The sequence below is a fragment of the Melitaea cinxia genome, chromosome 2, assembly GCF_905220565.1.
Source record: "Melitaea cinxia chromosome 2, ilMelCinx1.1, whole genome shotgun sequence".
NCBI lineage: Eukaryota > Metazoa > Arthropoda > Insecta > Lepidoptera > Nymphalidae > Melitaea > Melitaea cinxia.
The window spans coordinates 12,844,062-12,968,768 of NC_059395.1; the positions used below are offsets into that span (position 1 = coordinate 12,844,062).

Here is a 124,707-nt window from a genome sequence, read left to right on the forward strand (position 1 = left end):
TTTCATAGAATTCATTTACCTATCTTTTTATTTGTTATCTATGAATCGTATCGATAGGAATTATTTAATAATGTAAATATTTAACAAGGCTTATAAGTATATAATAATATTACCACTTTTTATTAACGCAAATATTTACTCTAGATGTATGTTTACAGTATGTATGCGATCTTAAACTATTGTTTATTATAAACACCAGATAATGTATTGTTTCTACTAGTAAATAGGAAAATTATTTTGGTCTTTACGGTTATTGGCTAGCTATCAGAAATTTCGAATGTCAGGTGGTAGTCACTCATAAACAGACAAGAATAAAGAAAAAAGCGAGAAAAATCTGCTAGTAATAGTGTATATCTTCTAGGAGGAGAGAAAAAGAGAAGATGGATTAATTATTTAAAAATTTCTCACTTTTCATAAATTACTAGTACCCGAAAGTAAGTATGAGATAGAATTATACAACATCGTTACCAATCGTATAAATGAAAAATCGGAACGCGAACATTGTTAAAACTCTCTGATTAGGCCAACGACATTTTAAATGATTCGAACCCCTTTACGATCGTTTCAGCATGGCAGACACTTATAACTGTGAAATATTAAAATTACTCCAGTAAATATAGGACATGATTTGTACCATAACTATCTGAAAATATTTAGTTCTTTAGTACCGCTGCCGTAGCAGGAAATAGTGAGTCTGCTGGGAACTGATGCCCGAAATTTTTGACACAAACTAATGGTTTTTTGCCCAGAGTCACCACGCTGGGCAGGCGGGTTGGTGACCGTAGGGCTAGCTTTGTCGCAACGAAGATGCTGCTTCCCGTCTTCGGCCTTTCTATTTCGAAGACAGCAGTTAGGATGGTTATCTCGCCATCGGTTAGTGGAAATGTGCTATCCCTTTATAGTCACCTCTTACGACAACTACGGTAAGAGAGGGGGTGGCTATATTCTTTACTGCCGTAACCGCACAGCAAACGGTAAACCTAAACTAATAATATTACTACTTTTACCAAATGCTTATGCCAAAGTGTTAAGCTTAAGCCTAACAATAGCGGCTTACAATTAACCCCTTTTTACGAAAATTGCGCGGACGGAACGGAGAAAGAGTGCGGAATGGTAATATTTTTTTTAATTATGAATAAAAAATACATTAAATCAATAAAGAAAACGTTACACACACCGTGTATTTGACACACACAAGCATTATACTCTTTTGTAGATTATCAAACTCTTTAATCAAATTAAAAAATTTAAGAAAAGGTTCTTTAATTTCATTATATTTCGGCAGCTTTAATTTAAAATTTTAATTATAGAACGAGAGCCCAGGAGGTCCCATACTTTCGTCATTTTATAAAAGCTGAAAATTTCTCAGTGCATGCTCCCAACACCGATAAAAATGATGGCCAAATATGAAGTTTAACTCGTGGTTACTTTGGCAGATACCAGTAGTAGTGGTCAGTATCTGCCAAAGTAACCATGAGTTAAACTTCTTTGGCCATTGCTTCAACCTGTATTGGGAGCATGCGCTGGGAAACTTTCAGCTTTTATAAAATGACGAAGGTCTGGTCCTCACGGGCTCTTGGATTATTATGGTCGAATTTCGACCACTGAGCGACTACTTATTAAAATAATTATATTTAATATAATGTAACTAAGATATTTGTCCAAAAACCTTTTTTACATTTTTTTTGCCACTTCTCAAGCTTAAGCCGATTTACAGAAATTTATTTTTAATCGAGTCAAGTGCGAGTTGGACTTGCGCACGAAGGGTTCTGAACCATTATCAATAAAAGTGGTAAAATATTATGTCTGTTGTATGGGAGCCCCCCTTAAATATTTGTTTTATTTTAATTTAATTATTTATTTTTAAAGTGAGTATATAACTAAATATTCTGTGAATATTTCAAGCGTCTACCTGTTGCCGTTATCAACATCGAACAAAAACGAGCAAAAAAATCACGTTTGTTATATGGAAGCCCTCTTAAATATTTATTTTATTCCCTTTTTCAGTTTTTTTTCTTTGTTATGGCGACAACCAAAATACATCTGTTAAAAATTCAACTGTCATGGTTCATGTGATATAGCCAGGTGACATACAGACGGACGGGCGGATAGCGGAGTCTTATTAACGGGGTCCCGTTTTCCCCTTTGGATACGGAACCCTAAAAAAGATTGAATTTAGTGACTCAAGTTTTAAATATTGTACGCTTTGCTTACTGAACTGAGGTAGGTCACGGCAGGAAATATCCTGATCAAAATCTGGACCAGCCCGACTGAGAAAGTACCTCGACCTTAGAAAATATTACAGCAAGATTTTGCTGCTTTCAAAGAGTGTTGTGTTCCTTTGGTGATTAAGGTGACCAGAGCTCCGGGGGGGGTTGGGGGTAGGGTCGGCAATGCGCTTGCGACACTTCTGCATGTCTGCTTGTTTCTGATGTTGCAGGCGTCTATAAGCTATTACAGCTTACCATAAGGTCAGCTGTATGCTTTTTGCCGACCTAGTCTTATAAAAAAATGCTATTAGAACAAATGTAAATAAATCATATTATTTAAATCATCGACTTTTATTCGACATTTGTACCTACTGGCCATGCGGATGTTTGCCGTGATCTGAACGTTTGCGATTGTGTATTATTTGTGTTTCCAGACCCCGATACAGGAGTAATTCTACTGGGTTCATTGAGTGTGGAGCGTTTATAATTTTTTAATATTATTTAATTTTGTATATTCCTCTTGTAACTTTTATTTTAACAGAAAAATACACTTTGTGTAAGCTAATTATCTTCAGATAAGAATAGTATGATGTAAAGCTGTAACAATAGCAGTATTATACAAGGAGAGTAAATTTATTTAATTATAATATATAAAACATTTATATTGATCACTTATAAGTAGTACAAAAAATATATTTTATACAATATCTAACCTTTACGTCACTAGGATAATTTATTACTAGGATATTTTATTTACCCCTGTCGTCACGGAGTCACGGAGGAGCGTCCGTTACGCTATTCCGTGGCATATATTTACGTAGAACCACATTAAAAACTAAATTGCATGCAGTATATTTTAAACATATTTACACTACAATACCATATTATTACTACATTATTTCATACAACAATTCTGATGAATTCAACGAACCATTTTGTTCGAGGTCGAACCATTTGAGTCGCGGGCAACAGTTAGTGTATTATAAAACAAATTCCCCAAAAATGTATGTGATCGATTCCCTCAAAATCTACTGAACAGATTTTCGTGCGGTTTCACCAATAGAGAGAGGGTTTCAAGAGGAAGGTTTGCGAAACGGTTAAACCGGTTTTAATGAGAGTTTCACTGGAAGTTTGCTGGGAAACTTTGTGATACACCGATTTCAACGCGGACGTAGCCGCGGGCACAGCTAGTATATATACCTATATATATCGAAAGGTCGATAGGTCGAAATGAGAAACCTTTATATAAATATAAAGGTTTAGGAAAGCTCTTCCTTGTTTGAAGTCGGTAGGGTAGTGTAAAATTTCAGAAACTATAACGATAATTTCAACTGCACGTGTTTGACAACTCGCAAGACGGTAGGCAACGTCTGTCGTATAGTATATAATACAGCGCGCGTGCAAAACCGGGATAATTCACCAGTAGGTATTGTGCAATCGTGACTCAGATTATAGAGTTTGTTACTATTGTAGTTTCCTACCGCTTCAATATCAATCAAATAGAACAAACGAATTACTTTATTGTTTTATTAAACGACTTCCAAAATATAATAATATATATGTATGTTACTTCAGAACTTTTGACTGGGTGGAGCGATCTCGACAAATTTTGTTTTAATCGAAAGGTGGTGTGTGTCATTTGGTTCCATTTAAATTTATTTGAGATCTAACAACTACTTTTCGAGTTATATCTAATAATTCGTTTTTACTTGACGCCTTTTTTCGTCGAACTACATTGTATTATACCGCATAACTTTCTACTGGATGTACCGATTTTGATAATTCTTTTTTTGTCGGAAAGGGGATATCTCTAGTTTAGAACCGTGATAAGGAAACCAGGATCTGGTGATGGGATCCTAGAGAAATCGAGGGAAACTCTCAAATCCGCAATAACTTTTTACTGGGTGAACCGATTTCGATAATTTTTAATTTAATCGAAAGCTGATGTTTATCATGTGGCCACAAATAAATTTTATCGAGATCTGATAACTACTTTTTGAGTAATCTTTGATAACGCGTAGTTACTTGACTATTTGTTCGATGATTTACGTATTATGATAAATATAATCCGATCGTAATTAGATAACGGCTTTCAATTTAATTTTAAAAAATTACTTCACGAATCTTTATCTAAATAAAAGGCAATTCAAATCCATATTTAATACTTTTAAGGTTAAATTTTAAATTCAAAGAAATGTCTATATAAATATTAATCACTTGATTGATATTTAGTATTAACTGGGAATTAAATTGATTACCATAAAAGATAAGTAAATCTATACAAATAAATAAAATTGGAGTGTCTGTTTGTAATATTAAAATAACCGCTTTTTATAGAAAATAATAATAATGTATACGGATGTATACACGATACATATACCAAAATAACATTTTTAAAATTTTTGTCTGTCTGTCTGTTTGTTCCGGCTAATCTCTAAAACGGCTGGACCGAATTTGACGGGACTTTCACTGGCAGATATCTGATATAGTAAAGAGTAACTTAGGCTACTTTTATTTTAGAAATGTATTTATTTTATAACTCTGCGAAATGAACAATATTTTTTTTTGTTAAATTCCAAGCGGACGAAGTCGCGGGCACAGCTAGTTTTTTTAATAAAACGTTTGTTGTATTAAAATAGAGCGTATATTACTTAGTTTATGTTTTCTAAGGAATTCAGGGTATATTATCACTGTAGAAAAATTCGTTACGTTGTGGACTGCCAGTATACTGTCGCAGTACGTCATAAATCGCCGCCATATTCTACTGTGAGCACTGGCATTTTTGAGGTAAGGTACTCGTAGTACTTTGATCACGTGATGAGTCAAAACCACTCGAGTGCAAGCTGCCAAACGTCTTTTAAACAATACCTCTAGTTTAATGACAAAATTCTAAAGTTCTGTAATTAGTTTAGATTGGTAAATAAAACAATGGAAGAATTGCACAAAATTAACCGTATTAGACTGTGTTAAAAAAGTTCAATACGAGCTAAAAGTTACGCAGGAAACTTTTGATGTTGCAAAGACAGGTAAATTTGCCATTTTTATATTAATTATATTAATTTAAAAAAAAAAAACTCCCTAAATTTTACCCTACATAACCTCTGTACATTAACTTATACACTAAGTTAATATAAGTTGAGTAATGAAAAATTACTTATTTTTATTATATTGTAAATTCAATTTAAAATTAATATTAGTTAAAATATTTTTAATTTGATAGTACCCCAAAAACAGTTTTTTTAGTGAACTAGAAAACTGTTTAATACACTCATTTGAAATTTGAATGCTGCGTCAAAAAATGCGGCTGACAGTATACGGGATTGCGTTCCGTTTTAAATAGTAACCAGACACCAGTATAACTGGCTATAAAGGAACAGCTTCACAGTATACTAAATTGACGTCACACTGTACAGTGGTCGCAGTGCATATCGGAACATACCCTCAGTGTCTTGTTGAAACTTATGACGAAATATATACCTACCAATACTAATATTATAAAGCCGATGAGTTTGATTGTTTGTTGAAATGCGCTAATTTCAGGAACTACAGGTTCGAATTGAAAAATTTGTTCTTTTTGTATTGAATAGTCCATTTCCTGAGGCTATATAATAACGCTGCTAAAACCGCGGGACACAGCTAGTCTAAAGATAATATGAATCGTTTAGTTAAAAAGTAAAATTAAATAAAGATATCTTTCATTAATTTATTTATTTCAATCAATGTAAGTTCGATACACAAGACATGTCGTTAAATTAATGTCATTGATAACAAGACCGCATCATTTGAGCGAAACCTTTGTTTGATTTGCTCCTGTCCTAATTACATGCGACACGCAATAAGGCTATGACCTAAACGTGTCCTCTGGGGTTTCATCAGTTTTCCGTATCAGTAGTTGATACTTCTCCTTGATTGTGTATTGGAATATAATAAACGAAAGACTCTATAGAATTCAAAAAATCATAAGACTGTCTTTGTATAAAAATAATGACGAACGATTGAAGTGTATGTTCATAAATCGCTCTACATTCCTTTTTTTAACCGACTTCAAAAAAGGAGGAGGTTACCGTATATCTTATACTATTAAACGAGCAATTCTTGTATATATATATTTTTTCAATTTATTGGCCAATACATAACAAATACATTATAATTTGCAATTTAAGTACCACGAAACCCTCGCGGGTTTATCTGGGTACAGAGAGTCACTCAGTTAATTCCGTTTGTTTTTGTAAAAAAATATTTTTATATATATATAGAATCTGAATTTCGGAAACGGCTCCAACGATTTTCATGAAATTTAGTATGCAAGGAATTTCGAGGAAGATAATAAATCTAGCTAAGATTCATTTTCAGAAAATGTCGTTTTATCCCAGCTTTTAGACAATGAAAAAATATCGTTAGAATACGAAGGTAAATTTCGCAAGTGTCACTAAAGTTCTAATAGCTTAGTTACGGCCGAACCCAATATTCAATCTAAAGATAGAGATAGGTAGTTATCATCGACTGCTAATAACTAACTATCTATCCTTTGTAGTTGTCCCAATAATTCGCATAGGGGACTACTATCTCCAGTTAGCTGTAGATAGACCGGCTACCTGAGCTCTTCCTTACATTCCAGTATACGCAGCGTCACAGACGGCCTCAGTTATGTTACACAGATGTTTTGTAGTATTTAAATTTGTCATACAAATTTTATTCATATTAAAGTAATCTTGATTTATAAAAATATGGACAAATTAATTTTTACACAGACTTTTTAATTTATAATAAATGATATTATTTTAATATGGAATCTATGGTAAATCTAGTAACGGAACGTTTTAACGGCCGAACCCAATATTCAATCTAAAGATAGAGATAGGTAGTTATCATCGACTGCTAATAACTAGCTATCTATCCTTTGTAGTTGTCCCAATAATTCGCATAGGGGACTACTATCTCCAGTTAGCTGTAGATAGACCGGCTACCTGAGCTCTTCCTTACATTCCAGTATACGCAGCGTCACAGACGGCCTCAGTTATGTTACACAGATGTTTTGTAGTATTTAAATTTGTCACACAAATTTTATTCATATTAAAGTAATCTTGTTTTATAAAAATATGGACAAATTAATTTTTAAACAGACTTTTTAATTTATAATAAATGATATTATTTTAATATGGAATCCATGGTAAATCTAGTAACGGAACGCTTTAACATGACACGAAAAGACGCTACGACGCCATTACGCTTTATTGAATCGTCGTTTCGTTTGTATTTTTTTTTTTACAAATCAAAATTCAAATTATACAAATCATTGCAAATTATACAATCATTCACCAAATTTTTTGTTTTATTCACAAGATGAGTAAAGTAAGTATTATTTCACAAGAAACTTATTATTTTTATTCAATTAATTGTTGCAAAAGAGCAATATCACTTGAACTGCTACTTGAACTTGAGTCTGCCATTATTTTTCACTCGAAATTAATTTTATTTTAAACAAAGAAAATACTTTTTCAATTAATAAATCTTAGTTATCCCCCGAAAACTATAGATCGGATATTGTTGTTACTAAAGATAACCAACGCTACTGACAGATAAAACTCTATTATTATTGGGACGCTTACACTGTCATTTTCATACGAACTGTTATCTCTGATAAGCTATCCTCCCTCTCGTCGATAGACAGCTTTGAAGGATAGGATTGCCTATCGTTGACAAGTTTATTGGGTCAGTAAAATGAATGATAGATAGATATTTCTGTCTCTAGTAGGACATAACCAGAGATAGATTGAATATTGGGTTCGGCCGTAACACGACACGAAAAGACGCTACGACGCCATTACGCTTTATTGAATCGTTGTTTCGTTTGAATTTGTATAATTTTTTTACAAATCAAAATTCAAATTATACAAATCATTGCAAATTATAGGTACAATCATTCACCAAATTGTTTGTTTTATTCACAAGATGAGTAAAGTAAGTATTATTTCACAAGAAACATATTATTTTTATTCAATTAATTGTTGCAAAAGAGCAATATCACTTGAACTGCTACTTGAACTTGAGTCTGCCATTATTTTTCACTCGAAATTAATTATATTTTAAACAAAGAAAATACTTTTTCAATTAATAAATCTTAGTTATCCCCCGAAAACTATAGATCGGATATTGTTGTTACTAAAGATAAGCAACGTTACTGACAGATAGAACTATTATTATTGGGACGCTTACACTGTCATTGTCATACGAACTGTTATCTCTAGTAAGCTATCCTCCATCTCGTCGATAGACAGCTTTGAAGGATAATATTGCCTATCGTCGACAAGTTTATTGGGTCAGTAAAATGAATGATAGATAGATATTTCTGTCTCTAGTAGGACATAACCAGAGATAGATTGAATATTGGGTTCGGCCGTTAGGAAATCGGTCGGTCGCGATCGACCAAATTGACCATGGTTCAAATCTGCGATCGATTATTATTTTTTCTTTTTTTATTTTTTTTTATTTTTTATATTTATTTATATTTTTTTATCATTGTCGGTAATTTATTTTTTATGTATGTTCGGGGATAACTTCGTCGTTTATGAACCGATTTTGATAATTCTTTTTTTTGTTGGAAAGAAGATATCCCTGGTTTAGTACAGTGATAAGGAAACCAGGACCTGATGATGGGATCCCAGAGAAATCGAAGGAAACTCTCGAAAATCCGCATAACTTTTCACTAGGTGTACCGATTTTGATAATTTTTATATTAATCGAAAGCCGATGTTTATCTTGTGGTCGTACGCTTGTTTGCCGACCTAATTGAACATTTAATTGTATTTGCTCGCAAACGAAAATAACCGACTTCAATTACATCGACAAGTAATACAACGTAAGTAGACGAAATAATATATATATATATGTATATATTATGTACGGTCGAATTGAGTAACCTCCTCCTTTTTTGAAGTCGGTTAAAAAAGGAACTATTAGCTAACTAAACTTTACATTGAACTATTTAACTACTTGTAAAAAAATACATCCATCTAATTCATTTTTGTAAAACAAATCATCCATATTTTTGAACATAAATAATATAGTAATAAATAATGTTATTTTTCATCGTAATTAATGTACCTGTATTGTAAATGGTTAATTATTTGAATTCGTCTTATTTGAATTAGTCCTATTATAAGTATTCTTACATAAGATTAATTCAAATAATTAATTATATATCTAATTTTAATTATTCGATTGAAGTATGTACATGTAGATATCTCTGACTATCAATAGTGGGCAATAAAGGTTTTACTGTTAGCCATCGAAGTAAGTCTTCGTCAATAGCAAATCGTCAAGCATGTAGCGCAAGGTCAACGAGGACATGAAAATTGTGAGGATCTACATCAAAATTATTCAGAATACTTATAAAAATTATTGATGTAAAATAGTAGTAATAAATTAGCAAACAACGTAATATGCGAAAGCTTTGAAACATTTTACATTTTTGTTGCGTTATTATTAAATCGGCTAGTAAAAACAGATTTTTAAACATAAATATTATTTTCTTTACTTCAAGTTAAATTATATTACATTTATAGATAAATATTACAATTCTAATGTAAATTCGAAAATATAGTAATATTTAAGATAAAAATTAAAAAGCCTTAACACTAATTAATATCTATAATACCTAATGGTTTAAATGACACTAATAAAATTTTTTACATAAAATATTACTTATAAACGATTATATTGGTTCGGTTGAAATACGATTTTTTTATTAAAAAAAAAAAACATTTTAACTATAAAGAAATAAAATTAAAAATATATATATTAACACACTAATCATTTGGGATGATATTATAATAATAAGAAAATAAATATATCACTTACCATTACATGCAATCCCAGGCGGCTGTTCATGGTGATGCATTTCTCGGAGCACCGTGATGCTTGTGAGGAAGTGTCGCGCCCTTTCATGTCACAAGCGAGACTGAACAACCGACTGGCCGGCTGAAATGCTGGAGCTTCGTCCCCTCCCCGCTACGCATGCGCAAGCTGAAGCGAAAAACGTAAGCCTCCGTACCCCGACAATTCACGTACTTCTCTACGTGTACCTTATAATAATGAATGATGAATGGTTATTTTGCTATGATGATACATGTATTTAAAAATTTACCAATTGGTATCGCTGTAGATCATTTTCACTCAGAATACATACTTAAATTAATATATCTGTTTATCTTTATTTGAATTTATAGGGTTTGTAACTAAAGTTTCACTAAGTTTGAGATCGATTGTTTTAAATTAGACCTGTACCTTAAATAATCTTTTTATAAGATTTATCGAAAATTAAAAAAAAAGATAACTACTATGTAGTATAAAAACAAACCACATAAGTATTCGGTACAATGTTATGTCCCCATCAACAAAACTGATTCTTACAAGCAACCAAAATCTCCGAATGAAATTTAAACAAGAACATAAAAAGTTAAAGATGATTAAGAACATGGTTTAGTTTTATTAGATTTACGACTTGATAAATTAATTATTTCTGTGCCTCCTGTGACAAGTGATACAGGTCAAAAATATTCATTTTACAGACGACCAAAAACTTTTTTTTTTCAAAAAAAATCACGGCGAGACGATTCGTAAGAACCTTCGAAAAAAAAAAAAACTATGAAACATTGATGAAAAACTCTATCTAAAGTCTTCACGCGAGTTATTTATTTTTCTTTACCTATAATTCATGTATACTTAAATGTTTGTTGTCAATGTTGTGTATATGGTTATTTCCTTCTCGTACATGGAGAAAGATGCTATGCTCACCAGTGGGATGTTACAGGCTGAATGTGAATGCGTATTTGGTTATAAGATTGTTTAGATATACTTACGTATTTTTAATTAAAAAATAATTGTTACCAATACCAAGATGTCGTTGATCTTTTCAAGGACTTGGCAGAATCAATGTAGATATGTTATAATATATTATAATAAAACTCAAATAGATTTTTATTACTTTTTAGCGATTTTTTTTTTAATTTTATAAACAGATTTTTTATTAATTTTTTAGAACAATCAGTTTAAAAAAAGGGTTTTTTTTCCTAAATGGGTATCTAGGATCTCTTTTATCGCGGTCTTTAAATCTAAATAGAAAGATTTAGTCACAGTCGTTTCTAGTGAAGAAATAAAAATGCACATTACATACACTAATCATCATCAAATCTTTTTAACCGACTTCAAAAAAGGTGGAGGTTATTCAATTCGACCGTATATTTTATATTTTTTTATGTGTGTTGGGGGATAACTTCGTTGTTTATGAACCGATTTTGATAATTCTTTTGTTGTTGGAAAGGAAATATCCTAAGTGTGGTACCATGATAAGAAACCAGGATCTGATGGTGGGATCCCAGAGAAATCGAGGGAATCCTTCAAAAATCCGCATAACTTTTTACTGGGTGTACCGATTTTGATAATTTTTAATTTAATCGAAAGCCGATGTTTATCTTGTGGTCACATTTAAATTTCGTCGAGATCTGATTACATCTTTTGGAGTACACTGCCTACATTGTATTACTTGTCGATGTAATTGAAGTTCGTTTTTTTTTCGTTTGCCAGCAAACAATATTTTTCTAAATATTCACATTCTAATATTTAAAATTCTCGTGTCGCGGTGATTGTTGCGAAACTCCTCCGAAACCGCTGGACCGATTTTTATGAAATTACAAGTTACAGGAAGTTATTAATAGGTATATATGGAAAAACAACGTTTGCTAATTTGTAGTTGTATATAAATATATATCTCTATAAAGTGTACAATTTAATATTTATAAGTTTAAAAATAAATGTATTACAGAAACAAATAATACAATTGCTTTCTTAGTCCAGTAGCGCCTGCCATAGTTTGAGCAACTTCAGTATCAATCTATGCTATCAAAAGTACAGCAAGTATATCTATGTACATAATGTAAATTAGTAGATATGTCATTGGTAGAAAAATTATGTGGTGTCATGGGACACCAGGTAGAAACGAAGTTCCAAGGAATAGTATAGAAGCAACACAATTTGAAAAAAAAAAGTTGAATTTTATATATATTTTCTAGTTCTTTCTTTTTTTAATTTTGTTGATTAGTTTTTAATTAAGTACATAAAAGTATTTTGGAAATTTAGTATTTTAAGAAATAACAAACACCGTAAAATAAAATAAGTCAAACAAAATAATAATAATAAGAATTCAAACTACTAAGTGAAAAATAGAAAAACATGTGTCTTTATTTATTTTTGTCGACAGTATAAAATTACATAAATAATTTTAAAAAAAAGTTTACTAGTAATATTTTAGTTTTACAAACGTCATATTATACAGTCGTGTGACTGATATTACGTCACTTCCGTTATATATTTTTCTTAGGGATTTAGTATCACATTTTTTTCAGTTCGGTCGCCCAACCAAATGTCAAGCCTACCGTAAGGAACTTCGTTCCAAAAATTGCATACTTTTATGAATTGAATTGAAGTATCATAACTGAATTATTTCGAACTGCTAGTTCTGACGTCACGCGAGATGAGAGATAAATGTGTCACGAGCCAACGCTTCTCTATCGCTTGTTCTGCGCTCTCGCTTGCACGCTCAGGCTCAGGCGGAACGTTTTGCGTGCAGCCGGTGTTCATCGATCTATAAGACGTCAAAATATACACGTCCAAATATAGATAAAGTAAGTAAGGATTAAACACCAACATTAACAAACATTGAACATTAATAGGACAGGGAATATCACAAGGAAGGTTGTCATATATAGGACGGAGGAATTTGAGATAGGAAAAGGGGATGTGGGAAACCGTGCCATCGTCAAGGCCACATTCACACAATGAGTGGTCACGAACTCTGATTTTAGCCCGCTGGGACTTCTCATAAAAAAATCGCGACAAATAGTTTTGACAGTCTTCTATTGATGTTAACGTTACACTAACTAAAGAATTCTAAGGAGACCGAAACAGACAGAAATCTGAGGGTGCAAGATCGGGGCTATAGGGATGCATTAAGACTTCCAAGTCAAATTCTCTCAATTTCTGTTGAGTTGCTAGAGACGTTTGTGGTCGGGCGTTGTCCATTTCTGACCGCTTATTCTCAATTTCTAGCTCAAGTCTCATCAACTGTTGACAGGAGAAATCCGTATCGATGTTTTTGCCCGTCGGTAAAACCTCATAATGAATGATGCTCTCCTAATCCACTCATACACTCAACATCACCTTATTGCGTGTCAACCCAGGTTTCGCAATTATATGTACAGTTTGACCGACCTTTGGCCACGATCTCTTTCGTACATTCTTATTGTAAGTGACACACAAAAGAGAAGCGCAAATGAGTCTATTAATTATCTTTCAGTGACTTCCTTTGGCACCCAAATATTGAGCTTTTTTGTATAGCCAGCCGTTTTCAAATGGGTTAAAACTGTTTTATGGTCATTTTTTTTATCTTCAGTAATATTTTAACTATTCAAATGTCGATCTAGCACTTCAGCCTATCCCAATCTACTGGCAGACATAGGCCTCCCCAAGTTCGCGACAGGCCCATAGTGCCCACGCTGGGGTTGGTAACCGCTTGCTTTGTCGCACTTGCTGCTGCTTGACGTTGCTGCCCGTCTTCGGCCTGTGTATTTGAAATCCAACAGTTGGATGGTTATCCCGCCATCGGTCGGCTTTTTAAGTTCCAAGGTGGTATTGGAACTGTGTTATCCCTTAGTCACTTCTTACGACCCCCAGGGGAAGAGGTTATATTCTTTATTGCCGTAACCACACAGCAAGACGATCTAGCTCCACTGGGCGACCAGAGCGAAATGCATCTTTGACATCAAAATTACCCGACTGAAAACGCTAGTAAACCAATTTTATCCCCCACTAACTTCACAATTTTTTTTCGCGGCTTGAGTCACGTTTTTCACATTTTTAAAGTATAATAGTAAGAATTTCTTCGTTGGATTCGCCCATTTTTGCAGACAGAAAACAAATGAAAAGTGGCGGTAAACTATTTTTTACTTTTTAGGTTCATTTTTAAAATGTATATGATATCAAAACCAGCCAGTTACAAAACCCTTCCTCAGTTAATTAATGCATTTCGTATTTATGTACCTATATCATATTAACCTACATAGGGTCTCAATATGTACTATTATTAAATTTTGCTATTAATCCAGGTAAACCACAATCGTGCAGGTCCAAGTATTTCGATATTTCGAAAAAAATATAATGAAACAAAAATGGATGTGGATTTTTCTTTATTAATATAAAATTAGAAGCAACCAATTACAGCGTATATCGTATTTCTGTACCTTTAAATTATACCTTACAATTTAAGTTATTGTTTGAAAATTGAATAAGATCCCTCAAAAATCAAGTAAGTATCAAGTAATAATACAAATATTCGTAATCCAATGGCAAGGTCTTATCAGACATCCCAATTTCTCAAAACAATCTTTAATTTCAATGATAGGCCATTATTGCAACCTTTTATGACAGATCTAAAACATTCGTAATTAATGCACAGCTGCTTATTAGTTACTTGTGAGCATTAAGATATATTTTGATATAACTACCTTAAGGTAAGAAACAAACTGAGCTCTCCATGCAAACGTGAGCTCGTTGAAACTATTGCAATAACTCGAAATATCAAGATGAATGATATATTAGCAACACATGTTATCTTAAGACTAAATGATTTAGTTTTGCATGGACGATTGGTGCCACATCATATATATTATGTCCTTACCATAATTTTATGATAAAGATAACCATACCAGTAACAATATTTACTACAATATATAGCTTTTTTTTTAAAAGAATGAGTGTATTATAAAATGCAAAGTAACTTTATATGTACGTGTAAATCTGTTATTATTTACTATTAACTACTTATGACTATTAATATAAAATTCAAATATATACAGAAATATTAAATATATGAATAATAAAGAAACAACTGTTTAATTTGTTCACTTGTTTAAAGCAATACAGAATTAGATTTATTGCCAAAACTTGAATTACAAAACTTTATAAAATAAATAATACAATTTATCAACACAAAAAATGTCTTTTAAAGATTTATTTTAAATTCTATAACTTTGTTTTGTTGTTTGGGTTATTCTGTAATAATTATCTTTAGAAATAGAAAGACACAAAACAATACTTTTGGTTATGAAACCAAAACATCTTTTGAACTATAAAACAAAATAAAATATGAACTACAACAATACTTAAATAATCATCACTTTTATACCTTTATGAATGAAATTTCACAAAAGGTAAGTTTTTGTATTTTTAAAATGATCAACCAATATTACTGCATTTTCATTGGCTACTACACAAAGACTGCTACATTTTACTAAAAAGTTATATAATATTTTTGAAAATATTTTATTTCTGGAGTATTTGACTTGACAGTTACTTTTTAATTTACTAATTAATACATAAAACAATTTATAAGTTCAAATTAAATAAAAACCCAGCATGTTTTTTTTTCTCTGTTACAACATGAGTAAAATAGTATCACAATAAACTTTGCCTTTATTACCTATTATCTTTGGAAATAAAATTGATTATAAACTGTGTCCAATAATTGATTCCATTTTTTTTTAACAAATCCAGTTGTACTTTACTAAAATAATAAAAACTATCATGCTTATGAGAATGTGATAAAAGCATATTTTTCAATTCATAAATGTTGAAGTATATAACTGCAGCTGTAGGCTGTATAAAACTCCAAAATGAAAGACCTATCACATCTATACATTTTTTACATATTAGTAAAATATCAAAGTAACTATAACTTATAAATTAAAATTATTATATACTCTATTGTATTACATTATATAAAATAAGGAGACACTAATATATTACCAATGATGGAAATAGTATGGAACCTAGCAAGCACAGTTATCTCCATCCCTATTGCGACCATTGTCGTTGGCGTTCAGCTTGATCTGATCAGGGAACTCATTGTACAATTCAGCCTCTGTTTCTTGCGCCAAAGCATTACGCGCTATAGTCTGAAACGCGAGTTCGACATTTACAGCTTCTTTGGCACTTGTTTCAAAATAAGGAATATCATTCTTACTTTGACACCATTGCTGGGCTCGTTTGGCAGAAACGGCACGATTATCCAAATCGACTTTATTACCTAGAATAACAAATGGAAAGTTTTCTGGGTCGCGTGGTGAAGCTTGTATCAAAAATTCGTCTCTCCAACTCTCCAAGGACTTAAACGTGTTGGGGGCAGTTACGTCAAAGACTAAGACGCAACAGTCGGCCCCACGATAAAACGCCACCCCCAATGACTGGAATCGCTCTTGCCCGGCTGTGTCCCAAATCTGCATCGTGACGATTCGGTCGTCGACAATTACTTCTTTCGTGAGAAAATCAGCGCCTATTGTCGCCTTGTACTGATTGGAAAATTTTTTGTTGACAAACTGATTCATCAGCGAAGTTTTACCAACGCCACTGTCGCCAAGGATGATAACTTTTAAAAGAACCTTTTTTCTTGAAGACATTTTGCACGAAAATTTACACAATTAGTATGAAAACTAAAAATAATAGTCACTCTTTGTCTGTAGGTACTTTTTGACATAAAACGAAATTGATAAATGCGTCACCTGTTTGCAATGTTACCATTGGTAAAATAAGTTAATCCTGTTAACGAAGCTCCAATAAGGTTCTGTTCTTCTAGATTCAAGCAAAACTGAAACAAATCGATGCCATAATTATGCATATAAGATATTTTTAGATTTTCAACTGACTAGATTTTGACAATCATAAATATTTCAGTTTGACATATTCATTCATAAATTTCTCGGAATAAAAACAAACAATATATACTTATAATACATTACTAACAACTTAACTAGGAACATTTAGTAATTACTTTATTCCACCCATGGTTTAAAATAGTCACAGATTGGTATCCTAGAGATGGCAAAAGAAGTAGAGGACGCCAACAGACAAGATGGGAAGACGACTTAAAACTCACGGTAGGACATCACTGGAGAAGTTAGCACGAATATATACATATCAGTGGAAAGTATTAGAGGAGGCCTATGCCAAGAGGCAAGCTGAAGTTCGGGACATTTTATAAAAAACAAGAAAACATATAATTATGATATGCATTGAAGTTCAGATTGAAAGGCCTTATTATTATTATTATTATTCTACCCAATCCACCACATTTTTTCTATTCTGATACATACGCTTGTATTCTATCATTAATCACTTGTTTACCGCGGGGTTGAATTCAATTCCAGATTATTTTTCTACGCATAATATGTGACGATCTCAAAAGTTCTTGCAATTCCTGTTCTCAAAATTTGCAATATTTTTGAATTTATACTTCTTTTGGCGCGCGCACAAAAAACCTCACCTTGAAGTTAGCTAGTCAATGAAGAAGAAGTTAGCAACGTTTAATTAGCTAGCCAATGAAGTATAACTTCTTACGTGCGTAACTGCGTACATAAGTATGTACACAGTTACACTATTACACACACACCCACACACACACACACACACACACACACACACACACACACACACACACACACACACACACTTTTTTACCTGCTTTATAACTAAGAATGTATTTGAAAAAATAAATATTATTATACTCAAATAATGCAACAAACATTTTAATTTTTATTACTATTTTGAGTGGTTATTAATTATTTAAATGAAAAAAAAAATCTCGGTCACAAAATTTATTTATAATCTTTAGTTATTTTTAATCTGTAACCTGCGCTGATTTCCGCAATTTCCGTGTTTCATGAATTGTTCGTGAAGTACAGAATCGCTTCAATTTAATGTATTTAGTATATAAAAATTGTTTATACTCTTTAAACATAATAAAATGAGACACGATTAAGTTATGATTTCCATAACATAAAAACATAAATAATTATCGATGAAAAGGACACCTAACGAACGAAGGTGAGTTTGTCTGAATCATGTTAACACTTTCCGTTATCAAAATTATAACTTTTTCTAACTTTTTTAAGTTAACAGGATGGAGAACAATTTAAGTCGTAGTGGGAGCCATTCAAGCTCCGTTTGCGAATTAGAAAAAGACTTAAGTGATATGGATATTATGAAATCTAGGACGAATCGACGCAACGTAATGGTTCGATCACAACCAGCACGAAAAGCAAAACGAATCAGGTTTTTTCGAAATGGTGATAAATTTTATTCAGGAGTCATAATTCCAGTCTTGCCAGAACGATACAGGTAGGGATAAAATATTAAATAGGATTTTACAGTCTTATTTGGATTTACTTTCACTTTCCTATTAGAACACATTTAATTATTTTTGTGTTGCATATTTCATTTTCAAGGAAATTGAAGCGAAACATTTCATCACATAGTAGTGTTCTATTTTAATATTTCAGTATATATTTAAAATAAAAAAAAATATGTATATATATTATATTCATAAAAAATTAACTCCATATCTAAAATCAACAGTAATTATCTTAAATTAAAATCAATCTTGAAATTTATTATGTACCCTTCAATCTTGATGGACTTTCCAATTAAAGAGCCAATACTTGACATCTAAGAATGAGTCATTCATACATCTATGTTATAGAAATGATTAATGAATACTTTGGCTTCTTACATAGTTCCGTCAATGAAATAATATCCAATATATTGTATAATAGAAATATTTGTTTTCAGATCATTTGACAGTTTAACTGCAGACTTAACAAGGGTTTTAGTTGATAATGTTACATTGCCTAGCGGTGTTAGAACAATATATTCTTTAGAAGGTAGAAAAGTAAGTATCACATTTATTTTATATGTACAGTATATGTGTGTTTGAATTATAAACCTATAAAATATCATTGTAAAATACTAAATAATTTATAGATTATAAGAATAATAATTAGCTAAGAAAAAAGCAATATTTTTTATTATATATGTAATATTTCTCAATTACTGCATGCTTTCAATATTTGTTGTAAGAGCTTGTCTGTAAATACTTATCTTTTTTATTAAATAATGAGTTGTCTAAATCTATAGGTTAAAAAAATATTAATAAATTATTATAATGAAAATAATATTTAAAAAAATAAAACTACCCTTTGTTAGGTAGGAAAACTGGATGACTTAGAAGACGGTCAGTCATATGTTTGCAGTGGGTTTGGGGAACCGTTTAAGAGATTAGATTACGAAGCCAGTGCTGTAACACCTCAGTCATTTAGACTGAGTGGGCCGGAGTCTCTCAGTGACAGTGCAAGCCCTTCACCAGCTAGAGCTAATAACCGACTGTCCCGATACTTGCAGGTAACTTGATTATTAAATTTAATGATAATGGTTTTTTTTTTACGCTAAATGACATTAATAATGTTAATTATCATAATGGATTTGTCATAAATAATATTTTCTTAAAGCAAACTTAAAAAAATTGTTTTATTTTGAATAATAAAATATGTATACTCAATTTCAAAGAAATTAAATCTGTATGGATATACATATCATAATTATATTAAATTTAGCAACTTAAAAGCCTTGTACATATTTAGTGGTTTAGAAAGTTTTGACACAAAATATATTTAATATGTTCAATATAGTCAGGTTTTGCTGATTGCTTCTTTCACAACACATTGCTGACTCTGAGCTTATCCATTCCTATTAAGAAAATTAAACATATTTGTAAATCTGTAATAATTTCACTTCAATGAGAATTAAATATGTTTGTTCCTATTGTTAATATTTATATAAACAAGCACAAGGACTGGAAATATTTATACTATCATTTCCTAACACTTTAAAGATAATAAATTATTTACACATACATTGTAAAATTCAAGGTGCTAATGAAAATTATTTTAGTAACTTAATAATATTTTAGTAATAATAGATTTTCAACTGGGTATAAAGTAAATAATTTGGTTTACCTAACTTTGTAATTACTTCTTATTTATTACTTACTTTTATAAAATTAAAATAAAAAAATCTTTCAGACAAATGGTAGTAATTCTACCGGCAATGGGACACCAAGAGTTAGCCCCGCTGGTGACAATGTAATCCGGCCCCGTATAGTTACTATTATTAGAAATGGAGTGAAACCCCGCAAGGTAAATAAGTTTTTATATTTGTAAATAGATTTAAGTTGTAATTTATTTTTAACTAGCTTATACTAATAGAAATTCAAACTTTATTATTTAATTCACATTATACAACACATTTGAATGTAAACAAAGACATTTGAAAAATGCAGTAACAATATTTTTTTAAGGTACGGTGAGTTTTTTAGCTAGTGTTATTTATTTATCTTAATTTAAATAACTTGTATCAGGTGTGCAGATTGCTATTGAATAAGCGCAATAGCCCAACTCTTGAACATGCCTTGGCAGCAATCACCGATTGTATTAAACTAGACACGGGTTGTGTTCGCAAAGTATTTACACAAACTGGCACACCTGTTACCGCTCTACACCAGTTTTTCGAAGAGGAAGATGTATTTTTTGCATATGGAAGCGAAAGGTATGATATAATATAATAATTAATAATAATTTGCAGCGTACAATTTTCATTAAAAAGTTATTAGATTTGTTTATTTCATTACAGAGTCAATCAAGAGGATTTTGAACTGGAATTTGAAGAAAGTAAGGCAGTTTTACAATGTAGAAAAAGTAAATGCAATGCAATTTCTAGAAATATAAGGTAATTATTTTTTATACATAAAAAAATACCTAAAAATAAAATAGTAAGTTATTATTATTTTTATTTCATTCTATTTCATTATTTTTTTTAATGTAATTTTTTAAAAACTTGTTTTTAATTTATTTGTTCCATAATGCTCGTATTGATTTTTGAATTTCTTTATTAATTACTTTTTTTTTCTCTCAATGGCTGTTAATCAATTTATAGTAATGTTTTTAGTATTATTATTAGGTTTTTGATATGGAATTATTAATGTGAAGCATTTCTTATGAACTTTGTTATATATTCTTTCTTATTATCGGAAACTATTTTTGGTTAAGTGATACTATTGTGTTTTGTATTTCTATATATTGATGTAATACTGTTTGTTTCCAAAATAAAATGAAAATGAAAATGTAGGCCTATTCTTCATACAACTACATACAAATTGTTGCAAATAAAAAATAAAAAAAATAACAGAAACAAGTTTACAAAATTGGAAACAAATCAATCAATCAATTAAATAGTAATAATAAATATTTTAAAATCCAATCCTAAATTAAATTTAAATACTTACAAAACAGTGTGTTTTCACACATGAGAGTAGAAAAGTAGCCTATGAGAGATTTTTTTTTTCACAGTGAATATAAAATACTGTGTAATGTGTCATTATCATTATTGCCGTTATCATATTGTGTTTCTTTCTTTATCATGACGCATTTTCGTTTAATCGAGTTTCAAAATAACGACGACAGACAACGATTCTAAAGCAGTTTTACTTCATTAATAACGTTTAATGACAATTACAATAAACATACATAAAAACAGTAATACCTCCATCAGGTCGGGCCCAAAGCCTCGCATGCCGGTGCGGCCGGGCGGGGCGGGCGCGGCCGCGGCCGCGGCCGAGGGCGCGGGGGCGGCGGGCGACGGCGACGCGCCGCTAGCTGGCCTATTGCCCCAGCCGCTGCGCCTCAAGTACAGCGTCGGCAAGATCATAGGTACGTCCGCTCTTCTGTTCCCTACCCTAAATAAAGCTGCTATGAAATCTGTTATTGAGGTAGGGCACAGCACGATATATCCTGCTCAAAATTTTGAAACAAGACACCTAAGGGTTTTGCAACCTTACAGAAGATCAGATCTAAATAATGCTGCTCTCACATCTAAATAATAGTGACTATACTTTCCAGTAACCACTTACCATTAGGTGTAGTACGGACCATTTGTTTGTTTGTCACACTTGTAGTATAAAAAAAAAGTGTTGACACTTGGCTCATTCACATTTCTTTGCCGCTTGCCTGGTGTTAAAGCTTTGCGTTTGCATTGTTTTCGCCCCATAAACCATTATGATTATATAATACGTTATTACTATATTACTTAATGTAATTTTCGCTAGTGACTATTAACATCGTCGGAACTGCAAAATCGCATTTTTTGTTTATTTCATAAAACGTTCCCAAATAACCAAGTCTATTAGAGCTGAAGAAATTTTTTTATTTTATGCATATATTATTTAGTTGTGGTACTTCTTACAAATCAGTACCTATTAGTCTTAACCTGTTAAAAATGTAACAAGTGACTTATCTCATATTTACACATTAAATACCGGCTAGTAATAATATTAAACATAAATAGCCTGTACAGCATTACTTTGAAATTTCATGATCCTGCTTAAAATAAGTAAAAAGATACACACCATTTACACTTTGAATCGCTCTCCTGTAAAATTGCTGTTTTTCGCATCCGACGTTTTTAATAGTCACGGGTGTTTTGTTCGTTATTATATGTTATTTTATATACGTACTATGACAAGAAACTAGATGCGTGCCTTGATAACACAAGATCATCAAAAAGTAGTTTACGATCATCAATGCTCACTAAACGCTACCAAACCAAGCTAGTAAAAACAGTCCACTTCATACATGTTTTAATTAATATTAATAATACTATACATAATTATTGCTAAGAACCAATTTTTAAATAATAAAAATGTCTGTAAAAGCATATCAGTTACAAGGCTGAATACTTTGATGGATAGAATTATAATAAAATGTCGACCTGAAATTTCTAACATATTAAATTGCACCAAGGCATGCTGCCAACCTGCAATTGTTTTCACTTTCCTATTTGGTACACTTTATATATTGTATTGTCAAAGGTGATTGAACTATGTCCATATGTTCTGAATGCTTTCTGTGAATTATATAGGCATTAGATTTTATGTGAAAATAAATATTACACAAATCCAAATAATAGAGTACATATAAATTTTGATGATTGTCTGTTGCAACAACATAATATTGTACTTTAAAAAAAAAAACAAAAAAAAATACTTTTATACACTTTACACAACTTCTCTTTCATGGTCACTTCATTTTCACATGTATTAAAAACAATTGTTTATTTATAGTTAATGAGTTTTGAAGTCCGTCTATAATTAATAACAGATTTGATCTAAACATTATACCTATCATTGTATAGGGAAAAAATTTACGTAATTAATAAAATTAAAATTACTGAATTAAGTCACTAATATCAATATTTTTGAACTCACTGCTAAATTCTACAGAAATTAAGGCTATTTGTTTTTGCATCTAAAGCATGAAAAAAAATTAACCCTGTGCAGGTGATGGCAACTTTGCAGTTGTAAGAATATGTAAGGACAAAACGAATGGAAAGGAGTATGCTCTCAAAGTTATTGACAAAGCAAAGTGCAAAGGCAAAGAACATTATGTTGAAGCAGAGGTAAGCTGTTTTTGAGCTTATAACACTGTTGAGTAAATGTATATCTGAAAAATTTCTTACAAAAGAACAAAGATAAATTTGATTTTCTAGTTTTGTTAAAAAATGGACAAGAAAACAATTAACTTTTCATGTCTTACAGGTGCGTGTAATGAGAAAGCTTTGCCACCCTCGCATAGTTTCACTTATTGAAGATCAAGACAGTCCCGAATGGCTGTTCCTCGTCATGGAACTAGTTAGCGGTAATTATAAAGACTACTCAACCAATATCAATTCATTAATTCCTCTTAACTTTCACATTTGTCATACTGCGATACGCAAGGCCAATGTTTAAAACCTAAATTAGTTATAATTTGTAGATACAATATTCGCACTAGTAACAAATAGTATCAACGTAGCAAATTGTAATAATAATATTTTTTTTTTTTTTATAAATTTATATAGATAGAAAAACTGCAAAACAAAACTATCATACTTTAAATAATTTATAAGAAATAAAGGACATTGCCAAAGATTTTTATATTTTCTAGGTGGAGACTTATTCGATAGTATCGCAGCTGCTTCTAAATTTTCCGAGCCTCAAGCGCGTTTGCTAATAGGTCACCTAACATCAGCTATTGCATACCTACACTCGCTTTCTATCGTGCATCGAGACATCAAACCCGAAAACCTTTTGGTAAGACTTCATTTAACTGTCATTCAATGTAACACTCACAACATTAGCTGCAATATAAAACATAATAAGTTTAATATCCTCTTTTAGAATCCAAATGCACTACCTTAATTATTCATTGATGTAGAAGTCATCATACAAGTAAATATGAATATGATGATACTGATATGCTGACTAATCTTCACAGAAAAACTAAACAACTATCAAAGTATGTTTGCTAAATAACAAAGTAGTAAAAACTCAGGGGTATACAATTAGATGCCTGCAAATATGAATGTTAAAGTTATTTTGTACATGTGTGACCACACAATCTAGATATAAGAAAAGCAAGGAAACAATATTATTGACATACTCTTCATGTCACAATTTCCCTATTGTGTTCCAACATTAAATTTTATAATGCATTTCAAAATAATAAACCGTTTCTGAAATAAAATTGTGTGATTATGTTGTAGGTTGAAGTAGGTCCTGACGGTAGTATACGTGGACTGAAGCTAGCTGACTTTGGACTAGCGGTGGAAGTGTGGAGGCCGCTGCACGCCGTCTGCGGGACGCCGACGTACGTGGCGCCAGAGATCCTGCTCGAGACTGGATACGGGCTCAAGGTATTATTTTATATACTATACAGAATGTTCGACTCCTAACTACGTTCCTTCAAATGGTCGGTTCTGCAGGTGTAAAAGGAATTTGTTTTTTACGCGGAACATGATCTATAACGCCCACAAAACCCCATCTGAAGTAATGTAATTAGGAGTCGAATACCCTATATATAATTATATGTAATATGTATACATACAATATTACAAAGAAAAAAAGAGTACAGTTTTTTAATCTTCTATAAATAGAATTGTGTCTACACTCAATGTCTAGCACTAAATGTGAGAACAAATAGATCGATTCGAATAATTTGACAAAAAGAAGGTACTTACAGAATGAAAATATATTATACAACTAGGTTGGTAAACAAGCGTAGGTATGGCACATGTGATGGTAAGCAAATACTGTAGGCTATAAATGCCACAAATACCAGAAGCATCGGAAGCGCGTAGCCGACCCTACCCCCAATCATCCCCAAGAGCTCTGGTCACCTTACCACAGGAACAGAACACTGCTTGAAAGCAGTATTTTTTAACTGTGATCTTCTGTAAGGTCGAGGTACTTTCCCAGTCAAGCTACTCCAGATTTTTAGCATGATATTTCCTGGTATCCTCCCCACGTTACTGAGTTAATAAAAGAAAATTGTAAGATTTAACATAACGACAATTCCAACTTCACACATGTTACATTTCAAAAGAAAGGACAGCGTTTGTTGGATCAGCTAGCATATAATATTAATTAAAACATTAAAATATATTATTCGTTTTCAAGATCGACGTGTGGGCGGCGGGCGTGATCCTCTACATCCTGCTGTGCGGGTTCCCGCCGTTCTCGTCGGCGGACGGCGACCAGGAGAAGCTGTTCGACGCGATCCTGTCGGCGCGGCTGGAGTTCCCCGCGCCGCACTGGGAGCGCGTGTCGGCCGGGGCCATCGACCTCGTCGCCAACATGCTGCGCCCGCAGCCCGAGCTGCGGTTCGCGGCCGAGGATGTGCTTGACCACGACTGGATGTCGGTCAGTAGACGGTACACACGCTTCAAGAAGTGGGAGCGAACCATGTTCTGTACCTATATTGAATAATTCATAATCTTCAAATAGATTTTTTTAAAACAATTATAAAGGATTACGCTTAGAACCTTACCGCAGTTAAATAAAACAAAAAATGAAATCATTTAAACGTATCAATTACTTATTCTAAATTGTTATGTTATTGACTAAAATACAAAGAAAAATCTTAAATATTGAATACCAAATTTAATTAGCTAATATATAGTTATTTCAATGTATTATTATAATCAGTCGATTTCAGATTCCAAAACAACATGTGTGTGATAAAAGTTGATATAGGTACAAATAATTGAATAATTTTAAAAGTTTATTAAAAAACCAAATCATTTAATTTCATTTTACTAAAAACAGACGTTTTTGTTGACTAATAATTAAGCCTATCCAAAGTTAAAGAGCAATTGGGAACCCATTTATAACATACAGCAATTTTTAATAAGACTGACATTTAGTAAAGTTGAGACCACCATACGAAACTACGTCCTTGTAAATGAAAGGGTTAAATATAAATATTAAATATTGTTGTGTCAAACAAATCATACCACGCGCACGCTTGCTAGCGCCCACTACAGGTGGTTCAATGACCTCTGTGAAATCGATCTAATAGTGGTTGGCAAATAAAAATTCCATAAATAGCTCAGGTTCAGCTTTTGTACGTCATGCTTACGTAAGTAGTATTAACGAGCAAATGTTACGTCGTAAATTGTATACGACAGTTTGTAGACAAACTTACAAAATACTTGAGGTTGAAAATAAAAACCATTTTGAATATGTATTTTTGACAAAGCTCTACATTCGTATTATGTGAAAATCTCCTTTTCTTTTTTAACTTCTTTTTTCTTCGCTGTACCAGAAGCGCGTATGTTTGCATAACATGAGGTAAATCGCCTGTCTTTTGCTGGTTATTTTTATTAAAAAAAAATATATATACATATATATATATATATATTTATTTTCCAGGATGACTACGATGAGATGTGCGACTTTCGTACTTGGTACGACGAAGATTCCTCATAGCCGCGCGACGCTGGCCGCCCGTCCGACACGTCCGACGGCTGATCGTCGCCGTCCGCTTGCTGTTTGCGTTGTGCTGCTCACAGGCATGCCTTCATATTAACACCAATACCAAAGTTATTCCATAATATATGTAATATAAAAATTATCGAAATAACTGCACGTGTGTTCAATTTAAAAAAAAATATTCGATCAAATTATTGTGGTGCAGTATCATTGTTGATGTTCTGGTTTTTATACTGATATCCTCACTGATTGACATGTTAATAATTAATCATCAAATGAATTCTCTATTTATTTTCTATATGCATTTTATGTATATTTTTTAAGAGATGTAGCATTAATTATTAGTATTTATGTGGCTGTAAAACCAGTTTTTATTTAGTATTATGTAGTTTTCTTTTTCTTTAATATGATCGGCCGATAAATTTAAATGCATTTAATTCTTTGGCTATCAACAATCAATAAAAAAACGATCTCCATTATTGCATTACTAGGCTACTTATTTATATATTTTTTACAGATTAATCATATCTTCAAATTAGATTTATAGCTCTAAGTAGCATATCATGCTCTTTCTCAGAGGCCTATTGTAATTGCATTAGGAGAGATATGTTGAAATAACAGAAACGGCTGTCAAAAATTATACAATACAAACTATTTGTGTATGAAAACAAAAATACCAGTTTATCGATAGGGTTATCTTTTGGACTAGCTTTGGGCTCATAAAAATGGTGCATATCTTCTACTCTTTAGTTAACTAGTTTTTTTTTAAACAATAAAACATTTTTTGTTAGATATCATAGTTGGTTAATTTTATTTATTTTAATATAAACAATAAAAGAATTTACACCTATAATTTTAGTAAAAGTTTTTGTAACACCACGGCACAATAACTGATTTCTGCAAAATTTACTTAATTAAAATTGTGTGTAGTTTGGACTCCATGTAGCTAATATTTAATAAAAAATAATGAGAAGAACAGTTATAGACATTAACCTATATAATTTTTATTTCATAATCAGTGTGCAGTTCTAATGTTACTAGCTTAATGTTTGTATGTAATGTGATATTTCTTCACCGAAGTAATATTTAATAATCAATCACGTTTCAAATGAGTTGCTTTATTTGAAAATATCAATTTAATTTTTATTTTGCATAAATCAATTAAATCATTAAAAATGCAGTGGGAGTATTTCTTGTGCCAAATTATAAATGATTTTATCAAGTTTGATAATGATTTAAATGTATTCACTATTCATCTCGAATATTATATAGAAAAAAATCTATGTTAACAGTTTGAATTAATTTTTATTTATATTAATTTTATGAAAAAATCCTAATGCATTAGACTATTAAAAAATCAGACTGATACACATTCCTTAACTTTTTTGCTATTTAAATGAATAATGAATGGTTTCTTTTGTGTTATATTAACTTGTGAAATAACTTTCATCCTCCATAAATGTATGCCCAAATGCTTCTCATATGATTTGAATTGTAAAAACATTGCCTTATTTTATCCTGTATAAAAAGCAATTGAAAAATTTATTTGCTTATAAAATAAATTATTTATTAAAAAAGTGTTTTTTTTTCTTTTCATATCCACGAGCCATTTTCTTTATTACCTTATTTATATTGAAAGTGTGATGCTATCAATGAAAAAATGATATTGTTCTAATAAAGAACATTTAATTCTGCTGGTGTGAATATTTTAAATTTGTAACCAATTTTTTAGTCTAAATCATATCTTGATTTATCGTAATAATATTTATTGTTGCGAAAATAACATTTTCTTCTCGTAGTTGCATTAAAAGAAAAAAATAAACAATTTTTCTCAAATATTTTACATATTAGATAAAATTGTTATTTAGCTTAGCTATAAACTTTTTTAGTAATAGAAAACTCGCAAGAGATCTTATAAATAGGCATTTTGATATAATTTATCATTTTTATTACATTTAAAAATAAAAAACAGCTTGTTACATTGTTTAACATTTAATTTTTATGATCAACTAAATCTTAATTTTGATTGATTCAGCCCGTAACATTCCTCTGCGGGCATAGGCCTGTTTCACCATGTAGGAGAATAGTAGGAGCCTAATCCACCACGTTCCTCTACTGCTGCGGGTTGGCAGGTGAAATAGTGGAAAAATCTAACTTTACTATTTAAGTATATATCCAGTTAAAAGAAACCCACTTGACCCATTCATCATAACTTCTGGATGTGTTCTCTCAGGTAAAATCTGCAACAAATATTAAGTGTAAAAAACAGTTTTATAATACACTTTTTGTATGTACAACATTACATACTACACTACAACACTATATCATAAAGAAAATTGTATGCATTACATATCAAAATTTTATATTACCATCTTACCAAAAACAATTTTTTTTTATACTAAACGTTTTTTAGATTTAGTAGAGATTGTTCTTTATTTATCAATAGCCAAGTATTTAATAACCATCCATACAAATAAACATCAATCTCTATTTTCCTTGGTACCAAACAACCACTGAACTAAACTGAACCAACAACTGAACTGATTTCGCTAATTCTTTTTTTGTTGTATTTGTTATTGTCAGGAGAAAGTTTTTATGAAAGAAAAAATTAAGAAAATTGTGCGAAAAATTAGAAAATTTTAAAATACTTAACCACCATATAAAATTATTTCTAATCTAACCTTAGCGCTTTGGACAATATTTTATAAACTTTTTTAATGTAACCTTATGACGTTTGACATAGAATTGACAGAAGGTTGGTTAAAACACTGTTTTTTAATATTTCTTTTTATTAATTCATCACTTCAGCCTATCGCAGTCCATTGCTGGACATAGGCCTGCACAAGTTCGCACCAAAAATGGCGTGTGTATTGCCCATAGTCACCACGCTGGGCAGGTGAGTTGAAGGCCTGTGTATTTCAAAGCCAGTAGGTGGATGGTTATCCCGCCCGGTTGGATTTTTGAGTTCCAAAGTGGTAGTGGAACTGTGTTATCCCTGAGTCGCCTTTTACGACACCCACGGGAAGACAGGGGTTGTTTTTTTAGTTATACCAATTCAATTATTGAATTGAATATTGATTCATAGTTAGACATGATGGGACAACGCCTGTCCGGTCAGCTAGTATTTTATAATACTCAAATACATGAAAATAGATACCTGATAATTTCTCATCCAGTTATTTGTTAATTTTAAAGCAGCAACATTGCTTAAAGATTTGAGTGTCATATATAAGTTTTGCAGTGGTTCAGCTACACTATAATAAATAACAAATGGTCTGCCAGGTTTTACAAATGTCATAAGTTCCAAAAATATATTTTGGGGATCTTCTTTACATGTTACTACTAACGAGTCAACTTTTTTGGATAACACCTCTGATGCGGCTATATTATCAAAATGCCATTTTGGTTTTTTCGGAGCAATTTCTGAAGCTTCATTGGTTTCATTTGATTCGGTGACCAACGTTGAGTCCTCAAGCTTAGGTTTTTTAATCTCATGTTCAATATTTTCTTCTCGTTTTCTTTTCAAGTTAGTTATACCTCCTACTGTTTCTGATGTATTAGTATCGCAACCTTGATGAACTTGTCGCAAGGCTGAGTATACATTGACTGATATACATTTATTATATTGATCTGGACTAAAATTCATAGCTAGCAATGCCTGTTTCTGAGACATATTTCCAGGATGCATATGAACTAATTTTCCATTGCATTGTGGTCCCATTGCGCTTAATAAAGCAGCAGCTATGAGACCATTAGAACCTGAATCATAAAGCAAATGATTACCTTCACTACTAATGTTAGAAAATGCTATAATTTGGGACAAAGTATCTATTCGAACACCTTGTACCTTGCTTGGGTCCAGTTTGTACAATATTTCTGTGATATTACGAAGATTCGGTTTTAAGATTTGAATATATTCAAAATATTTTTTTTCTTTCTTTTTTAAATATTTTGCTTGTGAGAATTCGGTTTTATTATGAAATGTATTTGAATTTGTTATTAAAGTTTCCACAATTTCAGAGGCGCTGGTAGAATCACTTTTAAGTTCACTAATTTCATTTGCAGATAGTTTTTGAGATCTTCCATCGTCGTAAATATTTCTGTTGTCGGTACCAGAGGTTTTTAAACCAATTTCTTCGATGAGGTTAGCAGTTTCTTTTGATAGCTCTAAATGATATTCTTTATTTCTTTTTGTACCGGTTGCTATCATTTTAAAAATAGAAAAATATTGCGACCCTTCTATTCCACTCAAATTTATCGTGTCTTTTCCTATATTTACAGTTGAATTTGGTTTATTAAATTTATGTAGCTTTTTGTAGTTTTGTTTTTGTATAACAATATATTCACCAACTTTAATGATATGATCACTCATGTTTAAATTTATTTAAATCGACTTAATTTATAAATAAAGTCGGTGATTAAGATATTATTTTGTACAAACAATTTATAGATTATTATTTAGGTTATATTATTGTCAAAAAAACCTGAAACACGATTCGTTTTTTTTTTTTTTTTATGGACTGCATGTTAGTGCATTGCCAATGACGAGCAGGAATTAAGGATAAGGAAAATGTTCAAAAATTGTGGATAACGGACAAGAGGATTTTTTGAGAAGATTCAGAAGCGGTGTAGCCTTCTCATTGAGAAAAACTTTCCTTTTAATTTAATTAATATTCCTGTACAGTTCTGAACTTTCTATTTTAGCTATAAGTGTACACATCATAATATATTTTGTGTCTGTATATATTTCTCATATTTCTACTAATATTTTAAACGAAATAAATATGATATATATAAAATTGTATTGGATTATATATTTCTTAATAATATAGACATTTAATATATTGTATATGTTTTTTATTTATTTTTTTTTCTTTTCATCGTAAAATATATTATTTTGTTTCTTCCTATCCTGAATCCTGTCATAAATTCCTTTTGTCCGTTATCCACAATTTTTGACCATTTTCCTTAATTCCTTCTCGTCATTAGCAATGCACTAACGTGCAGTCGTTCTCTATGCTCCATGTTTTCGGGACACTATTTTCTATAGCGATCGTTCTCCTTTTCTCTATGCTCCATGGTGCAGTCCATAAAAAAAAGTTGTCAACTGTCAATTGAATGATTGCCGATACTTGGCCGATACTTTTATACTCTTTGATTGCCGACTTGTGCCGACCAATGATAATAATATTAATAAATTATTAAAATAAATAAAATTATATTTCTGTTTCTCACCTCGAAGGTGCCGAGCCCACTGTTCGTCAAAACGTCTCAACTTAATACTTATCAAACCAGTGTAGTATTTATTTGAAGTGGCTTTTGAACCTAATATTTTTAATTTAAATTATTATCGATAACGACGGGAATATAAAAGTATATTATTTAGTATTAAAAAGTGTGATTAACATAATTCTTTACTTTTATACTACAAAAAATGTCTGCTATAACCAAAACCAAGAACTTTAAAGTATTGCATACCTTAACCCAAAATTATTCTCCTCGAGTAATAAGTCGAAGACATTTAAACCTTCAAGAATATCATAGTAAAGACTTATTGAGAAAACATCAAGTTTCAATTCAAAATTTTCGACTGCTTGACAGTTCTTTAGATCCAAAGTCATTAAATGGTTTTAAAGCTGACGAATATGTTGTCAAAGCACAAATCTTAGCCGGTGGTCGGGGAAAAGGACATTTCGATAATGGTTTCAAAGGAGGAGTCCATCTAACGAAAAACCAAAATGAAATACTAGATCTAGCTAAGAATATGATTGGACATAAACTTATTACTAAACAAACACCCAAAGATGGGATACTTGTAAATAAGGTAATGGTAGCAGAAAGTGTTAACATTGTAAGAGAAACATATCTAAGTATTGTTATGGAGAGGACATATAATGGTGCTGCATTAGTTGCATCTCCAGCTGGAGGTATGGACATTGAGGCAGTAGCTGAAAAGACCCCACACTTGCTTAAAACAGTCCCTATTGACATCCACGAAGGTGTTACTGATAAAGTGGCTAAAGAAATTGCTGAATTTCTAGAATTCAAAGGTCCTTTAGTAAATAAATGTGCAGAAGAAATTAAAAAATTATGGCAACTATTCCAGAAGGTATATAAAGATTTAATAAATGTGATATGCTGAATTCACCAACATAAGTATTATAAAATTGTTTTATCATTTTAGGTGGATGCAACTCAACTGGAAATAAATCCTTTAGTTGAGACTGATGATGGTAGAGTAGTTGCAGTTGATGCAAAAATTAATTTTGATGACAATGCTCAGTTCAGACAGCAAGAGATATTTGCTCTAGATGACACATCTGAGACAGATCCAAGAGAGGTAAGTCAGTTATGAATGAAAAAAATTGATTGATGAATATTTGTTCTATGTAGTTGTAATCACATTCTTGAAAATAGTTCTAGTAATTATAATAAAATTTGGGATATAAAAGAAATGAAAAACTGACCAAACTAAGCCTCATTGTCCTTTGGTTGAAAGTACAGAAAAGGAATAGTAAAAAAAAGAAAAAAAAAAGACGTGCGTCTTGGGACACCCGACAGAAGTGATAACTTAAACTAATCTAAGTTGAACTAATTAATATTGAAATCGTTTAACTTGAGAAAAGACGACTAGCACTGTGGGTTAGAGTGCGAGAGGAGGAGTCTGCCTACTGCTGCCGTATGCGTGAGAGAAAGGGAAGCCAGACAGACGGGTGCCATAATGCATTACGTAACAAAGCAGTTTACACTCCTATAAGATGTTATCATTTCAAAAACTATTTCTTTACTGTCACCCGACCAAGGCAATACAACAGTAGCATGAACATCCATGAAGCAAAGCAGCATGGGCATGTGTTTTTACTTTTTATTTAAACTAGAATCAATATATTTGTCAATGATTTGGTATTATGTAAATTACTTTGATATTTACACATTGATAAATATATCTTATCTCAAGCTTATCACAATTTGACATAATAATGTTCTAAGTAAACAAGGGCAATCTCGTATTTCTTATCATTTATACTTTAAATGAGAATGACTGAATAGGTTGAATTGGTTGCATATTTATCAAACATTATATAAACACTATACTTTATATTGTTATGTATTATCTTAATATATATAAATCTCGTGTCACAATGTTTGTCCGCGATGAACTCTTAAACTACTTAACCGATTTTAATCAAATTTGCACACCGTGTGCAGTTTGATCCAACTTGAAAGATAGGGTATATTTTGTTTTGATATATGTAATTATTATATTTAAGAAAAAAAATAAGGCGATACGAAGTTTGCCAGGTCAGCTAGTATAAATATAAAAATATTTATATGTTAGTGTACAAATGTGCTAATCTCAGGAACTACTGGTCCGATTTGAAAAAAATCTTTTAGTGTTATATGCCCATTTATCGAGTAAGGCTATAGGCTATATATCATCACGCTAAGACTAATAAATAATAAATTCCGTCTGTGCGTTTTCTCTCTCAAATCTCAGGAACTACTGGTCCGATTTGAAAAAAATCTTTTAGTGTTATATGCCCATTTATCGAGTAAGGCTATAGGCTATATATCATCACGCTAAGACTAATAGGAGCAGAGTCCACCCGGACCAAGTCACTGGCAGGAGCTAGTTATAAATAATTATTATGTTGATGACAAGTTAACAGTCAATTTTATTTTAAAATGTATAATTAATTCAACTTTTTGTTACAATAATTATAAGTTTAAGTAAAATTATGAAAGTTTAATTTTTCTGTTCTAATTAAATCAACATAACATTTTTTTTATTCAAAATAATTTCAGAGAGAAGCTGCTGCTCTCAATTTAACATACATTGATATGGATGGCAGTATTGGCTGTATGGTAAATGGTGCTGGGCTAGCTATGGCCACCATGGACCTTATAATGTTAAGTGGAGGAAGGCCAGCTAATTTCCTAGATCTAGGAGGTGGTGTTGGACAGGCCCAAGTATCGGCCGCTTTAAGGATCTTGGAATCTGACCCCAAAGTAAAAGCTGTATTTGTTAATGTGTTTGGTGGTAAGTAAAAATATACATGTTATCAATCAAATATTTTGAATATAAAAATAATATGCACATAATAACATTTTACAGTGTATTTAACAATCTTAATAAGTATTATAATATAAATAAAATTTTAAATTGTTCTCGCAGGAATTGTAAACTGTGCAACTATAGCTAAAGGAATAATTGCTGCATGCAAAGAACATCCTCCTAAGTACCCGATTGTTATTAGACTGGAAGGTACAAACTCTGCTGAAGCGAGAACAATTTTAGAAAAATCTGGTTTCCCATTCAGCATTATAAACGATGCAGATGAAGCTGCTAAAACTGCTGTGAAATTGGCACAATAAAAGAAAAATATATAGAAACTTCAGGTGTTAATGGATTTCTATATTTATATTTTAGTTTATATATAAATAAAAGGTTAGAGTTATATTTAAATTTAAAGATGTAGTTGGACCAGAAAACGAATTGAAATATAACTTCAAAACATAGCTCGTTTGATGTTTTAAGAATGAGGACAATATTTACGTCTAAATCTAATACAATATATGTATAGGCATTAAGAATTAAAGACATTGTTGAATATATGCACAAATTATGACATTGTTAAGTTTTATAACTTTTGTATTTGAGATAATTTTAATATGATTTGTACTTATTTAATGGTATATACTTAATTATGGTTACATAGTGTTTATTAATAAAAATGAATATTTTTCTGGTGTGAAACATACTTGTGTACCGTTTTAAAATAAAATTTGTAAAGAATTGAAAATGTACTCTTGTCAGCCAGAGACACTTACCATGATTATACATTAGTTCTTCTTAAATTTAAGCATTCTTTTGTACATTGAAATAAATATTAAGTGTACATATTCTCTTTTATTAACAAAGGTGATTTTTATTGGGATATCAATTACCATCCAATATATAATAATAATGATTTATTTTCCATCACAATCATCTTGATACAATGAAACCTTATCTTATTAATGATATAACACCTGGCAGATGTCCTGTCTGGAAAACAGCTACCAAATTTGATACTTACCGATAGCAGCGACACCTACCGGGTCCAATTAAGATAAAAACTACCCAATCTCCCAAGTTGGTCCAAATTACAGATGCTTACAAAATTTAATAAAAATTGGTTCAGTAGTTTTGGGAGTTTATCTGAAACATACATCGTGACGCGAAATTTTTATATATCTAACAAGTGTATATATATATATATATATATAATATCAGCATTGCACCCGTGCGAAGCCGGGGTGGGTCACTAGTCAGGATATAAAATAAAAAAACTTCATATGAAATAAGACTAAAATAAATTTATTTAACATCCATATACAACGTATATGCGATAACATTTCTAGAATATATTTTTAAACGCGAAAAAGATTAAGTCGTCGGCCCTGTGAAGAGGATTCGCTCTTATTGAGAGTCATGTTTGCCTGTATATCTTCAAAACTGGGTAAGTGTATGAGCTTGCCGCGCGCGGCGACGGCTGGTCGCTTACTGAGCATGCGTCTCGCCACGCGGATTATATCCTCAGCGGTGATTTTTTCTGTCAATTAATATTTTATATAAATAAAGTAATATATCTGAAGCAGAATTTAAATCGATAAATAGATCAAAGAAAAATTGTATTAAATACCTTTGCCTTTTAAAAAGTATTTTTTATGTAATAATTTTGACTATTATAGTCAGTCTTTATATGTGCTATTTCTTCTAGCACAGGCAGCTCTTTATATATCTCTTAAGTGTTGCCTTGGGGGCCATTTTAATAACAATATTTATGAAAAGCACGGGTACATTAAGGCAAACTAACCGATTTCATTAATGAAGAACGAAGGTGGTTTTCTCTTTCCAGTAGCTAGTACTTGGCGGCCAACATCTTCAAACACCACCGGCCTCGCTTCGAGGTTCATCAGTAGCATGGATTGTAGTTGAGTTTTCGCTCTCTGTAAAGAATACTTCGATGATAAGTAAAATAAATAAAGGCATCTTGAGTTATCTTAATCGTAATGTTCGGATATTAAATGATACAAGTTCGCACATACACCTCAAGGTATAGTTTTATAATTTTACAGATACATAATGCAATTTATAAGGCATTTATATAAATTAACTAGCTGTTCCCACGACTTCATCCGCGTGTAATTTAACAAAAAAAGTTTTTGTGTTATAAAATAAAAATACTTCTAAAATAAAAGTAGCCTAAGTTACTCCTTATTACATCTGCTATCTACCAATGAAAGTCCCGTTAAAATCGATGTAGCCATTTCAGAGTTTTAGTCGGAACAAACAGACAGACAAAAATTGTAAAAAATATTATTTTGGTATATGTACCATATTCATTTAGTACAAATCTGTTATTTTAATATTACAAACAGACACTTTAATTTTATTTATTTGTATAGATGTAACTAATTTGTTTTTGGTACTGATTGAGTTCATTTAATTTAAAGCTCTCATCCTTGTAGTTTACTAGTAAAGATCAATTGAATCGAAATTTACGGATTTAAGTAGCCTATATTATACAGTCTTTCAACTATTTACTTTAGAATTCCGTCACAAACCAATTAGTAGTTCACGTGTAACTTTTTAACAAACATTCACCCATTCGTCAATCAGCGTTTTAATCGTCCAACGGTCAAGAGTAGGATAGTTTTTGACAACTGCGGCGAAAAATCGGGGTAAATTGGGGTAATTACTTGAGATGAAACGGATATCCGGTAACTATCCGGTATCCAGCCTATCCAGCTTTGTTTTCACTATCAGCATGGTGTTCGCATGTATAATAAAATACCACAAACGATTTTGGAATTGTCTCAACATAAATTTAAAGTTTTTTAAAAAAAAAAATTAATAGATAAAGCTTATTACTCGGTGCAGGTGCCACATGGTTGGCCGAATATCCGGTATCCGGTATCCGGCCAAACTGCTATCCGTTTCATCACTGGTAATTACCACTTAGAAAAGGTATTTGTACAAATATTTGTTTCTGTTCTGCGTATCTGTCCTCATGGGTTTCCTCACCGTGCCTCAGAGAGCACGTAAAGCCATCAATCCCGGTCTTATCATAGACACCTGATAGCCTCAATACCCATAGGTAGTAGGGTATACAACCGCTAACCCTACACGGAGAAAGAGGCTGGCCAGCAGCGGGACGTGACAGGGCGAATGCACGAGGCGAGGTCGCTGACCCTGAGCTCGGCGTCGGCGACGGCGCCCGCCGCGGCGGCCAGCTCGCGCGCCACGAGCAGCGCCGTGTCGTGCAGGCGCGCGGGCGGCGCCGCCGCGTGCACGCAGAACAGGCCCGAGTCGCCGTACGCGTGGTTGTAGGCCGTTGCGTTGAACATCCAGTGGTACCTGGCGCAGGTGAAGCTTTTAACGATATGATCAATTGATTAATTCTTTGGGCGTTCGTGTCTAGCTAGTTTTCGATTGCCTGTTGTCGTTTCTGTAGAATGAGTTACCCAGAATAGTATTGTAACACTGTTGACACTGATTGAATATGATAATTCAGATGACCAGTTCTTTTGTAATTTTTTAAAAACTAGTGAACTACCCATATGTAAATTATGAAAACGTTATTACAAAAAAGATTCATAAAAAAAAACTTGAATGTGTGCTTAATACCGATGCAAGATCACCCTATATCTAGCCTTTCACCTTCGAAAGTGACAGATCAGCCTAACTTAACGTGTGTAACGTACAGCCTACGAAAAAAGTGTATGGGGTGCGCCAAACATTAGACCTCACGACTGAAGTAAAACTTTTTTGCTTCATCTAACTTATACCACCCTCTCAACTTCCGTTCGATCACGCTTTTCGTAGCGCTCTCATCACACAATCACCAGCTTATCCCCCTAGTCAGGCGTACGTAAGGAAGTTTTACTTCCAAACTGTTGTTATCAGATAGTTAATATTTGCAGACAACTAGTGGGGTGTCACCTGTTGAGCACGTTGGTGTAGAGGCGCGTGTACATGCCCTTGCCGGGCCCGCCCGCCGAGAACGAGCCGCCGCCGCCCATCATCATGTTGAGCACGCACGTCGCCACGAAGTCGGGGTCACCGTGCGAGCAGCCTGGAACATTCGATTACTTTACACACACACACACACACACACACACACACACACACACACACACACACACACAAACGGTCGTCTGTTCCTAATACCTTAGGCAAGCAACTTAATGCTTGTGTAGGTACCAGCCGACTGTTACAGCTAAATATATTTTTTTTAAATAAATATACGTAGAAATAATACATATATAAAAAGAAATATTACACATAGACTCAGGCAGGAATCGAACCCGCAACCCGCGTAAAGCACGGCAATAAACAGCGCCAAAGACCTAGTCAATTTATTACTCAAATATACATGAACGCATAGTCTGTGAATTACTATGACCTTACATGCGTATGTGTGATTTCAAATAAATCAATATGCTTCACTTGTAATTGGTATAATAGATAATATGATTAGACTACATGTAACCATTAAGAAAGCTTGTATTTTACAATCATATTCAAGAGAAACTGAGTAAATAGTAAAAGTATTAAGAGTAATTGTTGCTTAGATAAATTTACACAAACAACGTAAAAGCAAGTTTGATATTCTTCTCATATATCTACTAATTATATTTTTGTTAATAGTTATATAATAATTCTCCTATAACATAATAATATTATTACTCACTTTCTAATCCTATAACAACATGAGATAATTCAGGTAAGTCAGATCCTGGATAGAGTGGGATTTCACATTCCTCCTGCAATTAAATTATTACTGTTAAAAATAAAATTGTTTTTTTTTTTTTTTTTTTGCTATTAATGTTAACCGTATTTATCTCTTAAATATAGATACAGAAATTGTGTATTTACTTGTTCTATTCCTCCTGTATATTGTGCAATAGACTTATCTATCTGTGGTTTAAATGAATCGCTGTCTTCAGTGTGCCATGTTGGTTTTATGTCTACGAAATATTTCTGCACATATTCAACAAAGGGTCCATGTTCAACCTGGAACAATAAGATACAATCCATATAAAATAAAATAAATCGCTGAAGTCTAAGCACGCGTCTAGCTTTTGAACGATTGCATCAGATTATATAATTGTATTTTTGTTGTGCTCGTTATTGTCAGGATAAAGTTTGTGAGAATTAAATTTGAAAAAAAAAAAGGACTTTAAAGTTTGCCGGATCAGCAAGTAGTCGATAAAATTATAAATGCAAAAAAAAACTAATATTTTATTTAAACAAATAAAAAAGAAAATATAAATTTGATCACTTACATGTAAATTAATAAGAAAAAATATGACGATTCTTTTATCTACAACATGCAATATTCAAATTATACAATTATTTAAACTAAAAAACTTACCCCAACAGCAGCAACAACCATTCTATCAGGAGTGTAATGATTTTTCAAGTAGTTAATTATTACATTGCGGTCTATTTTAAATACATTTTCTTGTGGACAAATTTTCGGAATGCCGAGTGTGTTGCCTTTATATGCAGCCTGTAAGAAATTTAAAAGTAGTAGTACAATTGTTCATCACTTCAGCCTATCGCAGTCGACTGCTGGACATAGGCCTCCACAAGTTCGCACAGAAAATGGTGTGAACTCATGTGTTTTGCCCATAGTCACCACGCGGTGCAGCTGGCACCTGGGGTTGGTGATCGCAGGGCTGGCTAAGTCGCACTGAAAATGCTATTTATATTATTATTGTTTATGATCAGTCTAAATACTCTATAATTCAAAAATTTCTGAAAAAAATATATGAGAAATATTTCTCAATATAATTGTCATTATTAATTGTAAGTGTATTAATAAAATGGGATGTTACAAGCTGAATCAATCTATCAATCAATGTACTATTTTTCTTTTATATTTACAAAAGGCAGTATTGAGTTTTCTCTATTTAATATATGCACCAGCCTGAATTATAGTATATATTAATATATAAAATTAATAATAGCCTATTTAATATATTTATTTATAAAACCTATTATTAAAAACACCAATTATCATCAGATATACATTCATTCCACTCAGAAAAGTTTGTTTGTTTGTTTAAACATGCTAATTTTAGGAACTACTGGTTTGAATTGTAAACTTATTTTTGTGTTGGATAGCCCATTTACCGAGGAACACTATAGGCTAGGCCATTTTTTTCCTCAAATTAATGCATGTGAAACCGCAGGGCACAACTTACTGAATACCTTGATATAACAATTACAATTAACATTTACTTAAGTACTTAACACATTAACATCAGTTGAACATATTTGCCTCTACTTGTCATTATTACTGTCATTTTTCATTGTCATCATTACATATATACTGTCATTTATGTATTATTATAAGCATATTATTAAGCACATACGGCATGAATCATGTCCATTAATATAGTCTCTTGCTCGGGTCTCATTTGCAATGTTTCAAGTTCAAATGCAACAGCTTGTCTTGCTGCTTCTATTTCTTCTGTTGATAACTGAGGTCTTAATGTAACTTCAGCTAAAACCTATAAAGTGATTTTCAAATTAATAATATGTAATGGAATATTTACTATAAAAGTTTAAAAAAATTAATTTAAGCTTGAATTTGTATATCATAAATTTACTCTTTTACTAGTCACACAATTAATAACCAATCAAAACTTTTGAATGGTATTGAATGCAACTGCAAAACATTGCAAATAATATGGATGTGATCAATTTTCTTACAGGCAATTAATTGAAACATTAATAATTACTTTGTCAATCAGTTCATATAACAGTCAATGACTATATTTACTTGAATTATATACTAATACTACTTCTGTTTTTTTATATCAAAATATTTTAACTTTGGCCTAGTAGTTCAATTATAACAATTTCTTTTTGTTTTTGAAGTCCTATACAAAATGGATATAATATTACAATATGAAGCATTAAAAATTAAGAAACAATATTAAATGTGTGAAGCATTATGTATGGTTTATAAAATACCTGTGTTATTGCTTCAAGACCCCTTGAATCAGCACTGGTTGCATACACAGTGGTGTCACGAGAACCTTGGCAGTCACATATACCACCATGTCTCTCCAACTCTCTTAACATAACATCTCGGGTGGCAAATTTGTGGGTTGCCTGAAAATTTTATATGGCAATTTTGTCAAAATTGTACAATAATTATATATTAATTTTAAGTCCTCCTTTTAAGTCTTTACTTACACCAAAACTTAATTTCTCAAGAAAATGACAAATTCCATTAGGATATGCAATTTCATATCTTGGTCCGGAATCGATGACAACTAAAAAATATCAATCATAATTATTATAATAATAAACTTAAAATATCAAAACAATTAAAAAATATATTATTTACTTTATTTTAATTGATTTAGAACAAATGTATTTAAAAGCAAAACACTTGATATAATATATATTGAAAATAAAATATATTCATGTATTTTTACTTACCGCCAGCAGTACAAAATTGGCCAAACTTCTTTTCTGATGCAACTTTTAATCCATTACTTAGTGTTGTCACTTCTGTGGTGTAGTTTTCAGATTTCGAAGATGCATAAGCCACTGGAGGGAGGTTAGGCATAGGCTCAGACAATGGAGGCAGAGGAGTTACACTTCCTTTTGGTAAGGGTTGTGGCGGTCTTTCCACATTCTGACTGAAGCTTCTACTTCCATATTTAAGAGAAGGTAATCTGGAATAATATAAATATGATAAAATTCACTAGATTAAAATTTAACACTATTGACTTGTGAAATTAAAATATTACATTATTATTTCATCATTTCATACTAGAGGGAATTTTTCTTCACATTAAGAAATACCATATTTGTAAGGAAATAATGACCCACACTGCGATTACAACAATAGTTAAAATTTATTTTACAATACTAACCCATTTTTCATAGTACACAACCTAGAAAATAGAATTTTTATGTCTGATACATGAGACATTTTAGATATTTAATTTATTCGTAATTCATAAATTTAATAACGCGACGAAGTAACTTCCTAATCTAGAAAATAATTATTTATTACAAATTACAGAGAAAATTTAAAAGCAATTTTTTTAAGATATATTTTTTATTGACAAATGACATCGCTCATGATCACAGCCACAGATACACACATACTGACACAACTAAAAGCCATTAAGCAAAGAACTAACTGTTTGTTAGTCTGTTATATTAGAAATCCTCGGATAGAAATCAAAGCAGGTAGGTATAAAAATTAGACAGGCCGGTGGTGATCACAATTGGGCGAACCTTTTAGACTCGATCTTTGTCTTTTCCCGATTCCGATTCCAACTGATCGAATCGTGATCGTCTAACCCAATCTTATTTGACTCAATTATCACGTTACAAACAAACCAAACCCTAATTTATATCAATGTGTAATATTATGATAATGATCTTGAATGAAATCTTCTTACTTGATACTACGAGTTACTGATAAATAACTTAGTATACACATTAAACAGTTGTGATATTTATCGTACCATTAAATGCATTCTTTTGCATATTTTTAATTTATTATATTAAACACATGAGTTCGCGTTATTTTTGGCGTAAACTTGTGGAGGCCTATGTCCAACAGTGGACTGTATAGGCTGTAATGATGATGATGATGATATTATAATATAATATAGGTAATTATATATTACTGGCTGACTCGGCAAACGTATTTAAAAATAGGGGTTGATCGTAGAGGGTTGAAAATTTAAGGTTGTATGTATTTTTAAATGTTGTATCATAAAAAAAAAATAATAATTTATCTAAAAATTAAAATATATATATATATTAGGGGTGGACTACCCTTAACATTTAGGGGGATGAAAAATAGATGTTGTCCGATTCTCAGACCTACTCAATATGCATACAAAATTTCATGAGACTTGGTCAAGCCATTTCGGAGGAGTGTAACTCCAAACTATTAGATAATAAATTAAAAAAAAGAATCATCTATTCCAAGGGTTCCAAGGGTTTTTGCCACGGTGCCCTCGTGGCCATAGAAAGTAAAGAGAGGTCAGGGGTGCCATGAGTCTATCCTCTATCATTATCGCGAATATGCTGAATTACTGCAATTAACGATGACTTTCATGAGGAAATATCTTATTATTTCCTATATTTGAGTTACACGAAAAAATTTGCAGGAACAGGAACGTCCAGTCCAGGAAATTCTAGATACTTTGCTAAACCAGATTTTTATGCTAAAACTTTTAGAAAAAACTACTCTTGTGGATAAAAAAACTTTTGGTAGTGTGAGGAAAAAGGAAGATCATCCGACCAGACGGGTGTTGTGTCTACCAGTATATAAGTGTATAATTTATGGTGTCTGGCTACTGCCCCGACGGTGGTTGTCGGGTTCTTGTATATATTATATACCTACTCAATAGTCGTGGGTCGTAACGTCTTTTATGTGTAATCGGTTATACGTAGTTTCGTGGATACGCGTAACTAGTTTCGAAACTGCTTATTTTTCGTAACTAGTTATTTCTGTATACAGCATCAGTTATGGTTATGAAGTAGTTATATGTTATAAATTGTAACACATACGAATGCCGTAACGTACGTTAATATTGATGGATATTATAATCAAATTAACTTCCCTTCATACTTTATCCAGGCTTATAACTGGCTGCAAAACATGTTATTTAAATTCATTTTTTGATTTTTGTATAGACATAATAATCGATGCAGGCGTATTTAGAAGTTCATTTGATTTTATGTACAGCTTTTAATTATTTTTCGAGATATCTACATACATTATAATTAAAAATACAACAAAACCCACACTTTTTAGTATATACTTCAACGCGAGACAATAACATTAATCTTAATACTAAATAGTAAATTCGAAAATATTTAAAAAGAAACACGACCGAAATTAAAATTTCTTTAAAAACTGTACATATAAAAATAAACTTAAGTTCATAGTCGTTAAGTTTAAAATCGCATGAGCATATTCGACAACAAAGATACACCTATAGTACTTATAGCCATCTCTTTTTATTCTACGCGTAAGCGTATCTGCGTATTGTGTTACGTTATTAGGCAAAACGCTTATGCGCCGGTCGTTGTGTCACGTTTTTGATAAAACTGCGTACGTAAAATAATCGTTATATTCGTATCGGCGAAACTACGTACATGGTTATTCGCTTCGTAACTAGTTACTGAAACCGATTACGTTAAATAACGCCCAACGCTACTACTCAATCACTTTGAAAACTGATAGCGCCCCCACTCTGTTTTGTTGCAAGACCTGTGAAGAAGACCGTGATGGCGTGATATGTATTAAATATAAAGGTATGTGTGACTTTGGCGGGAACCTTGAAAAAGCGCGGTTGACTTTAAAATTTAATTTTAAAATTTTTCTGATAAGTGATTTTTTTTATAGCTAAAGTGTATTTAAAATATTGCTATTAGCTGCTGAAAAGCACAATAGCAATGGAGGTAAACGAGGGGGGCGGGTCTCACCCGCCCGCCTCAAAAAAACGGCCACGGCCTACGGATGAAGGAGGAGGCGTATCATCTGGCTGCGGTGATGAGCGAGATGCGTATTTACCGTACTACAAACCGAATTACAAAAGACTGTATCCGGAAAACTCACTAAACACAGATTTTAAAGTATATGTAGAATCCACAAATGACGATAGATTGGGTAACAAGAGCCCTATATACTTAAATCATATTTTCGCAATGGATGTAAAAGGTGTGACGGGTATTCAGAGGGTGAATGCAAATAAAATAGCAGTTATTTTTAAGCAATATAATACGGCCAATAACTTTATTAATAACACTACTTTCCTCACAAAATATAACATGAAGGCGTTCATACCGGCAGCGCAAATAGAAAAAACTGGCATCATTAGATTCGTTCCAGCGAATATATCTAACAAAGAACTTTACACAAGACTTTCTTCAATTTATGAAATAGTGGCAATAAGAAGGTTTTCAAAGAAAGTAGGACAAGAGCGCATTCCATTACAGACTGTAAGCATAACCTTTTTATCTAATGTACTGCCTAGTAATGTACAATATGATCTATTCTCGTACAGAGTTTTCGAATACATTCCACCATTATTACAGTGTTATAAGTGTTTTAAATTTAATCATTCAGCAAAGATTTGTAACGGTAAACAAAGATGTAGTATTTGCGGAGGTGAGCACTTGTATAAGGAATGTGATAAACCAACAGAAATCAGCTGCATAAATTGCAGTGGACCTCATCTTGCGATATCTAGATTATGTCCTATTAAAACAAAGAAGATTATCGAAAAGAAAAACAACATATCTTATGCAAGTGTCGCCTTTACAAAACAAGTCACCACAAATGAAACAGATTTCCCTCCACTCCCATCACCAAAATCACAACCTGTAAAAAGTAATGTTATTGTAAATAAGTCTGTAAATATCTCTGCAAATAAGTCTGTACAAGATGTAAATAAAGTTAAAACAGTCCATTCTAAAGACCTTAAAAGTCAAATAATTTCCAACAACGATGTACTTATGGCCCTAGTGCAGACGTTGGTGGAATTAGCCAATAAAGATGACAGTATACCTACTAATTTTAAAACTATTAAAGATGCATTATTAAAAAACTTAACATAATGGATTGTGTAGGGCCTAGTTCTACACAATCCAAGTTACGTATTGCGCAGTATAACATTCAAAGTGCAAATAGTAAAAAACCTTTATTGATACAATTTTTAAAACAACAAAATATTGATATTTGCCTTCTTAATGAGACATGGTTAAAAGATAATAATTTTAAAATACCAGGGTATAATATTTACAACAAAAATTCAAACAATTCACATAATGGAGTTGCAATACTGATAAAACCATACCTTAAGTATAATATATTAAATACCAGATTTTATGAAGACATTCAAACAGTTGCTGTATCTGTATCAACAGGACATAGTAGTTTAACAATTCTCTGTGTATACTGTCCACCTTCAAGTGGGCGTATACGAATTAATAGACTCCGTTACATTATTAATGATCTACCAAAACCCATATTTATGAGTGGTGACTTTAATGCTCATCATATTGCATTTGGTTGTCAGTCAACGAAAGGTAGAGGTCAGGAGTTATTTAATTTAATTGATGACTTAGATTTGTGTATTTTAAATGATGGTAGACCTACAACTATAAATCGCCCTAGACAAACTTCTTCTGCCATTGATGTAAGCTTCATCAGTGGCAGCCTCGCACCACTATGTGAATGGTCTGTACATGATGATACAATGGGAAGTTACCATTATCCAACAATAACAGAGATTTTATTACATGTAGATAAATATCATCTCAATTCCCCTGTAGATAGGTTCATATATAAAAAAGCTGACTGGGCAACATACACAGCTCTTTCAAAAACAATGTTTAATGATCTCATACTTCAATCACATGATCCTATTTCAACCTATAATAATTTCTGTCTTCATTTAGATACTCTTAAAGAAATGTCAATTCCAAAGCTCACTAAAACAAACACTTTCATAAGCAGGCCACCATCTCCCTGGTGGAATAGTATATGTGAACAAAGTGTTATTGCTTCATATAATGCACTAAAACTATATAGAAAAGAGCCTACTATTGAAAATTATATTAATTACAAAAGAAAAGATGCCCAGAAAAAGAGAACAATTTCAGAACAGAAAAAAATTGGATGGAATAATTTATGTAACACTTTTAATAGAAATACTCACATAAGTAAAATTTGGAATTTATTAAAAATGTTTAAAGGCATAAGACCTAAGAATAAATCATATACAAATGAGTTTATATCTCCACTCTTGGATAAATTATCAGATAATAGCAACTTAATTGAGGTAGATCAACTGAACGTTCTTTTTGAAATCAACAATCACAACCCAAATTCTAAATTTTTACTGGATCCATTTTCATGGTCTGAATTTTTAACAAGCTTGCACTCTAGACGAAATACAACTCCTGGCTTAGATGATTATCCTTACATAGTAATTAAAAAGTTAGATGTATCTGCCCAAAAGTTGTTTCTTAGCATCCTCAATTTGCTTTGGCGTAATAAATCTATTCCACAGTCATGGAAAACACAGTGTGTTGTCCCAATACTTAAGCCCGACAAATCTCCTGAGTTTGCTAGTTCTTATAGACCAATTTCCTTGTCATCCTGTCTTGGTAAAATATTCGAAAATATGGTGAAAGTCCGTCTTGACTGGTATGTTGAATCCAAGTGTTTCATTCCACATATACAATATGGCTTCCGTAGAGGGCGTAGTAGTGCAGACAGTTTCACCTCTTTAATCTCTGACCTGAAAAATGCAAAACATAGAAAATTAAACACTGTTTGCGTATTCCTAGATGTTCAAAGTGCTTTTGATAGTGTTGATCCTGGTATACTAGTTCAAATCATGTCTAGGTTGGGTGTGCCCGGGCACTTATGTAAGTGGATTTTTAATTTTTTGAACAACAGAACAATCTATGCTAGGCATAACAATATTTTATATGGACCCAAATGTGCCTCAAAAGGCACAATGCAGGGTGCCACGCTATCTCCACTACTATACAATATATACACAAGTGAAATTTGTAAATATGTAAATAATAAGAATGTAAATATTTTACAATTTGCTGATGACATTGTATTATATAGCAGTAATTACAACTTAGAGATTGCAATAGATAATATGAACAAATCCTTATTTCAACTATTACAATATTATAATGATCGTTTACATTTAAAAATTAACCCCTCTAAAAGTAGTGTTATGTTTTTTGGCAATGAAACCTCAAATTCGAATGTTATTTACAATAATGAAATTATAAATAGAGTCACTTCAAAGAAGTTTTTAGGAATAATACTGGACCCAAAACTAACTTTTGAAGAACATATTAAATATGTATCCAAAAATGCTCACACAGGACTAAATGTTATCAGATCACTTTGTGGCGTAACATGGGGTGCAGACCCTAAAATATTGTCAATATTGTATAAAAGTATTGTTAGAAGTCACTTAGATTATAGCTCACTCGCTTATATGAATAGTTCTCATGTAAATAAATTAGACATATTGCAGAATAAGGCTTTAAGAATAATATCTGGTGCTATGTGCTCAACTCCCATAAGGGCCATGGAAGTTGAGACAAAAGTGATGCCTTTGATTTTGAGGCGAATATTACTTGCTGAAAGATACTGTCTCAAACTAATAGCATCAAACAATACTCAAGTAATAAATAAAATTGTACCTTATATAGATAGAACACCAAGAAGACCATTAATAACAGCACAAGGTCTATTATGTGGTAATTCTCCAACACTGTCCGATATACTCCTGGAAATAGACAATAGCTTTTCTAAAATTAGAAAACAGTTTCCATGGCCATGTTACTCTTTCTCTTATCAATGTATTTCACATCCAATTAATATAGTTCAACAGACAATAAACAATAATTCAGAAATGCTTAAATTTTTGGAGGAAAATTCAATGTACTATGTTATCTACACTGATGGGAGCAAAGCAAGTGATTATGTACATGCTGCTCTATATGATCCACAAGCAAAATTTTCTTCAAGTTTTATTCTGCATGAACCCTGCTCTATATTTACGGCAGAGGCATATGCAGTGTATCAGGCATTAATGCGTATTCGCGAAATCAATAACATTAAATATTTTTTAATAATTTCTGATTCCTTGAGTTTGATAACAGCTTTAAGTACCCTCACAGTTAAATACAAGTCTAATTATATACTTTATTTCATTAAACAAATAATTCACCAATACCATAATAAAAATATTCAAATTTTCTTTCTATGGGTGCCTTCCCACAAAGGTATCTCTGGCAATGAAATGGCTGATAAAACTGCATATGAAGGAGTTAATGCTGTTGACGTTAGAAATGCAATGAATGTTCCTATGTCCGATTACTTGCAATGTATTGACCAGAATACTCAAAAGTTGTGGTTAGAAATGTGGAAGAAAGATCAAGATACGAAAGGAAAATGGTATGGGAGCATACAAGAAAGTTTACCTGCAAGACCTTGGTATCATCGTATGCAAGATGCTACTAGAGACTTTATTACTATCATAAATAGACTACGTTTTGGTCATAATACTGCACCGTCACACCTTGCTCGACTCGGCATTATTGCGAATAAAACTTGTCCACATTGTAATTCAAGTGATGGAACTGTGGAACACATTATTTTCGATTGTCAAAAATTTTTGATTGACAGACTAGTGTTGGCCAGTGAACTTAGTGATGTTGAAAATAAGTGTCATTTATTGTCCCGCCCGCCGCCATTAAAACAATTATTACAAGACGAACATACTTACAAGCACATCTACAAATACATAAAGAATACAATTAAAACAATTTAATGAAATGTGCTCATAGCCGTATTATTACATATATGAAGAATAAGAGTTGACCTAAAGGTTATAGATACCAGGTCATAAAATCCCAAAAAAAAAAAAAAAAAATAAAGGTATGTGAAAGTGAAACTGTCAAATGTCAATATGATAAACAGCAAAGATAAACATAAAACAATTTATCTTATGAGAGTTTAGGTTTTAATTTAAGTTTAAAAGACTACGTAACTGATAACTCTGTCAGTAACCCCCCCTGTTTTTTTTTTACTTAAATTTGTATCTGTAATGTGAACCGATATAATTCACTGTATTTTAATTTGAGACTGTAAAATCATGCTTTATTACGTAAAAAGAAATCGTTGAAAATATATTTTACCGTTATCGCGTTACATATTCCCATACTTTGATATTTTTGTTTGTTAACAAATCAAGGCCTTTAAAAATGGTGTTTCGATTGTTTTCAACTTATAAAAATATACCTCGGGTGTGCGTTGTGGGTGCAGGACCAGCTGGCTTTTATGCAGCTATGCATTTAACAAAGAAATTAGAAAATGTACACATTGACATTATAGAAAAACTACCAGTTCCATTTGGGCTAGTGCGGTTAGAGTTTCTTCATTAATATCTTTCTGATAAGATTCTCCAATAGAATCTAAAAATAACAATGATAATAAACTCATGATGTCATAATATATTGTGCTGCATAATTGAAAATATCCAATATTACATGTTTACAAGAATAGTACATCTCTTTTACTAACTTTTCATTTAACATTAGAAATTGGTTTTTTTATTTCAATTTAAAGCTTATTAAAACAAATGTATTGAATAAATCATATTTTAGATTTCTTAAGGCTCATTTCATTGAGTTATCTGAATATTATGCAATAATGCTTTCTGTAGGTATGGCGTTGCCCCTGACCATCCTGAAGTTAAAAATGTAATCAATCAATTCACTAAATTGGCTCAACAGGATAATGTTAATTTTTATGGAAATATAACTTTGGGCAAGGACATAAGTTTGTTACAACTGAGAGAACATTATGATGCTGTTTTATTGGTAATTTTAATTAACTTTTTATTCATTATATTCTCAGAGTATAAAACTTACACATTTTATGATTCACTTTATTCTGTTAATGAAATTATGATTTGTAAGTAGTAAAAGAAACATTTCAGACTTATGGAGCTGAAGAAGATAAGACTTTAGGAATTGAAAATGAAGATGCAAATAATGTGTTAGCTGCAAGAAATTTTGTGGGATGGTACAATGGTCACCCCCGTGATAGAAATCTGAAGGTATACCCAAAAATGAGTAGTAAAAAAATATCACATAGTAAATCCACGCAACATTACACCAGTAAATGTGGTGTGATGGTGGCGCCTTAACACAGACAGTCATGGGTTCAATTCCCACTCGGAGTGGATATTTGTGTTTATACAAATATTTATTTCCAGTCTGGTTGTTAGTCCTTGTGGGTTTTCCCACCGTGCCTTCGGGAGCATGTTAAGCTGTCGGTCCCGGTTGTTATCATGTATACCTAATAGCAAATGTTAGTCATAGTAGGTTATATGGATATATTAGCAGATTCTTCTCCTACACGGAAATAAGCCTATGCCCAGCTGTGGGATATTACAGGCTGAAGCGTAATACCATAATCCTTGATATACAGTTGTCTTTTAATTTAAAATTGTTAATTTTTAGGTTGATCTGTCAGGTCATACTGCAGCTATTCTCGGGCAAGGTAATGTTGCCCTTGATGTTGCTAGAATATTACTATCACCATTGGATGTCTTGAAAAAAACAGATATTACTGATTATGCTCTTCAAGCGATAGCAAGCTCAAAAATTAAGGAATTATATCTAGTAGGTAGAAGAGGACCTCTGAATGTGGCATTTACAATAAAAGAATTACGTGAACAAATAAAATTAGAAAACTGTGCCACAATTTGGAGAAAAAATGATTTTGTCGCGGTTGCAGATGCTGTGAATAGTCTACCACGTCCTAGAAAGAGATTGACTGAGCTAATGCTAAAATCTCTTAATGAAAATGATAATGCTGTTAGTGATAACCAAAAAGTTTTTAAGCCTATATTTTACAGGAGCCCAAAAAAGTTTTTAGTAAATTCTGACAGGCACTTACAGGGTATAGAATTGACTTGTAATACTCTAATAGGTGATAAAATAGAAGAACAAACATGTGTTCCAACAGAAGATTCAGAGATTTTAAACTGTTCCCTTGCATTTCGTAGTATTGGATACAAAAGCATTCAAGTTGACAAAGATTTACCTCTTAATAGTAATGGGGTAGTTATTAATGAAAATGGTCGAGTTACAAGCACTGATGTAAGTAATTTAGCAAAGCTCTACGTGGCTGGATGGCTAGGAACAGGTCCTGTTGGAGTTATATTACATACAATGGGGAATGCATTTCAAGTTGCAAAGTTAATATGTGAAGATTTGAAAAAGCAAGGCAATTATAATAAGGGTGGATTTTTAGAAGTTAAAAGTATAATCAATGAAAGAACTCCTGTTATTGATTGGAGTGGTTGGGAGAAAATCGATAAATATGAAACTGAGGAGGGTAAAAAACTTGGTAAACCTCGGGAAAAGATAGCTTATGTTGAAAAAATGATCCAAGTAGCTTTAAGCTAGATAATAGTTATTTAAATAAATAAATAAAAAAGTAGGTATAATAAATAAATATATATAATAGATTTTTTTTTTAATACTGATCTGTACTGATCAATCTATGTAGTTTTCAAACAGATATTTATTTAAGTCATAAGTGAGTAATATTTTTGTATATCAGGTAATAAACTTTTTTATTTTTCTGTTAATATTATTTCTATGTACTTACTGTACGTAATATGATTGCAGTCATACTATATACTGATTGTATTTTGGATTTAGTTTAAAATTGATAAAGGAGATTTTATACAACAAGCATGAAATGTACTAGAAATAATTTCATAAATACGATATTTATTTTCATATAGATGACGAGCCCTTGAGGGCCAGACCCTCATGGGCTCTTGTGCTATATTTAATACATTTTATCTTCTAGGACTAGGGCTAAAGATTTATTTTAAATAAATATAAGGTCGAAATTTCCATATATTTCCATAATACGAATAAAATTTGGGTTGACACATACAATACGAAACGTTAATTTTGATACTGACTACCCTGCGTGCGTTGCTATGCATTTGTTTATGTTTTTTTTGGTCGTACCAACTCTAAAACCTTTGTGGGCTCATGCACAACACTTTACTGAAGATCATGACTTGATCAATAAAAAAAAAACGTGCGTATAAAGTACACATGTCAGAAGTGAAACTTCTTTGGCAAAATTTAAAGTCCAATTTAAGTCTCATTTATATTTATACCTACAAATTTAAAGCTTTATATTTCCGTTCCAGCGCCAACTAAACACACCGGCATATTTGCGGAACACAAAAAAAAAGTTCCATAATAAAAAAAAATATGATATTATTTTAAAATCTACTTACTTACACTTCTTTTGTTATTTAAAGTTTCATTTGTTTTTCTTAAAATGAGATCACAGAACAGATTTTGCGAGTAAAGGCTATTTGTAAAAAATGGTACATTTTTGAACTTTTCATGTAATCAGGAAAAGTGAAAATAATAATAAAATAACAATTAATTAAATTAGAAAAATGGTGATTAATATTGCGCATTTCCTCCACATGCTCTTATTAAAGTTTCTACCCGTGTAGGCATACCGAGAATGATGTTATCGATGGTCTCTTGGGATAGTCTCCGCCATTCCTCAACTACGGCGATTCGCAGTTCACCTACGTTGGCAGGAGCTGGAATTCTGGACTCAACTTTTCTTTTCAGCAAGTCCCAAACGTGCTCTATTAAGTTCATATCTGGTGATCACGTCGGCCACGCCATAACAGTGATATTCATATCATTGAGATAAGCTTGAGTTACCCAAGCGGTATGCGGTCGAGCATTATCCTGCATAAAAACAAAATCGTCACCGATATATGGGGCAAACGGTACGACATTTTCTTCTAAAGCTTCTCTGATATAGCGGTCTGTAGTCAGACTCCCTCTGTCAATCACTACCAAGTCTGTGCGAGCTCCCAAACAAATGCCCGCCCAAACCATTATTGATCCACATTCGTATGCAACTGTAGTTTCAAAATTTGTCTGAATGTATCGTTCTCCTTTGCGTCTGTATATTCTTTGCATGCCGTCAATTTGATTTAAGAGAATTCTGCATTCATCACTAAACAATACCTTAATCCATTGGTCCGCGTTCCACAGTCGATGTTCCTGAGCAAAAGTTAACCTGTTTCTACGATGATTTACCTCGAACCTTGGAGCCTTGGCGGGCACAAATGAACCCTAAACAGCTTCTTCGAACCTTCTTCGTACCGTACGCTCACTTACGGTTACACCCCGCACTGCTTCTAACTCATGTCGGGCTTGGACGGCTGTCAAACGGGGGTTCCTACGTGCACGAAGCCGAATGAAACGATCATCCCTACTCGAAGTGAGTCTTTTTCTGCCTTGTCCTGCTCTTTTCACATAAGTACCGGTCTCCGTGAACCGTTGGATACTGCGATGGATCGTTGAAACTGGTCGACGAAGATCTCTGGATATCACTCTGTAGGTTTGACCATTTCTTCGCATTTCGAGTGCCCTGGCAAATCTCCGTTGGGGCTAAGTCAGGCATAATTCAGTCCTCAACTCCAAAAAGATACGCGATTAACTTTTTGACCGCCATAGTCACCTATACTTGACAAGGGCTCGCGAGTCCTGTGCGCCAGCGACGTCTATAGGTGACAAAAAACCCGGACCAAAAAATATTAAATAAAATTATTAAATAAATATTTCTAGTATTTTAATTCAACATTTCTGAAAATAGAATATCCCTGCAACATTCGAGTATAAAAAACAAGTCTTTTAGAGCTACAAGTACTGAGAAACATTGAAATAAAAACATGCATTCTTATTCCACGTAAATGATATGTCCAGAACGCCGATGTCGTCTATAGTTGACCGCTAGGGATAATATGTGACGCAAGAGGTATAAATAAATAAATATTTACAACATACACACACGGTCATCTATTCCTAAAGTAAGCAACTTAATGCTTGTGTTATAACTTGGTAACAGCTGACTGGTATAGCTACATTTTTTTTTGATAAGCATACATATAAATAATACATATATAAATGAATATATATTACACCCAGACTCGGGGTGGGAATCGAACCCATAACCTCCTTCACCGTTGAAGCAAGTGTTATTTAATTACATTAACGCACTTATCTTCGAAAAGTCACAGGTCCATGCCCGGGATCGAGCTGCGACTGCCCAAATAGGAAGCCACAGTCCAAACCACTGGGCTATTATGAAAGTATTAATAAGAGAATATTCGCTTTTTGAAGAAGTTTTATTTTGTTTTTTAATATAACTATTTACCTTTATACCATTGTAACTACTTTTTGTTTAATTTTACTTCTGTACTGTTGTTTTTTTACTACGTAAAAGTGTTTGATTATATTATGTATGCAAGAAGTAATAAATAAATAAAATAAATAATACCCACTTTATATTTATCGAAACATTAATATGAATAATAAAAGTAGTCAACCTAAAATCGAAATCAAATCATACCTACTGTTTTTTGGAGTACAGTATTGCTAAAATAATAAAATGGCAGCTCCCTACAATTAGGGAAGTAAAACCAGAAAGGGGAACACTGACCTTACGAAATCCTGAAAATCAGCATCCACATCAAGATAGGTATAGTTCGCGTCATGTAAAAAGAACGCTGGCCTTGAAGCTGCGCAGAAGCGATTTATCGGTCTATTTGGTGGTACGGGGTAGGGGGACGGGAGTGTTTATCACTGTCGCATGCTTGCCGGTGTGCTATTGGTTGACAGCGGTTGACAGTTAGACGTCGACTCAAATTATTATCGCGCACAAAAGTTTTAAATTACAAAATTCTCCATTTACTATTTATTTCACTAAAAAACAATTATCAATTTATCATTTTAAACACATAAAAACTATTAAGATACGAATATCGAGAGTACAGATAATTATTATTTTTGAATACGACATTTCAATAACTAAAAAATTTGTTATTGCTTTTGTTTAAAAAAAAATTGTGATTTTGTAAAGTGATAATTATTATACTTATTTAGTCCGAATTATTCGCACTTGTATTTCTAGTATTTTTTAATGTACCTACCAATAACCATTATACGAAGCCGCGAGTGAAAGCCTAATTAAAAAATAAAACAGTAGTACTTGTGCGCGAGTATACCCATGCGCAAACGCACCCCCTCCAATTTCTTTCAGCGTTCTTTTTACATGACGCGAACTATACAGATAGATATGCTATTATATGCACGGTTTGACCCATAGATCAAGTAAAAAAAAATAGATAACGCACTTAGAACAAAAAAGTGAAGCGACTTTTTTAAATATGTGTGAGTGAGTGAAGTGTTGACACTTTTTAAAAAAAGTCCCTGAAAATTTTATTAAATGGGATTAAACACAATTAATTTAATATAGGTAAAATGGGTATGCGAAAATAAAAATCTGTTTATAGTTTTAAATATATTTACTCCTTTTTTTGCTTCAAATTGTTAAATAAATCTATTGCAGCCATGTTTTGATTTAATGAATTACATAAATCTGTGTCAATGAAAATTGCGTTTTTTAGTAATTGATGATTCCTCTGAAGGGCAAGTTCCTCTTTTAAAGACGCCTAACTGTTTGCTGTAATTATTTAATTTTTTTACATTTTTTTTTAAATAAAGTTCCTGTTTTTTTAACTTTTCTCTTAGTTTATGTTTTCTAGGTGTATCAAAGATTGAATCTTGGTAAAATTACTACTATAATATATACATACATTTGCTCAAAAAAAGCATGCTTTCGTGCTAAATAATGAACTTGTCTGTCTGCTCCTTCGCACATATTGATTGGGAGTTTTTGTATATAGCATGGCAATTTTTAATAAAGTGTGAGGGGGATAGAATGTTTTAGATGCACTATCCACTGTTCTTGGTTAAAATAGTAGGGTTGGTAGCACTGTCGATAATAATGTAACAACCTTTGTAATCTCTATAGCACACGCTAGATGGCTCTACCTACCAAAAACAACATTAACTGTTGTTCGACAAAAACGTTGCCGTTTCATCAAAACGTTGCCGTTTCAATCAAATTTCAATCAAATCAGTCAAAAAATTTACCCTCCTGCGCCTCCGGTACAAAGAACTGATACCCTGAAGGTCAATTCAACGAAGAAGTTAGCAACGTGAAGTTAGCTAGCCAATGAAGTATCACTTCTTACGTGCGCACAAGTACACACACTTTTTTATTTTACGCCCTTATTTATTATTATTATTATTAAATGCTAAGTGAAATGAAATGCTAATGAAAATGAAAGTTGTTATTATTTTATTTATTTGATATTTGTGTTTTATTTTTAATATTTTATCTCTTTAATTACTTATCATTGATTAATCGAATCAACAATAACTATTGGAGACATAAAAAGAAACCTATGCTCCTGCAATTACACCAAGTTTTAAAAAATAAACAGTTTTATAATACCTAGTGATGAATTAGAAATGTTTTCTCTTTAGACTTGGGTTAATAATATGGATCTTGTGCCAGCTATTCAACCAAACATTGATGGTATCGTCGAAATTAACTAAAATTATAGCAATAGTTTATTAGCTAATATGTTGTAATCATTTCATACAAGATCGCTATAGTAAATTTTATACAAAATTTACAGACGGTTCCAAAGATCAATCAGGGCTTTTTATAATGTTCAGAATAACAGTCAGGCTTGCTTCAAAATTCAATTCAATTTCAAAACAACGTTAAATATCTCAGTAAGGCATGCGGTATTGATTGCCACAGTAGAAACTTTGTCTTATGTTGCTGATACTCCGGCTTAGGATTTAGTCATTTTGTCGGACTCGAAAAGTGCACTACCACACGTGGCTCACTGCGCCTTGACCATTTGAGGATTTCTGATAGCGAGTACGCTATAGAGTACTATAATGCGATCTATGTATGAAATGATTGCACAAAATAGAAAAGTGATACTGCAATGGATACCTTGACATGTCGGCATTCCAGGGACTGAAAAAGTGGACAACTTAGCTCAAAACGCAATAGTAGAGGCAATAAAATTACACTGTGTACCATTCTTTTCGGATGTACTGGGGTCGTTAAAAGATATAATAATAATATTAATAAAAATAATAATATATCACTTAGCTCCTAAGTCCACCAACACCCCAGATCCCACCAACTACCGCCCCCTAACGTGTCTGACCTCCATCTACAAGACACTGACGTCCGTTCTGAGCTGTAAGATCTCACGACATATTGGTGAGCTTAATATCTTATCTGCAGCTCAGAACGGATGTCGTGGAGGCGGTCGCGGTACAAAGGAGCTCCTTCTCATTGACTCTGTGGCGGGCCAACTTGTCAGACGCAACCGTCGGAACTTTTCAGCCGCCTGGATCGACTACAAATAGGCTTTCGACTCGGTGCCTCATTCATGGCTCCAGCATACCCAGAATATAATTTAAATAAGCTCATGTCAGCGAAGTCAGCAGAAGAATACACTTCACATTCCACTCTCTCAAGCGTCTCCAATATTTTCTTCCATTTCACACCAAAATTATGCTTGCACAAACCCTACCTATCCTTGATTATGCTGATGTATGCTATCTGGATGTGACTGAGAAGCTACTTAGAAAGTTAGAGCGTCTCCAAAATCTTGCCATAAGATTCATTTTTGGCCTGCGAAAATTTGATCGCATCTCTCACTTTCGTGCTCAGTTAAAATGGCTCCCTATTCGTCTTCGGCGTGATATGCACATCCTGTCCACCCTCTTCAGTATCCTTCATGATCCTAATGCTCCGTTGTATCTTCAATCCCGATTTCACATCCTGCCCTCTCCTACTCGTTGCAGGCGCCCTATGAAGTGAAGCTATGTTAGATATACCGAAATGTAACACAAAATTTAAGTTAAATTCATTTACGGTACGCGCCTCCGTACTATGGAACAATCTCCCAAGTGACATCAGAACTAGTCCTTCCCTTGTTTCCTTTAAATATAAATTAAAGAAACACTTGCTTTCACTAGCAAATGTGTAATCATCTGTATAGAATATGTCTGATTTACGTATGTATGTATTTTTGTATTTTGGTATGTATCTATACATGTATTTAGTATGTAGTATATTATATATATATATATATATATATATATATATATTTGAATACAAAAGTATAAATTTATCAAATTTATCATCTTTTCTTTTTTTTTTTACGTTTTTTTTTTCTTTTTCTTAGTAAATCTTCTTGCACTGTTTGCCTCGCTGTATAAAACGCTTACTCATGACCATGGGTTGACTGGAAGAAATCTCTTTCAGAGATAAGTCCACCTTTGCCATAAACATTATTATTATGTTGTTTTTAAATGTGTTTTTTGAGTGCAATAAAGTATATATATAAATAATGTAGGGGTATTCAACAGTACCTTGGCTTCACAAACTTCTGAAGAAGTTAGAAATGTTTATAAATCAGTCTTAATATGTTTAAAGAGACGTTGTTTATTTAGTTAAGAACGAAGGACGTGGTCAGTGTATGACAAAACCTCCTATTTTTTTAAAGAATAAAAAAAATACTTAATTCATGATTTATTCGTATACATGTGTAAAACTTTTAATTCTATATTGATGACATTGATGTAGAAAACTAGAATAGTAAAATAAAAACTAGAAACAGTATTTTTTTAATAATGGCAATTCTTTAGATACTGCCAACTCCGAGAACCTACGTAAAGCTTACTTCCTTTTTCTCGTGTTCTTTTGACAACACGAGGTTATATCTTGTGTATTGTGACTAGGTTTGTGTGAAATTTTTAATTCATTAATAATATTTTTATTGATTTGAAGTGATTTATTTAGTGCGTTATTGAATATATGTATTGTATTTCAGGTTTTCACAATGGCAGAGGAAAATTGGAATGATGATGCTGAAGCGGGCAGCATGGCTGTTGAAAGCATGCCATTGCCACAACCCGCTGACATTCCGGAGATTAAATTGTTCGGAAGATGGAGTTGTTACGATGTCCAGGTTTCAGATATGTCCCTGCAAGATTACATTTCAGTAAAGGAAAAATACGCTAAGTACTTGCCTCACTCTGCAGGCAGATACGCACACAAGCGATTCCGTAAAGCTCAGTGCCCAATTGTTGAACGTCTGACAAACTCCCTGATGATGCATGGACGCAATAATGGTAAGAAGCTGATGGCAGTGCGTATCGTTAAGCACGCATTTGAGATCATCCATCTACTGACTGGGGAAAATCCCCTCCAAGTTCTTGTGACGGCCATTATCAACTCTGGACCTCGTGAAGATTCGACGAGAATCGGTCGTGCCGGTACAGTACGTCGTCAAGCTGTGGACGTCTCTCCTCTGCGTCGTGTGAACCAGGCTATCTGGTTGTTGTGCACTGGAGCACGGGAAGCAGCTTTCAGAAACATCAAGACAATTGCTGAGTGCGTCGCTGATGAGCTTATCAACGCTGCTAAGGGTTCATCAAACTCTTACGCTATCAAGAAGAAGGATGAGTTAGAACGTGTTGCTAAATCCAACCGTTAAGTGCTGTTGTGGTGAGGATTTAATAAATAATGTAAGAATATATTGTGTTTTATTTAATATGCAATTTACACAAACTAATAATGTAAATAGTAAACAATACTGTTATGAAAATTTCATTATTATTGAATTAAAATTTATAAATTCTTAATATCTCTGCTGTTCGTTACCTTTCATTAATTTTGCTTGGAATTAATTACTACTTTCATTTAGTATTTTTGTTGTCCAAATGATATTTGCCATACCAACAAACTGATTGATAAAAATATTTTTTTTAGTTTTAAAAATTAGTATTTATTGACATTAAAACTTTAAATTTTAATGTCAATAGCATCTGTTTAGTTTTCCACAATTTAAGTGCATTTTTGAATGTTTACAACATAATGTTATCAACTAAGGTAGGGCACAGCAGAAAATGTCCTGTTCAAAATATGAAGCAGCCCAACGCCGTAGCATCTCGACCTTACAGGAGATTACAGCTAAATAATACTGTTTTCAAGCAGTGTTGTGTTCCTGTTGGCTTGTAAGGTGACCAGAGCTCTGAGGGGGGAATTGGGATAGCGTCGGCAATGCGCTTGTGGTGCTTATGGTGTTGCAGACGTCTATAAGCTACAGTACTCGCTTACCCGTTGGTGAGCCGTATGCTTGTTTGCCGACCTAGTTGTATAAAAAAAAATTCTTTGATATCAGACATTAACTAAAACATTTTATATATTTGTAATATTTATGACAATCCAATGAAAATACTAATCTTAGGTTATTTCAAGTACATGAAATTAAATATCTAAATAGGAAGGAAATAAATCATAAGCTTAGTCACCATATAATATAAATATACATATACAGAAATAATACATTTGTAAATATATAAATATTACACCAAGACTCATATAACTATTATGCTGAACTCAATAGGTCAATTTTGCACTATGTCTAAATTAACATTCTATAAATCTACTTATGACTTACAAATTTAGAAAATTAATAAAAAAGTAAGCTATAGTTAAAAATAAATAATATTTATATATTTTTACATGTGCTTATAAAAACAATAGTTTTATTTATTTATTTATTTACACTTTTGCACACTAATACAAGGTTTTAACAGCATAACAAATGAAATATAAAAATAAAATTTTCATCAGCTGCAACAGGCAGCCTTATCGCTAATACAGCTATCTCTTCCAGGCAACCTTTGGGCAGAGGACTAAATAAGAAGTGTGGAATGGGGTGCAAAAATGTTATGTAACATACATATGAACATGTTATAGTCACAAACGTACATGTACACCAAATACATTTACTTACATATACATAATACTTACATATACATACATTCAGATATATACATATACACATACATATATATCAATAATAGTAAAATTTATTACCAAAATAAAAAATTACTTCATTCAAGTAGGTTTCTAAAGCACTTTTGGATCGTCATTTTAGAAATGAAAATTAAACTTGTTTTAATAATATACTTAATTATTGTTTATTTATTTATTTATTTAATAAAAAGGTTTACCAACAGTGTTTGTACTAATACATTCATAAAAATTAAAAAAAAGTCTAAAAACTAACACTAAATACAAAAACCAATTAAAGGTAAACACAGCATGCAAATATACAAAAAAAAATTAAACAATTTTCCGAATATCAGTCAGTACCTAACTGTCACTGTATGTTTTCACTACAATCTAATAGTTACTATTGGTGAAACTTGGTCAAATAAAATAAGCTCTTCACATGACCAAAATTCGCGCTGAATATGTCAATACTGGTGCTATATTGGTTGACTATTCTACAGAGTCTAGGGATAGCGGAGTTGGCTCCCAGGACTGTACGCCGAAGTGGAGGGCAAAGGGGTGTTATAGGTTTTCGTGGGCACCTACGAGGGACTCTAAAATTAATTTTTTGTAACAGTGGCGGACAATCTATTTTATTATTAACTAGCTTTTGGATGAAGATAAAATCTATATATTCAAATCTTTCGCTCATAGACGGTATTTTGAAATACTTTAACCGCTCGTTGTAAGACTTCAACTGATTTGTTAGTTTCTGCGAGCAGTTAAGGTGCCACATAAACCTTTTCTGAATCCGTTCAATTCGAAGCATATGTACAGCATAATGTGGACGCCATACTACACTAGCATACTCCAACAGGCTTCGTACAATACTAAAATAGAGAGTTATCGTTGTTTTGGGTCTCCTAAAGGCTCTTCCATTTCTAATAATGAAGCCCAACATCCTCAATGCTCTTTTTACAGTGTCATTAATATGTGGGACAAAAGACATCTTTTTGTCGAAAATAACACCTAAATCTCTAACCGAATCCTTTTCCTCCAATTCAACACCACCAATAAGATACTGGGTTCGTATGGGCTGACTCTTTCGAGTAAATGTAATTTGTGAACATTTACTAGGGTTAATTTGCATACCGTTTTTGTCACACCATTTCTTTAAATTATCTAAATCTTTCTGTAACAGATCGGCATCTGTTCTTACATTTATAACTCGTAGCAGCTTCAGATCATCAGCGTATAAAAGAGCAGAGGTATTTTTAAAGCATCGGCTTATGTCATTCAAAAACAAATTGAATAGGATAGGCCCTAAGTGTGACCCCTGGGGCACACCAGATGTTATTATAAATTTATCTGATTCAAACCCATTAGCTATAACATAGAAATAACGATTTGTCAAATAAGATCTGAACCAGTCTAACATCGAGCCTGAGAAACCGTACAATGATAACTTCTTTAACAATGCGCAATGTAGAACCTTGTCGAATGCCTTACTGAAGTCGGTGTATACAACGTCCACTTGAGTATTTTTATCCAAAGCTTCAACCAACACATTCTCGAACAAAGTCAAATTAGTAACCGTTGATCTTGCTTCAATAAAGCCATGTTGATCTTCTGAGAAGAATTTTCTGCAATAGGATCGTATGTAAGGGCATATCAATGACTCAAATATCTTTGCAAATATACATAACATAGATATTGGCCTATAGTTTGTGACATAGTTTGGATCTCCATTTTTGGGTACAGGAACAACCTTAGCTATTTTCCACCGCGAAGGAAATACTCCAGTTCCGATCGACTTATTATAGATGTATAATAGTGGGTCTGCTAAGACGTCTGCGCAAGTTTTAATCAAGGTTGGCGGTACATTGTCTGATCCTGGACCTTTACACTCATTAAGATTCTCTAGTTTTTTTAAAACTTGGTCTCGAGTGAATCTTACAGAGGAATAGTTGTCATGGTGCAAGCCATTTGTTCGTAAGTTCGTAAGTTATTGTTGAAAGTGAAGCTACTATCATTTATTTCTACTATCAAGAGCTTCGTTTATTATATGTTATGGTTATTGATTGTTTTGGTTACAGTATTTTAGTATTATATGCACTATCGCATTAGGTAACAAGCCTGTAATGGTAGTATGTTTATGGAAATAAATAAATTTGGAATGTAAATTCTGAAGAGAAGAATTAGCAAGAAACTTGTCGTTGTCGCTTGCAGTCGGATACAGGTATTTATCAGTTGTCTCAACTGCCTGCCTTTTATATAACAATAATAAATCTGTATGTACTAAAAAAAAGTGGTTTGGCATAAAATTGGTAATTTCTTGCAAGAAACACGTTAATAGTATAAACATTATAAGTTTGTTAAATAAAAATTGACACCAGCAAATGTAATCAGAAATCTTATAAAAAAAAAAACAGTATGTATGTTTGATATATATGTTTCTATGCACAAATTTTAATTTGAAGAATATGATAATCTTTTACTGAGGTAGAAGAGCAGGATATGTCTTGCTTAACATCTGAAGCAACCTAACTGGGAAAGAACCTTAACCTTACAGATAATCACAGCTAAATAATTCTGCTTTCAAGCAGTGTTATGTTCCTGAAGATCACAGTCAAATAATAATAATAATCCAAAATATATCCATAAGATCGAAGTCACCAACCTGGCAGGTGGCCCAGCGTGGTGACTACGGGTAATACAAATGAGCTAACGCCATTTTCGGCGCGAACTTGTGGAGGCCTATGTCCAGCTGTGGACTGCAATAGGCTGAAGTGATGATGATGAGAGATGATCCATAAGATTGTTAGTAACATTTTGAAACACAAACTAATGTTAGTACGACACCCTGTAACATAATTTGGTCTTTTGTGAAGCTGCACCCACCAATATATCTCCGGTTTCACTGGTCAACAAACACATTCAGCAGTATCCTGGAGGAGCCGCGGACGCGCGCTAACATTTAGGCACACCGTTTTCTCATAACAGCATAAAAGTCATCCGTATGCGCCTCCGTAAACATGCCTGAGGCACCGCACTGCCGCGGCAACCCTATCAGAACCATGAATGCGTTTTTGTACTGGACTCATATCCCCTCGCTGTATGCCCTGCGCGTGTAGTCAGCCCAAAGACTGCAGGTATAAAATGACTGACAGTATGCGTAAAGCGCTAATTTGACTGGCTTAATACACCTTGCAAATCTTCGAGCTAACATGTTGCAACGGCCGAAGATGGGCAGCAGCGTCTTCGGTACGACAAAGCCAGTACTGCGGTCACCAACCCGCCTGCCCAGCGTAGTGACTATGGGCAAAACACATGAGTTCACGTTATTTTTGGCGTAAACTTGTGTAGGCCTATGTCCAGCAGTGGACTGTATAGGCTGTAATGATGATGATGATGTTGCAACGGCTAGACAGAGAACTACGTTGTCTCTCCATCTCACAGCTATCCTTTAAATTGTCGGTAACCCAGTGGCCTAGGTATTTAAATTTATTTACTTGGTACAACAGTGCGCAAGAGGTAGAAACAGTATTTTAGTAGAAAGGCCGGATATAGTTTAGATGGAACGTCGGTAAATGCCGTTCATACAAAATCAAGTATGCACAGCTGCATGTTTTCACGAGGTGGGACCAAAGAATATAGTACTCTCTACGGTGGGACGCTTCCGTTATGGACGGAGAACCATCTGAATGTATTAAAGTGAAAAAGGAAAAGGAGCAAATTAAGGTGGCCCCTTATGTAGTAAGTGGAAACATTTTAAAAATAGCGCCATGAATTATTAGAGTAAGATACGAAATTAAAAAAGGAAAGAAATACTTCCGGTTTATTTCGCTTTTACAATTTTTATCACAATTATCACTTTATAATAAAATGTTTTTCGAACTAGGCAAACTTCACATTCGTTCTCTGTAATTGCTCACTACGTATTACACTTTTGGTGATGTTAGCACTATTTCGTTCGAAATAATTTGTCCTTTATTAGTAGGTACTTTTTAACCGACTTCAAAAAAGGAGGAGGTTTCTCAATTCGACCGTATATATGGTCCAGCCATAAGTTCTGTTACAAGTGAAAATGTATTTTTTTTAAATGAAGTAATGTAATATTATTAAAGTTTATACCCACATATTTATTAACGTCTCAGCAAATAATAAAAGATTTTCTATTCGAAATGGCCACCTTTAGGTTTGATACAGGCCTTTAATCTGTTTGGCGACGAATCTATGGATTTACGCACTGTTTCCAAGGGAAATTTTGCCACTGCTTGCTCCAAAGATTTTTTAAGAGACTCAATATCGCCGTGTCGTTTAGAATTGGCCATGTCCTCTAAAACTGATTATAATTTGAAGTCTAAAGGGTTGAGGTCTGGGCTAGATGAGGGCCAGTTTTCAACTCTTATAAAGTCCGGAACTTTGGTTTCAAGCTAGGCTTGGGTAGTTCGTGCCTTGTGACCAGGTCCAGGAGTCCTGCTGGAAAGTCCACGGTATATTTGTAAAAAGTGTATAGCTGAGAGGTTTCACAACATGATCCAAGACTGTATCTTGATACACTTTGGCTGAAGTTTTCACTCCTTTTTCACAAAAATGTAGTTTTGTGACTCCTTGATAAGACACGCCCCACTAAACCATCACTGACGCAGGATGATGACCACGTTGTACTTTTCCCGACAACTTGAGCAGCTTCTTTAGAACAGTGAGCGTACACTTTATGATTTTGCTTATTGTAGTGTTCTTAAATTGTGAAAATTTTTTCATCAGTAAAGAGGATATTTCTGTGTCTTTTACCTGCGTATCGCAACAGAAGGCGTTTTGATCGATCCACTCTCTTTAATTGTAAAGATTGATTTAGGACATGTCCTGTATATCGGCGATAAGCACAGAGCTTCATGTCTTGTTTTATAATACGCGACAGAGTCCTAGCGGGAATCTTCATTTCTCGCGATAAGATTTTTTACTTCCTAATGGGGTTTCGACGAGTTCTGGCTTTAACAGCATTAACAGTCTTTGTAGTTCTAACAACATGCGGCCGCCCCGACCTTTTCTGGTTTTCGACAGATGAAGTGTTGCTGTATCTGTTGATAGTACGATATACGAACATAAGGCTGATATCAAGCTTTTGAAGTGTCTGGAATATCATTGACGGCTCCCTATCCACTTTGTGCAAGGCGATTACTGCAATCCTATATTCTTTAATACCCCATTCCATATTGTAATTTGATAATGAACACGAAAAATATGTGAAATGGCGCAAAATCAAAATAAGTTTTTAAAATAATATATACGAGTTCCAATTTCAAAATAAAGAAAAAGTTGAAAAAAGAAAAGTTTTTATGTAACCGTATTTATTGTCAGACTAGTTATATATGTTCAGGGGTAGCTTCGTCGTTTATAAACCGATTTTGATAACCCCTTTTGTTGGAAAGGAGATATCTTAAGTGTGGTACCATGATAAGAAAATCAGGATTTGATGATGGGATCCCAGAGAAATCGAAGGAAACCCTCAAAAATCCGCATAACTTTTTACTGGGTGTACCGATTTTGATGATTTTTAATTTATTCGAAAGACGATATTTATCGTGGTCAAATTTAAATTTCATCGAGATCTGATTACAACTTTTAGAGTAATCTTTGATAATGGGTATTTACTTGACTATTTTTTCGTCTACCTACGTTGTATTACTTGTCAATGTAATTGAAGTCGGTTTTTTTTTTCGTTTGCCAGCAAACATAATTATTCAGCTGTATTCTATTAGAAGATGGCGCTTTTCTCTTTTATACTGCATAGTTCATCAGCTCAGCCTATTGTAGTCCACTGCTGGACATAGGCCTCCCCAAGTTCGCGCCAGACATCCTGGTTATCCGCAATCCTCATCCAGCCTACACCGGCAATCTTACGTAGATCGTCGGTCCAACGGGCCGGAGGACGTCCCACACTGCGTTTGCCAAGACGCGGTCTCCACTCCAGGCTCCAACGGCCATTGGTCCTGCGACACAGATGACCAGCTCTCTGCCCCTTCAACTTGCTAATTCTGTAGGCTATGTCGGTTACTTACATAGTTCCCAATATGTAATTATATTACCTAAACAGCAAGAATCTCGAGCTGTAAGATTTTAAAGTAAGTTTTTTTTTTATATATCTTGGTTGTCACCGACGTCAACAATAAACGTCAAGTCAACAATTTTTAATCACTAATTTTCTAATTTTGCATTTTTTATATACAATAAATGAAACTTATTTAAAAAAAAAGTAACATCGATATCATATTTATTAATCAAATGAGTTAAGAAATGTTGGAATTTTAATGTGTCATATAATAAGATTTACAACTAATAAAAATGATCCATAGTTTGTTTATAATCAACCCTTCTGGGTATGTAACATTTGAAACTTTTATACCTAAAACAAAAAGCCCAATTTATACTTATTTCAATTATTTTTTATTACACTTGCAGTGACGTTTTCCTAGAAAAACATTGGAGGAGCGTAATACCGCGATCAGTATGTGATTATTATTTAGAGGCTCAAAGAGCTTCACCTAACGTGAGTATAAAGCAACATAGACTAGATTATATTACTGTTATATTTTAATTTTCCTTTAAAATATTAGACCCACTGATAATACAGTCCCGTACAGTAACAGCTTTAAAGGAAATGTATGATAGATGCACAGCTATTCTTAAATATTTATCTTATGAAAAAAAAAAAATTGAATTAATGAATCTGTCATATTCTAGTAACACTAAAAAAACAACTCATTTTAATGTTTGTTTACTTCAAAAATATTCATAAAAATAAATTTAATATTTGAAATATGTAAATTCAGATGTATTTCATTTAACAGGATGTCCCACCAGTGCTTGCTGCCCCTCATCATTATCTGATATCCATTCAGCGAGGCGGGGTTGCCCTTGTAGCAGTCAGTAAACAAGAAGTTGCTCCACTTTTTGTCATTGAGTTCTTGCATAGAGTTGTAGATACATTCCAGGTATATCACGAAATATAATTTATAGAATATTAATTAGTTAATTTCTTGTAATACTATTAAAAACTATAATTTTATTTTTGCAGGATTACTTCTCAGACTGTACTGAGACGATTATAAAAGAAAATTATGTTGTTGTATATGAGGTAACATCAATACATATTTAAATTTTGAATGTTGTTTGTCATAACTTTCACAGTTATGTTCAAAGTGTAGTTTATTGTTGAAGATGATTTATTTTAACAAAGTTAATATTACGTAATAAAAGAAAACTTCTGTATTTTTAGTTACTGGATGAAATGTTAGACAATGGTTTCCCACTAGCCACTGAGAGTAACATTCTCAAAGAATTAATTAAGCCACCTAATATTTTGAGGACGATTGCCAATACAGTTACTGGAAAATCAAAGTAAGCATAAAATGAATTGTTTAGTTTATATTCTTTAATCTTTCTAAAATTTAATTCATTAAGTATTTGTAAGTAATATCAGAATTTGTATTTGTTAAAAAGATCTAGTTTTTGTATTTGTTTTGTGTGTGGTTTTCAGCTTAAGAAGTAGTAACACAGCCATATTATAGTTTAAGTTAAATTTATTTTGTAATTAGTGTTAACAAATACTGGTGGTCCTTAATAAGGGCTAGTCTTCAGATTAAGACCCAATAAATTGATTTTGTAACAAAATTATGCCGATAAATGGTCAAATTTTGAAGGTTATAGGAATAGGTTAGGGTTCTTTTTTTTGTAATGAAATTATGCCAATAAATAGTAAAATTTTGTGCTTACATAGGTTAGATTAATTTTTTTTTCATCTATGGCTCTTAATCTGAAGACTTACTGTTTTAGTAAACAAATATTGTGTTTGTAGTGTCTCTTCAATATTGCCGTCTGGTCAACTCTCCAATGTTCCGTGGAGACGGTCAGGTGTTAAATATGCTAATAATGAAGCATACTTTGATATAATTGAAGAAGTTGATGCTATTATTGACAAAAGTGGAGCAACGGTTTCTGCTGAAATACAGGGATATGTGAGTTACATTCTATAAATTAACACAACTATATAGGCAAAAACGATTAGGTCAATGATTCTATCCCATATTTGTTATTTTATTACTTTACATTTTCAGATTGATTGCTGTATCAAGTTGAGTGGTATGCCAGATTTAACTCTTACATTTGTGAACCCACGTTTGTTTGATGATGTTTCATTCCATCCTTGCGTCAGATTTAAGCGTTGGGAGGTAAGTTAAGTGACAAATTACTAAATATTCAAAATGTATAATTTTTTTTCATTTACTCGAACTTCTATCAAGTAAAAGTTTAGTAGAATATTTTTTTTGACTGGTGTGGTAATAGTAGTGTTCAAGTATCTAAAGATATAATAAGATATAAAGCTTATTATGATTATAGTTCAGTCATGGGCGTACCTAGAATTTTGTAAAGGTGGGGCAAAAGAAATATGTAGAACTCGATAAATATAAGAAGATTATTTTTTTTTTAATTTACTGCAACTTTTGTTTACTTTTTACTATCTATACTATTTCAATAATAGGTTGAGGAGATTTTAGCTAAATTTACCTAAAATTTCCTTCCTAAAATCTAAGATATCAATTATTAGTTCGAGTCAAGGTGAGGCAAATGACCACCTTGTCCCACTGTGGGTATGCCCAAGAGTTCATTTGTTTTAGCTAGAAGGATTAAAGAATCATCACATTAACGGTCATAAGGAAAAAAGATTCAAAACATATACTATAATACATAAACATGATATTTTGTAAACAAATTAATTTTCTTATTCTCTGTTTCTTTTAGTCTGAAAGAATATTATCTTTCATTCCGCCTGATGGAAACTTCCGTCTGATGTCATATCATATTGGATCACAGAGTGTTGTAGCAATTCCAATTTATGTTCGGCACAATCTTACTTTACGGAACAATGGTGATCAAGGAAGACTGGATCTGACTGTTGGACCAAAGCAAACAATGGGAAGGACTTTAGAAAGTTAGTTCAATAAAAAATTGATGTTCGCAGTTTGTTCAAAGATTAAAAATTAGATAAAAATATTACATCAGAAAATAGCCTATTGGTGACAAGAGGCTTGGTGCATTTTTTGTCCAATAAATATGTACTGCGATTCAACGGGGAAATGCCGCCACTATTCTCATCTTATAGAAAATCACAGCTAAATAATAGTGTTAAGTAGTGTTATGTTTCTGTGATGGGTAAGGTGGCCAGGACAGGCAAGGATCGCCAAAGCGCTAGCAATGATTCTGGTGTTGCAGGTGTCCAAGAGCTATGGTGACTGCTTACCATCCGTATGCTTGTTTGCAACCGTAATGGTATAAAAAAATTCTCGGCACTATTATTTAGTTCCTAAATTGTACATTGTAAATGTGTATAATATTGTGTAATTTCTTAAACAAGCTTCAATTTTTCAGATGTAGCGTTAGAAATTTGCATGCCGAAATGTGTTTTAAACTGTTCCCTAACGGCGAACCAAGGGAAGTATTCATACGATCCCGTCAGTAAAGTATTGCTCTGGGATATTGGACGTATAGATCTGCCTAAACTGCCCAATATAAGAGGAAGTGTAAGTATTAGTCAAATAAATATGACCAGTTAGTTAAGTACAATTAGTAATGAATAATATGTACGGGAATAGTAGTTGTTTTAATGGATTTAAAAGCCAAAAAATATGTCTAGTTGTATGTGTTGTGTGTGCACTTATATGGATTAACAAGAAAACTTTTTAAATTTGTTGTTATTGTAATTACTAAGTCCTAAATTTAAGTAAATTCTGCTTCATTCTATTTCTACTTTCTAAAGCATGTGAATAGAAACATTTAATATTAAAATTTCTTTTCATTTAACTATTTTGTAACACAAATAATCACTGTTTATTTGTGCCCATATCAGCTCTGTTACGGTTATGTCTACACTATGAATTCTAATGAGAGTTGACATTTATTGTCACAACCAACTGTGAATTCTTGCTCGTGACTTGATGCTTGTAAATAATATAATGTTTGAGTTTAAGGGCCTGTTTCATCAGTTGTGGATAACGCTATTTGACGGATAACGATAGACGTCAAAGTCTAGGGATCGGGAGGTAGAATAGCCCAGACCTGTTTTCCTTCAATTAATAAACTAGAACTTTAGAATATAATAAATGCTAATAGAAATATCCCATAAATATGGTAGTATACGATGGTACGAAAGAATAATTAATGAATCAAATGCTTTTAACTATCGGATACCGTCATCCGTCATACAGCGTTATCCACAACTGGTGAAACAGGCTCTCTGTACATTGATTCAAATATCAAAATGTCGAGTCCTAATTTTTTAATCCTAAATAGATATTAACATAATGCGGTTTTTAAACAAGTTCTTAATTTCTAAGTCATTATCAAACTTGTCATATAATAAGAGCATAATTTTATCTGAGGATCAAATTATTAATCATACCAATCTCTTTGATATTAGGTACTATTCTTCTTAATAAAAAGCGGGTCTTGTTGGCACTTTTACAGATTTACACATATAAATATTAATTTTGGTGCAGATAATATATTCATTTCGGTCAAAGGTTGCTTTTGCAAGATATTTGTAAACAGAATTACAATAATTTTTTTTGTCTATATTGGAATATTGACGATAATATGCGGCTATATACGAGTATTTACAAATAAGCCATAGTCATTTTTAATTTTAGGTGTCAGTAGCATCAGGTGCAGACACATCCGGTGCCAATCCCAGTATCAACGTTCACTTCACGATACCTCAGCTAGCGGTGAGCGGGCTCAGAGTGAGTCGGCTTGACATGTACGGCGCTAAATATAAACCCTTCAAGGGCGTCAAATACGTCACTAAAGCCGGGAAGTTCCATGTGCGAATGTGAAAATAAATAATTTAATCGTTATATGCAAATTAGGAATGTTGTGGAGCTCTAACCGAAACCTCAGATATCCAAATCAGTACCCGAAACCGATATATAACTTTCGGATATTTTCGGGTGGTCTAAAATTCATTGAAACTTCGATTCGAAACCACTATAATATAATTGAAATATCCGTTTCCGTAACCGTATTCGAAACGTCATATCCATAACATCCCTGTTGCAAATATTGTTTAAGTTAAGAAAATGTATTCTGTTAATTTTGTATCTTTTCACTTATTAATAAAATCACTACCTATTTAGTAAAATTTTATTCGAGTTTATTTTTAAGTGCAATGTTTACAAAGATTGTTGATGAGTTAAAATTTGGCAATTATAACAAATTGTAGCAAGCTCTTTTATATTTAAGTATTTCAGCTGAACAAAATAAACATATATTTTAGTTTTAAAATCCATAATGATGTATGGATTCAATTAAATAAAGTTGTTATAAATTATGGTTTCGCAGTTTTTAAATTTTAATTATTTTGTAAATACATAATTAAAAAAAAAATGTTAACTTTTACGCTTCGGCCTGTAATATCACACTACTCATAGGCCTCTTTCTCCATGTAGGAGAAGGATCAGAGCTTAATTCACCACGCTGCTCCAATGCGGGTTGGCGGATATATTCCCTACTATGAGTAACGATCGCTATCGGGTGTACATGATAACAACCGGTATGTTAACTTGCTTTTCCTTTTTTTACTTTAATGAACCAAGTTAACGCAGTTTTTACTTTATTTGTTTATTATGATAAGTAAAAAATTTATAAAAAAAATAAACAAAATATTAACTATTTTATTATATGGTATTTTTTTCGCAAAAGCCTGCTTTTTTACTGACACTAATGAAAAGTTCAAATATTTAGGTAATTATTTCTTTAATGATGTTTCTAAAATGGAAACAACGAACAGTCACGGAATGAATCTAAATATAAATAAAATAAATCATCTCCCTACCCTTATCCCACTTATGTAGGGTCGGCATCGGCACAACATGTTTTCCTCTCGCTTCGCTTAAACCGAAAATAAAAATCATCATATAAAAAATTTCGATCTAGCGGATACATCGTTCCATAGCTTAGCCTTAGCTTAGCCTTAGCTTTAGCCTGCCGATTGCTCTTCGTCCATCGAAATTCATCGCTAACGTTCGTTTACCAATATAGTCTTCATCCCTCCTAATTACATGGCCATACCACGCTAACCTACTGCTCCTCATTTTCTCCATCACAGGTGCTACTTTTAAATTTCCCCTAATATACTCATTCCTAATCTGATCTTTCCTCGTCACTTCACACATCCATCTCAGTATTTTCATCTCGGCTGCGTGCACTCTTCTTTCATCCGTCACTTTCGCTGCCCAACATTCTGATCCATATATTACGTTAGGTCTTATGATAGAATAAATATTAAATAAAATGTCTTTTAAAATAAAGTATATTATGCCCAAACTTGGGACGGAAATCGAATCCAAAATCCCTGGAGCATAAAGCAGGGTTACTGCAAAATATGCCAACGTAACGTAAATAAACGTAACTTAAGTACATACACAAAACACAGCAACTCTTTCTAAAAATAATGCATTGTTGTTAGTTTACCAAAAAATTTGCCGATGAAAACCTAATACATAATAATTTTGTGTATCGCGTGTAACAAATTAAAAAATTAAATCAAAATATTGACAGTTTAAAATGTCAGGCTCTGCCAAAAAGACGATCATTGTTACCACGAAGAACACCAGTGAGCCAAACTTTAATTAACCGTTGGAGTCACACAGCTTGCTAGTGTGAACTAATATCATACAAATATTAAGGGAATAATCAAGACAGTTTAAATACAGGCTTAATAAAACGCATAATAAATAATTTAGTGTATTTCATGTATTAAATTACATATAAGTTGGTATCCTAATCCTTGTAAATGTTGTGTCTAGAAATATTCAAAATTCTTTCCTGATTGAACATCTAGACAAGTTGTTGTGTAGAATTTGCGAATAAATGATAAAGATTTTACGTATTTTTCACATGCTGTATTTCGTATATGAAGCTAAATTAAAGTTCAACTTAACATTACTGACGAGTGTGAGACGGAAATGCAATCACACCGAAGCCGTTTGGATGACTTGAACCTGCTGTATTTATTTATTGACTCGGTATCTTAATATATCCGGTCCACATCGGAATAGTGTTCGACCACAAAGCAATGTTGTTTTATACTTTGGATTAGATCTGAATAGTTTGCACTAAATAAGTAAACAGAACCTCTTTTAGTGTTTTTAAGAACCTCAGTGTTTTTATTCATATGAGTGGTGTGATAGCTGTTGTCTCTTGTCAATTATTACGAGTTAGAAAATAATATGTCGTAGTAAACAACACATTCTTTTGTGTGGTGTTATTGCTTTCACCCTACTTATCTATTACTATTAAACAAGCATTTAAGAAAGAATATATTAAGCAGAATATGTTGGAATATGAATATCGTCTAAAACAAAAATATACTAGGTATTAAAATTATGAAGAATATTATGCTCTGACCCAATATTTATTTAACAAAATTTGTTCCAAAACAAATGACATAAGAGTTCTCCAATATAAACCAAACGGTTAATTTTATTTAGATTTATTATTTCGTGATTAATATATTCCGCCTATATTGATCTATTTTTATTTTTTAGTCTACGAATCTCTATGGTAATCGATGTTATAATCGTGAATATAAACCAGAATTCCCTGAGTTATATATTTGAAGCACATATGTACTTGTCCATTAGTTAAATAAAGAAAATGTATATACACAAACAAAAGTTTTTATACATGTTTTTGTTAAAGAGCATGTGACACCTATTCTATCTTTACCTTTGAATGTAGAAGTAGGTAGGTATATTATAAATCTTCAGGTTAGTTTGGGAGCCAAGATGAAAATAAATATTGATGCTGTTTTACAAATAAAGATAACTTATTCTTTAAATTTTTGATTTATTTTTCTATAGAAGATGAATGCTAAAAATATTCAAAGCAACAATACATGATTATAGTAACAGTACAATTATCACGTTCGATTCTTTTGTTTAATTTGAACGAGAACTGTGAAAGTACTAATTTTTATGATAATTGCATACCAAAATCTTCGTGACCGTCTAATGAGATATCGTGAAAGATTTCGCAATTATGGGCTACTACAGCCCATAATTGCGAAAGTGAGGGCGACTAGCTCAGATTATCATTTCAACCCAGTTCATGGAGACGACGAAATCTGCTTAAGTTCTCTAATCACGCACATATCTGAAAAAATCTGTCTAGAAGATATTTTAAATACGTGTTCTATACTTTTTTGTTTATTGTATTTATGATATTGTTTAAAAATATAATAATTGCGGAAGGAAGGAAGGAAGGAAAGAGTGTCGTAAAACGACGTAGGCATGTGTATCAATCTAAAGTTTATAAATAATCAATTTTGATGTAAAGAAATACGAGTAGGTATCTATATAATATTAGAATAAAGTTGTCGATACAGCAAAAAAATCTATAATATGATGTCTTTTTATTATTATTCATGTACTTTTTATATATATCTGCACTACACGTTTTTTCACATGTAATAGTCGATTTTGCAGGAATAAAAAGTAGCCAGTGTTAATTTGGTTCATCACCTCTTTTTATATTACGCAATAAATACTTTTCAAATTTAAACAACTTATTCATCGATGGCCCGATAGATTTTTGTAGTTTATTTCTGTCAAATTATTCCTTCATATTATTATGCACATGTTTTCCTCTTCTTACAATATAGTCTAAAGACTTACGCGGGGATAAAAAGTAGGTCTACTAATTAAAGTAGCCATACACTTAATTCGGACGCGCCAATGAAGAAATACGTTTTTTTTTAATATCCTTAGATATATATTATGATTCTAGAAAAATCTAGATATATTTCAGTTAATTTTCAGATCTGAAGATAAATAACCATACAAAAATCAATTTGATTTATGTTTTCCTTAAAAATAAAGCATGTTATTAAATTCGTAACATTTGTATAACAAAAACAAACTTTCTGATTACAATAATGCACTTTTGATTTATCTAAAACAAAAAGTAGCCTTGTTTTGAGGAAAAAAAATAGCCTTCCTCGGTAAATGGCTATTTAACACAAACAAACTTTTCAGCCTTATAATATTAGTACAGATATTGTATGTGAACTTTTGACCTGTCACGAATTGTCTCTTGAACGCGGTCAGCGCTAGAATAATAATACCTACGACAAATGTAACTGCTACTACAGTTATAACGTTGTCAAATTAAAATTACTCTTAGATTAAAATACCAAGTTTGGTTAAAATTGCTTGAAATAATATAAAAAAAAGCAAAATATAAAACGTAATTTGTCTTTATCGCTTCTGTTACAAATAGTGTTTAACACAATTATGTCTTAACTAGCTGTGCCCGCGGCTTCGCCCGCCTTGAAATCAGTGTGTGACAAAGTTTTCCTGGCAAACTTCCAGTGAAACTCTCATCAAAATCGGCTTAGCCGTTCCGTAAACCTTCCTCTTAAAGGGTTAATGAAGATATGCGTTTCTATTAAGATATTTAACGCAAATTATTTTTTTATTTCAGTCACTTTAAATGCTTATCATACTGAGTAACTTTTTAAAAGGCACAATTTATATATATATTGATTATAGTTTACATTTTTAATTCAAAATTGTGTTCTTAAAATACGAAACAATTGAAATTTAATAATGAAGGATAATGAAACATAGAGTAAAATTTATTTATCTTATTATACACTAGCTGACCCCGCAAACGTTGTTTTGCCATATATGTTACTAGCCCCCCTTATAACTTAGCTGTATGAAAATAAGATGTTGGCCGATTCTCAGACCTACCCGATATGCACACAAGATTTCATAAAAATTAGTTCAGCCGTTTCGGAGGAGTATTGTAACTAACATTGTGACACGTGAATTTTATAGATAAGATTTCTGACTTTTTATTAAATCATAATAAAATATAGCATATCCCACTCCTGAGTAGTGGAACTTTCTGTGAGTGAAAGAATTTTCGTGATCAGATGAGAATTTACGAAGATTACCCCCTACAAACAAACAAAGCTAGAAACCTTATAAAAGTTACCTCTAATAATATTACCTCTACTAATATTACGAGTATAAATATTACTATAGATCTAGACCGCCTTACTATACCTATACAATTCAATCTTTGTGTCCAAATATTTGTATAAAAGTTTTTGTTTAGGCTAAACGCAATTCTGAATTTAAATGACAGCACATATATTTTTTTAAAAATTAAAACCATAAAAGGAAGAAAATGCTTAGTTAAAGTCGAGAAAAATATGTCTGAACCTTCTTTCACTGTTTACTTAATAAATTTTCTTTAATATTAAAAACTAATGGACATATACCAATCAAACTTATAGAATAAAATAAATTAAAGCTTTTATTTCAATTTTATTTTTACTATGCACTACAATTATTGAAAAGGCTATGAAATGTCAGTTACAAAACGTTTGTTATCATTTGATTCTTTTTAGTTCTTGTTGTACATTGTATAAAGTAAAGCGAAGTACGAGTACGATCTTGTTAAAATCTGAAACACATGAACAATGTATTTATAATTAAATTATAAAATTAAACAGTACAGTTAAAATAATTGTGTTTGCTGGCAAACGAAAAAAAACTGTAAATAAAAAATACAACGTAGGGAGATGAAAATGTAGTGAAGTAAATACGCGTTATCAAAGATTACTCCAAAAGTTGTAATTGGATCTAGATGAAATTTAAATGTGACCACGTGATAAACATCTGATTTCGATTAAATTAAAAATTATCAAAATCAGTCACACCCAGTAAAAAATTTCGAGGGTTTCTCTCGATTTCTCTGGGATCTCATCATTAGATCCTGATTTCCTTATCAAGTGGTACCACACTTAGGATATCTCCTTTCTAACAAAAAAAAAAAAAAGAATTATCAAAATCGGTTCATATATGATGAAGTTATCCCCGAACATACATAAAAAAAAGATATATATACGGTCGAATTGAGTGACCTCCTTTTTTGAAATCGGTTAAAAATAATCCGAAAATGTTGGATATAATTCTTTTTCTTACCGAAGAATATGTTACTAGTGATATATTAGTAAACTTCATGGCGGTGAATGCAAGAGGTTTTTGAGATCTGTAAGAAGAAATTCTTTTATTGAGAATTACTTTCTTTAATTACTTAATACAAAATATTTTTGAAGTTATACTTCTTTTGACGCGTTAGGGAAAAATTATGAGAGTAAATTTTTACGAAGCGCGCGTACACCGTCACAAAAAACTTCCGACACCCTGACACAAACACCCTGAAGTTAGCTAGTCAATGAAGAAGAAGTTAACAACGTGAAGTAAGCTAGTCAATGAAGTATAACTTCTTACATGCGTGCATAAGTTACACATAGTCTTTTTTTACATTAAATTACCTGAGAATAAGAAAAGCTAGAGCACGTCGACAACGAGGATTCAGTTTATACCAGCCACTACTGTAAATAGCTGCAGCTATATTTTCATTCTAAAAATAAGATAGTTTAAAAGTTAACCTTTTAAAATATGTTGCTTTAACTATGTAAATATATTTTCGATAATTGTGTTTGCTTGCAAACAGAAAAAAACCGAATTCAATTTACATATCGATAAATAATAATACAACGTAAGGAGTTTAAAAATAGTCTATTTAATATGTAATATTAGGGAAAATTCAAAAGTACTCGTCAGGTCTCGACCAAATTTAATCGATTTAAACCATCACATTACAAGCATCAGCGTTTCATTAAAAAAATAATCATCAAAATTAGTACACTCAGTAAAAAGTTATGAGGTGACACACAAAAAATATAGTCGAATTGAAAACCTATATAGCATGGTATTTTTTTATAAATTGAATGTTACCAGAAAAGAGATTGTAAAAGTATTTAATAAAGTATATACCCACCGCATGAAAAATATCATCCGCATACCAACACAACGCTCCTACTTGGATTAATGCTGATCCTAGGAAAAGTTTATTGCTTATCGCCATTAACGGTTCTAGTAACTAAAATGAGGTAAAATATTAATAGTTCGCTGTTAAAATATAATTGATTTAAAGAACTTAATTGAAAGGTACCGACAAAACTGATCAAAATGCCTCTCTAAAGGGCATACTGCAACAAGTCAATTTGAACGCAGAGTTCTAAATTACTAATATACTATAAATCTCAGGGCATTTTATTTACTATAAAAGGATGGGACAAAAGTGCTTTGAATATTATTTGAAAATAGTTAAATTAAATTTTTAATTGCTTATATACTACTAGCTGACCCCGCAAACGTTGTTTTAACCCACTAAATCCCCCCTCCCTCTTATAACTTAGGGGGATGAAAAATAGATGTTCGATTCTCAGACCTACCCAATATGTACACAAAATTACATAAAAATCGATCCAGCCGTTTCGGAGGAGTTTAACTACAAACACCGCGACACGAGAATTTTATATATTAGATAAGTAAATAAGAAAGTCAAACAAGCGTATTGTAACATAGAGTAAATGTATTTTATCGTACTATAGACACAATTATTTTTTCACAGTTTTTGACGTTTGACCTTTTTACAAGATTCACAGACAAAAAGTGGCCGTAGCTTTCTTTATAACGACTATCGTTTGTCGGTTCACTAGGGTAACAACAAATAAAAATAAAAAAGATTGAGATGCTTAAAAATACAAACCACAATGACGAAGACTACACAGCAAATGTTTATGGAACTCATTACAATGTTTATAAGATTGCATAGAGAGAAAGCTTCCTCTAAGTTACTGCAGTAGCTGAAGCAAATTTAAATTAAGACATAATGAATTATTGGATAAAACATTTAAATGCTAAATAGAAGCTATATAACTAAATTAACTTATATTATAAAATTTACATTGAAGACTCAAATGACTTAAAACTTATAACCGTTTTTTTTTTTAATGAGCATAAGTTTTTAAAGTGATTAGGTTAATGTAATTTATTCAACTAACCTTATTAGTCTTTGATGCAGCTTTATATTTGAACGTATTTCTTCGTAGTGATCGTCATCAGTTTTTTCGACTGAACCTAATGATTCTAAACGCTTCTGTAGCATACGTAACAGAAGAGCAATATGACTCGCCATTCCAGAAAATAGCAAGTCAGATGATATCATTATCCACACACAGGTAACACCTAAGAAGTGGTTAGTAAAGGATTAAAGTAATTTTTTTTAAAGTTTGAAAAATGTAACATTGGACTCATTGGATTCTAAAATATAAATAAAATAAAAATATCGCGCTTACGCTTACGCTTCAGCCTGTAATATCCCACTACTGGGCATAGGCCTCTTTCTCCGTGTAGGAGAAGGATCAGAGCTTAATCCACCACGCTGCTCCAATGCGGGTTGGCGGATAAATTCTACTATGAGTAACGATTGCTATCATTTATATATATAAATAATAATATATTATATAATAATTAAATATTTAATTGAAGTCATATAATTATGTTTATTCGCAGAGTATTATTTTTGTTTATCCCACGCCGCTAGTATATCTATATATCTACAAGCTGTGCCCGCGGCTTCGCCCGCGTTGAAATCATTGTGTCACGAATTTTTCCCTGCTAACTTGCAGTAGAACTCTCATCAAAATCGGATTAGCCGTTCCTTAAACTTTCCTCTTGAAGCCCTCTCTCCATTGCATGAAAATCCGTTCAGTAGATTTTGAGGGAATCGTTCACATACACTTTCGGGGACTTTGTTTTATAATACACTAACTGTTGCCCGCGGCTACGTCCGCGTGAAGCGCGCTTCACGTTGAACAAAACGGTTCGTTGAATTCGTCAGAATTGTAGTATGAAATAATGTAGTAATAATATAGTATTGTGGTGTAAATATGTTTAAAATATACTGCATGTAATTTAGTTTTTTATTTATACAAAATATTATACATATTTACAATTCACAACTTAAGAACTAATTATTTACAGATAGTTTTGGTATAAATCATGTCCGCGTGGAATTGTGCCAAGAATGCTGGCAGCATTTCCCCATTGAATCGCTATGCCGATTCTCTGAGCAAAAAATGCACCAGCCCTCTTGTCACCAGTGGAGGCAATAACTACTCCAAGGTCCAAGTGTTTCGACTGCAAACGGCACAAAGGTGTAATTTGGAATTAGTGACGAATATTTGTGCCGATTAGTCGTTTCAGCTCTTTCCGCTGCGGCTCCCGCTTTTAAGGCTGTTTCCCTGACATGAGACGGAGCAAGTGTGTCAACGCAGGTTGCGTCCCACAAAAGCGCCCGTCCCCTTTCCCAGGGAACCAACGTCAATCCTGATGGATTGGATGGATGGATGGTCTCTTGCCATCATTGCGGACTAAGGCCAATGATTATAAGTAGTACAAAACATTTTTTTTACAATATCTAATCTTTACGTTACGCTATTCCATGGCACATATTTACGGACAACCATATTAAAAACTAAATCGCATGCAGTATATTTGAAATATATTTAAACAGTTAGTGTATTATAAAACAAAGTCCTCAAAAGTGTATGTGGTCATTTCCCTCAAAATCTACTGAACGGATTTTTCGGACTGAAGGTTTACGGAACGGCTAAACTGATTTCGATGAGAATTTCACTGGAAGTTTTCTGGGAAAACTTTGTGACACACTGATTTCAATGCGGGCGAAGCCGCGGGCACAGCTAGTGATATTAAAATTTGAAAGTGGTACAATTACACACAATGAATCGATGTATGTTTTGACATCGCGAGATGATAATAAATGTCTGTAGGTGTTAGTTTTTACAACCCATGACAGAATAATTGAAATGATTATTCGTTTTTAATGTAATATCTGTGCTGGATACTCATAATTGCTTAGGAATAAATGTATATATAATCATTGCAGTGTTAAACTTTCATAAAAAGATATAGAGAGAGTTGGTCGAATTTTATGTAATCTATATATAAAATATTTTTAGCCATAAAAGTTAAATATTTACTTGATAATTATAAGTCGTTGTATATTAAATTTTACAACACAATAACAATGTTGTACCATTTGTGTTTGACTTTATGAATGTTCATTTTTAAATCCGTTATAAGAACGACTAAATGGTAATAGCTATGAATATCTTGAAGTAATATGCCTATGGGATTCGTATAGTTTCTTGAGGAAGTCAGGTGTCTATAACTGTGCGAAGTGTTCCGATCATAAGTTTAGATCATTAAAACAGTTTATAATTAACGACTTATGACATTTTATTTAAATAATTTAAACTTCACAAGTTTTTTTGTGTTAGTATATCCATTTTATATGTAAACTTACCAGCGTATATTTCAAATAAGTATACTGCAATATGCGCAATGGGTTGGTGTTTGTCAAAGGGATACCAGGACACCCACACAAATCCCATTTGAGTGTCATGACCTTGCCAGGCTCGGTAGAAATAAATTATAATCGGTGTTAAATTATAAAACCATACCCCAAGTACATTAACAGCAAAATACCCTAAAATATATTAAAATTTAGTATCGAATTTAACGTGATTTTTGCCAAATGAAAAATGAGACTTACATCGATGGCTCACACGCAAAGCTGCGAGACTCTTCTCTTTGATTATTGAAGCATTTTCATCAAGAGGAGGCATAGGCCATATTCCGGCCAGTTCATCTATTAGTTCTCCAAATACAGTGTTTTTGTACCACAAAACAAAAACTTTCGCGATACCTACAAAAAATTTATTTGCTAGAAAATTATATATATTTTTATTTTTCCAATTTCCCACAACTTTTATTCTGATTATATCATAATTTTGTAAAACCATATTTAATGTAGATTGCTCGGGTTGAACATACGTTACAATTACGGGTCTGTCGCAGTTTGCCGATCCAGGGCTCGTTTAGAAAAACGTGTACCGTGGGAAGCTCGTTTCAAGCGGATATTTTAAAGCAAACGATAGCGACGACAACAGTAAATCGACTGCTATGTTGTTGTAAAACCGAATATTATGTTACCTAATCAATCACGTTTCTTAATAAAAAATACCGATGATAAGTACAATAACAGTTGAGAACTATACAATAGTCGATAAAAAATCTTACTCAATGCGCCGTAACCAAAAGTATGAAAGAGCGGAACGACATCTTCGACACGAGGTGAACTGGCGAACGTGAGGACTATGTTAATGAATTCACTGAAAACGTGACAGCAGATACCGCAGACGGACGCGACAAAAATTAGTTTTTGGCGAAAGTAAGCAGAGGCGTTCTTGGGCTTATCAAAAGATAAACCGATGTGCCGCATACTAAAAATGCTCAGCGACAACGATTTATTTATTTCCAGTTTAGCAGTTTTTTTCGTAGATTCGTCCATTTTCGACGTGTGATAGATTGGAAGGATAGTAAAATAATATAATATAGTTTTGGTTGATATAGTTTAGTAGCTTCATAAGTATGTAGATACGTTAAATTCACTAACAACTTAAAATAATCGTCTGTTGGTTTATTTACCATACGATACAAATACATGTTATTTATAATGACGATTTGTCATGCATTAGGTATCCAAATGTTTTATTTACATGAGAGGTTTTTAAGCAATTTATTCTCATATTATCCAAATTTCAGCCCGCTGGGAAAAAAATTTGATTCTCTATTTTATTGTGTGTTATTTTAAAAGCTGTGTAAAACAATGAAATTAATTATATATAAAAAAAATAAAGATATTATTGTAAACGAAGTTTGACGAAAACATTGTTAAGGTAAGCATATTCTAGTAAGAAGGCGTGTTTTACCACTTTACAATTCTAAACTTCGAGTCTTCATTATTCAGAAGACAAGGGTTGATGGTTTGACGCTGAACGCCTCCCCTTTTCTTTACTGACAAGTTAATATACTTTTTTAAATAAAGTAAGCCAAACTAAACTTTTTTAATTTACCTATGTTGAACTAGTTAGCACTCAGGTTTGAATGAATATAAAAATAGACTTAGTATTGTACACGTTACAATACATTCGATACTTGTCTGTGTATTATAGGAAAATATTATTCTTAAGTAAACGCACATTAAGTTGAGACCGAGCCTTTAGAAGAAATAACATGAGTGTTGATCGTCCGTCAATAAAGGTAAAATTATGCTGTGACTGAAACTGTCTAGACTGATAGACTTCAAAATTGCGGAAAACCCTAATTGTATCGTGGGATAAATTAATTTTCCGCATATGATTTTAATCATCTCAGCAACAAGTATGAATATTTAAACTTGAGGCAACAACGCATTTTTTTTGCAATCATCTCATATTTTGCAAACCTTTTATTTAGCTCCTGAGTCCTGATATTTTCTTTCATTATTAACCCATAAATTTCCAATAGTCTTAAATCCACTGGTTTACCGCCGTTTAATAGATTTGAAGCATTGTTAATTATTAATTCCATAGAAAATTGATAGATTCGCTTTATTTCTTATCAAGTGCATTTATTCTTCAAAATTAAGAAGTTTCTTAAAGAAATCCAGTAATATTTGTGCGCGATTGCCTGTCGATACGATATGGGGTGATTTTGAAACCGTCCTGCAACTAACGAGGTTTACGTTTCATGAAGAGACCCTTTATTTGTTCCATCTTGTTTAGTAACATATAAGTATTGTACAATGTAAGTAATAAGTACTATACAGTATAGTACGCCACGACTGGCTAGGTAGGTAGTTGTTTGTAGTGGATGATTTCCAATTTGTCGCCGTCATTCTAATAAGACTTGAGTCAAATTTGACATCTTTTCATGAGAAAGAATAAACATTTTTTCTCATAGTTTTTCTTAGTTAAGCTTTGACGGTATGTAAGAAAAGTAATATCAAAAACTTATGGGATATGTATTTATTAATGTTTTTTAAGTCTCTTTATACTAATTTACCTACAACTATACCTATATATTAAGTGAATATTGAAAAGTTGTCAAAGGACCCCGCACAATTTGAATGGAAAATGGCTCTCGGCTAAATTGGCTGAAATTATGCATAGGGGTAGTTTTCAGCATGCTGATCAAAAGTCTCAAGGGGCACAAACCCCCAAGTTCAACCCACGACCCTCTACAACCCCCAAACCCCCCAAAATGCACTTTGCAATAATCGACTGCAGTTTTGCGAAGAGATAGGCACCAACATGCTTAACATAATTCTAAACTATACCCCCTCAAAATAGACCCCCGACTACCTACAGCTCGACCCCCCACTCCACCAACCCCCACACACCCTCCCTTAATTCACTTTGCAAGAATTAGCTTAAGTTTTTAAAAGAGATGGATATCAACATGCTGGTCGAAATTCTCAATCGACACCCCCTCCCTAAAATCAACCCCGACCCCCCACACAAACCCCCAATCACCGTAAAATTGAGTAAAGACTCGTGAATGTACCAACTGTAAAGCTATTCACAGAGAATACTGCTATTCTAAAAATAATTTTCGTAGGGTCCGCAGAATACGGTGACTCAGCAATCCTTTTCAGGATAGTAGACCCGATCTTCATCACTTTTGCGAACTTTAGTTCGTGTTCGCGAAGTAGTCCTTTCCAGTTTTAAACGAACTTTTTTATAAAAATGCGGTGTTACGTTTGTAATGGAGAATTCAACGTGCTACAGTTGGCATTTATGAACGGTGATGACAATGCTGATAAACGTCAACTTGCGATTACTAAAAGGGATGATCATGGCCATCCACCCCTAGTTCTTAATGAAAATTAAAGACTTTGCATCAACTGCAATAGGCCAATAATCGATGAAATAAGTTTAATTAACGACGATCCAAGTTGTTTGCGATTGAACGTTCTAATGCAAACAGCATCGCGTTCGTGCGTTATTTGTAACGAACAAAATAACATCCAGAGATTTTCTATGCAATGCAATTCGTAAAAAGAAATATTTTTGTGCCGGATAATGTTCGCAGTTGTGGTCATCATTTAGACAAGAATGACTATCTCCTCAACCATATTCATTAGGGTTTGTTAAGTTCGCAAAAGTGATGAAGATCGGGTCTACTATCCTAAAAAGGACTGCTGAGTCACCGTATTCTGCGGACCCTACGAAAATTATTTTTAGAATAGCAGTATTCTCTGTGAATAGCTTTACAGTTGGTACATTCACGAGTCTTTACTCAATTTTAGGGTGGTTGGGGGTTTGTGTGGGGGGGTCGGGGTTGATTTTAAGGGGGGGGGTGTCGATTGAGAATTTCGACCAGCATGTTGATATCCATCTCTTTTAAAAACTTAAGCTAATTCTTGCAAAGTGAATTAAGGGAGGGTGTGTGGGGGTTGGTGGAGTGGGGGGTCGAGCTGTAGGTAGTCGGGGGTCTATTTTGAGGGGGTATAGTTTAGAATTATGTTAAGCATGTTGGTGCCTATCTCTTCGCAAAACTGCAGTCGATTATTGCAAAGTGCATTTTGGGGGGTTTGGGGGTTGTAGAGGGTCGTGGGTTGAACTTGGGGGTTTGTGCCCCTTGAGACTTTTGATCAGCATGCTGAAAACTACCCCTATGCATAATTTCAGCCAATTTAGCCGAGAGCCATTTTCCATTCAAATTGTGCGGGGTCCTTTGACTTAAGTCTTATTACAATGATGGCGACGAATTGCTATTACGGGTTTACTATTTTAGAATCAAGATTCTCCTTCCTTCCTTCCTAAACACCCAACACGTTTATGATTTTGTCTGATATTGATTTATCCGAATTTAAACGTATACTTTTATTGCAGTGGCTGTATACTGTATAACTGTAAGTAAAAAAAAAAAAATGTTTCCGGTCTTTGTGCTTTACGTTTCATAATCTTTTTTGTATTAACAATTGTTGAGAAAATGTATTTCCTGAATTAATTAATTGCTTCATCACCCCCTCCTCATTAAAATTCTGTATTAGTGTATGTACTAAAAAGTTTGTGTGAACTAATTAATAGACAACACACGTAATTAAAAACTCAAACACATGTTAATGATACTTGTTTTATTTGTTAAATATTACTACAAATTAATCTTGTAGCATAAATATATCACCGGTGATACCGTAATGGTATAAGTATATATTTTACAAAGCATGACGCTTTATTTCTTTTATTTCACCTCAAAAGTTTTTAATATGAAGCGAACACGTAAATTTTTATCAAATACTGGCTGGCGATGTGAAATTTTATTTATTTAACCAACTTGAAAAAAAGGAGGAGGATACTCAATTCAATAATATATATATATATATATATATATATATATATATATATTCATATATTATGTATGTTCGGGAATAACTCCGTCGTTTATGAACCGATTTTGATAATTCTTTTTTTGTTGGAAAGGAGATATTCTAGTTTGGTACCATGAAAAGGAAACCAGGATCTGATGATGGGATCCCAGAGAAATCGAGGGTAACTCTCAAAAATCCGCATAGCTTTTTACTGGGTGTACCGATTTTGATGATTTTCAGTTTGATCGAAAGCCGATGTTTATCATGTGGTCACATTTAAATTTCATCGAGATCTGATTACAACTTTTGGAGTAATCTTTGATAATGCGGGTAACATAATTATGTACATCGCCGGCAAGAAATTTATGTGGTTGGGGGGAAAGAGGGGGGTGGGGCGTGGGAGGGAGTGTGGATTTTTCACCCCTCCCGGACAACTATTTTCGTGTAAGCCCCGTCGTTACAGAGATATCATGGTTGAAGTTTTAAGGTTCAATTTTTAAATCGGAAAAACTTAACCTAAGAATAACGCTTGGCTCTAGCGCTGCGAGAAGTGCAGCCCTTCCGCCCTTGCGTGCGAAAGCACGCTCACTCATGCTCCGTTCCGCAGCGGAGGCTGGTCGCTTTCGCACGGCGGTCGAGGGCTGCCTTCCCTCCGCGCCTCCGGCTTAAAAAAAACACTCTAGGGGTAGGGCAAACCAAGACCACGTGGCCAGTGGGGTGCTTCTATATTCTAGCACGCAATGTTACTAATTTTTTTTAGAATATTATGTCTGACGCGTTATTTTGTTTAAAAGTGTCTAATTGTCAGTCGTTAAAGGTCAGTTCGTATCGTATTTTGATCTTGCAATAAAGATCGTTTTTACGTAAATTTGTTCGAAAATAACGCGTGATAGTCGCAGAACGGAGCATGAGTGAGTACACTTCCCGCAGCACCGGAATTAAGGTAGAGTCAGAAATAACAAAAATTTAACCTCCCATAAATTAATCTACCTGTGATATACATGATAGCCATAATGCGTATTTACTTGACTATTTTTTCGTCTACCTACGTTGTATTACTTGTCGATATAATTGAAGTCGGTTTTTCTTCGTTTGCCTTGCAGGCAAGCAATTATTATTATTTCTGTTAGTATTGATTATTATTAGTTATTAATAAAAAGTTCAGTTTGTTCCTTATTGTCTAACTCTTTATCCTTAACGCGTTTTTTGTTATATAAAACAAAATATTAAGCTATTACAGATACTTTTAAATTGGGTTCTAACATGTGAATATCAACAATTAAGTTGTCCAAAATTACACCGTATGAAATATTGTAATTGTCGAATTTCAGTTATAGACGGCTATCGACATGCATTGAAGTGATTTAAGAATTTCCCGCTAGAGATGGCGGTGTTTCGGCAAATTTAGCACGCAGCCGCGCTCCGTGGCGCACTTTACTGTTCGCCACCGTTACGCGGCGATTAAGTTGAGCACGCGTACCATGAAAGATACCGTCCCGATGATTGTGAAGCTGTACATATGTCACTCACCAGCAACGTCCCCTGTTTGTTTATGTGATGACAGTAGCACCCGTGTCATCAGTAAGCGCTTTAATGTAGAGTGTTTAATGAACGTAGAGCTCAGTGCGGCTTGCACTACGCTATCACTTATTTATATGGTACTCGCATGCCATACTTTAATTTATTGTTTTTGAACAATATTTCTTGAAGGTTAAATTAGCGTTATGACAAGCAGAGAAGACGCAACTATTTTCTCTTACTTCCACGATGGTTACTAATTGCTTTATTTATTTTGTTCATGGCATTGAATGTATATTGGATTCTATTATTCTGCTTGACAGAAATCGGTTAAGTGTATTTCAGGCGCAAGTTTAGTTCAAAATAAAATTAATAATCGACGATCTCTCCAAGTAAAAGTGCTACGTATTATCAGTGCTTTGACAAGCGACCCAGATCTGCTCGTTGAGCACGCAGCTCGAGCAAAAACACCTAACAAATGAACACCAAATAAAAGCTGTAAAATGCATTGAAATAGATAGGCTGGGCATTTCAAACACTCTCAATAGTGGCTGATCAAATATAATGAACAAGAGAAACTTTTGCGTCAGTAAAAATAATTTTTCTTTTATAATTTGTTACAATTATATAAAATTAGAATACTATTCTCAGTCATACCACACTAGCGTCTCGTTATAACATGAGTAGAGTTTGCGTACATAGTTCATCTTAGAAACGTTACAATCATTGAACATGACCCCTTGTCCATAACATTCGCGGTAGTGCGCGGTCGTGTCGTAATGGTTTAAGTGCCACAGCATTAACACAATAACCCACATGAGAAACATTAATATTGGAAATTGCTTACGTTCTAGAGACTGATATCACATTTACCAATTTAGTTTCTACATTTGTGTTTAGAGTCGATCGTGATTTAGGTTGTAATCTAGATGTGAAATCATCAGACACAACCATTATGTTTGTATATTTTCATCTTGATGTATTATGGATATCCGAGGCGTCGTATATGGTAACGCACAATTTATGTTATTATTTTTCATGTTTTGACTTTGTGTGTTGATAAGATGTAGCATGGCGTGTTAACGCAATGGTACATTTCATCAACACAGCGACAGATTTTTGTCGTGGTCTAAGCGTTTGTTCTATGTGTTTTTGTTACTGCATACCACATGAGTTCGAATTACAATTTAAAAATAATTATGTATGTATCGGTGTAGAATAATTGTGTCGTCTATCAGTCGCACACAGTGCAGCTCTCTCGGCGCTAAATACTTTTAAAATATTTAGTTATAAAATTCACTAAAGTACATTGTAGAACGTAAGTAAAGACTTAATTTGCTAATAAGTAAAACAGGAAGATTATTAATTATTAAGGTTATATTTTTTGTAAAGGTAGAGGTGTTTTTCTAGTAGTGAGTGATTTAAAAGCTTCGTTACTGGAATACCTACTGTTATTCATTCAATGATCTATATCAAATTATTAAATTGCTAAACAGCTTCGCAAATATACCATTCGAATTGGTGAAAGTAAAAAAAATAACGTGTGAAAAAAATTGTTGATTACAACAATAGGAGTGAGTAGTAAATTACATTTATTGTATTAGAAAATACACGTAGGCGCGGCTACGTATAAAATTGTCATGATATTATTAACATAATATTTCTGTACCGTGTGGTGTCGGCTGAGTAGAATAGCATAACCCCCTTTCTTCCCGTGGGGGTCGTAAAAGGCGACCGAGGGATAAACTTGGCTCAAAATCATCAGGGGTCCTGGAGAAGGAAAACTTCATTTGAAACCCGGAATGGCGTCTCCGTCAAGCATTCGTGGCATAGCTCTAAAATGCGAAAGACTCCTGCAGCTGAAATGGCTCCACACGTATCGACTCGTCGTTTCTGTGGGCCTAGCCAGTGAGGCCGAGGTCAGAGCTTAGGCAACTTTTTGCGTTTTCCTGAAGAGTGTCCTAGACTACGCAGTATCTGTCTGACACTGTCTAAGTCGTCTGCAATAGACGGACTAAGGCCAATTTCTATTTAAATATAATTAAATAGAGCAGTCGTATCCATATAAGTATATAATATATACATTGTCCTTTCGCTCGATAAAAAAACATCTACCTTTACTTACATAATGAATACAGCTCTACTTTCGCCATTTATAGCATTTGTACAATATTAGTAAGGTACTACAATGATAGAATTAATAACTTTATGATAACTTCAACAATTATAATAAACAATATCTGCTGTCTACATCTTCATACCCACTCTCTGATCATCAATTTATCACAATAACGCCAAAAAAATCATAAAGTAATCCTATGACTTGGCCTTATAACTAAAATATTTTTTTAATTTTTTTTTAGTATGGCGTAATTAATACATTTATGCAAACATTTTTATCTATTTAAGATAAATAGATGTTTGTAAGAAAAATAATTACATAGCGGTAGTAGCTAATTAAATTTACGGTAAACACAACAAAAATAAACAATATCATCTTACAATGGAAATAATGCCAAGTAAGCGAAATAGCTTGTACTAATTTCAAAAGATTAAAAACCAGAGAAAACAATTTAGTCGCTTCTGTAGCACTGCAGCGCGCCGTCACTTTTTTTCTTATTGCCTTTCTGTCACAGAGATGTGTACCGACTCATTATACTAGCTGCAATGACTTACATTCTGTTTCTCAGCTGAAGCCTTCGACGCTGCACGGTAATTATTTTTGGAAGCGAGTAATTGAATCTGGCTTGGATAAAAACAAATAGAATATTGCCGTGCGCGATGTAAATTAAGATTTTCATCTCATAGATAACTGGCAATGAGAATTACGCGAATAAACACATTAACTTTCACTGGTATATCGTTTCGAACTTGGCCTTAAATTCTCTTTTGGAAACCACAGGAAGTGAGATTAACAAGCAGTCGATCTCAGGTTTTGTACATTTTTATTGTATAAGTAATGTTATTAAGTTGCGGTGAGGCTCATACAGAAACTATATTTTGTTAATGTTACATTATGTTTATATATATCCATTTCTATTTTTGTTTGAAATATCTAACACATTGTTTTTCTTTGTTAATAATGTTTGCGCTTTGTAAGTAATAATTCTGTAAATTGTTTTGTTGTAACTTTAACGACTCTTTCTGACTGAAGTTGTAGGTATGTTCTTTATTATGTAGTAAGAATTAAGGAGAAGGTTAAGCATTGAATACGTACTGGTAGAGTCATCCATAACAGATTAGTAGATAGCAGGTTAGGGATTTATAAATCATATTCATTAGACGATGTTTAGTGTTCAAAGCCAAATATGTGATGATTTTTTTTTGATAAAAGCTGTGTTTGTCTGTGTACTGACACAGGCAGTCTCACTACGTGCGGTACTCTCATTACGTGTAATGTTTAATTTATTTTGTGGTTTAAAAACTTATTAAGTGTTCTTGATTTTGACTTACTAGTAATTAAAAACCAAATATTAAAAATGGCATAAAAGCAACATGTGTATTTTAAATAAAATGTTAATACCAAATAATTGAAAGAATTTTGAAAGAAGAAATTTGTGTTTTTTTTAATAAATTTTCTATATTTCTGGAATAAATTAACTCGGCGTTTATCGTTTTTCTCTCATTTTGGAATCAAATCATTGAAGCTGAATTATAATTTTGTCATTGTACTAATTGCTTAGTATTACACAGTATAAAATAAAGTGGCTTCCCGCTGTCTGTGTGCCTAGAACTTTAAAACTACGCAATGGAATTTGATGCGGTTTTCTTTAGTAAATAGAGTCATCATCATCATCATCATCATTACAGCCTATCACAGTCCACTGCTGGATATAGGCCTCCATAAGTTTACGCCAAAAATAGCGTGAACTCATGTGTTTTGCCCATAGTCACCACGCTGGGCAGGCGGGTTGGTGACCGCAGGGCTGGCTTTGTCGCACCGAAGACGCTGCTGCCCGTCTTCGGCCTGTGTATTTCAAAGCTAGCAGTTGGATGGTTATCCCGCCTCCAGTCGACTTTTTAAGTTCCAATGTGGTAGTGGAACTGTGTTATCCCTTAGTCGCCTCTTACGACACCCACGGGAAGAGAGGGGGTGGCTAAATTCTTTAGTACCGTAGCCACACAGTACAGTAAAGAGAGTGATTCCAAAAAAGTTTATATGTATAATATATGCATAATATAGTACAGGAACACTGATAGTCTATGCACCCGTACGAAGCCGGGGCGGGTCGCTAGTTATGAAATAAAATTAAAAAATTAGAACTATATCATTCATCTAGTACACACACACTCTCTCTATTTTTTAAACCAAATTTATTTTAAAAACTTAGTTGTCTAAGAGCATTCATCTGTACTTATTTTCAATATAATATTCATAAGTAACATTTTTACTTGTTAAAATGGTTCAATTTCTATTTATTTATGTAATACGTTTTCTAGCACAAATTAATGTAAGTAGAATCGTTAGAACTGATCATGTCTCTATAATGAACAGCTTCAGAGCCGGAGTGTAATCCCGCTGTTTTATCCTTTTTGTTCTTTACGACTTTATATTTTGATGCACGTAAGTACAGATACGCTCTGTGTATCTCATTATTTATTTGTTAATCAAAAACAATGTTCTATCTAGCATAAAAGATAAAAGTAAAAAGTAATAGTTGTTTTTTTTAACTAATGTTTTATTTTTTTTTATTTTTTTAGTATCTAGTTATCACATCAGTCTACAGTATCAGTCTTTAATAGAAGTGTTGACAATATACTCATAATAATTTATTACGCTTCACTCTGTAATATCCCACTGCTGGGTCCCACTGCCTCTTTTCCATGTAGGAGAAGGATCAGAGCTTAATCCATATATTATAGATATATTACCTACTATAACAACCGGGGACGACAGCTTAACGTGCTCTCCGAGCCACGGTGGAGAGACCCACAAGGACTAAACAAACACCCAGACCACGACAAACATCTGTATGGCCAATACAAATATTTGTCAGGTGAGGGGATCTTATCCGCAACCATCAGTGCAACAGCCACAAGCCAGTGCTGTGATCGTTGCGCCAATATATAGCTATACCAGTCGGCTGTTACCTACAATACAAGCATTTGCTTACTTTAGGAACAGATGACTGTGTGTGATGTTACAAATTAAAAAAAAAAACTGTCGTCTTAATTAATCGTAAGTCGTAATAATTTATTAATATGATATTTGTTTTGATACGATAAATAAATGAGGTAGAAAAGTCAGGTCTTTGTATGAGGTAAATCCCAGTCATCTATTTTGCCGGTAGGTGCAGCTGAAGGAATGTCGCGGTTATCGAGTTTACCTTTTTGTGTCGATAGCAAATCTTGATGCTATTTAGAGTTCCGTTGTCCTGTGCTTTATTCAGGCTTTACCAGCGTTAGAGTCAGTAAATTGCAGTGTTCAGCTTCGGGCGCTTTATTGAAAATTCGATCTATCTATTACAAGAGGATCGGAAAAGGAAAATACGTGTTATGCGTACGTTCGAAGAGTTAAAGTCGCATAGCCAGTGCGGCCGCTGGAGTCCGTTATCCGGCGTCAGGTTACGGTCATGTCTATAAAAGACGGTGGCGTCTTCATCACCGTTTCATTCTGTTTGAGACGCCTTGGCTGCGTGCTCCCGTGTGCGCGCCCGTCTCTTTGGTGCCGGTCTCGTGAGCTTTCTGCTTCTTCTAGGGTTAGGTTAGACTTTAGTGCTCGCGACTTAAAGGACAGTTCAAAAGAACGTGGTATCAATTTGAACTTGTCGTGTTATTGGTGTCCGTGAAGCCGTGACAGGTATGTTTTGTGGTTTTGTCCATTATAGTGTGATAATATAAAATAGTTCTGTATTATTTTAATAAAAAAATGGTTTTTTTTTCTTATTATCGTTGATTAAAATATACGGAGTCTAAACTTAACTAAACAAAAGAATCTGGGTTTTTATATCAAGATTTACACACGTTAGTTATTTTGTGCTCTAAAACTGTAACTAAACTATTCAATGCTGTAGTAAAATAATACAAACAATAGTAATAACTGTTTAATATGTTGTTTAGTCATAATTAAAATGGAAGTTTATAGTAGGCTATGGTTTCTATTGAACTTAGTGAACTTTAAAAGAAATAACAATATTAATTTATAAATACTTTTAAATATTAATGATTGATTATTACTAAAATTATTTTATATATAATCGTATGAATTTTATGATACTTTGCTATTATAAATTCAATCATTCAAAATCATTATTTTCCAAGTGCAATTCTTCTACGTGTAATGTAAACTCGTGGTTTAAAAATGATCTTTCTATACACAATTATCGTGGACTGTTGCTTCACTTACATTCTAGGGAACTCGTAGGGCAAAAACTTATGCGAAGAAGTCACGTAATTGAATATAAGTGGCGCAGGCAGTAAGAAATTGAATTAAAGTTCCATAACAATATACGTTGATGGGATACAATTATATTATACCATAAAATTAAGGTATGCGTTATAAATTGTATTCGCACGGTGCAGTGCGCTTTACCCGGATAAGTAAACGTACATTATTGGAAGGAAGATGATAAAATGATTACTGTCATTACAGAGGAATTACGTGACGGTCTTGCCATTACATGCGCTCGTAACTGTTACCACGCTGTTGTTGTTTTTTTCTATAATAATAGTAAATGTATTAAAATATTTTTTGTAAGGGAAAAGTAAATTTGTTACGGTTGCGGGCTGATCCCCGCACATGACAAACATTTGTATTGGCCATACAGGTGTTTGCCGTAGTCTGGGTGTTTGTGCAGTCCTAGTAGGTCTCCCGAACGTGTCTCGGAGAGCACGTTAAGCCGTCGGTCACGGTTGTTATCATGTACATCTGATAGCGATCGTTACTCATAGTAGGGAATATATCCGCCAACCCGCATTGGAGCAGCGTGGTGGATTAAGCTCTGATCCTTCTCCTACATGGGGAAAGAGGCCTATGCCCATTAGTGGGATATTACAGGCTGAAGCGATTAATATTTAAGTATCCTCAAAAAGTAATTTCGAAATATCTTCAAAGTTCAAAATTGGGCGACACGATTAATCAGCCAATCGTTTTTTTTAAATTCATACACCCTACTACCAAAAGAAATTTAGAAACGTCGTTTTCCTCATAGGACGTTGCGTTTATTTCAAGTTAATATTTTAAAAACGTTTCGATGTTATTAATATAATTTTATATATGCAGAAAACAACAACGACATAATTATGATTTAGGACTGGTTCTAAGACAAGTTAGTTGAACGAGTACTTATATTAAAATTTGTAAAAAATAAAAGGTTATTGACTTAAGTTTTTTTCTATTTCTAAAACAAAATGATCGATTTGTCTTCTTATTGAGAAAGAATATAATTAGTTATTTTCTGCATCTTTACTTATTTCAAAACTTTTCTTACTCTTTTCATCATCTTCACGGTGATGAAATCATTTTTTTTAATTTATAAAATTTTAGAGAAATCGACGACATACATACAAAGTTGTCCTTCCTGTTCATGTTTAAAGTTTAACTTTTTTTAAAGGTTATAATGAAACAAATTTTTTCGGATTTTATCGCGGTTTATTAGGTTTTTACGTGCCCGAAGTTTCGGATATCATACAGCAGTTTTTCGTTTTCTTTAAGCGTTTTTTGAAACCAGTTTACAATTGACGAAATCATAAGTTTGCATACGAAAATGCTTACAACAAACTTAGAGCCGCATTTGCAATAAAATGAAAAACATTTTTTTTTATTCTTGCTTAAAAAATACAGATCCTTCCTTACATTTATTTGTTACTGATTTTTTTTAAATATCAAAACTTATTTATTTATTAAATAATGACATTTACTATCAGAGTTATAACAATGAACCTAAAAATCTTATAAATATATATTACAATAACTAAAAAATATTATTAAAAGGAGTCCCTTTAGGCAAGGTTCCGAAGATACTGGCAGCGTTCCTCCTTTGAATAGCTAGACTATTTCTTTGTCCGAGATAGCTGCCAGTTCTTTGGTCTCCTGTGACGTCAAATAGCCTTTTTGATATTTCCTTAAAAAGTCTTATAGCGCTAGGACCTCACGGATCAAGTGTCTTGACACCGAATGGGACAAAATCATATTATATAATCGTATTTGTATGCTTTAGTATTTTCAGCCGCTTCACAAACCGTACCAGCTCTGTTGTTGGTTCCATGTAGATAGGAAGGGGCCAGCGTGTTTGAACAGGTTGCATCCCATACCAGCACCCGGCCCATCTTCTATGGAATCAAACTCATATCGTCCGGTCTCTTGCTATCGTCTCTTGCAATACCAGTCGGCTCAAGTAAACTTGGCACGTTGACGGTGGCAAGCGACCGATGTATGATATCGTCAACTGCAGCATGTCTCGAGAAGTGCCCTGCACTTTTTTAACATGACAGACCGTGATATCTTAGCTTGTCGAGATCACTGTAACAGGGACATTTATAAGGAGCGCAGGCCGGAACCCCAAGCCGTAGACAGGTTGCGATTCGGAGCGTATCAGGCTCAAGAAATGTTCCTGTATTTGACGAAGGGAATGCGTGAAGCCAGTAGCCGGCCTCATGCGTAGCCATGGCCAAAACCTAGCACGCGCCAAATCTGTACTACAACTCAAAAAATTGTCATAAGTCAATTTGCAGTTTATGTCGTCCCAGCTCTTCTGTGAATTTGGAGAAACTGAAAAATTTTGACGTGGGCATGCAATTAAAAAAGTGTTTCTAGCTTCTTTCAAACCAGCATTCTCAAAGTTTGAAGGGGATGCCCTTAAAATTTTACTTATGAGTTTTGCTGAACTATGGACAGAAGGTAGGAAGGCTGGTAAAGCGACACTGGAAATTTTGCGAATCCCTAAACCACCATAACCGATGGCCAGGGATGCTTGGGTCCAAGATTGCTCGTTTGCTAATTTTATTGTGTAGGTATAACAATTTATCCAATAATTCTTTTTATGAGTATTTAGATTTAATAGGTCTTAAAATCATAAACACAACAAATCGATCGACATCGACATCTAAAAGGGCATGTTTTGCCATTTTTATAGAACAAGTAATTTTGATTTATGATTATTTAAAATTCCTTTTTATAACTATAATATTTTACGCTCAGCAATGATAAATCACTTTGCTAGTCAGGATGTGTCATATTATTAATAATGTAGTATTATAATTATGGTACATATCGATTTATTATTAGATGAAATATATAAATTAATATTGATTTTTATTTACGTATGTATTAAATATTTCATATAGTCGACGTGCGTAATAGTTTTACGCGATTTTGATTTTAGTAGTTCCAACTATACTGCTAGCTCGTAGTTTTTAGACTGGATAATGTATTTTGTTGTAAAGTGTGCTAATGATGACAGCTCTACTTTAAAACTATGTCCATCAGTATAACTTTTTATATGTAAGCATAAGTTATCAAAAAATGAGCTGAAAGAAGCTGAGCTTAAAAAATGATTATTGCTAGAAATATCTAATCGGACTAGTGAATTCTAAGAGATAAGTTTAAGTAAACAATCTCTACCAGAAGGCATATAAGTATTAAGTGGATTTCTAAAATTAAATACATAAATCAATATACAATATATTACTGTTTAGCTGAATTTATAACCTAGAATATTTAATGGCATTTTGCATATAAGTCAGTAACGTTAGCTTTATTTACGTAAAACTACGAAAATTTACATATTTGAAAATAAATAAAAACCGTTTAAATTTAGTATTGACCAAAATAATATAATATTATTCGGACATATATGTGCAGGATGAATTCTAATAATCCGTTCATTGGCCCGGATGACGTAGTGTGGTGAAAACATAACTAAGATCATATGTGTGGGCGCGGAGCCATACAACCAGTTGTTTTTTTTGCGGGCAAGTGCAGGCGACCTTGACCGCATGTGCTCCCAAATCTCATTTCGGCCCAGTTATGATGAATAAGCTATTAAGCATTGTATAGCTGTACTATTTGTTATAAATATAATAAAAACGTTTGAACCTTAAATTATTGATTATCGCTTTTAATAACTGTGAGTGTTTATTGTTTCCAGTGTTTATTAGTCTTTTCAGTATTTGTTGAGTTTTTTTATGAAATTGTATTAGGAATTCCCAAATCATTTTAACCTTGAACAGGCAGAGGTTGTGGTCTACGAAATTTTTCATGTAATCATGTTTAATAACACTAAAAGGGCGTTTTTTGCAATATCATTGCACTTTTTATACCCATACTGGCAATTAGTGGAATAGGTAAATATAGGCGATCTCGTTTAATACATTTCTAAGTAAATTATTAAATATAATTAATTTTTTGTTCGTTACACTATGTCCGGAAATGCTAAAAATTCTAATTCATTGATTCATATTTATGACATTTTAAAGGTAATATTTTTTACGCACACATGTAGAACCTTATACTGCATGTCTAGTATCATCTCTTTTGTTGTTACAATGTTTTGTTTTTCAAGCAGTATTAGTTCAAGTCTATGCGGAAGCATTCGATGTGGTCACTCAGTAAAATTTGCACAAATGATTGATGTGTTTTCGCGATCAATTTACAGCAGCTGCATCTATGGCGCTGGAAACGTTTGATGTCATCTGCCTCTATAATTTATTGCCCCTTGTTGTCGATCTATGTCCCCTTACCGAAGTTAAATTATCGCGGTATCCTAAACGTATTGTCATTACTTGTACTTCTTGTGATCTAAAACGTTGAAAATCTTTTGGAAAAAAATTATATACATATATATATATATATATATATATATATATATATATATATATATATATATATATATATATATATATATATATATATAGATGATGTTTGTCTGTAGAATTGTAAACTATGCATTTGATCATGTCATGATCTTAAGCAAAGTGTTCCCGTATGATTTTACCTCCCTTCTATATATGTGTATGGCTCGAAAAGAATATATAAATAATGACGAAATATATAACGTGATAGAAAATCCTTCTCGATTAATAAATCATGATTTCAGGTTTGCTAACGCGAAAAAAAAATCAAAGTCTCGATTCTCAGATTGAAGTAAGTCAAAAGAAAAACACATTCTTCTCTTGATAACAAATTTGATATTTTAAATTTAGATGTTTAATAATGAGGCTTCGTTTGTTTAAGTACATTCACGTTTATTCGTAACATTTGTAGGTCGCAAGAAGGCGAGGGACATTGTGGCAAATCCATTACACTTCACAATACTGATGTTTCAACCCAGTACGTGATCCGAACTGTCAGTGAAAGTTATATTTGTGTCGTTTTGTCAAATGTAACTACCGTTATATTCCCGCGACAATACCTGCATCACGGTAATTGCGATTGTTAAAATTGTTAAAATGATTGTCTCAAAAATTTTACGACACGTAATTAAATAAAAGTAAAAGTACCTACGTGAGGCGTAAGGAGGAAAGAAATAACCTCTATTTCGAGAGCGAAATTGTCAGTGGGCTAATTTTTTTTTGCAATGTACTCGTTTAAATTCAGTAACTGGTTTTTGCGTGATGCATGCACTAATAAACTGACAAGTAAATGACACCTGTAAAACATACACGTGCAAAATTCTATCACACAAAAAAAATCTATATTATTCGACTTTAACTTAATTACCTCATTCGAGATTTAAATAGGGACATTTCAATTAATTATACAAATAGTACTTAACACAAACATGGCTGAAACAAATTCTCTTCTGCTAATAATGTAAAGGGTTTAGTCTATTACTCTTTTTCACAAAACCCTGTCATATCTGTCAAAAAAATAATCTAAAAGTAAAACATAACCTCTGAACTCATATATAAACATTCATTAAATACAAAAGAATGCGTAGATGATGTTACAATGTGCTTAAAACACGCAGTGAAAATAATTCAAGTATAAACCGTGTGTTGCGACCGCGCGGTTCGTCACGAACGCAACGACCCACGCGTACGGGGTATTATGTCGCACAAACCAAAAGACTTGGAATTCCAAAAAAATTCGTTTAACAGTACTCGTTTGACCCGCGACCGCGAAATGAGATGTAAATGATAAATTGACGTTTACTATTTTAATGTTCCTGTATATATATATATTAATAATATATTAATAGATTTAAATTAAGATGTTCACTGAGATGCCTCTTTCATTATTATTTCTTTAGTTTATTAAAAATATAATTGAAAACTATAAACCTTAAGCTTGAAAGCGTAAAAATTTAATGAAAAATATATAGTACGTGCTTAATGGTAGTGTACTTAAAGGTGTAATTATTGCTGTTTAATTTCAACCGTTCGCATAAATAGTCGTAAAATTTCCTTTTACCCTTAGAAACATGCTATTCAATTACTGTATTATGTTATAGAACTTCTACTCATCTTGCAGCTAGGAATGACATGAAATTGCAGTAATTTAACTTATTTCATACAAACTGCGGCTTAGAAGCTTACTCGATGCACTTTTTTAAAGACGTTATTATTTCAGTGCCATTTTATGATAGAATTATACAGCCATTTGTATGTTGGAAGTATGCAATCTGGGTTCGTCGTGGGTAATAGTTAATGATGTTATATCATAGACGACTGACTATTCGTAATTTAATATTGCTGTCAATTTCTATTTATCTTTTATGTTATTTTTATTCAACACAAATAGATATAGCGTATTAAATGTATTTCGTTAAAAATAAACCGTTAGTTGTCAACTGACCGGTTTCTCTAACGTTTTATAAACAATAGACACACACGGACACATCACGTTCTTGTGATTGTAGAGAGTTGCTTATGATCATTCCGCGATCTGGACAGTTGTAATATCAAAATAGATGGATCATTAGATATAACTGTTTGTCGTACGTGTAATGATTCACTGTACTCTTTTTATATTATGATAAATGTATATGAAATTATTAAGGTTTTTCTTTATTTAATAATAGCTGGTCCTCGCGGTTTTACGCGTTTGTTCGCGAATTTTGAAGTAAAGAGTAGATGTCGTATGCAAGCCTTTATCGCAATAATTTTAATAGTTTAAGAAAATACATTAATTCAATTTAGTTTTAATATAAAGTTTAACTATATGTGGGAACCTAAGTTAGAACTGTGGAGTTAAGGAAAAAGGAGTAAATGTTTTTGAACTTTTCCCAATGGGCAATTAATAAGAAAGCAACTCATGCGATTTGTTAGAAAATTGTAATTTATTTATTATATTGAATATTAAATAAATATTAGTGACTTTACTCCTCTTTGTCATGATGACACATTAATATTTTCAATCAATCGGTGCATAGATCTCATTTATTAATATTTTATTTATAAACTTAACTTTAAATTGACTGATCTCCTTTTTCCTTGACGCCAAAGATATTCTAATCAAAATCAACATTTACAATAAATTACAGTTTATATATATATATGCAATCCCAAGAAATGATTTGATACTATATTTAGTATAAAAAGACTTTAAATATCAGCCTATCCAGGGGTTAGGCTTCAGGCGAGACAAATGCAAGGTTATGTTCAAAGTTAGCCTTAAAGAGAGAGACTTACGGAATTGTGACGGTTGTGGGTCGAGCTGGCATACGGCAGAGAGGGCACTGGGTCGAGGGAAAGTAGTGGGGACGCGTACGGTGCATACCACAATTACATCCGCGCATTATGTTGTTCAGATTAAGGCCGCTCTCGAATGACACGGCGCATGCTGTGATCTGTTCATCTGCTACTGAAACAATTTACGAAATTGATTAAGAGATGTTAGAACTTTTGTTGTACCTTCTCTAATTAAAGAAAATGATTACAAGTCTTTGAAACTGTTATGTCTTAGACTTATAGTTTCTCCTACGTTGGTTAAGTTGTTTTGTCCATATAAACATTTGTAATATAAAGCGATGAAGCTTAGTATATTGATATTTCACAAGATCGGGAAAACACACAAGTAACCTTTCAATATTCAGTATGTGGGTAAAAATACACTATAATGTTTTCTAATGTTTTCGCGAATTTCAATCATTACGGGAGGACCATGACCATGGTTGCTGTAAAGTACCCGAAAAAATTAAAAAACCACGATAAAATCCGAAAAAATTGTTTCATTATAATACACCATAATGAATAGCTAAGGTAAAGGCGAGTAAGGTTAAAAATATGAAAGTTTGGTTAAAAATATGAATTTTAGGTAAAACACATGAATTTAGTTTATGAAATAAAACTTTTTACGAAATTACATCTCACCGTTTAACAATGTGAAATTTATTTCATACAATCGATCGAAATATATGTTGAGTATTACTTTTACGCTCCTACGTAGAATAACACGCATACAAATGACCTGCAACTTGTTCGGCCATTTGTAAATATTTATGTGAAGAAACTTAGCGAGTCATGACGCACTGCAGAAAGTAAATTTTACATTGAGGTTTTATATTTATATGTATGAAAACGTTTAGTACGTGTTATTATAACAATGATGACGCATTTACATGTTCGTAAATGATGAAAAGTCATAGTAGACAATACGATTGGAATGTTTACAATGGTCTACAAGATGTAGACCGCTCTCACCTGAAAGGCCTAAGTAATCACAGGTACCGGGAATAATAGACTTACCCACTAAACAGTTGTAAGCCTACTTTCGTAAAATAACAGGCTTTCGTACATAAGCGCATCAAGAGGAACTGTAGTCGTTTCGTTAAATATTGCATTGGTTGATTAATAATATTTTTTCCATTAACACATAATATAAAAATAATATATAAAAAAAAAAAAAATATTTACATCAGATATCTGTAATAGTTTATGTACACATTTAATTTTTGGGTTCTGTATAAAGAGGTGTCTATAGAACCTTATTAGACCCTGGCATTCGTCTGTCGGTCACAACAGCAATATCCATGGAGTCCTAAAAAATTATCGAAAAATTCGTAATGAAAAATCAAACTAAAAAACTTATTTTTTTTTGAAATTATGATTTGTTTTCATGTAAAACATAGAAAGTATACCATATCACACATTTCCATTTTTATGGTAGTACGTAACCATTTAAGATCGAACTGACTCATTTTAAGCCAGTTTTTAAAAAAATCAACTATTCGTGCTTTTTTATGCAGAATTTAAGAAATTCGTAGATATCAAATATCAACTATCTTATTTCGATGATATACGATCATAAAATTTCTATTTTTTACAAACAAATTTTACTTCTATATAGATAAATAATTATTATGATTTATTGTGATAAACACATATACAAAACGAACATTTTGTTTATGGTTAACGTCATTGATTGTTACTATTCTTATATTTATGTAGAATACATTTGCTAGCAAACAAACTTAGAACGCAACGAGCCCCGTACAGCGTTCAATCACAGAGTCAAACAGGTATTTAATAAGTAAACCCAACATTCTAAGTAAGGAAGTGTGACGCTACGGTTGCATAGTAGGCAGTGACGCGTAGCAAAGCCTGAGAATGGTGTCTATACTTCTATACGCTACACGTAGCCTTTATTTTTAAGGCTCTAAGGTATAAGAACTATGTATATAGTGTACCTCTCAAGTTCTGACCAGCCCGTAGTTAGAGCATGACCGAGTTGACCGGCCTCCTACAATTACTGTCTAGGAAATCTTTAAATCATACAACGTAAAACTAGAATCAATCATTTACATGGTCTTAATTTACGAATATAACTTTTACAAATACTACAAGGTGTTTTAATTTAAAGAGTATATACGGTATTAAATGTATGTGCAATTTATATTGAGATTGATCTTTATTTTCTTGACAAGTTTGTAACGCAACTGTCAAATACCTAGGTATTTATAAATAAATTTATTTAACATACTGACTTTACTATGCTGTCCTATAACAGTTTGCAAAAGTTTTTTTTGCAAGCTACGTCACTCTTTTATGGAGGAAATTGGTTTGTGTTTAATTTACCAATCTTATTTACAAAAGAGTTGATAGGCAAATTTTTTTTTTTTTTTTATGTCACTAGGTCGGCAAACAAGCCTACGGCTCACCTGATGGTAAGCGATTACCGTAGCTTATAGACACCTGCAACACCAGAAGCATCGCGAGTGCGCTGCCGACCCAATCCCCAATCCCCCCAGGAGCTCTGGTCACCTTACTCACCAACAGGAACACAATACTGCTTGAAAACAGTATTATTTTGCTGTGATCTTCTGTAAGGTCGAGGTACTACCCCAGTCGGGCTGCTCCATATAAATTTATTAATAATGCAATAATGGCTTAAAACCAGAAAGACACTGTTTGTTTCTTTATACGATATTGAAATACAACCTGTACGAGTGATCACACGCATCCGTCTTCAAATTCTTTCTCACTCATTGAACACACAATTTATAATATTTTTTTTGTAGCAACATTTCTTCCTTGTAATAGGAGACTGCGGTTGCGATACACCGCATTTACTTTTTACCGCAATAGAAGTATTGGATTCTTATATTTGAAGCTAACCTGTATAGAATGAGAAAACTGGTTAGAAAAATATCCCATATATTTTACATAATATCCTTTTTTAAACAAGTAATGAGAAAATAAACAATATGTACGTATCTTATTAAAAAGAAGTAAAAAGAAGTGAAAGAAATACTATCAAAAGGTGATTTGATATTTATTACGTAGATGTATCAAATTAGGAGACTTCATACGACATACGTTAATGATATTTGTTACTTTCACTTTACAAATTTATGTTTAATTTTAGACTCACGAGCGACTATTGTTTTTCTAAATAGCTTTTCTGGTGTCTATATCTATATATATATAGACATGTAGATATATATATAATATATATATATATATATATATATATATATATATATATATATATTTATCCAAATTTTAAATAAATGTAAAATTGAAGGTAATAAAACAACGGATTCATTTTCGAAGATAAAAGTTAATCATTTATCATATATATTTATCTATTAAAAGGAAAGATCACTTAAAGTTTTATGACAAGGTGCGAGTGACGACGTGAGCGGGATGCTAGTTATATAATGGCTGAGTTCAACGACCCCAGGATGTTCCCGCTCCTGATAGATACGATCAAGTCGCAAGTAATAAGCCTTATTGGCTCTAATAAGCTATTATAAAAGTTGAATGGAAAAATTTAAATAAATAAAAAAATTTAATCATCATTCGAAACATTTAATTGGTTGTTCATTTTGGAAAGTTTTGTATACTTTAAGTATCATTATTTGCTTTAAGTATAATTGATTTTTGATAAATATGTATATCTGAAAAATAACGAATGTGCTTTAGACCACACGACTGATGTAAATTTTCTATTTTCACTAACTTATGAGTATATCTCCTTCTCAACTTCCGTTCGCTTCGCCCGATGACAGTTATCGTAACGCTCTCGTCACACATTCACTAGCTTACTCTACTAGTTTTATTTCAATAAGTTATAATTATTGAATATACGAGTATAGCAATTATTTTTGCTTGAATTTAATCAAATATTAATATTTAATTTTTTTACAATAAAGCGAGAGTCAAGCCGAATGGTGAATCAAGTTCCAACGCACCTACTACATATAGTAGTATGTCAAGCAGTGGGAAATTAAAGAATTATTACAGTGTAATATAGTAATTATTCATAATTCTACATTAATTTTCTTAGGCTTTATTAGAAATATTTGCAACAAATCTATAGTATATAAAGCATCATTTATAGACAAAACAAGTCATTATTTTCATTTGAGCTCTAGTAATACTAATAGGCAATAAAAAGCTTGAGTCATGTTCTCCTAGCGACCATCTTGAACACCATTTAATAGGGGACGTTAGCCTTTGAGATAGCACATTCAGTTACTACTTTCTAGAAACTTATGAATTTAAAGCTATAAATACCAAAAAGGCTTTGAATTCCGAAAAAAACTGATTAAAAAAAGACAGTTTAAAAAAAATTCAGTGATAAAAAAATTGTGCATTAATTAGTTTAAAAAGTCATTTAAGTCGCTAAAAATTGATGAACAAGTTTGCAGATAATTTTTATCGTCGTGTATGTGTTATCAAATTCCATATTATAACAGTACCCGTACTTCACATTCCTAAGAATTAATAATCATAATTATGAAATTATAATGTAAATATAAAACTTATATTAATAAATAATACACCGTTTTACAAACTGGAAATGCGTGAAGCACAAACGTCATACAAAAGACATCAACGACTCTTGGCACTATTTTAATGTAGATGCTAATAAATAAACTGTCTGATGAAAACACGATTTTAATTGATCAATTAATTATGATTTGTAATATATCGTTTAAGTTATGTCAAATGAGTTACATATAAATATTTTAATCGAAAATAATGTAATATATTTATTAGGTAGAGCAATTACTTTGGGAGGTAAGAAGTGATTAAATTACAGTCATTGCGAAATAGGCAGAAGATTGAAATTTAATAGTTTTTATTTTTTAAATGGACAGTCAACTCATTTGTAATTACAGGCGTTAAATCGACAATAGCGTGTCGAGGCGTCGTCGCCTCGCAAAAATATTTCTAACGGTTTTACTACGTTGAAATGTTTTGTATGGTGATCGATACTATCAGCGATAATTAGTACATCTTGATAATAATGATCAATTTGTACTTAAATTCTTTTATAAACCGATGAAAGGTTATTTTATGTTTTTTCATACACTGTTATGTGCTTATACTATGTATGTTAATATAAGAATTTAGGCATTGGTAATAGATAAAATCCCCAATCCCTAATAATATTACAAATGTGAATGTAAGTTTGTTTGTTACGGTTTAACGCGAAAACTACCTAACCGATCATCATGAAACTTTTTACATATATATTTTTGGAGGTATTAAAAGCAACATAGAATACTTTTTATTTAAAAAAATTCAATGCGGGCGAAGCCGCGGGTATAAGCTAGTATGTACATAAAAATTTGCTTCAAAAGTTGGTTTTTACATTACTAAACTACAAAAGTTGGTATTGACATTTATCAATACATTATTTCAAAGGATGTTATAGGCTACCTACTAAATATATGGATCTACCTAAGGTTATTTTTCGCTGCGTGTAGCTTTAACTAGGTATCGTCGGCGACAGGTTACTAAAGACTTATCGCCACTACGTATGTTCTCGATAGAATCCTACGATAAAATTAAGAATGTGTAACGTACATTATGTAGCTTATTTTTATGGCTGTAAGATACTTTCACTGTATAATAATAAAAATTTACATACAAATTTAAAAGTATTTAAAAAAAAAGTCAACCTATGCTACAATATTCTTCAAGTAATAGCTTGTTAGTAATAAAAAGCAGAGTAGTGCTAAAAATAAAGATAATTATTACGTAAAACTTTATAGGTATTTACGCTAAGTATTGTAAACAATTTGTTTTTACCTTGTGTGTATAAAAGAAACACTAATTATTATGAGGATTGACAGCTTTAATTAATATAATTACACCTTTAAAAATTTTGTGTGTAGGATCGTCAAACTTAACCGTAGTCATTACAATTAAACTAAATCTTGTGGTTCTTTTTTCTGTTTTACAGAAAACTGTATATTTTTTTTTACTTTACTTGGCATAAATATACCCATCCATGTCATTGTATCATTTTTACGACCTCTCAAAAAACAGATACAAAACACTCTCGAAGTCTCAGGCTAAAGTTAGCTGTGCATAAAACTTAACATTTTAGTCAGTATTTTAATAATAAATTCAATGGAATATTTCACATTAAGATTGAAGAAACTATAAACTATAATATTTCTACATATGTATACACGTATTCATTTTGGTCGTGAAAATATCATATAAAGAATTTTAAATGAATTGAAATGAGGACAACGATTTGCAAATTCGAAGCAATCAAGTGAAATGCAATTTCAATTTGAGGTAAAATTATGCGCGTCTTACTTTCTGCGAAACAGGTTGTGAATGTGGACTGACTGTTATTTTAGACCATGCAATTAGGATTAAAATCAAGGTCTTTATGAATAAATATAAACTACGTTTTCAATATCTCAAATAAAGATTTAGGTATAATTTATACAAATAAATTACAAAAAAAGTCGTACTAAAAACTTACTAGTGTGGATTAATAGTATCCAATAAGGGCGAAGTAATTAAATTGAATGAAAGTTATGTTAATAGTGATCGTAACTTATGTCTCATTGAACAATATAATTACTCGCATCTGCCAAGCGACGCTTATTAGCTTTATTCCCATAGGTTCGCATTAGCAAATGCATTAGCGTACACACTTTTTCATAATATTACCGCGGGAACGACCATGTCGATGCTTAAATAAGTCTTTTTTATCACCGTGGAGTAAATTATAATAAAAAAAACTGTGATATCGACTATTCTGAGTTTTATACTTAAGTAGTAAAAGCAGTTGAATATTTATGACTTTTTGATTATCTTTAGTAAATTACTGTATATTCATTGAAGTTTAAGTGGCATGAAATTACAAATTGACTTTTAAAAAAATGTTTTTTAACCTAATTTATGCAATGCTACAAAACTGACTTTGACTTATTCATACTTGTGGTTAATCACTTTAAAATTAGTGTTTTTATTTATTTTCGTGAATATATGGAGACTAATATTTTATTAGGATGTACATATAATTGATACGTGTGACATTGATAGTAACTGAATTTGAGCGTAAGAGTTTTAGCACATGCGGTCTCTACTAGTAGCTAAAGTTGATATGTAATTGACGTAACGTGAACAGGTTTACTTTGATTCAACTATAAGTAACACAGGTGTATGTTGTCACTACATGTAACCTGCATAAAAAGTTATTTCTTCTTAAGTGTTTTCTTCAATGTCGTTATAGACAAGAAACTGGTTCTGAAACGTTTAAGGTCACATATCATAACTATTCTTTTCGATTAATTACATGTAATTAAAATTTTTTGTAAGTTTTAAAATATAATAAATCACAATTATAATCACCCATAATTGTAAATTATTCATTTTCATCACCATTTATATTTCTCTATATATATAAAAATCAATTTCTGTTCTTTAGTCTCGCTAAAACTCGAGAACGGCTGAACGGAATTATCTTATCTTAGTCTTGAAATGTTCGTGGAGGTCTATGGAAGGTTTAAAAGGTGAGAAAAATTCGAATAATTGCAGGGAAAACCCTAAAAACAGGCCTTTTCTTTTTCCCATATAAACGTTTTCTAAATAAAATGTAGAGTCAATTTGAACTTTATTGCTATTCAATAAAGTTCATGTTAAATAATATATTAGGGCGCATTTTACGTAAGTTATTAATGATTAAATTGATCTTATTCGTAGACCGCAATTTAATTTAATTTACATACAGTAAAAATGGTATTAACTAGCTATTTCACATTACCTATTTATTACATTGTTGCGGGGGCGTTAACAATGGAAAATTCCCGTTTTTAAACTATCAACCTCAAATCTGGTACGAATCTCCTATATGTGATGTACGAGCGGATTTTAGAATAACTCATGCCCAATAAGGATTACGGGGGTGGGCGTTAACAACGAAAATTTTAAATGTATGTAGCTGCGAAACTACTGAATTAATTTTTATCAAATTTTTTAAGCATTTGTAATTTGGTCCAACTTGGGAGATAGGTTAGTTTTTATCTCAATCGGACCTGGTAGGTGGCGTTGCTATCAGTATGTAACTCCGAAACTACTGAACCAATTTTTATCAAATTTTGTTAGCATCTGTAATTTTGTCTAACTTGGAAGATATGTTAGTTTTTATCTCAATTGGACCCGTTAAGTGGCGCTGCTGTCGATATGTAAGCTATCAAATTTGGTAGCTGTTTTCCGGACAGGACAACGTCTGCCGGGTCCGCTAGTATAAAATAAAGACGTCGTGTTGATAGGATAGAGAAAGATATTACAAGAACAGTTTTCTATTAAGAAAAACGGTGTGACACTTACAATATTGTTTAAGTCACGACATAACGATGTCAATGCTCTTTGGAATTATGAGACACTTCAATAGTGTGATAGTTATTATTTATAGAAAATATTGACTTATTGTTTTAATTTATAAGAACCACAATCAACGATTTTTTCTCATAGCTACCATGGACTGGAATATTTGTCGAATGCATTGTGTACAATAAAAAAAAATAAAAAATATGTGAGCCGTCACGTGACGACGCATGTGAAACATTTTATAAAAAAAAATTTCTTTATATGCAAAAATGTTTTATTTCAATCATACGAGTATATATACGTGAAGCAAAAACTTTGTACCCCTTTTTACGAAAATTACGTGGACGGAGGAGTATGAAATTTTGCACACTTATAATTTATATCTAAATAAGGATATTCTAATATTTTTTTTAAATTATTCAAACTTAAAATTTAAATATTTAGTTCTTAAGTTGTGTTAGTTTTTTTTTTAATTGCGACAACTCAATTAGTGTATAGTATATGTAGTACATATATTCCATCATATACGGTAGCGATGCGTCACCATGGCCTGTATCGCCACGCCAACTATTAGGTTTACCCTCGCCAATAGAAATGTTTCATATCAATAAATCACCGAAATGTATGTACGCTCATAACTTTTTAACGACTGCATCAAAGAATTTTCGATATATTCACGAGTAAAAAATAATAATATAGCGGATCAAAGATTCAGTTAGTATTTGTAATATGTAAATAAATACACATTTTTAATTGCAATGAAATGATAATCGAAATTTACTTTTGTACTGTGGTGTACTTTTGCTTGTTTTCGTCGTCTAAAGCGGAAATACCACGTAGAATTGTTTGTGAGAGAAGTGAGAATAAAAAAACAATGTTACGCTTAGTGGTTAATTCTCAGCGTGGGTATACTTCTAATACCAAATTCTTTGAAACAGTTAACGTTCGCCCGTGGTTTTGGTAATTTCGACTGCGGTCCGTTATTTCCTGAGTAGGTGAAGCTTTACACCCAATTTGCTTCGTGTTGGAAGCGCATTGTTAGACAAAATTTAAGGATTAAAAAAGGAAAGTTTTAAACAAAATTACTACTTCACACAATATTTACTAGAAAGGTTTTGATTTGAATAAATAATAATATAATATTATATTTGTTTATTCATAGAACTTATAGGTTAGGTTAAATTATTTATTACGTACTCTTAGAATATAAATTGTGATTTGGGTCAAACGTAATTGATGATTTGCGTAAGTCTATTCGATTTTAAAATTTCTTATTTACTCAACTTGTTTGCTTTTTATGCACACAGAAAGGTTAATAACCCAGTTTTCCTTTCTCATGTATTGTTTGTTTTCCATTCAAGAATTAGCTCTCTATAGCGGTTTTGCATAATATAGCGTAAATTATACGTAGCATTGACATTGTTAAAGTTTGTGTATATACATTTTTATCTGCATATGTATTTACGTATTTATAAGTACTGATTTTTATTTACTGCATAAATTATAAAAAATTGTTTCATATGTTTCGTAAATATGCTATAAATATCTATACATCAGGTATATAGGCTAGATTAGTCTGGAGAGTCGCGGGAGTCGTCGGAAGAGCGGAATGTGCTCGCAAGGTCATTGCGCCCTGCGCGGTCATGCACGTAACCCTCCCGACCGCACCCCCCCTCCACACCCCTTGTACCATCACATTGTCTAGTACGATCAGCTGCAGGATAAAAGCGAACGAGCGAAAAGCCGATAGGAAACGTTTCAATGCAAAATCCCTTTTTATTTTCCCCATCACGACCGCCGCCGGTGATTATATTCCTTGCTCTAATCTCATTTTCTAAACCATAGAGCTAAACGACCGGAGTCCTTGATTTATTTACTATTCTAGCTTTAACAAGCTTTTAAGCCGAGCCTTATGAGTCGGACGCAATTTATGTTCAGCGCTATTAACCACTAAAGATTAATAGTCGGACATCGTGCTCCAGTAATAATACGAGTATGTAGGCACTTTCACATTGAGCGTTCCTAAAATAATAAAATTTTATAACTGTTTTGGAAACAATAAAAAAAAGACATATTTTTACTATTTATATCATAATAAAGACTTAAAAGATCTGCATGTGATCATCTTACCGTGGCTTTTAAAAAAGCTGAGATTCTCGCATTCTTTAATGCCGTTATTGTTTATAAACTTCTCATTTCAATAATTAATGTACACGAGTGAACAAATTACGACATTTAAATGTACATATTTTTTATAGTTGTTAAACTACTTGTTATTATAGCGCCTCTGTCTAAACGGTGCCGCTTAAATGATTCATTGCAACTGTACATAGATAAGTTTTGGGTGATTCAATTAATGATGTGTTAAAACGATCGTCATGCATCACGGTGAAGAGACACAGGTCGGGCCGCGATGCCGAGTCATTATTTGCTCGACAATCTCGGCGCCCGAGGAACGTAGCAAATAAATATCTTCAACGTTCTCGTGTTACCATAGGTATCCATAAATATGTAGGTACGAGGTCAAGTTTTGTATAATCTTAAAATTTGATTTAAGCTTGTTTTTATTTATAAGTCGTATTTATTATTTTGAATTAATAATGTATTGGAGCAATATTCGATATTTTGTAAGCGTGTTTTTGATGATAGTCACAATGTCATGTTTTAAATATATATTGAAATACATTGATAACATATGTTAAATGTTAAAGAGAATACGACGACAAGATTGTGACAATAATAAAAATATAAATATTTTGATATATTTAAATTTGATAAAATACTTATTTGTATGCGAAATGAAGTTGCTTTACACTAGAGCAGTAGAAAGTAGAGCTTTATTGACATTTGCGACAGCGAAGAGTAAACACGCTCTACTTTTAATTCGTATTTGTTACAAGAGTTAACGTTTACTTAGTTATATTATTTCAGTTGGCCTAGAACTAGCGTTTATTATACCAATACATAGTTATAAATGTCCAAGTCAAGAATTTCGTAAGTATAAATATGAGTTATGGTTAAGTTAATGAGGTAGTAAAGTCATTTGCGGTCCTTCTTAAATCTCCATTTTATTTAAACAACTACCAGCTAATAAGTAAAATATATGAATATTTTACAAGAGTTTACGTTCTAGCTTGAATATTTCATTACAAATGTAACGTGTAGTTTACACATTTTTTTTTTGTTACAGATAGTGCCCGTTCAATATTTTAGAAATTCAGAAACACTTTTTGGTAAGTTGTAATCTATTGTATTTAAAATTGTTGTCGGTATTGCTTTTCATATTTCAATATTTTGGTGTACCACATTTCAAGTTTTTGAACTAGGTTAGAAATTTAAAATTATTTCGGGTCAAAAGTATAATATATATAACTTTTAAAGTGACCTTTAGTATGATATTCTCTGCGTGTTCAATACCTGTCTTGGAATAAATGCGATCTTGACCCTTTTGTCTCTTTTTACGAGTCTAGAATCATTATTCTATTGCTATAAGAATATAATTTCATTTCTTGAATGTCGTATGTTCTTATGATATATTTGAACTGGTACGGATAATATTTATAAAAAAAAACTTAAGGGATTAATAATATCCTCATTTTCAACTTGTACGCAATCAGGAGCTTACGGTAATATGATCAAGTTTTGAATTTTTCGAGAGGTTCGGAAATAAATTTGCATTTCCCTTTTAATTTAACAAACCTATCAAATTTTTAAATATAATAGACCAACTAGCATAATATGTTGCGCTTTGTCTTTGAATATTAGAGTTTTATTATGTACAAGTGCGTCATCAACATAGGTGATAGAAATCGTTTTTGTGATTAATGTATTTTAAATTTGCGCTTGTTGCACGCTGTTGTGAATGATATACGAATTTCGATCGATGTTTAATTACAAGTGAAAGTTATAGATAGCGAATGCCCATTTATAATTTTATTTTAATAAACTATTACAAATACATTTAGAAATACCTCTTTTATTGAACCGATTTTTGTTGTTTGTATTTGTAAGTTATTCGTACTTTCACTTCAATGAAAATAAAAGTAATGAGTTTTTAACGAGGGTGTTTTTGTTGATTTATAGTTATAAAATATATTTTTTGTAAATGTGATGGTGAAATTTTATCATTATTTTATTGAGTTTCTTATTTGAAATAAAACCATGATTTATTTTCACAAAGTTGTCGACATTTTTATAAATTTTACAATATTAATATTAAGCTAATTAAACTAATCATGTAAAGTAATTTTATTTTACTAATTTTATTTTGTTTAAATATATTCTTACAGACTTTTTAATATAAAATGTTACACACTGAGACTCATTTTTGAAGAAAGGAGGAAAACAGAAATTGTTAAGTCTAGATGTAAATGAAGTACCGCCCTTCGATTACATTACAGCTTAAACGTTCGTTATTGTGTCAATCACGCACAAAACCTAGGGCGATCGTGACCGATCACATCATAGTAGCTTGTAATGATATATTTAAGTAGACATCTTTATTACCATATTTCTATCTTTTATACCTGTGTAAGTGCAGTAGTAGCAGAGAACAGCGCGTGCTAACCCTGTAGCAAAATGTAATAGCGCATTGCTTACATCACAGTACATATAGTTAATAACTATATTGACTTACAAATGTTGTCTTGTAGTATTTACGATGCAAAGCGATAAGCTTTGTCCATTTGGTTGGTGAAGATTATAGAAAACAAATTGAACAGATTGTACGTAAATGTTCAGTTTGTGTTACCGGAACTAATTGAGTAGGCACTGCGAGAATATGATGCGATGTTAAAGACCAACGCTTGAGATTACAAGAAATACAAGTGGGTGTATTGGCGTAGGGAAGAATTTGTTTTACTTTTTTTTATTGTTGATTTTGGGTAGGTACGTAAATATTCAGATGTGTAAGACAAACGTGTCAATTTGTAACAAATATACAAAAAGGTTTTGTTCACCTGGGGAAGAACTTCCATAAAACCGACATTTTTGGTTTAAAAATAATGATTAGCATATAAATATAGTCACTCTTATACTTTCTTTTCTTCTTTTAGCGGGGTTAGCCAGCCAACCCATTTATAAATGTCACCTCTATCACTACGTAGGCTAGGCCACGTGTTAACTGCTGACAGCAACAAGGCGAAGGCTCTGCATTCCAAGGCGAGACCCAAGATAAACACGCGAGCTCTCTGCATAAAACAAATAACTTGTCTGGACCTATAGAATGCAAAAGCACTGTCTAAATAAACGATTCTTTGCCTGGACTCGCCTTACATGTTACACGTTTATGCAACTTCTGAATAGACTACACAAATGACCTTATTTTTATGTTATTAATATTTAGATACCAATCTTATTTAACAATATAACCAACAATTGTTTAAAATAGATTGTGCATGTTTCGAACGTATTTCTACTTAATAACTAATAATAAAACAATTGCGACACCAAGTATGTAGTAGGAATAGGCATATATTAGTAGTTTTTTTTATATGTAAGTCAGTAAACGAGCGAATGGTTCACTTGTTTTCAAATCGCCATCCTTATTATTATTGTAAGAGAGTAGTACTATATATGTATGTAGTTGTTGTAAGTATGTTGCTAACATCGGGGTCGGGGAAAAAGTATTTTCATTTATAAAATTTCTTATTTTGCAATATTTATTGACATTTCAATAATGAAATTAAAAAGTAAAAAACAGATTCCCGCCACTTTTCATTTATTTATCTTTTCTCTAAAATGGGTTAATGCAATAAAGAAATTTGGTAAATTTTATAACATTTATTTTAAAAAGGGAAAAATGCAACTCAAGCCGGGAAAAAAATTGTGACGTTTATGGACTTCACAAAACAACATCACAAAATTGGTTTATGCGTTTTTAGTCAGGAAACTTTGATGTCAAAAATGCATTACCCGGTTACTGATAAGCTTGATGTTATTTTTGAATAAGTGGCGCTAGATAGATATCTGAGTAGTTATATATAGCTGAATATCTGAAAATTGACCATAAAACTGTTTTGACCCATTTGAAAAAAGCTCGATATCGATGCCACATGAACTAACTGAAAGAAACCTAATGGTCCGTGTACTCATTTGCGATTTTCTGTTAAAACGTAAGGATATCAAACTACTACTATACTTTTGAAGAGGTTGATTACTGGTGACGAAAAATGGATCACCTACGATAAGAATGTATGAAAGAGATCATAGTGACAAAGGTCGGCCAAGCTGAACAGACTATAGCAAAACCCGGTTTGACATTATACAAAAAGGTGATGTTGAGTGAATGCTGGGATTCGAAGGGAATTCATTATGAGTTTCTACTGCCGGGCAAAACCATCGATTCAGTTTTCTACTATCAACAGCTAATGAGATATACGCAAGAAATTGAGAATAAACGGCCAGAATTGATCAACAGAAAAGTTAGGTCTTTCGTCTCGACAACGCCTGACATACGTCTTTAGCCACTCAACAAAAATTGAGAAAGTTTGACTGGGCAGTCTTAACGCATCCCCATCATATAGCCCCGATTTTGCACCCTTTGATTTCCATCTGTTTCGGTCTACACGGAAAACTTTTTTTGAGAAAATAATTAAAATCACGTATAGCAACGTCATAGTCGTTAGGTAATTAGGTCAGACACCAGACGGCAACCTGTCCCACACATTGTCTATACAACGCAACAATACCGTTATTGACCATTTGACTCATGTGTAGTATCTCGTTGTAGAAGCTGCTTAAGATTGTGAGAGGTTTACAAATCAATTGAATCTACGAATCGTATACCCATGATTTACGAGATTTTATTTGTAGATTAAATTGCTTTTAAATAAAAAATTCTGTAATTGGAAATTTACATAAAATAATGGACGGCATATTAACGTTAAATTACCTTTAATATTTGGTTTCGTTTTAGGCGATTTATGGATAGTTTACTTTTTGCAGCTTAATGTAGGTAATATCAGAGATATTTTATTTAAAGATTGAGATGCCAAATCATCATATTGCGCTCTGACCTCAGGTAAATTTCCTTGTCATCGGTGTATACAATTTACAAAAAGAAAATAGGCATTAATACTTTGAACGACTAACCACATACCTTTTATAATTATCTTTGTAGTCAAATTACACAATTCTAACAAATCGTTTTGATTTCTATTATTTATTTCTCTTTGAATTGTTAATTTTTTTGTATAACTCGATTAAAATTTAATTATACTCGTTTTATGAATTGTTTTTTTTCACCTGACAAATACATAAGTTTAAAAGAAAAATATAAGTTTTAAAGTGTCACAACTATAACTTACTAGTTAAGCCCCTTATGCGAGTAAGTTTGAAATTTTTAGTAGGCTATGTTTTAATTTAAGTCTAAAAGTTAGATACACATAATTATCTAGTTTAACGTCCACCTTTAATCCATATACATAAGTTTTTATAAACTTTTGTACATAATATAATATCTATACGATATTCTAAAGAAAAACCGATTAAAAAAATATGTAAGTATTTACAGTACACATATTTTTTGGACCAACACCTACTTATCAGGATAGATTATCCCGATAATAGTGTGGCCATGACCGCTACCGTTTGTTGTGCCACTGACCGCCGCAGACGGCCACACGTCCATTGTTCGCATCTGTGGCCAACGGTCACGGTCAGTAATTGGGGAGTGATTTGAATTATTTGTCAATACAGATAAGATTATAGGTTCTTTTCGTAGTTTAATGAGATTATTATAGTACAGTTTTTTTTTCTACTTTCATGCGAGGAAAGGTCGACACCGTTCTGCTCGGTATAGCACTTTTTATAATTATCGATTGAGAATTTCCATAGTAATCATTTCTATTTTTAAATTAGTGTTATTTGAGGAAGTTGGAAACGTTCCTATGATAATCTATAATTTTATTGTCTGTAGATGCGAGCAGACAGCGAATAATGCGTAGGTGTGCAAATGGGCACATTTTAAAATACTGGCCACTAATCTTGTACCTACATTCCCTGTGGGAATGAGTATGCATTGTGTACAAAAGTATAACCATAGTAGTACAAAAGAAATCGATTACTAACTAATTATTAGTTTAGTCAGAGTATTCATGCTTTTTGTTATAGTTGATTTTTGTATCAAAATCAATGAAAAATGATAATTCAATATTTAATTTAGTATATAAATATTCATAGACGATTCAGATTGTTGTCTTGAAATGTTTTTCAATTTAATCCAAAGATAGATCTACCGTTAAACTCGGTAATTTTAAAGCGCACCTACACGGTGACTGCATATATGTTACGGTCTCACTACGAACTTAAAGAAAATTGTGACATAACTGTTAATCTAATTATGCGACTCTACAGAAGACAAATTTTTAAAAAAGATTTCTGTAAACTGAGGTCGGTATATTAATTTCAGTGAAGATGTCAGCTCGAACATCTATCCGAGTATACCTCAATTGGGTAGTAGTCTTCACGGAATCTTGAACTGAGATTGTATAGAATGTAACTGTTGCCGTCATTATGTGACTTATGCGAGACTCGTCACATGTGTTAATTGCGCTTTAGCATTACGACTACGACACGCCCTGTTTCATTTTTAACTTAACGGTTTATGGATCTGTTATAGTAATTTATTTCGTAATATAACATCGTTCTTTATTGTTTACGTTCTGCATTAGTGAAATGAAAAAGCATGTCTCAGTTATTTTAGTAATTTAAACGTGACCACAAGATTTTTAACGGTTATTTAAGGATTAACATTTTAGAAAGTTTGAGTTTTTATATTTTTAGGTTTAACACAAATTAAAGTAAGTGCAACATGTACAAATACAAAGTACACACTTTTCAACAGCTTAGTTATTGTTAAGTTTATTGTTTTCGATTGTGAGTTTTTCGAGGATGTCTTAATTTTTTAACGAAGAAAATGTAGAACGGTAAAATAATAAGTTTTCTATAAATTAAAAAAACTTTAGAGTTTCATCCAGGAATATAATAAGTCTTTGTGTGCTAGTAAAAAGAGTATCAACACACGCGAACTAGAGAAATATGTTTCGATTTGTCTAGTTATATTTCATAAAGGAACGTATATGCTTTTAAAAAATGTTAGATAGAAAAATGTAAATAACTAGCTGACCAAGCAAATGTTGTTTTACCATAGATATTATTTACCCCTTTAATCCTTCCCCCTTATAACTTAGGGGTATGAAAAACAAATGTTGGCCGATTCTCAGACCTACCTGATATGCACACAAAATTTCATAAAAATCGGTTCAGCCGTTTCGGAGGAGTATAGTAACTAACACGGTGACACGAGAATTTTATATTTAAGATAAAAATCGAAACTACAAATTAAATGTTCCCAGTTCACGATCGTATTATTTTTATAATTATTATCGACAAGCGAGACGCGACGACGACGGACAGTTGCTAGTTATTGAATTACAAAGATAGAAAAATTGTTATGTTGCTTAAATAATATGGTTATTAAATAACGCGATAAAAAGTAGCCCATGTTCATCAGGGATAATGTCGGCTTCTAATGGTAAAAGAATTTTTCAAATCGGTCCAGTAGTTTCGGAGCCTATTCGAAATAAACAAACAAATCTTTCCTTTTTATAATATCAGTATAGATTTCTGCATATGCATTTTTTTATTACGTAGATATCCACTTTACTTACTATTTACTGAAGTACGGCATAAAGGGACATATCCTGTTAAAAGTTTTTGCAGTCCGACAGGGGAAGTGTCTCGAACTTACAAAATACTGCTTTTAAGCAGTGTTGTGTTCCTGTGGTGAGTAAGGTGACCAGAACTCAAGAGGGGGATTGAGGTTAGGGTCGACAACGCGCTTGCGATGCTTCTGATGTTGCAGGTGTCTTAAGTTACAGCAATCGTTTACTATCAGGTGAGCCGTGCGCTTTTTTATAAAAAATGTATATATCCAGTGCATTTTTAGTTAAATGACGTCCTAAATATTATCAAATTAGGTTAAAAATGATCGCTAGTTTTTTGGTAACAATTACAAAGTCGTATTTGAAATAACAATGGCATTTACATGTTTCGGTGTTCTGATTTAAAACAAACAAAACAATAGTAAAAGCTTGAGTCTTTATTTGGATCAAAAGTTTCAATGGAAGGAAAACTTGGATAGTATATTATATTATGATTCATGCAAAATAACTGCTTGTACGACTTTCTCTTACATTATCCTCGCATACACAAAAATAAAACTGTTTTTGTTATTTGTTCCTTAATTATTTCTTATCTAAATTATCTCAAAAAAATTGTCATTTCGTATCTCAATATTTTTAATTAAATGGATTAATAACGTAAAAAAACATTAACAACAACAGTAATTTGTTTATAACGGTTTTGTAAATATTTGACGTTAATCCATTTTAATTTTCATTCTATTTCGCAAACTCCTATTTTTTGTAAAGTATTAGATAAATAGATGATAAAGGCTGTACAACATAGTTAACCGACATATCTAGCATATCCGATACGCCTAGTTCAAAGCACGTAGATATATACGAGTATAATAAACACATGAAACTTGAGACGTACAAGTGGCTTCAAATTATTGTTACCGCGAAACCGTTGGATTGTTTGCGGTTCGTTAGAGTCGAGCTTAACGCATTTTGCAGTGTTTCTTTCGGTAAATTAAAAAACTCATGATATATAATAGTGCTATTGAGTTGGCATGTTACTCGAAGAATCAAAATATATTTATCAAAGATCTTAAAATAAGATCGAATATTTTTAATTATATACAAAGATAATTCTGTCGTCCCAAATCTTATACTATTAAATGAGCAATTCTTATATATATATATATATATATATATAATCTGAATCTCGGAAACGGCTCCGACGGTTTTCATGAAATTTAGTATGCAGGGGATTTTGGGGGCAATAAAACGATATAGTTAGAATTCATTTTTACAAAATGTCGTTTTATTCCTGTTTTTAGGCAATGAAAAAATGGCTACAATATCGTTAGAATACAAAGGTAAATTTCGCAAAGGTGGAAAATCGAGCGGGCGGGATCGACCGAGAAGACCACCGTTCAAATCCTCACCAGATGGATTATTTTTTCTCTTTTTTTCTAATTGCACTCGTGATTTTCTATTTAAATAACCAGTTCATATTTTTTATTTTTATGTCGGTAAAATCGGAACATATTATACATATTTTATCAATATGTAATTCGTATTTAAATATGATTTCAAAAAAACACGATTTACTAAAAATACCGAGCTAAGCTCGGTCAACCAGGTACTGTTAATTATTCCGTAAATTTAAGCTAAAATACAGAAGTTTGTTATCCCTGTCATAATAAACGTCACATTTTATTAAAATAAACCGCACTACGGAATAAGTTTATGATACGGTCAATTGAGAAAGTACTTTCAAGTAGCGGTAATTTTACAACCAATTACATATTTTACGATGATGAATTTTAGAGTACTCTTAATTATTTTGATTGTTTAGATAGTGAAACATTTCGATTAAATATTGCCGTCTATTGAATGTGTTAAATCGAGCAGAACATTACAAAGGCGAACGAAAGTCGTCGATTCATTAAACATGCATAGGAACTATTACAGCTGTTCTCAGTGTAAAGAATACAACAATTGCCTTACTTTCACGTTTACTGATGGTCAAGCCTCGTACAAAAAGTCCAGTGAAAGCGATATGGCAATGCAAAAAAAAAAAATTAAAATTTGTGTCACAGCTTTCCTGGTGCTATCACGGCCTGTATCTAAATCTCGATTAAGGCTTTTCTTTACTTAAATGAAGAAAATTAAAACCATTAACTTTCTAATTAAGGCAATTAATCTTTAAGTTAATTTGTAGTTATAAATATTAGTACCAAACCCAGAATGAAACATTGCACCAATTAAAACATTTGATTAATAGCTATTTTATTTATTGCTTAATTTTCGGGGTTCCGTAACTCATGCTTAAAGATTTATAGTTTTTAGAAGATATCTACTCTATTGGACTACATAAATTTTAGTGAACAGTGTAAAAAGTCTTTCACAAAATTTGCTTAGTTTACCATTGATTTCTAGAAGTTATATATATAAATATAGAGATCAAATCAAAAAGTGAATACCTAAAAAAATAATTTTAACTAGCTGACCCTGCAAACGTTGTTTTGCCATATATGTTATTAATCGCTCTTAATCCTATTTTTATAACTTAGCTGTATGAAAAATAGAAGTTGGCCGATTATCCGATATGCACACAAAACTTCATAAAAAACAGCCGTTTCGGAGGAGTATTTTAACCAACATTGTGACACGAGAATTTTATATATAAGATTTTTCACTGAATTTTTTGTTCAGTCACAATAAAGTATAGCCTTTATCACTCCTGAATAGTGTAGCTTTCGGATCGGATCAGTATTTGCGAAGATTACTCCCTAGAAACAACAAAGTTAGAAACTTTACCTCTTTATAATATTAGTATAGACTAGCTGATCCGGCGAATTTCACACCACCATTTGTTTTTTCGTGATTATATAATGTTTTTTAATTTTTTGTTATGTTAATTTGATCCCAAAAAATAGCGAACCAAATAAAAAAGAAAAAGTATTATCCAAATTAATGCAGTCATTTGAACTTTATGCGCGTACATGCAATTCTATGATTCATTTTTATTTCTATATATT

The 124,707-nt window shown here is 32.5% G+C and overlaps 9 protein-coding genes and 2 long non-coding RNA genes across 11 annotated transcripts; 6 read left to right on the forward strand and 5 right to left on the reverse strand.

Moving 5' to 3' along the window:
* Positions 1–14,435: 14,435 nt before the first annotated feature.
* On the reverse strand, positions 14,436–16,814 carry LOC123665156 (ras-related protein Rab-7a). The gene has a single exon (XM_045599504.1). It carries the CDS (start codon positions 16,718–16,720, stop codon positions 16,094–16,096), a length of 627 nt encoding a protein of 208 aa, XP_045455460.1. The 5' UTR covers positions 16,721–16,814; the 3' UTR covers positions 14,436–16,093.
* Positions 16,815–18,219: 1,405 nt separating this feature from the next.
* LOC123665165 (serine/threonine-protein kinase GA29083) lies at positions 18,220–27,754 on the forward strand. The gene is made up of 13 exons (XM_045599512.1): positions 18,220–18,437; positions 18,888–18,987; positions 19,302–19,496; positions 20,177–20,290; positions 20,512–20,699; positions 20,784–20,879; positions 21,702–21,859; positions 23,485–23,603; positions 23,743–23,842; positions 24,131–24,276; positions 24,729–24,878; positions 25,642–25,884; positions 26,896–27,754. The coding sequence occupies exons 1-13, from the start codon at positions 18,220–18,222 to the stop codon at positions 26,950–26,952; spliced, it is 1,884 nt and encodes a 627-aa protein (XP_045455468.1). The 3' UTR covers positions 26,953–27,754.
* A 489-nt stretch (positions 27,755–28,243) lies between these two features.
* LOC123665176 (tRNA (adenine(58)-N(1))-methyltransferase non-catalytic subunit TRM6) lies at positions 28,244–31,528 on the reverse strand. Its single transcript, XM_045599523.1, has 2 exons — positions 30,113–31,528; positions 28,244–29,195 (listed from the first exon to the last, which is right to left on the reverse strand). The coding sequence occupies exons 1-2, from the start codon at positions 31,325–31,327 to the stop codon at positions 29,115–29,117; spliced, it is 1,296 nt and encodes a 431-aa protein (XP_045455479.1). The 5' UTR covers positions 31,328–31,528; the 3' UTR covers positions 28,244–29,114.
* Positions 31,529–32,350: 822 nt separating this feature from the next.
* LOC123660636 (succinate--CoA ligase [GDP-forming] subunit beta, mitochondrial) lies at positions 32,351–35,855 on the forward strand. The gene is made up of 4 exons (XM_045595693.1): positions 32,351–33,064; positions 33,140–33,295; positions 34,762–34,996; positions 35,132–35,855. The coding sequence occupies exons 1-4, from the start codon at positions 32,390–32,392 to the stop codon at positions 35,329–35,331; spliced, it is 1,266 nt and encodes a 421-aa protein (XP_045451649.1). The 5' UTR covers positions 32,351–32,389; the 3' UTR covers positions 35,332–35,855.
* Positions 35,856–36,296: 441 nt separating this feature from the next.
* Positions 36,297–42,962, reverse strand: LOC123660642 (mitochondrial-processing peptidase subunit alpha). The gene is made up of 12 exons (XM_045595701.1): positions 42,904–42,962; positions 42,464–42,702; positions 42,215–42,294; positions 41,990–42,130; positions 41,386–41,523; positions 40,380–40,517; positions 39,881–40,018; positions 39,696–39,768; positions 38,945–39,077; positions 38,194–38,359; positions 36,816–36,948; positions 36,297–36,551 (listed from the first exon to the last, which is right to left on the reverse strand). The coding sequence occupies exons 1-12, from the start codon at positions 42,960–42,962 to the stop codon at positions 36,370–36,372; spliced, it is 1,620 nt and encodes a 539-aa protein (XP_045451657.1). The 3' UTR covers positions 36,297–36,369.
* Positions 42,963–43,072: 110 nt separating this feature from the next.
* On the reverse strand, positions 43,073–43,368 carry LOC123662772. The gene is made up of 2 exons (XR_006744542.1): positions 43,173–43,368; positions 43,073–43,140 (listed from the first exon to the last, which is right to left on the reverse strand). It is a non-coding gene; the product is annotated as an uncharacterized LOC123662772 (long non-coding RNA).
* Positions 43,369–50,518: 7,150 nt separating this feature from the next.
* LOC123665197 (NADPH:adrenodoxin oxidoreductase, mitochondrial) lies at positions 50,519–53,308 on the forward strand. Its single transcript, XM_045599542.1, has 4 exons — positions 50,519–50,967; positions 51,268–51,424; positions 51,544–51,663; positions 52,070–53,308. Exons 1-4 carry the CDS (start codon positions 50,807–50,809, stop codon positions 53,018–53,020), a joined length of 1,389 nt encoding a protein of 462 aa, XP_045455498.1. The 5' UTR covers positions 50,519–50,806; the 3' UTR covers positions 53,021–53,308.
* A 1,343-nt stretch (positions 53,309–54,651) lies between these two features.
* LOC123665208 lies at positions 54,652–55,803 on the forward strand. Its single transcript, XR_006745007.1, has 2 exons — positions 54,652–54,893; positions 55,693–55,803. It is a non-coding gene; the product is annotated as an uncharacterized LOC123665208 (long non-coding RNA).
* Positions 55,804–60,185: 4,382 nt separating this feature from the next.
* On the forward strand, positions 60,186–61,093 carry LOC123665186 (40S ribosomal protein S5). Its single transcript, XM_045599534.1, has 2 exons — positions 60,186–60,295; positions 60,388–61,093. The coding sequence occupies exon 2, from the start codon at positions 60,397–60,399 to the stop codon at positions 61,051–61,053; it is 657 nt and encodes a 218-aa protein (XP_045455490.1). The 5' UTR covers positions 60,186–60,295; positions 60,388–60,396; the 3' UTR covers positions 61,054–61,093.
* A 7,531-nt stretch (positions 61,094–68,624) lies between these two features.
* LOC123660652 (AP-3 complex subunit mu-1) lies at positions 68,625–73,542 on the forward strand. Its single transcript, XM_045595710.1, has 10 exons — positions 68,625–68,722; positions 68,805–68,892; positions 69,194–69,337; positions 69,421–69,480; positions 69,622–69,743; positions 70,201–70,360; positions 70,460–70,573; positions 71,145–71,334; positions 71,772–71,923; positions 73,049–73,542. Exons 1-10 carry the CDS (start codon positions 68,688–68,690, stop codon positions 73,232–73,234), a joined length of 1,251 nt encoding a protein of 416 aa, XP_045451666.1. The 5' UTR covers positions 68,625–68,687; the 3' UTR covers positions 73,235–73,542.
* A 5,165-nt stretch (positions 73,543–78,707) lies between these two features.
* LOC123660660 (odorant receptor 85c-like) lies at positions 78,708–84,701 on the reverse strand. Its single transcript, XM_045595718.1, has 9 exons — positions 84,431–84,701; positions 83,904–84,056; positions 83,655–83,837; positions 81,328–81,511; positions 81,033–81,129; positions 80,259–80,360; positions 79,750–79,838; positions 79,397–79,463; positions 78,708–78,875 (listed from the first exon to the last, which is right to left on the reverse strand). The coding sequence occupies exons 1-9, from the start codon at positions 84,699–84,701 to the stop codon at positions 78,816–78,818; spliced, it is 1,206 nt and encodes a 401-aa protein (XP_045451674.1). The 3' UTR covers positions 78,708–78,815.
* Positions 84,702–124,707: the final 40,006 nt, after the last annotated feature.

Excerpts from the sequence above, each read along its gene's own strand:
- LOC123660660 (XM_045595718.1), bottom strand. The coding sequence starts at position 84,701 with ATGGACGAATCTACGAAAAAAACTGCTAAACTGGAAATAAATAAATCG. Across the intron at positions 81,130-81,327 it reads CTGCATCAAAGACTAATAAG|CTACTGCAGTAACTTAGAGG; the intron begins GTTAGTTGAATA and ends AATTTGCTTCAG. Across the intron at positions 78,876-79,396 it reads CACTAGTAACATATTCTTCG|ATTTTAACAAGATCGTACTC; the intron begins GTAAGAAAAAGA and ends CATGTGTTTCAG.
- LOC123665197 (XM_045599542.1), top strand. The coding sequence starts at position 50,807 with ATGGTGTTTCGATTGTTTTCAACTTATAAAAATATACCTCGGGTGTGC. Across the intron at positions 51,425-51,543 it reads ATTATGATGCTGTTTTATTG|ACTTATGGAGCTGAAGAAGA; the intron begins GTAATTTTAATT and ends GAAACATTTCAG. Across the intron at positions 51,664-52,069 it reads CCCGTGATAGAAATCTGAAG|GTTGATCTGTCAGGTCATAC; the intron begins GTATACCCAAAA and ends GTTAATTTTTAG.
- LOC123665176 (XM_045599523.1), bottom strand. The coding sequence starts at position 31,327 with ATGAGTGATCATATCATTAAAGTTGGTGAATATATTGTTATACAAAAA. Across the intron at positions 29,196-30,112 it reads ACTGGATGAGAAATTATCAG|ATTTTACCTGAGAGAACACA; the intron begins GTATCTATTTTC and ends TATTTGTTGCAG.
- LOC123660652 (XM_045595710.1), top strand. The coding sequence starts at position 68,688 with ATGATCCATAGTTTGTTTATAATCAACCCTTCTGG. Across the intron at positions 69,338-69,420 it reads GAGTTGTAGATACATTCCAG|GATTACTTCTCAGACTGTAC; the intron begins GTATATCACGAA and ends TTATTTTTGCAG. Across the intron at positions 71,924-73,048 it reads TGCCCAATATAAGAGGAAGT|GTGTCAGTAGCATCAGGTGC; the intron begins GTAAGTATTAGT and ends TTTTAATTTTAG.
- LOC123665186 (XM_045599534.1), top strand. The coding sequence starts at position 60,397 with ATGGCAGAGGAAAATTGGAATGATGATGCTGAAGCGGGCAGCATGGCT.
- LOC123665156 (XM_045599504.1), bottom strand. The coding sequence starts at position 16,720 with ATGTCTTCAAGAAAAAAGGTTCTTTTAAAAGTTATCATCCTTGGCGAC.
- LOC123660642 (XM_045595701.1), bottom strand. The coding sequence starts at position 42,962 with ATGTCTCATGTATCAGACATAAAAATTCTATTTTCTAGGTTGTGTACT. Across the intron at positions 40,518-41,385 it reads TAATGGACATGATTCATGCC|GCTGCATATAAAGGCAACAC; the intron begins GTATGTGCTTAA and ends AATTTCTTACAG. Across the intron at positions 39,078-39,695 it reads TGTTGTTATAGGATTAGAAA|GCTGCTCGCACGGTGACCCC; the intron begins GTGAGTAATAAT and ends CGAATGTTCCAG.
- LOC123665165 (XM_045599512.1), top strand. The coding sequence starts at position 18,220 with ATGGAGAACAATTTAAGTCGTAGTGGGAGCCATTCAAGCTCCGTTTGC. Across the intron at positions 20,291-20,511 it reads ATGGAGTGAAACCCCGCAAG|GTGTGCAGATTGCTATTGAA; the intron begins GTAAATAAGTTT and ends AACTTGTATCAG. Across the intron at positions 20,700-20,783 it reads TTTGCATATGGAAGCGAAAG|AGTCAATCAAGAGGATTTTG; the intron begins GTATGATATAAT and ends ATTTCATTACAG.
- LOC123660636 (XM_045595693.1), top strand. The coding sequence starts at position 32,390 with ATGTCTGCTATAACCAAAACCAAGAACTTTAAAGTATTGCATACCTTA. Across the intron at positions 33,065-33,139 it reads TATGGCAACTATTCCAGAAG|GTGGATGCAACTCAACTGGA; the intron begins GTATATAAAGAT and ends TTATCATTTTAG. Across the intron at positions 34,997-35,131 it reads ATTTGTTAATGTGTTTGGTG|GAATTGTAAACTGTGCAACT; the intron begins GTAAGTAAAAAT and ends TTGTTCTCGCAG.